At 43.8% G+C, this 144,179-nt stretch overlaps 3 protein-coding genes and 1 long non-coding RNA gene across 16 annotated transcripts in view; 1 reads left to right on the plus strand and 3 right to left on the minus strand.

Annotated features, from left to right (window-relative positions):
• Positions 1 to 3,151, plus strand: part of LOC144091025 (zinc finger FYVE domain-containing protein 16-like) — a 63,603-nt gene extending 60,452 nt beyond the window's left edge. For 3 of the 7 annotated variants that reach the window (XM_077622999.1, XM_077623003.1, XM_077623004.1), the window contains one exon: positions 2,472 to 3,151. In XM_077622999.1, coding sequence (XP_077479125.1) covers positions 2,472 to 2,633 — 162 coding nt within the window. In that variant the 3' untranslated portion in view covers positions 2,634 to 3,151. The remainder of the gene's footprint in view (positions 1 to 2,471) is intronic. The other 4 variants (XR_013305583.1, XM_077623002.1, XM_077623005.1 and 1 more) reach the window with 4 other exon arrangements.
• Positions 3,152 to 52,474: 49,323 nt separating this feature from the next.
• Positions 52,475 to 54,322, minus strand: LOC144091029 (uncharacterized). Of its 2 annotated transcripts, none has more exons than XR_013305589.1 (3): positions 53,744 to 54,322; positions 53,535 to 53,682; positions 52,475 to 53,461 (listed from the first exon to the last, which is right to left on the minus strand). It is a non-coding gene; the product is annotated as an uncharacterized LOC144091029 (long non-coding RNA). The 2 variants fall into 2 exon arrangements; XR_013305588.1 differs by having other exon boundaries at positions 52,475 to 53,429; positions 53,744 to 54,311.
• Positions 54,323 to 55,975: 1,653 nt separating this feature from the next.
• Positions 55,976 to 119,172, minus strand: cnnm3 (cyclin and CBS domain divalent metal cation transport mediator 3). 6 transcript variants are annotated; one of them, XM_077623016.1, is made up of 12 exons: positions 118,458 to 119,167; positions 96,170 to 96,504; positions 95,934 to 96,110; positions 84,701 to 84,858; positions 84,487 to 84,630; positions 81,943 to 82,101; positions 80,197 to 80,366; positions 80,021 to 80,117; positions 59,750 to 59,880; positions 59,541 to 59,688; positions 59,384 to 59,435; positions 55,976 to 58,173 (listed from the first exon to the last, which is right to left on the minus strand). In XM_077623016.1, the coding sequence occupies exons 1-11, from the start codon at positions 119,148 to 119,150 to the stop codon at positions 59,392 to 59,394; spliced, it is 2,256 nt and encodes a 751-aa protein (XP_077479142.1). In that variant the 5' UTR covers positions 119,151 to 119,167; the 3' UTR covers positions 55,976 to 58,173; positions 59,384 to 59,391. The 6 variants fall into 6 exon arrangements, with proteins under 6 accessions (XP_077479142.1, XP_077479143.1, XP_077479144.1 ...); XM_077623017.1 differs by having other exon boundaries at positions 59,348 to 59,435; XM_077623018.1 differs by having other exon boundaries at positions 59,384 to 59,467.
• A 13,926-nt stretch (positions 119,173 to 133,098) lies between these two features.
• LOC144091345 (glycolipid transfer protein-like) overlaps positions 133,099 to 144,179 on the minus strand; it is a 31,731-nt gene continuing 20,650 nt past the window's right edge. The window contains exon 5 of the mRNA XM_077623602.1: positions 133,099 to 135,725. Within this exon, the coding sequence (XP_077479728.1) occupies positions 135,543 to 135,725 (183 nt within the window). The 3' untranslated portion in view covers positions 133,099 to 135,542. The remainder of the gene's footprint in view (positions 135,726 to 144,179) is intronic.

Raw genomic sequence — 144,179 nt, forward strand, 5'->3', positions numbered from 1 at the left:
ATAAGCGGTTCAGAAAATGAATGAATGCAACAAATTACAGAATAGGGCCTTTGTAAACACAATAAAAAACAATTACTACAATGCGAATTGCATCGTGTTTTCAAAATGTTTATTCAAATATTATGCCCCATTAATGAATAAGTGAAGTAATAATGTATGATTAACTGAAATCCTACATAATTTTCTTTAAGCTGTCGGATCTCTACCCAAGAGCACAAAAGCCTTGTAGTGTTCATTAATGTACGAATGCTGAAATAGTTCTCTCCATGGCCGTTATAATGGGAGAAGTTATAGCCGCGTTTGCCTGCCAGATGGCGGCAAGAGCCCGTTCTACCATGGCCGAAAGCCGTCCACTTTGTAGTACTACATTTTAGACTTTTATGTGTACCCTATGTTTGTGTGTGTGTGTATGTGTGTGTGTGTGTGTGTGTGTGTGTGAAATAATGTGTCACATTGCAATTCTACGGATTTTAATCGCTTAATAAGGGGAATTGAAATCATTAATACGGAGAGCATTTAGATGAGGTGGACAGGTATGTAAGAGAGAATTAAAACATGGATAGTGGTTGTTGTGAGACAATTGAATTGAATGCTTTTATTGTCATTATATGAGAGTGATGAAATGAGAGCCCAGTAGTGGGTAGGGATGTTCTAAAGCAGTGGTCTCAAACCGGTCCTCAAAGGGCTGCAGGGGTGCAGGTTTTCATTCAAACCGAACAAGCGGACACCTTTTTCAAGCGTAATAGGTTGATTGCAGTCAGGTGCTACTTATTTTAGACGACCCCTCATTGGTTAAACTTGACGACATTGGATCGTTTGAAACAAAGAGCAGGCCCCACTGCGGCCCTTTGTGGAATGGGTTTGAGACCTCTATGCTAAAGCAAGAACAATATTTTCAAAATAAAATAACAGATAAGGAAATGCATTTACTTTTTGGGGGATTTCGTAACTTGGATCTTTTTCGGACCTCGAGTCACTCATTTGCATATAAAAAAATCATAACCTGAAAGTTTCGTACCATTCGTAAGTAGAGGTATGACTGTATTGTTCTTATTGTTGACTTTAGTTTTATTCATTTATTTAGTTTTTGCACTAGTATTGGTCAACAGAAATTTGTTGTTCTGAAGGATTTTGCACAGATGATAGTAATGGTAATAGAGGATATTTTTCCATTTTTCTGGTTGAAAATTCAAATGACATTTTGGTTTACTTTTTTATGTAGTAAAGAAAATTGTATTGAGTATTTTTTTGAGTATAATATTGAGTTAATTCTTTTTAATTCTGTAAATACTAGTACTGTGCCTCTTCAAATCCGAATATAGTGATATAGCTTTAATATTGCCCAACTCTATAACACAATTTTATTTAACTTTTCACTTTCAACTTTAGGATGCACCGCCTGAAAGGGCGCCGTCTCAGTTGCAGGTGTATTTTCTGTTTTTTGCCCATAGATAAGACGCTTCGGTCCAATGGACGCTAGCATGACACTATGCAAGCCTATGTTTTGCTAGCATATGTTTTGCTAGCGTATGTTTTGCTAGCGTATGTTATGCTAGCATATGTTATGCTAGCATATGTTATGCTAGCGTATGTTATGCTAGCATATGTTATGCTCTTGTGTTTTTTTAAAGGCAGCATGAGCAAAACTAAGTTTGGAGTCTATTGAGGTAAAAACTACTCACTTTAATGGAACTTAAAAGAGTTAAACTACAAAACCGTCAAACTCCTCACCTTCTATATCTGATATAAAGAGTTTGGTCAAGCAGGCGAGTTTGTCGTCCAACATGCTATGCTCCATCTCACTGTCAAAGTCAGAGTTGGCGCCGGGGTATTCCGGGAACTTGATGCCAGCTTTGGTGAAAAATCGAACAACAGTGCTGGCCAACACTTGAGTCCAGGCATCCACAATCCATTGACATATTGTCACGTAACTCACCCGATGCTGCCTGCTGGTCTTTGTATAATTATGTATACCATCGGACATCCATTGCTCCCAAGCCGTTCGCAACGCTGTTTTGAATGCTCAGTTTATGGCAATGCCCAGGGGTTGTAGTTCCTTCGCCAAGCCTCCATTAATGACGGCAAGCTCGGACTTCATATGCCGGACTTGCCGGATGTCCACATCTTCACTATATAAATATAGCTCTTCAGCAAGAAAAACACCCAGACAATCAAGCGGTCAGCTTCATAGAGCGACATCTACAGAATCTTGAATTTAGTGCATGGAAAAGGCGCACCGACTGATTGCGCGCCCCGACCACTTTTGTGAAAACTTTTAAGTGCGCCCTTTAGGAGTTAAAATACGGGAATTTTGTATGGAGCAATACATTTGATGTGGTGAGGCTGATCTGGGCCTTGGGCCACCAGTTTGACACCTGGGCCCTGTTCCAAAGCAACAGTATTATTGTCCAAAAACAATGTCAAAATTTCGATTGACGAGCAAATTTTGCTTTGGTTATCTTTGAACCTAGGACCTTAGGAACTACCAGTACAGCCTGCCGTCTGTAAAGGGTTTGACCATCCACATGGAAATGGGACACAACTACATCGATATCCCAAAAAGTAGTTTCAATGAGGTGAGTAAGAACCTGCTTTGCCTGCTTCCTCCAGAGGGCGCTACCTGCTTAGAGTAGGGTTGGCTAAGTCATCCATTGTGGTGGCGAGCCAAAATTTTATTACTTGGGATATTTTGACATCCTGATGGTCGAGTGGTTAGTGTGTCGGGCTCACAATCCTGAGATCGAGGGTCTTGCACATGTTTTTCCGGGAACTGTTTTTTTTGTTTTGTTTTTAAACCAGAAACATGCATGGTAGGCTGGTTGAACACTCTAAATTGCCCAGCTATTGGCTGGCCTCCAATTCAGGGTGTCCCCCACCTGGTCCCCATAGTAGTTGGCTGGGATAGGCTCCAACCCTAACCCCCAAGACCCTCGTCGAGTAGAAATATTATACATTTTAATATCTTTTTCCAACAAATAATCTTTGGCCCGTTTAAAAAAAAGAAACATTACAGGAGAAAATCTTACTTTTTGAACTATCCATGATATTCAGATAGAGTGGGGCAAATAAGTATTTAGTCAAACACCCTTTGTTGGCAATAACAGAGGCCAAATGTTTTCTGTAACTCTTTACAAGCTTTTCACACACTGTTGTTGGTATTTTTGCCCATTCCTCCATGCAAATCTCCTCTCGAGCAGTGATGTTTAGGGGCTGTCGTTGGGCAACACTTTCAACTCCCTCCACAGATTTTCTATAGGGTTGAGATCTGGAGAATGGCTCGTCCACTCCAGGAACTTGAAATGCTTCTTACGAAGCCACTCCTTTGTTGCCCTGGCTGTGTGTTTGGGATCATTGTCATGCTGAAGGACCAAGCCACGTCTCATCTTCAATGTCCATGCTGATAGAAGGAGATTTTCACTCAAAATCTCTCGATACATGGCCCCATTCATTATTTCCTTTACACAGATCAGTCATCCTGGTCCCTTTTCGGAAAACAGCCCCAAAGCATGATGTTTCAACCCCCATGCTTCACAATGGGTATGGTGTTCTTCAGATGCAATTCAGTATTCTTTCTCCCCCAAACACGCGAACCTGTGTTTCTACCAAAAAGTTCTATTTTGGTTTCATCTGACCATAACACATAATCCCAGTCCACTTCTGGATTATCCAAAAACTCTCTAGCGAACCGCAGACAGGCCTGGATGTGTACTGTCTTCAGCAGGGGGACACGTCTGGTAGTGCAGGATTTGACTCCCTGGTGGCGCATTGTGCTACTGATAGTAGTCTTTGTTACTGTGGTCCCAGCTCTCTGTAGGTCATTCACTAGGTCCCCCCCGTGTGGTTCTGGGATTTTTGGTCACCGTTCTTGTTATCATTTTGACGCCACAGGGTGAGATCTTGCATGGAGCCCCAGATCGAGGGAGATTATCAGTGGTCTTGTATGTCTTCCATGTTCTAATAATTGCTCCCACAGTTGATTTCTTTACACCAAGCATTTTACCTATTGCAGATTCAGTTTTACCATCCTGGTCCAGGTCTTCAATTTAGTCTCTGGTGTCCTTCGACAGCTCTTTGGTCTTGGCCATAGTGGAGTTTGGAGTGTGAGAGACTGAAGTTGTGGACGGGTGTCGTTTATACCGATAAGGCGTTAAAATGGATGCTATTAATACAGGTAACGAGTGGAGACCTCGTTGGAAGTTAGACCTCGTAGACAGCCAGGAATCTTGCTTGTTTGTAGGTGACCAAATACTTATTCTCCACTCTAATTTGGAAATAAATTCTTTAAAATCAAACGATGTGATTTTCTTTTTTTTCCACATTCTGTCTCAATGTTGAGGTTTACCCATGTTGACAATTACACAGGCCTCTTTAATCAATTATAAGTAGGAGAATTTGCACAATTGGTGGTTGACTAAATACTTATTTTCCCCACACCCATTCATTAGAGAGTGTCTCTGAACCTGTGGTGGTTAGAATACCTGGAGTGAGAGGAATTTAGCCCGAACCCGACCCGAAACTCGGCTCGGCTCCGAAAATGTCAATTATTATTTCCGAGTCTGGTCGGGCCGGGCCGGGCTTCTCTCTCTCGCTGAAAAAAAAGTATACATAAACGCTGTCTTAAAAAAATATGTTTATTAAAAAGTATACTAAAATGATGAGTGGATTCTAAAATCAAGAATACTTAATTTAATTGCATTTGTAGCCGCAGGATGCTCTGCCATGTCATTTGAACGCCGCCCTCTTAGTATTCGTTCCCTCTGCAAGTCGCATTTATGTTGACTTGGAGCAAGAAATTAAGGAAGAGAGAGAGCGAGAGACATAGAGAGAGACGTAGAGAGAGAGAGACGTAGAGAGAGAGTGAGAGAGACGTAGAGAGAGAGCGAGAGAGACGTAGAGAGAGTGAGAGACGTAGAGAGAGCGAGAGAGACGTAGAGAGAGCGAGAGAGACGTAGAGAAAGAGAGACGTAGATAGAGAGAGACGTAGAGAGAGAGACGTAGAGAGAGAGAGACGTAGAGAGAGAGACGTAGAGAGAGAGAGAGAGAGACTTAGAAAGAGACGTAGAGAGCGAGAGAGACGTAGAGAGCGAGAGAGACGTAGAGAGCGAGAGAGACGTAGAGAGCGTGAGAGACGTAGAGAGCAAGAGAGACGTAGAGAGAGAGCGAGAGAGACATAGATAGAGAGAGAGACGTAGAGAGAGAGACGTAGAGAGAGAGACGTAGAGAGAGAGACGTAGAGAGAGAGAGACGTAGAGAGAGAGACGTAGAAAGAGAGACGTGGAGAGAGCGAGAGAGACGTAGATAGAGAGAAAGACGTAGAGAGAGAGAGACATAGAGAGAGAGAGACGTAGAGAGAGAGACATAGAGAGAGAGACGTAGAAAGAGAGAGACGTAGAGAGAGCGAGAGAGACATAGAGAGAGCGAGAGAGACGTAAAGAGAGCGAGAGAGACGTAGAGAGAGAGACGTAGAAAGAGAGACGTAGAGAGAGAGCGAGAGAGACATAGAGAGAGCGAGAGAGACGTAAAGAGAGCGAGAGAGACGTAGAGAGAGCGAGAGAGACGTAGAGAGAGAGCGAGAGACGTAGAGAGCGAGAGAGACATAGAGAGAGAGATGTAGAGAGAGAGCGAAAGAGACGTAGAGAGAGACGTAGAGAGAGAGCGAGAGAGACGTAGAGAGCGAGAGAGACATAGAGAGAGAGCGAGAGAGACATAGAGAGAGAGCGAGAGAGAGAGAGATGTAGAGAGAGAGCAAAAAAGACGTAGAGAGAGACGTAGAGAGAGAGCGAGAGAGACGTAGAAAGAGAGCGAGAGAGACGTAGAGAGAGAGCGAGAGAGACGTAGAGAGAGAGCAAGAGAGATGTAGAAAGAGAGCGAGAGAGACGTAGAAAGAGAGCGAGAGAGACGTAGAGAGAGAGCGAGAGAGACGTAGAGAGAGCAAGAAAGACGTAGAAAGAAAGCGAGAGAGATGTAGAAAGAGAGCGAGAGACTTAGAGAGAGAGCGAGAGACGTAGAGAGAGAGACAGAGAGACGTAGAGAGACAGCGAGAGAAACAGAGAGACGTAGAGAGAGAGCGAGAGAGACGTAGAGAGAGCAAGAGATACGTAGAGAGAGAGAGACACGTAGAGAGAGAGCGAGAGACACGTAGAGAGAGATGTAGAGAGCGAGAGAGACAGAGAGAGAGACGTAGAGAGAGAGACGTAGAGAGAGAGACGTAGAGAGAGAGACGTAGAGAGAGAGAGATGTAGAGAGAGAGAGAGACGTAGTGAGAGACGTAGAGAGAGAGACGTAGAGAGTCATAGAGAGAGAGCAAGAGAGACGTAGAGAGAGAGAGACATAGAGAGAGAGACGTAGAGAGAGATGTAGAGAGAGAGAGAGACGTAGTGAGGGAGACGTAGAGAGAGAGACGTAGAGAGAGTCATAGAGAGAGACGTAGAGAGAGAGAGACATAGAGAGAGAGACGTATAGAGAGAGCGAGAGAGACGTAGAGAGAGAGAGACATAGAGAGAGCGAGAGAGACGTAGAGAGAGAGAGAGAAACAGAGAGAGAGAGACGTAGAAAGAGTGAGAGAGAAGTGTAGAGAGAGACGTAGAGAGAGAGACGTAGAGAGAGAGAGACGTAGAGAGAGAGAGAGACGTAGAAAGAGTGAGAGAGAAGTAGAGGGAGAGAGACGTAGAGAGAGACGTATAGAGAGAGCGAGAGAGAGACGTAGAGAGAGCGCGAGAGACGTAGAGAGAGATTGAGAGACGTAGCGAGAGCGAGAGAGACGTAGAAAGAGAGCGAGAGAGACGTAGAGAGAGAGAGACCTAGAGAGAGAGTGAGAGACATAGAGAGAGAGACATAGAAAAAGAGACGTAGAGAGTGAGAGAGACATAGAGAGAGAGAGACGTATAGAGAGAGTGAGAGAGACAGAGAGAGAGAGAGACGTATAGAGAGAGCAAGAGAGACGTAGAGAGAGAGCGACAGAGACGTAGAGAGAGTGAGAGAGACAGACAGAGAGAGACGTATAGAGACAGAGACGTAGAGAGAGTGAGAGAGACATAGAGAGAGAGACGTATAGAGAGAGCGAGAGAAACGTAGAGAGAGAGCGACGTAGAGAGAGAGCGAGAGAGACGTAGAGGGAGAGCGAGAGAGACGTAGAGAGAGAGCGAGAGAGACGTAGAGGGAGAGCGAGAGAGACGTAGAGGGAGAGCGAGAGAGACGTAGAGGGTTAGCGAGAGAGACGTAGAGAGAGAGACGTAGAGAGAGAGACGTAGAGAGAGAGACGTAGAGAGAGAGAGACGTAGAGCGAGAGAGACGTAGAGCGAGAGAGACGTAGAGAGAGAGCGAAAGAGACGTAGAGAGAGACGTAGAGAGAGAGCGAGAGATGTAGAGAGAGAGAGAGACGTAGAGAGAGAGACGTAGTGAGAGAGACGTAGAGAGAGAGAGACGTAGTGAGAGAGACGTAGAGAGAGAGACGTAGTGAGAGAGACGTAGAGAGAGAGAGACGTAGAGAGAGAGCGAGAGACGTAGAGAGAGAGAGACGTAGAGAGAGCGAGAGACGTAGAGAGAGAGACGTAGAGAGAGAGAGACGTAGAGAGAGAGTGAGAGAGACGTAGAGAGAGAGAGAGACGTAGAGAGAGAGAGAGACGTAGAGAGAGAGAGAGACGTAGAGAGAGAGACGTAGAGAGAGAGATGTAGAGAGAGAGAGACGTAGTGAGAGACGTAGAGAGAGAGATGTAGAGAGTCATAGAGAGAGAGCAAGAGAGACGTGGAGAGAGAGAGACATAGAGAGAGAGCCGTAGAGAGAGAGATGTAGAGAGAGAGAGAGACTTTGTGAGGGAGACGTAGAGAGAGAGACGTAGAGCGAGTCATAGAGAGAGACGTAGAGAGAGAGAGACATAGAGAGAGAGACGTAAAGAGAGAGCGAGAGAGACGTAGAGAGAGAGAGACATAGAGAGAGCGAGAGAGACGTAGAGAGAGAGCGAGAAACAGAGAGAGAGAGACGTAGAGAAAGAGCGAGAGACGTAGAGAGAGAGAGACATAGAGAGAGCGAGAGAGACGTAGAGAGAGAGCGAGAAACAGAGAGAGAGAGACGTAGAGAAAGAGCGAGAGACGTAGAGAGAGAGCGAGAGACGTAGAGAGAGAGAGACGTAGAAAGAGTGAGAGTGGTGTAGAGAGAGACGTAGAGAGAGAGACGTAGAGAGAGAGAGACGTAGAGAGAGAGAGAGACGTAGAAAGAGTGAGAGAGAAGTAGAGGGAGAGAGGCGTAGAGAGAGACGTATAGAGAGAGCGAGAGAGAGACGTAGAGAGAGCGCGAGAGACGTAGAGAGAGATTGAGAGACGTAGAGAGAGCGAGAGAGACGTAGAAAGAGAGCGAGAGAGACGTAGAGAGAGAGAGACCTAGAGAGAGAGTGAGAGACATAGAGAGAGAGAGACATAGAGAGAGAGACATAGAGAAAGAGACGTAGAGAGTGAGAGAGACATAGAGAGAGAGACGTATAGAGAGAGCGAGAGAGACGTAGAGAGAGAGCGAGACACGTAGAGAGAGAGCGAGAGAGATGTAGAGACAGAGAGAGAGCGACAGAGACGTAGAGAGTGAGAGAGACATAGAGAGAGAGAGACGTATAGAGAGAGCAAGAGAGACGTATAGAGAGAGCAAGAGAGACGTAGAGAGAGAGAGCGACAGAGACGTAGAGTGAGAGAGACAGACAGAGAGAGACGTAGAGAGACGTATAGAGACAGAGACGTAGAGAGAGTGAGAGAGACATAGAGAGAGAGAGCGACAGAGACGTAGAGTGAGAGAGACAGACAGAGAGAGACGTATAGAGACAGAGACGTAGAGAGAGTGAGAGAGACATAGAGAGAGAGACGTATAGAGAGAGCGAGAGAAACGTAGAGAGAGAGAGCGAGAGAGACGTAGAGGGAGAGCGTGAGAGACGGAGAGAGAGAGCGAGAGAGACGTAGAGGGAGAGCGAGAGAGACGTAGAGGGTTAGCGAGAGAGACGTAGAGAGAGAGACGTAGAGAGAGAGACGTAGAGAGAGAGACGTAGAGAGAGAGACGTAGAGAGAGAGAGACGTAGAGAGAGAGAGACGTAGAGCGAGAGAGACGTAGAGCGAGAGAGACGTAGAGCGAGAGAGACGTAGAGAGAGAGCGAGAGAGACGTAGAAAGAGAGACGTAGAGAGAGGCATAAAGAGAGAGCGAGAGACATAGAGAGAGAGCGAGAGAGACGTAGAGAGAGTGAGAGAGACATAGAGAGAGAGACGTATAGAGAGAGCGAGAGAGACGTAGAGAGAGAGAGACACGTAGAGAGAGAGCGAGAGAGACGTAGAGAGAGAGCGACAGAGACAGAGAGTGAGACGTAGAGAGAGTGAGAGAGATGTAGAGAGAGAGAAAGAGACTTAGAGAGAGTGAGAGAGACGTAGAGAGAGAGAGCGACAGAGACGTAGAGAGAGTGAGAGAGACATATAGAGAGAGCAAGAGAAACGTAGCGAGAGTGAGAGAGACAGAGAGAGACATATAGAGAGAGCAAGAGAAACGTAGCGAGAGTGAGAGAGACAGAGAGAGACATATAGAGAGAGCAAGAGAAACGTAGCGAGAGTGAGAGAGACATAGAGAGAGAGAGACGTATAGAGAGAGCGAGAGAGAGTAGAGAGAGAGACGTAGAGGGAGAGCGAGAGAGACGTAGAGGGAGAGCGAGAGAGACGTAGAAGGAGAGCGAGAGAGACGTAGAGGGAGAGAGAGACGTAGAGAGAGTAGAGCGAGAGAGACGTAGAGGGAGAGCGAGAGAGACGTAGAGGGAGAGCGAGAGAGACGTAGAGGGAGAGCGAGAGAGACGTAGAGAGAGAGCAAGAGAGATGTAGAGAGAGAGACGTAGAGAGAGAGAGACGTAGAGAGAGAGAGACGTAGAGAGAGAGCGAGAGAGACGTAGAGGGAGAGAGAGACGTAGAGAGAGTAGAGAGAGAGAGACGTAGAGGGAGAGCGAGAGAGACGTAGAGGGAGAGCGAGAGAGACGTAGAGAGAGAGCAAGAGATGTAGAGAGAGAGACGTAGAGAGAGAGAGACGTAGAGAGAGAGCGAGAGAGACGTAGAGAGAGAGCAAGAGAGACGTAGAGAGAGAGCGAGAGAGACGTAGAGAGAGAGCGAGAAAGACGTAGAGAGAGAGCGAGAGATGTAGAGAGAGAGAGAGACGTAGTGAGAGAGACGTAGAGAGAGAGAGACGTAGAGAGAGAGCGAGAGACGTAGAGAGAGAGAGAGACGTAGATAGAGTGAGAGAGACGTAGAGAGAGAGAGACGTAGAGAGAGAGTGAGAGAGACGTAGAGAGAGAGTGAGAGAGACGTAGAGAGAGAGAGAGACGTAGAGAGAGAGAGAGACGTAGAGAGAGAGAGAGACGTAGAGAGAGAGAGAGAGACGTAGAGAGAGAGAGAGAGACGTAGAGAGAGAGAGAGACGTAGAGAGAGAGAGAGAGACGTAGAGAGAGAGCGAGACACGTAGAGAGAGAGCGAGAGAGAGAGAGAGACATAGAGAGAGAGAGAGACGTAGAGAGAGAGAGAGAGACATAGAGAGAGAGCGAGACACGTAGAGAGAGAGCGAGACACGTAGAGAGAGAGCGAGAGAGAGAGAGACAGAGAGAGAGAGACGTATAAAGAGAGCGAGAGACGTAGAGAGAGTGAGAGACGTAGAGAGTGAGAGAGACGTAGAGAGAGAGACGTAGAGAGAGAGAGACGTATAAAGAGAGAGAGAGACGTAGAGAGAGAGACGTATAAAGAGAGAGAGAGACGTAGAGAGAGAGCGAGAGAGACGAGAGATGTATAGAGAGAGCGAGAGAGACGTAGAGAGAGAGCGAGAGACGTAGAGAGAGAGAGAGAGACAGAGAGACGTAGAGAGAGAGCAAGAGAGACAGAGAGAGAGACGTAGAGAGAGAGACAGAGAGAGAGACAGAGAGAGAGACGTAGAGAGAGACGTAGAGAGAGACAGAGAGAGAGACAGAGAGAGAGACGTAGAGAGAGAGACGTAGAGAGAGAGCAAGAGAAACAAAGAGAGAGACGTAGAGAGAGAGCAAGAGATACATAGAGAGAGAGAGCGAGAGAGACGTAGAGAGCGAGAGACATAGAGAGAGAGCGAGAGAGACGTAGAGAGCGAGAGAGACATAGAGAGAGAGAGATGTAGAGAGAGAGCAAAAAAGACGTAGAGAGAGAGCGAGAGAGACGTAGAAAGAGAGCGAGAGAGACGTAGAGAGAGAGCGAGAGAGACGTAGAGAGAGAGCAAGAGAGACGTAGAAAGAGAGCGAGAGAGACGTAGAAAGAGAGCGAGAGAGACGTAGAGAGAGAGCGAGAGAGACGTAGAGAGAGAGCAAGAAAGACGTAGAAAGAGAGCGAGAGAGACGTAGAAAGAGAGCGAGAGACCTAGAGAGAGAGCGAGAGACGTAGAGAGAGAGACAGAGAGACGTAGAGAGAGAGCGAGAGAGACACGTAGAGAGAGAGCGAGAGACACGTAAAGAGAGATGTAGAGAGCGAGAGAGACGTAGAGAGAGAGAGAGACGTAGAGAGAGACGTAGAGAGAGAGATGTAGAGAGAGAGAGAGACGTAGTGAGAGAGACGTAGAGAGAGACGTAGAGAGAGCCGTAGAGAGAGAGAGACATAGAGAGAGAGACGTAGAGAGAGAGATGTAGAGAGAGAGACGTAGTGAGAGACGTAGAGAGAGTCATAGAGAGAGAGCAAGAGAGACGTAGAGAGAGACGTAGAGAGAGAGACATAGAGAGAGACGTATAGAGAGAGCGAGAGAGACGTAGAGAGAGAGACATAGAGCGAGCGAGAGAGACGTAGAGAGAGAGCGAGAAACAGAGAGAGAGAGACGTAGAGAAAGAGCGAGACGTAGAGAGAGAGCGAGAGACGTAGAGAGAGAGCGAGAGACGTAGAGAGAGAGAGACGTAGAAAGAGTGAGAGAGAAGTAGAGAGAGAGAGACGTAGAGAGAGAGAGACGTAGAGAGTGAGAGACGTAGAGAGAGGGAGACGTAGAGAGAGAGAGAGACGTAGAAAGAGTGAGAGAGAAGTAGAGAGAGAGACGTAGAGAGAGAGAGACGTAGAGAGAGAGACGTAGAGAGAGAGACGTAGAGAGAGAGACGTATAGAGAGAGCGAGAGAGAGACGTAGAGAGAGAGACGTAGAGAGAGACGTATAGAGAGAGCGAGAGAGAGACGTAGAGAGAGCGAGAGAGACGTAGAGAGAGAGTGAGAGAGACGTAGAGAGAGCGAGAGAGACGTAGAAAGAGAGCGAGAGAGACGTAGAGAGAGAGCGAGAGAGACCTAGAGAGAGAGTGAGAGATATAGAGAGAGAAAGAGACATAGAGAAAGAGACGTAGAGAGTGAGAGAGACATAGAGAGAGAGACGTATAGAGAGCGAGAGCGAGACGTAGAGAGAGAGCGAGACACGTAGAGAGAGAGCGAGAGAGACGTAGAGAGAGAGAGAGCGACAGAGACGTAGAGAGAGTGAGAGAGACATAGAGAGAGAGAGACGTATAGAGAGAGCAAGAGAGACGTAGAGAGAGAGAGCGACAGAGACGTAGAGAGAGTGAGAGAGACAGACAGAGAGCGACGTATAGAGACAGAGACCTAGAGAGAGTGAGAGAGACATAGAGAGAGAGACGTATAGAGAGAGCGAGAGAAACGTAGAGAGAGAGCGACGTAGAGGGAGAGCGAGAGAGACGTAGAGGGAGAGCGAGAGAGACGTAGAGGGAGAGCGAGAGAGACGTAGAGGGAGAGCGAGAGAGACGTAGAGAGAGAGACGTAGAGAGAGAGAGACGTAGAGCGAGAGAGACGTAGAGCGAGAGAGACGTAGAGCGAGAGAGACGTAGAGCGAGAGAGACGTAGAGCGAGAGAGACGTAGAGAGAGAGCGAGAGAGACGTAGAAAGAGAGCGAGAGAGACGTAGAGAGAGGCATAGAGAGAGAGCGAGAGACATAGAGAGAGAGCGAGAGAGACGTATAGAGAGTGAGAGAGACATAGAGAGAGACGTATAGAGAGAGCGAGAGAGACGTAGAGAGAAAGAGAGAGAGACGTAGAGAGAGAGCGAGAGAGACGTAGAGAGAGAGCGACAGAGACGTAGAGAGTGAGACGTGGAGAGAGTGAGAGAGATGTAGAGAGAGAGAGAAAGAGACTTAGAGAGAGTGAGAGAGACGTAGAGAGAGAGAGCGACAGAGACGTAGAGAGAGTAAGAGAGACATAGAGAGAGAGACGTATAGAGAGAGCAAGAGAAACGTAGAGAGAGTGAGAGAGACATAGAGCGAGAGAGACGTAGAGGGAGGCGAGAGAGACGTAGAGAGAGAGAGAGACGTAGAGCAAGTAGAGAGAGAGAGACGTAGAGGGAGAGCGAGAGAGACGTAGAGGGAGAGCGAGAGAGAGGTAGAGAGAGAGCAAGAGAGATGTAGAGAGAGAGAGACGTAGAGAGAGAGAGATGTAGAGAGAGAGAGACATAGTGAGAGAGACGTAGAGAGAGAGAGACGTAGAGAGAGAGCGAGAGACGTAGAGAGAGAGCGACGTATAAAGAGAGCGAGAGACGTAGAGAGAGTGAGAGAGACGTAGAGAGAGAGTGAGAGAGACGTAGAGAGAGAGTGAGAGAGACATAGAGAGAGAGAGAGAGACGTAGAGAGAGAGAGACACGTAGAGAGAGAGCGAGACACGTAGAGAGAGAGCGAGAGACGTAGAGAGATGTATAGAGAGAGCGAGAGAGACGTAGAGAGAGAGCGAGAGACGTAGAGAGAGAGACAGAGAGACGTAGAGAGAGAGCAAGAGAGACAGAGAGAGAGACGTAGAGAGAGAGCAAGAGATACGTAGAGAGAGCGCGAGAGAGACGTAGAGAGAGAGAGACGTAGTGAGAGAGACGTAGAGAGAGTCATAGAGAGAGAGCAAGAGAGACGTAGAGAGAGAGAGTGACATAGAGAGAGACGTAGAGAGAGAGACGTAGAGAGAGAGATGTAGAGAGTCATAGAGAGAGAGCAAGAGAGACGTAGAGAGAGACATAGAGAGAGAGACGTAGAGAGAGAGAGACGTAGAGAGAGAGAGACGTAGAGAGAGAGACGTAGAGAGAGAGACGTAGAGAGAGAGACGTAGAGAGAGAGACGTAGAGAGAGAGACGTAGAGAGAGACGTAGAGAGAGAGACGTAGAGAGAGAGACGTAGAGAGAGAGCGAGAGAGACGTAGAGAGAGAGAGACGTATAGAGAGAGAGAGAGAGACGAAGAGAGAGACGTAGAGAGAGAGACGTAGAGAGAGAGAGACGTAGAGAGAGAGCGAGAGAGACGTAGAGAGAGAGACGTATAGAGAGAGCGAGAGAGACGTAGAGAGAGAGCGAGAGAGACGTAGAGAGAGAGCGAGAGACGTAGAGAGAGAGCGAGGGACGTAGAGAGAGAGCGAGAGAGACGTAGAGAGAGAGACGTAGAGAGACGTATAGAGAGAGCGAGAGAGATGTAGAGAGAGAGAGAGAGATACGTAGAGAGAGAGAGAGACGTAGAGAGAGAGCGAGAGACACGTAGAGAGAGATGTAGAGAGCAAGAGAGACGTAGAGAGAGAGCGAGAGACACGTAGAGATAGAGCGAGAGACACGTAGAGAGAGATGTAGAGAGCAAGAGAGACGTAGAGAGAGAGCGAGAGACACGTAGAGAGAGAGACGTAGAGAGAGAGTGAGCAAGACGTAGAGATAGAGCGAGAGACACGGAGAGAGAGAGACGTAGAGAGAGTGAGCAAGACGTAGAGAGAGAGCGTGAGAGACGTAGAGAGAGCGAGAGAGACGTAGAGAGAGCGAGAGAGACGTAGAGAGCGAGAGAGACGTAGAGAGAGACAGAGAGCGAGAGAGACGTAGAGAGAGACAGAGAGAGAGCGAGAGAGACGTAGAGAGAGAGCGAGAGAGACGTAGAGAGAGCGCGAGAGAGACGTAGAGAGAGAGAGACGTAGTGAGAGAGACGTAGAGAGAGAGCGAGAAACATAGAGAGATAGACGTAGAGAGAGAGAGAGAGAGACGTAGTGAGAGAGACGTAGAGAGAGAGCGAGAAACATAGAGAGATAGACGTAGAGAGAGCGAGAAACATAGAGAGAGAGACGTAGAGAGAGCGAGAGACGTAGAAAGAGCGAGAGACGTAGAGAGAGAGAGACGTAGAAAGACTGAGAGAGAAGTAGAGAGAGAGACGTAGAGAGAGACGTAGAAAGAGTGAGAGAGAAGTAGAGAGAGAGAGACGTAGAGAGAGAGAGACGTAGAGAGACGTAGAAAGAGTGAGAGAGAAGTAGAGAGAGAGAGACGTAGAGAGAGAGAGAGAGACGTAGAGAGAGAGAGACGTATAGAGAGAGCGAGAGAGAGACGTATAAAGAGAGAGATGTAGAGAGAGAGAGACGTAGAGAGAGAGTGAGAGAGACGTAGAGAGAGAGCGAGAGAGACGTAGAAAGAGAGCGAAAGAGACGTAGAAAGAGCGAAAGAGACGTAGAGAGAGAGCGAGAGACCTAGAGAGTGAGAGACGTAGAGAGAGAGACATAGAGAAAGAGACGTAGAGAGAGTGAGAGAGACATAGAGAGAGAGAGACGTATAGAGAGAGCAAGAGAGACGTAGAGAGAGAGCGAGACAAGTAGAGAGAGAGCGAGAAAACGTAGAGAGAGAGAGACAGAGACGTAGAGAGTGAGAGAGACATAGAGAGAGAGAGCGACAGAGACGTAGAGAGACCGAGAGAAATGTAGAGAGAGAGAGAGAGAAACGTAGAGGAAGAGCGAGAGAGACGTAGAGAGAGAGCGAGAGAGACGTAGAGGGAGAGCGAGAGAGACGTAGAGGGAGAGCGAGAGAGACGTAGAGGGAGAGCGAGAGACGTAGAGGGAGAGCGAGAGAGACGTAGAGAGAGGCGTAGAGAGAGAAGGAGAGAGAGATGTAGAGATAGAGAGAGGGACGTAGAGAGAGAAGGAGAGAGAGAGAGGGACGTAGAGAGAGAGAAGGAGAGAGAGACTTAGAGAGAGAGATGTAGAGAGAGAGAGACGGAAAGAGAGAGAGACGTAGAGAGATAAAGAGAGGAGAGAGAGACAGACGTAGAGAGAGAGAGACGGACGTAGAGAGAGAGAGACGGACGTAGAGAGAGAGAGACGGACGTAGAGAGAAAGAGACGGACGTAGAGAGAAAGAGAAAAAGACGGACATAGAGAGAGAGAAAGAGACGGACATAGAGAGAGAGAGAGAGAGAGAGAGAGAGAGACGTGTAGAGAGAGGGACGGAGAGAGAGAGGGACGTAGAGATAGAGAGAAGGGGAGAGAGAGAGGGACGGAGAGAGAGATGGACGGAGAGAGAGATGGACAGAGAGAGAGAGGGACGTAGAGAGAGAGACGTAGAGAGAGAGATGTAGAGAGAGAGAGATGTACAGAGAGAGAGACGTCAAGACAGAGAGATGTAGAGAGAGAGAGATGTAGAGAGAGAGACGGACGTAGAGAGAGAGAGAAGGAGAGAGAGAGACGGACGTAGAGAGAGAGATGGACGTAGAGAGAGAGACACGTAGAGAGAGAGCGAGACACGTAGAGAGAGAGCGAGAGACGTAGAGAGATGTATAGAGAGAGCGAGAGAGACGTAGAGAGAGAGCGAGAGACGTAGAGAGAGAGACAGAGAGACGTAGAGAGAGAGCAAGAGAGACAGAGAGAGAGCAAGAGATACGTAGAGAGAGCGCGAGAGAGACGTAGAGAGAGAGATGTAGAGAGAGAGAGACGTAGTGAGAGAGACGTAGAGAGAGTCATAGAGAGAGCAAGAGAGACGTAGAGAGAGTCATAGAGAGAGAGCAAGAGAGACGTAGAGAGAGACATAGAGAGAGAGACGTATAGAGAGAGCGAGAGAGACGTAGAGAGAGAGACATAGAGAGAGCAAGAGATACGTAGAGAGAGCGCGAGAGAGACGTAGAGAGATAGATATATAGAGAGAGAGACGTAGTGAGAGAGACGTAGAGAGAGAGACGTAGAGAGAGTCATAGAGAGAGAGCAAGAGAGACGTAGAGAGAGAGAGAGAGACGTAGAAAGAGAGACGTAGAGAGAGCGAGAGAGACGCAGAGAGAGAGCGAGAAACAGAGAGAGAGATGTAGAGATAGAGAGGGACGTAGAGAGAGAAGGAGAGAGAGAGAGGGACGTAGAGAGAGAGAAGGAGAGAGAGACTTAGAGAGAGAGATGTAGAGAGAGAGACGGAAAGAGAGAGAGACGTAAAGAGATCTAGAGAGAGAGAGAGAGACGTAGAGAGAAAGAGAGGAGAGAGAGACAGACGTATAGAGAGAGAGACGGACGTAGAGAGAGAGAGAGAGATGGATGTAGAGAGAGAGAGACGGACTTAGAGAGAGAGAGACGGACGTAGAGAGAGAGAAAGAGACGGACGTAGAGAGAAAGAGAAAAAGACGGACATAGAGAGAGAGAAAGAGACGGACATAGAGAGAGAGAGAGAGAGAGAGAGAGAGAGACGTAGAGAGAGAGGGACGGAGAGAGAGAGGGACGTAGAGATAGAGAGAAGGAGAGAGAGGGACGGAGAGCGAGATGGACGGAGAGAGAGATGGACAGAGAGAGAGAGGGACGTAGAGAGAGAGACGTAGAGAGAGAGATGTAGAGAGAGAGAGATGTAGAGAGAGAGAGATGTAGAGAGAGAGAGATGTAGAGAGAGAGAGATGTAGAGAGAGAGAGACGTCAAGACAGAGAGATGTAGAGAGAGAGAGAGATGTAGAGAGAGACGGACGTAGAGAGAGAGAGAGATGTAGAGAGAGAGACGTAGTGAGAGAGACGTAGAGAGAGAGACGTAGAGAGAGTCATAGAGAGAGAGCAAGAGAGACATAGAGAGAGAGACGTAGAAAGAGAGACGTAGAGAGAGCGAGAGAGACGCAGAGAGAGAGCGAGAAACAGAGAGAGAGACGTAGAGAGAGAGCGAGAGACGTAGAGGAGAGCGAGAGACGTAGAGAGAGAGCGAGAGACGTAGAGAGAGAGAGAGAGACGTAGAGAGAGACGTAGAAAGAGTGAGAGAGTAGAGAGAGAGACGTAGAGAGAGAGAGAGACGTAGAGAGAGAGACGTAGAGAGAGAGAGAGACGTAGAAAGAGTGAGAGAGAAGTAGAGAGAGAGAGACGTATAGAGAGAGCGAGAGAGAGACGTATAGAGAGAGCAAGAGAGACGTAGAGAGAGAGCGAGACACGTAGAGAGAGAGCGAGAGAAACGTAGAGAGAGAGAGACAGAGACGTAGAGAGTGAGAGAGACATAGAGAGAGAGAGCGACAGAGACGTAGAGAGACCGAGAGAAATGTAGAGAGAGAGAGAGAGAGAAACGTAGAGGAAGAGCGAGAGAGACGTAGAGAGAGAGCGAGAGAGACGTAGAGGGAGAGCGAGAGAGACGTAGAGGGAGAGCGAGAGAGACGTAGAGGGAGAGCGAGAGAGACGTAGAGAGAGGCGTAGAGAGAGAAGGAGAGAGAGATGTAGAGATAGAGAGAGGGACGTAGAGAGAGAAGGAGAGAGAGAGAGGGACGTAGAGAGAGAGAAGGAGAGAGAGACTTAGAGAGAGAGATGTAGAGAGAGAGAGACGGAAAGAGAGAGAGACGTAGAGAGATCTAGAGAGAGAGAGACGTAGAGAGAAAGAGAGGAGAGAGAGACAGACGTAGAGAGAGAGAGACGGACGTAGAGAGAGAGAGACGGACGTAGAGAGAGAGAGACGGACGTAGAGAGAGAGAAAGAGACGGACGTAGAGAGAAAGAGAAAAAGACGGACATAGAGAGAGAGAAAGAGACGGACATAGAGAGAGAGAAAGAGAGAGAGAGAGAGAGACGTGTAGAGAGAGGGACGGAGAGAGAGAGGGACGTAGAGATAGAGAGAAGGAGAGAGAGAGAGGGACGGAGAGAGAGATGGACGGAGAGAGAGATGGACAGAGAGAGAGAGGGACGTAGAGAGAGAGACGTAGAGAGAGAGATGTAGAGAGAGAGAGATGTAGAGAGAGAGAGACGTCAAGACAGAGAGATGTAGAGAGAGAGAGATGTAGAGAGAGAGACGGACGTAGAGAGAGAGAGAAGGAGAGAGAGAGACGGACGTAGAGAGAGAGATGGACGTAGAGAGAGAGACACGTAGAGAGAGAGCGAGACACGTAGAGAGAGAGAGAGAGACGTAGAGAGATGTATAGAGAGAGCGAGAGAGACGTAGAGAGAGAGCGAGAGACGTAGAGAGAGAGACAGAGAGACGTAGAGAGAGAGCAAGAGAGACAGAGAGAGAGCAAGAGATACGTAGAGAGAGCGCGAGAGAGACGTAGAGAGAGAGATGTAGAGAGAGAGAGACGTAGTGAGAGAGACGTAGAGAGAGTCATAGAGAGAGCAAGAGAGACGTAGAGAGAGAGACGTAGAGAGAGTCATAGAGAGAGAGCAAGAGAGACGTAGAGAGAGACATAGAGAGAGAGACGTATAGAGAGAGCGAGAGAGACGTAGAGAGAGAGACATAGAGAGAGCAAGAGATACGTAGAGAGAGCGCGAGAGAGACGTAGAGAGAGAGAGATATAGAGAGAGAGACGTAGTGAGAGAGACGTAGAGAGAGAGACGTAGAGAGAGTCATAGAGAGAGAGCAAGAGAGACGTAGAGAGAGAGAGAGAGACGTAGAAAGAGAGACGTAGAGAGAGCGAGAGAGACGCAGAGAGAGAGCGAGAAACAGAGAGAGAGATGTAGAGATAGAGAGGGACGTAGAGAGAGAAGGAGAGAGAGAGAGGGACGTAGAGAGAGAGAAGGAGAGAGAGACTTAGAGAGAGAGATGTAGAGAGAGAGACGGAAAGAGAGAGAGACGTAGAGAGATCTAGACAGAGAGAGAGAGACGTAGAGAGAAAGAGAGGAGAGAGAGACAGACGTATAGAGAGAGAGACGGACGTAGAGAGAGAGAGAGAGATGGATGTAGAGAGAGAGAGACGGACTTAGAGAGAGAGAGACGGACGTAGAGAGAGAGAAAGAGACGGACGTAGAGAGAAAGAGAAAAAGACGGACATAGAGAGAGAGAAAGAGACGGACATAGAGAGAGAGAGAGAGAGAGAGAGAGACGTAGAGAGAGAGGGACGGAGAGAGAGAGGGACGTAGAGATAGAGAGAAGGAGAGAGAGGGACGGAGAGCGAGATGGACGGAGAGCGAGATGGACAGAGAGAGAGGGACGTAGAGAGAGAGACGTAGAGAGAGAGAAGTAGAGAGAGAGAGATGTAGAGAGAGAGAGATGTAGAGAGAGAGAGATGTAGAGAGAGAGAGAGATGTAGAGAGAGACGGACGTAGAGAGAGAGAGATGTAGAGAGAGAGACGTAGTGAGAGAGACGTAGAGAGAGAGACGTAGAGAGAGTCATAGAGAGAGAGCAAGAGAGACGTAGAGAGAGAGAGAGACATAGAGAGAGAGACGTAGAAAGAGAGACGTAGAGAGAGCGAGAGAGACGCAGAGAGAGAGCGAGAAACAGAGAGAGAGACGTAGAGAGAGAGCGAGAGACGTAGAGAGAGAGCGAGAGACGTAGAGAGAGAGCGAGAGACGTAGAGAGAGAGAGACGTAGAGAGAGACGTAGAAAGAGTGAGAGAGTAGAGAGAGAGACGTAGAGAGAGAGAGAGACGTAGAGAGAGAGACGTAGAGAGAGAGAGAGACGTAGAAAGAGTGAGAGAGAAGTAGAGAGAGAGAGATGTATAGAGAGAGCGAGAGAGAGACGTATAGTTAGAGAGACGTAGAGAGAGAGAGACGTAGAGAAAGACGTATAGAGAGAGCGAGAGAGAGACGTATAGAGAGAGACGTAGAGAGACGTAGAGAGAGAGTGAGAGAGACATAGAGAGAGCGAGAGAAACGTAGAGAGAATAGAGAGAGAGACGTAGAGAGTAGAGAGAGAGAGACGTAGAGGGAGAGCGAGAGAGACGTAGAGGGAGAGCGAGAGAGACGTAGAGAGAGAGCAAGAGAGATGTAGAGAGAGAGACGTAGAGAGAGAGCGAGAGAGACGTAGAGAGAGTGCAAGAGAGACGTAGAGAGAGAGCGAGAGAGACGTAGAGAGAGACGTAGAGGGAGAGCGAGAGAGACGTAGAGGGAGAGCGAGAGAGACGTAGAGAGAGAGCAAGAGAGACGTAGAGAGAGAGAGAGAGAGAGAGACGTAGAGGGAGAGCGAGAGAGAGTAGAGAGAGAGACGTAGAGGAAGAGCGAGAGAGACGTAGAGGGAGAGCGAGAGAGACGTAGAGAGAGAGAGAGAGACGTAGAGGGAGAGCGAGAGAGAGTAGAGAGAGAGACGTAGAGGAAGAGCGAGAGAGACGTAGAGGGAGAGCGAGAGAGACGTAGAGAGAGAGAGAGACGTAGAGAGAGTAGAGAGAGAGACGTAGAGGGAGAGCGAGAGAGACGTAGAGGGAGAGCGAGAGAGACGTAGAGGGAGAGCGAGAGAGACGTAGAGGGAGAGCAAGAGAGACGTAGAGAGAGAGCAAGAGAGATGTAGAGAGAGAGAGACGTAGAGAGAGAGAGACGTAGAGAGAGAGAGACGTAGAGAGAGAGAGACGTAGAGAGAGAGCGAGAGAGACGTAGAGAGAGAGCAAGAGAGACGTAGAGAGAGAGAGACGTAGAGAGAGAGCAAGAGAGACGTAGAGAGAGAGAGACGTAGAGAGAGAGAGACGTAGAGAGAGAGTGAGAGAGACGTAGAGAGAGAGCGAGAGAGACGTAGAGAGAGAGACGTAGAGGGAGAGCGAGAGAGACGTAGAGAGAGAGACGTAGAGGGAGAGCGAGAGAGACGTAGAGAGAGAGCAAGAGAGACGTAGAGGGAGAGCGAGAGAGACGTAGAGAGAGAGCAAGAGAGACGTAGAGAGAGAGAGACGTAGAGAGAGAGAGAGAGACGTAGAGGGAGAGCGAGAGAGAGCAAGAGAGACATAGAGAGAGACGTAGAGAGAGAGCGAGAGAGACGTAGAGAGAGAGAGAGACGTAGAGAGAAGTAGAGAGAGAGAGACGTAGAGAGAGAGAGACGTAGAGAGAAGTAGAGAGAGAGAGACGTAGAGAGAGAGACGTAGAGAGAGAGACGTAGAGAGAGAGCGAGAGAGACGTAGAGAGAGTGCAAGAGAGACGTAGAGAGAGAGCGAGAGAGACATAGAGAGAGAGACGTAGAGGGAGAGGGAGAGAGACGTAGAGAGAGAGACGTAGAGGGAGAGCGAGAGAGACGTAGAGAGAGAGCAAGAGAGACGTAGAGAGAGAGAGACGTAGAGAGAGAGAGAGACGTAGAGGGAGAGCGAGAGAGAGTAGAGAGAGACGTAGAGGAAGAGCGAGAGAGACGTAGAGAGAGAGCAAGAGAGACGTAGAGAGAGAGAGACGTAGAGAGAGAGAGAGACGTAGAGGGAGAGCGAGAGAGAGTAGAGAGAGACGTAGAGGAAGAGCGAGAGAGACGTAGAGGGAGAGCGAGAGAGACGTAGAGACAGAGAGAGACGTAGAGAGAGTAGAGAGAGAGACGTAGAGGGAGAGCGAGAGAGACGTAGAGGGAGAGCGAGAGAGACGTAGAGAGAGAGCAAAAGAGATGTAGAGAGAGAGAGAGAGACGTAGAGAGAGAGAGACCTAGAGAGAGAGAGACGTAGAGAGAGAGCAAGAGAGACGTAGAGAGAGAGAGACGTAGAGAGAGAGCGAGAGAGACGTAGAGAGAGAGCAAGAGAGACGTAGAGAGAGAGCAAGAGAGACGTAGAGAGAGAGAGACGTAGAGAGAGAGTGAGAGAGACGTAGAGAGAGAGCGAGAGAGACGTAGAGAGAGAGACGTAGAGGGAGAGCGAGAGAGACGTAGAGAGAGAGACGTAGAGGGAGAGCGAGAGAGACGTAGAGAGAGAGCAAGAGAGACGTAGAGAGAGAGAGAGACGTAGAGAGAGAGAGAGAGACGTAGAGGGAGAGCGAGAGAGAGCAAGAGAGACATAGAGAGAGAGACGTAGAGAGAGAGACGTAGAGAGAGAGCGAGAGAGACGTAGAGAGAGAGAGACGTAGAGAGAAGTAGAGAGAGAGAGACGTAGAGAGAGAGAGACGTAGAGCGAGACGTAGAGAGAGAGACGTAGAGAGAGAGACGTAGAGAGAGAGCGAGAGAGACGTAGAGAGAGAGACGTAGCGAGAGAGACGTAGAGAGAGAGAGACGTAGAGAGAGAGAGACGTAGAGAGAGAGAGACGTAGAGAGAGAGACGTAGAGAGAGAGACGTAGAGAGAGAGACGTAGAGAGAGAGACGTAGAGAGAGAGACGTAGAGAGAGAGACGTAGAGAGAGAGCGAGAGAGACGTAGAGAGAGAGCGAGAGAGACGTAGAGAGAGAGAGAGAGACGTAGAGAGAGAGCGAGGGACGTAGAGAGAGAGCGAGGGACGTAGAGAGAGAGCGAGAGAGACGTAGAGAGAGAGCGAGAGACGTAGAGAGAGAGTGAGAGACTTAGAGAGAGAGCGAGAGAGACGTATAGAGAGAGTGAGCGACTTAGAGAGAGAGCGAGAGAGACGTAGAGAGAGAGACGTAGAGAGAGAGACGTAGAGAGACGTATAGAGAGAGCGAGAGAGATGTAGAGAGAGCGCGAGAGATACGTAGAGAGAGAGAGACACGTAGAGAGAGAGCGAGAGACACGTAGAGAGAGATGTAGAGAGCAAGAGAGACGTAGAGAGAGAGCGAGAGACACGTACAGAGAGATGTAGAGAGCAAGAGAGACGTAGAGAGAGAGCGAGAGACACGTAGAGAGAGATGTAGAGAGCAAGAGAGACGTAGAGAGAGAGCGAGAGACACGTAGAGATAGAGCGAGAGACACGTAGAGAGAGAGCGAGAGACACGTAGAGATAGAGCGAGAGACACGTAGAGAGAGATGTAGAGAGCAAGAGAGACGTAGAGAGAGAGCGAGAGACACGTAGAGAGATGTAGAGAGCGAGAGAGACGGAGAGAGAGAGACGTAGAGAGAGAGTGAGCAAGACGTAGAGATAGAGCGAGAGAGACGGAGAGAGGGAGACGTAGAGAGAGTGAGCAAGACGTAGAGAGAGAGCGTGAGAGACGTAGAGAGAGCGAGAGAGACGTAGAGAGAGCGAGAGAGACGTAGAGAGCGAGAGAGACGTAGAGAGAGACAGAGAGCGAGAGAGACGTAGAGAGAGACAGAGAGAGAGCGAGAGAGACGTAGAGAGAGAGCGAGAGAGACGTAGAGAGAGCGCGAGAGAGACGTAGAGAGAGAGAGAGACGTAGTGAGAGAGACGTAGAGAGAGAGCGAGAAACATAGAGAGAGAGACGTAGAGAGAGCGAGAGACGTAGAAAGAGCGAGAGACGTAGAGAGAGAGATGTAGAAAGAGTGAGATAGAAGTAGAGAGAGAGAGACGTAGAGAGAGAGAGACGTAGAAAGACTGAGATAGAAGTAGAGAGAGAGACGTAGAGAAAGACGTATAGAGAGAGCGAGAGAGAGACGTATAGAGAGAGACGTAGAGAGACGTAGAGAGAGAGTGAGAGAGACGTAGAGAGAGCGAGAGAAACGTAGAGAGAATAGAGAGAGAGACGTAGAGAGTAGAGAGAGAGAGACGTAGAGGGAGAGCGAGAGAGACGTAGAGGGAGAGCGAGAGAGACGTAGAGAGAGAGCAAGAGAGATGTAGAGAGAGAGACGTAGAGAGAGAGCGAGAGAGACGTAGAGAGAGTGCAAGAGAGACGTAGAGAGAGAGCGAGAGAGACGTAGAGAGAGACGTAGAGGGAGAGCGAGAGAGACGTAGAGGGAGAGCGAGAGAGACGTAGAGAGAGAGCAAGAGAGACGTAGAGAGAGAGAGAGAGAGAGAGAGACGTAGAGGGAGAGCGAGAGAGAGTAGAGAGAGAGACGTAGAGGAAGAGCGAGAGAGACGTAGAGGGAGAGCGAGAGAGACGTAGAGAGAGAGAGAGAGAGAGACGTAGAGGGAGAGCGAGAGAGAGTAGAGAGAGAGACGTAGAGGAAGAGTGAGAGAGACGTAGAGGGAGAGCGAGAGAGACGTAGAGGGAGAGCGAGAGAGACGTAGAGGGAGAGCTAGAGAGACGTAGAGGGAGAGCAAGAGAGACGTAGAGAGAGAGCAAGAGAGATGTAGAGAGAGAGAGACGTAGAGAGAGAGAGACGTAGAGAGAGAGAGACGTAGAGAGAGAGAGACGTAGAGAGAGAGCGAGAGAGACGTAGAGAGAGAGCAAGAGAGACGGAGAGAGAGAGAGACGTAGAGAGAGAGCAAGAGAGACGTAGAGAGAGAGAGACGTAGAGAGAGAGAGACGTAGAGAGAGAGAGACGTAGAGAGAGAGTGAGAGAGACGTAGAGAGAGAGCGAGAGAGACGTAGAGAGAGAGACGTAGAGGGAGAGCGAGAGAGACGTAGAGAGAGAGACGTAGAGGGAGAGCGAGAGAGACGTAGAGAGAGCAAGAGAGACGTAGAGGGAGAGCGAGAGAGACGTAGAGAGAGAGCAAGAGAGACGTAGAGAGAGAGAGACGTAGAGAGAGAGAGAGAGACGTAGAGGGAGAGCGAGAGAGAGCAAGAGAGACGTAGAGAGAGAGCGAGAGAGACGTAGAGAGAGAGAGAGACGTAGAGAGAAGTAGAGAGAGAGAGACGTAGAGAGAGAGAGACGTAGAGAGAAGTAGAGAGAGAGAGACGTAGAGAGAGAGAGACGTAGAGAGAGACGTAGAGAGAGAGACGTAGAGAGAGAGCGAGAGAGACGTAGAGAGAGAGCAAGAGAGATGTAGAGAGAGAGACGTAGAGAGAGCGAGAGAGACGTAGAGAGAGTGCAAGAGAGACGTAGAGAGAGAGAGAGACGTAGAGAGAGAGCGAGAGAGACATAGAGAGAGAGACGTAGAGGGAGAGGGAGAGAGACGTAGAGAGAGAGACGTAGAGGGAAAGCGAGAGAGACGTAGAGAGAGAGCAAGAGAGACGTAGAGAGAGAGAGACGTAGAGAGAGAGAGACGTAGAGGGAGAGCGAGAGAGAGTAGAGAGAGACGTAGAGGAAGAGCGAGAGAGACGTAGAGGGAGAGCGAGAGAGACGTAGAGACAGAGAGAGACGTAGAGAGAGTAGAGAGAGAGACGTAGAGGGAGAGCGAGAGAGACGTAGAGGGAGAGCAAGAGAGACGTAGAGAGAGAGCAAAAGAGATGTAGAGAGAGAGAGAGAGACGTAGAGAGAGAGAGACGTAGAGAGAGAGAGACGTAGAGAGAGAGAGACGTAGAGAGAGAGCGAGAGAGACGTAGAGAGAGAGAGACGTAGAGAGAGAGCGAGAGAGACGTAGAGAGAGAGCAAGAGAGACGTAGAGAGAGAGAGACGTAGAGAGAGAGCGAGAGAGACGTAGAGAGAGAGCAAGAGAGACGTAGAGAGAGAGCAAGAGAGACGTAGAGAGAGAGAGACGTAGAGAGAGAGTGAGAGAGACGTAGAGAGAGAGCGAGAGAGACGTAGAGAGAGAGACGTAGAGGGAGAGCGAGAGAGACGTAGAGAGAGAGACGTAGAGGGAGAGCGAGAGAGACGTAGAGAGAGAGCAAGAGAGACGTAGAGAGAGAGAGACGTAGAGAGAGAGAGAGAGACGTAGAGGGAGAGCGAGAGAGAGCAAGAGAGACATAGAGAGAGAGACGTAGAGAGAGAGACGTAGAGAGAGAGCGAGAGAGACGTAGAGAGAGAGAGACGTAGAGAGAGAGAGACGTAGAGAGAAGTAGAGAGAGAGAGACGTAGAGAGAGAGAGACGTAGAGCGAGACGTAGAGAGAGAGACGTAGAGAGAGAGACGTAGAGAGAGAGACGTAGAGAGAGAGCGAGAGAGACGTAGAGAGAGAGACGTAGCGAGAGAGATGTAGAGAGAGAGAGACGTAGAGAGAGAGAGACGTAGAGAGAGAGACGTAGAGAGAGAGACGTAGAGAGAGAGACGTAGAGAGAGAGACGTAGAGAGAGAGACGTAGAGAGAGAGACGTAGAGAGAGAGACGTAGAGAGAGAGACGTAGAGAGAGAGACGTAGAGAGAGAGACGTAGAGAGAGAGACGTAGAGAGAGAGCGAGAGAGACGTAGAGAGAGAGACGTATAGAGAGAGCGAGAGAGACGTAGAGAGAGAGCGAGAGAGACGTAGAGAGAGCGAGAGAGACGTAGAGAGAGAGAGAGAGACGTAGAGAGAGAGAGAGAGACGTAGAGAGAGAGCGAGGGACGTAGAGAGAGAGCGAGGGACGTAGAGAGAGAGCGAGAGAGACGTAGAGAGAGAGCGAGAGACGTAGAGAGAGAGTGAGAGACTTGGAGAGAGAGCGAGAGAGACGTATAGAGAGAGCGAGAGAGATGTAGAGAGAGCGCGAGAGATACGTAGAGAGAGAGAGACACGTAGAGAGAGAGCGAGAGACACGTAGAGAGAGATGTAGAGAGCAAGAGAGACGTAGAGAGAGAGCGAGAGACACGTACAGAGAGATGTAGAGAGCAAGAGAGACGTAGAGAGAGAGCGAGAGACACGTAGAGAGAGATGTAGAGAGCAAGAGAGACGTAGAGAGAGAGCGAGAGACACGTAGAGATAGAGCGAGAGACACGTAGAGAGAGAGCGAGAGACACGTAGAGATAGAGCGAGAGACACGTAGAGAGAGATGTAGAGAGCAAGAGAGACGTAGAGAGAGAGCGAGAGACGTAGAGAGAGAGACGTATAGAGAGAGCGAGAGAGACGTAGAGAGCGAGAGAGACGTAGAGAGAGACAGAGAGCGAGAGAGACGGAGAGAGAGAGACGTAGAGAGAGAGTGAGCAAGACGTAGAGAGAGAGCGTGAGAGACGTAGAGAGAGCGAGAGAGACGTAGAGAGAGCGAGAGAGACGTAGAGAGCGAGAGAGACGTAGAGAGAGACAGAGAGCGAGAGAGACGTAGAGAGAGACAGAGAGAGAGCGAGAGAGACGTAGAGAGAGAGCGAGAGAGACGTAGAGAGAGCGCGAGAGAGACGTAGAGAGAGAGAGAGAGACGTAGTGAGAGAGACGTAGAGAGAGAGCGAGAAACATAGAGAGAGAGACGTAGAGAGAGCGAGAGACGTAGAAAGAGCGAGAGACGTAGAGAGAGAGATGTAGAAAGAGTGAGATAGAAGTAGAGAGAGAGAGACGTAGAGAGAGAGAGAGACGTAGAAAGACTGAGATAGAAGTAGAGAGAGAGACGTAGAGAGAGAGAGACGTAGAGAGAGACGTAGAAAGAGTGAGAGAGAAGTAGAGAGAGAGAGACGTAGAGAGAGAGAGAGAGACGTAGAGAGAGAGAGACGTATAGAGAGAGCGAGAGAGAGACGTATAAAGAAAGAGACGTAGAGAGAGAGAGACGTAGAGAGAGAGTGAGAGAGACGTAGAGAGAGAGAGCGAGAGAGACGTAGAAAGAGAGTGAAAGAGACGTAGAAAGAGCGAAAGAGACGTAGAGAGAGAGCGAGAGACCTAGAGAGTGAGAGACGTAGAGAGAGAGACATAGAGAAAGAGACGTAGAGAGAGTGAGAGAGACATAGAGAGAGAGAGACGTATAGATAGAGCAAGAGAGACGTAGAGAGAGAGCGAGACACGTAGAGAGAGAGCGAGAGAAACGTAGAGAGAGAGACAGAGACGTAGAGAGTGAGAGAGACATAGAGAGAGAGCGACAGAGACGTAGAGAGACCGAGAGAAATGTAGAGAGAGAGAGAGAGAAACGTAGAGGAAGAGCGAGAGAGACGTAGAGAGAGAGCGAGAGAGACGTAGAGGGAGAGCGAGAGAGACGTAGAGGGAGAGCGAGAGAGACGTAGAGGGAGAGCGAGAGAGACGTAGAGGGAGAGCGAGAGAGACGTAGAGAGAGGCGTAGAGAGAGAAGGAGAGAGAGATGTAGAGATAGAGAGAGAAACGTAGAGGAAGAGCGAGAGAGACGTAGAGAGAGAGCGAGAGAGACGTAGAGGGAGAGCGAGAGAGACGTAGAGGGAGAGCGAGAGAGACGTAGAGGGAGAGCGAGAGAGACGTAGAGAGAGGCGTAGAGAGAGAAGGAGAGAGAGATGTAGAGATAGAGAGAGGGACGTAGAGAGAGAAGGAGAGAGAGAGAGGGACGTAGAGAGAGAGAAGGAGAGAGAGACTTAGAGAGAGAGATGTAGAGAGAGAGAGACGGAAAGAGAGAGAGACGTAGAGAGATCTAGAGAGAGAGAGAGAGACGTAGAGAGAAAGAGAGGAGAGAGAGACAGACGTAGAGAGAGAGAGACGGACGTAGAGAGAGAGAGAGATGGATGTAGAGAGAGAGAGACGGACGTAGAGAGAGAGACGGACGTAGAGAGAGAGAGACGGACGTAGAGAGAGAGAAAGAGACGGACGTAGAGAGAAAGAGAAAAAGACGGACATAGAGAGAGAGAAAGAGACGGACAGAGAGAGAGAGAGAGAGAGAGAGACGTAGAGAGAGAGGGACGGAGAGAGAGAGGGACGTAGAGATAGAGAGGAGAGAGAGAGAGGGACGGAGAGAGAGATGGACGGAGAGAGAGATGGACAGAGAGCGAGAGGGACGTAGAGAGAGAGACGTAGAGAGAGAGATGTAGAGAGAGAGAGATGTAGAGAGAGAGAGACGTCAAGACAGAGAGATGTAGAGAGAGAGAGATGTAGAGAGAGAGACGGACGTAGAGAGAGAGAGAAGGAGAGAGAGAGACGGACGTAGAGAGAGAGATGGACGTAGAGAGAGAGAGACGGACGTAGAGAGAGAGGGAGACGGACGTAGAGAGAGAGAGAAAGAGAGGGACGGAGAGAGAGAGAAAGAGAGAGAGAGAGAGACAGAGAGAGAGAGAGAAAGAGACGGACGTAGAGAGAGAGAGACAGAGTGACGTAGAGAGAGAGAGAGACGTAGAGAGAGACTGACAGAGAGGATCTGGATCAATCCATATTGAGTCAAATGTTCACCTGTGAATTGTGATACGGATTGTATCACCAAATATGAGGCAATACGCACCCCTATTTGCTTGTGTATATTGTTTGTGTCTATGCACTGTGAGTATCTTTTCCTTGTCTTTTTTCACAAACCAAAAAACTGCTCCAGCCAACAAGAAATATCATGTACTCTAAGCTGCTTGACATCATTAAAAGATTGGAGAGAGGAGAGACACAAAATATCCGTAAAGATATGCAGCATTTAGACCAAAGTTAAACCGTCGCGTGAAAACGCTTTGCTCGTCACCATAAGTTCTGTGTTCTCACCGACCTCACGTCACCACAGTCAAATTGAAACCAAACAACTTCTGCGGATTTGACGTAATGTAAAAATATGAACAGTATTATAACAAATGAAGGTTGCATTGTTGATCTCTTAAATGCTATGTTTTTTCTGGACTGTGTTTCGTTTTGTTGGCACCTACCATGGCCTACACTGGTCGTGTTCCTTGCTCTCAGTTGCACATAAATCAACGTCTGAGGTCATGCTGATGATTTGGCATATTATGTTCAAATCGAATTTCTGCCGCCAAAGACTACATCCCTGATCCAGCCCATGGCCCAAGGTTTTAGCCGTGCTTTCAAGGTTCTCTATATGCGCAATACCCTGCAACATCTTGTTGACGCGATGGACTTGGATCAAGATTTCTCACTTAAGGACTACTGGTGTGGATACACCCGTGACCGGATGATTCGCCTAAAGACGTTTTGCCGACGGACGTTTTACAGACGGACAGGTCGCCGAATGGACGTTCGGCCGAACGGAGGTTTAGCCGAAATGGGATTCGCACGCTCGCCCCGCCCCCTGATCGTGTGTACAAGTTTTTCAACCTCGGCCCACGGGCCATATACGGCCCCCGCCGCCGGCATTGTCCAAATTATAGTAAAAATCAATTATTCATTTCCCTTTGCCGCTCATCACTCTCAATTTATTAGTCTACCGTCAAATGCAGCCTGGGAATAAGCATTCTTGGGCGGGCATGTCAGCCCGGGATTAAGCACTCTTGAGCGGGCATGTCAGCCCGGGATTAAGCAGTTTTGGGCGGGCAGATGTAGCAGAACCGAGCCGTGAAATGACAGCAATCGGGTCAAATCCATCCTAAAACAGCATTTAATGATTAAATACAAATACTGGAGCTCTTTGGACATTAGAACCGAGCCCAGGGAAGTGAATTCCTCTGTAAAATGTCGCAATGATGTCGCGATAAGGCAAAAAAAACGTCTATACGTGCATTCGCCAAACGGCTCAAAATGTGTTTAATGATTAAATACAAATACTAGTATTGTATATACAAATACTAGTATTTGTATTTAATCATTAAACGCTGTTTTCGGCTGGATTTGACCGAATTTGAGAGCATTTTGAGCCGTTTGGCGAATGGCCCTGTTCTTAAAATGGCCGACAAGCGACGACGTCTAGCTCCATTGCCTCACAACGCGCATCGGAAATCTAGTCTGTATACACGATACCTATGGGAATACATAGCAAAAAAAAAGAAGGAAGACGACGAAGAATATGTGAATTTCCTTTGTCTTCTTTTAAATAAAATACTAGTATAAAGTACAATACTAGTATTGTATATACAAATACTAGTATTTGTATTTAATCATTAAATGCTTTTTTCGGCTGGATTTGACCGAATTTGAGAGCATTTTGACCCGTTTGGCGAATGGACGTATATAGACGGTTTTTTTGCCTTATCGCGACATTTTACCAAGGAATTCACTTCCCTGGGCTTGGTTCTAATGTCCAAAGAGCTCCAGTATTTGTATTTGATCATTAAATGCTGTTTTAGGATGGATTTGACCTTATTGCTGTCATTTCACGGCTCGGTTCTGCTACATCTGCCCGCCCAAGAGTGCTTATTCCCGGGCTGCCATTGACGGTAGACTAATAAATTGAGAGGTATGAGCAATGTTCCCTCTAATTTTTCGTTGGTCTGAGCAGAAAGTCAACCTCCCTGAGCGCACTGAGTACCAGTGTGAGCGACATCATCGGTACTCGGATGATTCGCCTAAAGACGTTTCGCCGACGGAGGTTTGACAGACGGGCAGGTCGCCGAATGGACGTTCCGCCGAACGTTCATTCGGCCGAACGGAGGTTTCGCCGAAACAGGATTCGCGCGCTCGCCCCGCCCCCGGATCGTGTGTGTACAAGTTTTTCAACATCGGCCCGCGGGCCATATATGGCCCGTTAGGATTTTTAATCCGGCCCGCCGCCGGTGTTGTCCAAATTATAGTAAAAATCAATGTTAGTCTACCATCAATGGCAGCCCGGGAATAAGCACTCTTGGGCGGGCAGATGTAGCAGAACCGAGCCGTAAAATGACAGCAATCGGGTCAAATCCATCCTAAAACAGCATTTAATGATTAAATACAAATACTGGAGCTCTTTGGACATTAGAACCGAGCCCAGGGAAGTGAATTCCTCGGTAAAATGTCGTGATGATATCGCGATGGAGGCAAAAAAACGTCTATATACGTCCATTCGCCAAACGGCTCAAAATGCTCTCAAATTCGGTCAAATCTAGCCGAAAACAGCGTTTAATGATTAAATACAAATACTGGAGCTCTTTGGACATTAGAACCGAGCCCAGGGAAGTGAATTCCTCGGTAAAATGTCGTGATGATATCGCGATGGAGGCAAAAAAACGTCTATATACGTCCATTCGCCAAACAGCTCAAAATGCTCTCAAATTCGGTCAAATCCAGCCGAAAACAGCGTTTAATGATTAAATACAAATACTGGAGCTCTTTGGACATTAGAACCGAGCCCAGGGAAGTGAATTCCTCGGTAAAATGTCGCGATGATGTCGCGATGGAGGCAAAAAAATGTCCATATATGTCCATTCGCCAAACGGCTCAAAATGCTCTCAAATTCGGTCAAATCCAACTGAAAACAGCGTTTAATGATTAAATACAAATACTAGTATTTGTATTTAATCATTAAACTAACAAATACTAGTATTTGTATTTAATCATTAAACTAACAAATACTAGTATTTGTATTTAATCATTAAACTAACAAATACTAGTATTTGTATTTAATCATTAAACTAAACCTGCGAAATGAACTCATGTCGCGGAAGTAAACACACGCGACGTGCCCGAACCGCATCATATCATTGCCTTGACACGGTGTTTGTCAGTTTTTGATTTTGTGCGCTGCATATGTTTGCCGTGCGCAGAGAACGCGAGAGTAGTGCGCAATTGCGCACGCGCAGCTTAGAGGGAACATTGGTTGTGAGACAGCCGATGAGATCCCAGTAGAGTGTAGCGAGATTGTGAAGTGAGAACCAATGCATATACCACGACAATTTCAAAATAAAATAACGGACACAGGAAATGTATTGAATTCTGGGGATTTTGTATCTTGGGTCTTGTTTTCTTATCTTATAAAAAGCTTTCGTAACCTGAAAATTTCATACCCAAAGGCATTCGTAAGTAGAGGTATGACTACATATATTATAGAGTCATACCTCTACTTAGGAATGCCTCTAGGTATGAAATAGTCAGGTTACGAAATTTGTTATATATCAATGAGTGACTTGAGATACGAAAAAGATCCAAGTCACGAAATCCCCCCAAAATTAAATGCATTTCCTTATCCGTTATTTTATTTAGAAAATATTGTTTACTAGAGCATTGCTACCCTCTACTGGGCTCTCATTTCATCGCTGTCATTCAATCGCATATAATGACAATAAAAACATTCAATTCATTTCATTTGGCTGTCTCACAACAACCACTATCCAACGTTTCAAGATTCTCACTTACATACCTATCCATCTCGAGTAAATACTCTCCTTGTTAATGATTGCAATCCCCTTTATTGAGTGATTAAAAAACGTACAAATGCAACTCGACACATTTTCACACACACACACATTGGGCACAGGTAAAAGTCTAAAATGTAGTACAAAGTGGACAGCTTTCAGCCCTGGTAGAACGGGCTCTTGCCGCCATCTGGTGGACAAATACGGGTATTACGTCTCTCATAATAACGGCCGTGGAGGGAACTATTTCAGCGGTGCATGGCACATTTTCATATGCTTTCTTCACTTTAAGTTATTAATAAATCATTTCCTTATAATTTTCTCTCATTTTTGTTTTTCCTCACATCTTTCATACAAAATTGGAACACAGACCAATTTTCTGTGGGAGCAATTATTTGAAAATGGAAGACATACAAGACCACTGATAATCTCCCTTGATCTGGGGCTTCATGCAAGATTTTACCCCGTGGCATCAAAATGATAACAATACTGAGCAAAAATCCCAGAACCACACCGGGGGACCTAGTGAATGACCTACAGAGAATTGGGGCCACAGTAACAAAGGCTACTATCAGTAACACAATGCGCCATCAGGGACTCAAATCTTGCACTGCCAGAAGTGTCCCCCTGCTGAAGCCAGTACACATCCAGGCCCAGCTGCGGTTCGCAAAAGAGCATTTGGATGATCCAGAAGAGGACTGGGAGAATGTGGTATGGGCAGATGAAGCCAAAATAGAACTTTTTGGCAGAAACACAGGTCCTTGTGTTTGGAGGAGAAAATACTGAATTGCATCCGAAGAACACCATACCCACTGTGAAGCATGGGGGTGGAAACATCATGCTTTGGGGCTGTCTTTCTGCAAAAGGACCATGGCGACTGATCTGTGTAAAGGAAATAACGAATGGGGCCATGTATCGAGAGATTTTGACTGAAAATGCCCTTTCATCAGCAAGGACATTGAAGATGAGACATGGCCGGGTCTTTCAGTATTACAATGATCCCAAACACACAGCCAGGGCAACAAAGGAGTGGCTTCGTAAGAAGCATTTCAAGATCCTGGAGTGGCCTAGCCAGTCTCCAGATCTCAACCCCATAGAAAATCTGTGGAGGGAGTTGAAAGTCCGTGTTGCCCAACAACAGCCCCAAAGCATCACTGCTCTAGAGGAGATCTGCAAGGAGGAATGGGCCAAAATACAAGCAAGAGTGTGTGAAAACCTTGTGACGAGTTACAGAAAACGTTTGGCATGCATTATTGCCAACAAAGGGTACAGAACAAAGTATTGAGATGAACTTTTGGTATTGCCCAAATACTTATTTTCCACCATGAATTGTAAATAAATTATTTAAACAATCAAGCAAAAAAACCAGAAAATCACATTGTTAGATTTTTAAAGAATTTATTTGCAAATCATAGTTGTTAGTAATATAGTTGGTTATGTTAGTGAAATAGTTCGTTCATAAAATTTAGGTGACAATTTCTTTAGATTTGCGGAGTTTAGGGAGGTAAACTCCGGAAATTCTGGAGAAGTTGGCAGCTCTGCATCTTGATACTACCAACAGACCTACGATATCCCCGAGGACATCTCGAGCCCTCCGGGATCTCTGTGGATAGCCAGCCCACTCAAAGCACGTCGAAGGCAGCGAAGAGACAGGAAGCAGAAGCGCGGATGCCGGGCGGGCCTTGCTGCTAAGCTGAAACAACAACCACACCGAGCACCGCTTCCTAGTATATTTTTGACCAACGCCCGATCCATCACCCACAAAATGGATGAGTTGGAACTTCGAATTGCTGCCAACAGCTTTGTTAGGAACTGTAACATTATTCTCATCACAGAAACGTGGCTACACCCGCATATCCCCGACGCTGCGGTATCACTAGCTAGCCGAACGCTTTTTCGGAACGATCGTTCAAAATAATTAACAGGCAAAAGCAAAGGAGGAGGACTGTGCATGTTTATACATAATGAATGGTGTTGTGACAGTAGGATCATTGACACTCACTGTTCCCCGGATTTAGAGATATTGGCAATACGGTGTAGGCCCTATTATTTACCGAGAGAGCTAACGGTCGTCATAGTAACGGCGATCTATATACCTCCAAATGCTAACGTTAACACGGCACTTAACCTCCTGCTAACGGCTGTAAACAAACAACAGCTTGACCACCCCGATGGAGTTTTTATTGTCGCTGGTGATTTCAACAAAGCATGTTTAAAGACTGTTCTACCTAAGTTTATTCAATACGTAAATTGTAATACTAGAGGAGACAAAACTCTTGACCATGTCTATTCTAACATCAAACATGCTCATAAAGCCACTTCCCTCCCTCACCTAGCTGGATCAGATCACCTCTGCCTATCTCTCACCCCCGCTTACACTCCACTCCGGACGCAAACAACGCCACAAATAAAGATAATAAAAACTTGGCCCGAGGACGCACTTTCTCAGCCGCAGGACTGTTTTTCCCGCACCAACTGGGAACTTTTCATACGCGACAACATCCGGGACTACACGGACTGTACTTTCTTACATAAAAAACTGCATTGACAACGTCACTATAAATAAACGAATACAGGTTTTTTCTAACCAAAAACCCTGGAAGACCAATAAGACACAGGCACTCATCAAATGCTGTAACACCGCCTTTAGATCAGGGGACAAGATAAAATATAGAGCTGCCAGAGCTGAGCTGAAAAGAGGCATTAAAAAAGCCAAGGCAGCATATACTAAGAAAATTGAGGAGCACTTCACAGAAAATAACCCAAAGAAGATGTGGCAAGGAATACGACATACTACCAACTACAATAATATGTCTGTTAACGCAGATGCCTCACTAGCGGAGGAATTGAACCGTTTCTTTGCCCGCTTTGAGACTGACAAATCAGACCCAGTCTCAACACCCCCACCACCACCCTGCAGCAATACACTGAAGTTCCGGGAACAGGAAGTGAGACTGGTAATGCGGTCAGGAAGGCTGCTGGCCCAGGCAGAGTACCTGGGAAGGTGCTCAAAGCCTGTGCTGACCAGCTGGCTGGAGTCTTCACAAAAAATTTCATTTGTTCCCTGCAACAATCCATCATTCCATCCTGTCTGAAATCTGCCACCATTTTCCCTGTCCACAAAAAGCCAACCATTGACAGCATGAATTATTATAGGCCTGTTGCACGCACGCCTGTGATCATGAAGTGCTTTGAAAGGTTGGTAGCCCGGCATATCAGGAAAACAATCCCTCCCTCAGTTGACCCTCACCAGTTTGCTTATAGAGCAAACAGGTCCACTGAGGATGCTATTGCCATTGCTCTACATACAGCACTGAGCCACCTGGAACACCATGGGGACTACGTGAGCATGCTCTTTATTGACTATAGCTCAGCCTTCAACACCATAAAACCGGACATTCTGACTGACAAACACTCCCATCTTGGACTATCCTCTTTAATCTGCTGCTGGATAAAGAACTTCTTGAACAACCGACCACAAGCTGTTAGACTTGGTCCCCACCTCTCTTCCTCCATTACACTGAGCACTGGCTCCCCTCAAAGCTTTGTACTGAGTCCTCTTCTGTACTCCCTGTACACATACGACTGTACACCCACCCACCAGTCTAACGCCATCATCAAATTCGCTGACGACACCACTGTGGTGACTGACTCCTGAGTCATCTCAGGAGGGGATGAGGCGGCCTATAGAGACGAGGTCAACAAACTGTCTTCGTGGTGCTCGGTGAACAATCTCACACTGAACACCACGAAAACTAAAGAAATAATCCTGGACTTTCGCAAACACGGCACAGATCTGGCCCCACTCCTCATAAATGGAGTGTGTAGACAGGGTCCAGTCCTTTAAATTCCTGGGGGTCCACGTCACGGATAAGCTCTCATGGTCTACAAACATCACGGCAGTAGTGAAGAAGGCTCAGAAACGACTCCATTTCCTCAGGGTACTTAGGAGGAACAACTTGGACACCAAGCTTCTGATAACCTTCTATAGAACCACTGTAGAGAGCATCCTGGCGTACTGCATCACAGTGTGGTACGCTGGAAGCACGGCGGCAGACAAAAAGGCCATGCAGAAAGTGATTAACACTGCCCAGAGGATTGTCGGCTGCTCTCTGCCCTCACTGGAAGACATTGCCAGCCCTCGTTACCTCAGCAGAGCCAGGAACATCATAGGGGACCCATACCACCCTGGTCACAATCTGTTCCAGCTGCTGCCCTCTGGCAGACGCTATAGGTCCCACAAAGTACGGACAAATAGGCTTAAGGACAGTTTTTCCCCACATCCATCAGAACTCTAAATTTGCGGTAACACAACACACATTCCCTTCTGAGGTAATATGAAAAGATGTTTGGGTGGTGGTCTGCCTCCTACTAGCTGACTGAAGGTAAGTGAAAGACAGTGAGAGGGAAGTGACCTGTATCCATAACAGCAGAATGCCAAATTACAAGTCCGTAACTATCACTTATTTAGGTCTTTTGCCAAGTAAACGCACCTTATGGAGAAGCACAGTTTCTGGGTGTGATGACAAGTAGGCTTTTTGTTGTTGATGATGACGACAGGGCCTATGTCCGATTATTATTATTATTGATGATCCTCCTTACTTTTGGAAGAACATTATCTGGACTGATGAGTTAAAAGTTTAACTTATTGGAAGGTGGCCAGCTTGTTGCATTTGGCGAAAAAAAACGCATGGCATTCCATCAAAAGAACACGCGATGACTTGTTTTATTTCTTTGTACATCTTTTAATTTTTCTGTCCGATTGTAGATGCAGATGTGTGGTAGACTACATACCATTGTTTTGTATGAATGAAATAAAATGTTTTACTTTTGTTTTCTCTCCCCTCAACAAATATTAAACTGTGATCTTTCTTTTTGAGGTGTGTGCTTAAATAACTTGAATGGAAGAAAAATTGGGTGTCAAGCTGTGATTGTACTATACCAACAGTGAAGCATGGTGGGGGCAATGTGATTGTCTGGGCCTGCTTCGCTACCTCAGGACGACTTGCTGTAATTAATGGAGGAATGAATTCTGATGTCTATCAGCAAATATTGAAAGAGACTATCTGCCCCTTTGTGTGCTCAAACTCCAGCACTCTTGGAGCATGCAGCATGACAAAGATCCAAAGAACACCAGCAGGTCCAAAAAAACAAAGTTAAGATTTTGTAGTGGCGACGTCAAAGCCCAGTTTTAAATTATATTGAAATTCTGTGGTGTGATCTTAAATGGGCTCTTCATGCTTAGAAAACCCTCTAAATATTGCAGAATTGAAACAATTTTCCACCGATGAGTGGGCCAAAATTTCTCCAAAGCGTTGTGGAAGACTCAGCACAAATTATCGTAAACGCTTTATTTCAGTAATTGCTGCCCAAAGGTGGCACAACCCATTATTTGGTTTAGGGGGCAATTACTTTTTCACCGAGGGTCAGACAAGTTTGTAATTTTTTTTGCATTGGTAAAGAAAATCTTTAAGGAAACTCCATTTTCTATTTTCTTGGGTTGTCTCTGTGTCATACTAAAATTGGTTTGATCATCTGAAACCTTTTTGTGTGTAAATGTGCAAAAAAACAGAAATCAGGAAGGGGACAACCTCTTTTTCACGGCACTGTATATGTATATAATAAAATTTAACAGCAGTAGTCTCAACTGCGTACTGTTTTCATTTCGTAGGTGGCGTATCAGGCTGGGTCGGGCGGCTTTCCCCTCCCTCAGCGTTACATGAACGAGCTGGATGGCACGCTGATACCCGTCATCCATGGGGGAGGTGCCAGCATTCCACTGCCGGCCTCGGACATAGAGCTGCTTTTCTTTATCACACACGCTATCTAACACACATATCTCAAACTGGACCCGGGAAAGGAGCCAGCAGAATCCTAGCACTGACAAGAACGTTTTTAAAGCCTTATTACAACATATACAATAATGCAGTAATCCCTCGAATATCGCGGCTAATGTAAACTAGACATGTTCGCGATAACTGAAAAACTGCGAAGTATGATTGCCCCTATTATTACTACATACCATACTACATGTATTCGCGCATATACAAAAATGCAATTATCAAGAAATGTATTTATGAAATATTACAGTTATCGGAATGTGAAATATGGAATGTATTATTATCTAAATAAACTCGATAAATAAAAATATGGTAAATACTTTAAGTACTCTACTCAGTGAAAATATTTCCGCTTGATTTAAAAAAAAACTGGTTATTGTGAGCTTTACTCCAAGTCCCCTTCGTCAGATTCGAAAGGCATTGGATCATCAATGCAATCTTCCGGAGGCAGTGTGGGGGCAGCAGGAGGAGCTTCTTTCTGCGAGAGGTTTTCAGCGCACAAGATACGTTGTGACCGCCGTTTCTTTTCTTGTACAAAAAGGGTTTATATAAAGACGTGACACTGCACAAGACGATTGCCAAATTCAATGGCTGACCATGTTGTCATCAAGCAAATTGCGTTCTGTCAAGTTTGCCAATATTACATTTTGTGATAGCATAAGAAAGGATGACGCAAACTCTTGCTCTGGTGAGCGAAGAAATTCAGCGCTGCTCTGTCTTTCTTTTTTCTTCAAATGTTTCTGCGCTGAGTTCTTCTTTTATTGAGAAAGAATAGGTGTGTACATTACAGAAAAATAATGTGTATGCGCAAGTCTCATCGCAAAGTCTTATCAGAGAATCTGGTTTCCCATAAACAGGCTCAGTCTTTTTGGCGTAAACAATCCTCAAATCACATCATTTGCCGGAATCGCTTCTCCTCGTCCAAGTTGCTTTCTCATCAAAGCATAATCTGTCAAAATATCCTCCTCATGATTTGTCTCAAGAAAAGGCTTCTTCGCAGCTTCCTTTGCTGTTTTGTCCGCAAAGGCATTTCCTAAAGAAATAGGGTCTGTGCGTGATGCACATCTACAAATTGCAATTTGTTTCAGCAGTTGTACAGCATCTTGTCTCAACAATTCCCCATGCGTTATATCATGTATATACAAAGTATATTCTCACCAACCTATAGCCCAATTGACATTATTCACAGTAATCATACGTGCTTTTCTTTTATCATTCAAGTCTTCCATTTGTTACACACCTCACGCTTAACTTGAAACACATAGTCTACTCACTACTACACCCTAGTGATTCAAATAGGTAAACGAAACACACCCACTTAAATTCAAAACTAACGCCCAGTTTGGTCTGCGAGAAGGGGACCTTAAATGGAGTCAGAACACGAAAGCCTTTTTTCTTTTCTCACTTGTAAATAAACGATGTACAGTGGTACCTCGACATACGAGCGTAATCCGTTCCGAGACTGAGATCGTATGACGAGGTTCTCGTAACTCGAGCGGACGTTTCCCATTGAAATGAATGGAAAAAAATTTAATTCGTTCCAGCCCTCTGAAAAAACACCAAAAACAGGATATTGGATTGGAAAAATGTTTTATTTCTTCTAATTCCCCATCTATTAACAAAGTAACACATAACTAGTGGTTTAATAGAAATAAAGTGTTTAATCTAACTAAAATTGGGCGGATTTCGCCGAGGGGAGAGGGGCACAAAAGGGGCGGGGGGCTTCGTTTTTTTTTCCACACAACACACTCGTAAACAGAACAAACACTCCACCCTCACGTTCGCTATCGATGGGCTGTTTGCTGTCGTACTATTCCCTTCAAAATATTCCGAAAATGATGCACACAAATGTCCTCACAATCGGAGAACGCACGACCACTTGCCAACAAGCAGCAGTCTTATCAGCGATCGCACCGCTGCTCATGGGAGCTCCTTTTAGCTTGTAGCATCTGTGGTCACATCCCCTCGAACGGCGCCTATGATAGAGTAGCTACCGGGGATGCTGTTACGAGCCAGTGCCCCTGATGTTCTTATGAGCAGCCAACGAGCAGCAGTCTTTTATCAGCGATCGCCCCGCTGCTCATGGGAGCTTCGGGGGCGCTGGCTAGCGGCTCCTTTTAGCTTGTAGCATCTGTGTTCGCATCCCCTCGAACGGCGCCTATGATAGAGTTGCTACCGGGGATGCTGTTGCGAGCCAGTGCCCCTGATGTTCTTATGAGCAGCCAACGAGAAGTAATATAATACTCCTCGAATTACATAAAAATAACAGGAAATGCAGCAGCTGAGCTTACCCACGTATTGATTGTAGGTAAAGTTTTATTCTGAGTGCCATTGCCTGTCGGCGTTGTGTGCACGAGTATACCGTAATTACTCGAATATAACACGCATATTTTTGCTATATAATTAATTCCAATAGTTGGGGGTGCGTGTTATAATCAATAACTAAAATAAATTACAAATTTTCGATCGAAAAAAGCATTGTCAAACTCACTTTGACGCACGGACATTGTGCAATTTCCAACTTTGAATTCAAAATACACGCATATTAAAGATCGTCAAGCCTCACAAACATCACAATCCTGCATTAATAAGCTGGAAAGTAGAATACTACATTGTAGTGTAGTACGTACTTGTATTTAAAAATATGTCCAGCGGGGGGCAGTACATTCCCTTGTTACATGTGATAGTCTTTTCCATTGTGCATATCTTCAAATCATTTATTTATTCAATTTGTATGTTCCTTTTCTTGTTTGAGAATGACAATAGATATTTGAATTAAAACATGGTATTGTCAATTGAAATGTAGTCAATGTTCAAGGAAGTCTAAAAGGTATTGCAACATAACATGTCTACATGATATGTTTGTCCACTCTGTGTATCATCTATTGCCCTAAAATTCAAACGCATAACTCCCAACTGCACGACACTCGACACGCTCGTACCTGAAGATTTCTCTATCCGGTTTTGAACAAAACAATCGTGAAACGAAGAAAAAAAGGTAAGATTTCTGATTTTCGTCAGCGGGAAATTTTAGGTGCGCACTATATTCGAGTACTGCGTTTTTCCAGATTTTTTTGGCCCAAAATTACCTGCGTGTTATTTTCGAGTGCGCGTTATATTCGAGTAATTACGGTACTTCATTACCCAGAAAGCCCTCTTTTCCCCGCCCATGCGCGTTGTGCGTTTCCTGGTCTGAATAACTCCAATGAACCTTCATTCTCTCTGGGAGAACTTGCAATGTTGAAATACGGGATGAATAAAGTTATCCAATTTTCATGGTACATGGCTGCTTCTCTTTGTTTGGTCTAACTAAGGTTCTCAGGAGCAAAGCATTTACCTTGTTGCAAGCAAACATAATAATATGAAACTAAGTTTAATAGCAAAGCATTTTTCTTCGCAAGCAAATATATAATAATGTAAAAATAATAATCCGGACATTCCCCCCTGTTATTATCATATATGTCAATACTCTCACCAGTAGGCTGTCTAATAAGTGGATACAATTCTTGCAATTTAGAATTTGTTAGGGCAATTGTGTAACTATAAGTCGCTTTAGCAAAGAGCGTAAGCAGGGGATAAGACAACACCCATGCAATGTCAAAGTAGTAGCAAAACAGCCACTTAGATCACCACAGAGAAGGCCAATTCTTAATACTTGCTGAAGGTCTTATCCCACCAGTCTGCTCTGGTTAGGGACCCATTGGGTGACGTGTCGTTGGGAATAAAGGTGCAACACTGATCTCCAAACATTGCACACACGCCCCTGCTCCACCAGAAGCATATCAACTGCTTCGCGTTCCTGGAAAGCCATGAGACTGGTGGCTGCCAGCTGTTCCTTTATTGCTACAAATCCCTGCTCAGTATAATTTCCAAGTTTTTTAGACATTGTAATGGATGATGTTTATCTATCCATTTGGAGCAACCCAAAGAAAAATAGACTCCTGCTGCAATTTGGCCAACCAAACTCAACTCATCTGGTACGCCTCGGGATGGAAATTGCATCAATGTCAGTCGGATCGCCATCCCTCGATGAGGCTCAATGCCGTCGAAAGGGGACAGCCACCGCACCAAAATTCTCAGCCGCCAATTGTATCTCCTGGACTGTAGATGGAAAAACAGATACTGCTAAGAACAGTGAAACCAAAGCACATAGTCTTGTTTCTTTTTGACCGGAGTTATATAATTTATTTGCACCACATCACCACCATAAGTCAAAATGTGCAATCAGTGGCGCAGTTTGTCTTGGAACATGGGCACACCATGTCTCATTTACCGCTCCTAGATTCAGACCATGCCCCATACGGTATAAACAGGTAAAGTTAGCAAAGGCATTATCAGTAGAAAAAAATGGATTGTCTTTCACTGCCTTCATAACAACATAGAGAGCATTTCATTTTTTTTCTCTCAAGCAGGACACAAGTCTTTTTTCTTTTGTAAAAAGAAAAAAACTTTTTTCCAATGAATGGTGATTGAAGTAGTAGTGTTATATGTGGGAGGCAAATCATTGTTTGGATGTTCATTCTCCTAATGATGTCGCGTTATGTGTTATATATTTTTCCCCCCAAATTTTACTCATCTAGCCTTAACCATTTGTTAGAAGGTTGAGTCTCAATTGAAACGCTTTCACCTTTTTTTCAGGAGACTAAATTCAATGTAAAAGAGATCCCTATGGTTAATGGCTTTGCTCCCTGAGCAATAAGTCTTCTAATCAATATTGGAGAGGTTATCTAGTTCATTTCCTTTTATTTCGTTGGAAAGCTTTTCTCACCTATCTCAAACGTTTCAACTGAGATAACCTTCTTACAGTGCAAAATGTGGATCCACATCCCCCTCTTGGCTATTTTCATGTCTGCTTGTTGGTCAGCAACACTTGGTATGGACAAGAACAAAGACCCACTTGACTGAACATCTCAGCATCTTTTAAAGCCATACAGTGAAGGACATCCGCCGCCTGCCGCCCTTCGCCATCGTCTCGGCACCGTTCAGTATCTCTCACCCCCCTGCTTACATGCTGCTATCTGCGACTCTCCAGCGCCTGCACAACCTGGGTCAAATTCCACAATATTCCCTCCTTTTGTAGTTTCTAACTACAAAAAAAATAGGGAAGACCGCAGTTCAGATCAGTTCAGTTCCTTGGACTTCCGGTGCACGTCCCGATGTTTCCACCTTTATTACCGCCCAGAGGATTATTGTGCCTCTGTTAGAACGGTATCTGGGGTCCCCCGGTCCCTTCTCTTTCATCACCCGCCGATGATCAGCACAGTGCCTGCTGGGGGGACCTCAGGTCAGGAAAGTCGTCCCGAGATGGTGGCTACCGGCTGGACCAGCTGGATTGCTCCGTCCCTTTGCCGATCCCAGTGTGTTACACTCATTCTTCCTGGTGTCCCAGTGGTTTTGGTGGCCAGGGTGGTCCGCCAGGGGGCGTCACCTAATCCACTGATTGCATTTGTAGGACACCAGATTGATGAAAAGATGCCCTCTCAATGGGTAGGAATGAAAACCCACACTCACTGCAGCCCTTTGCGGAATAGTTTGCCCACCCCTGCCTTAGGAGCTACCGCTGGCCGTTCTTCCGACTATCACCCGCATTCCAACAGTCAGACGAAGAGGGACAACCAGGAGCTGGAAGCAGCCCTCCGCTGCGTCTGCTCACAACTCCCGCGATCCTGGTCTTCCCATGTCCCTTGGATCGAATACGCGCACAACACCCTTGTCTGCTCGGCCACAGTTAGGTCCCTCTTCATGTGCGCATATGGACATCAGGTAGTGGTTCCGTCGGGTCCACAGAGTCTGGAGGGACACCAGGGCGGCACTGGTCCGCACAGCGGCCCATAATCGTGTGATCGCTGACCGTCATAGAAGAGCTCTCATACCCTGTTTTCTACAATGACGGGTGTCATTTCAGTAGCCGATTAACTTAACGAGAGGTGTCGGATTACAACAGCTGCAGCTGATGAACATATCCTGCATTTAAGAACACCGACTACAACCAGCTGATTGTGGGATTATTACATGCATTGCCGTCACTTAGCGCCCTGCTTGCTCCATGCTTTACTGCGACTGCCCGAGAGTTTCCCGTTGGTATTTTTTTATTTCTTGTACTTTGAAAAACCTTAATTCATTGCCTGTACTCACATTTTTTGCGTGCTCTTTCTGTTTAACAAATCCATTTTTTTTCTGAATTGACTCCTCCATTTCTTGAGTTGTGGATCCACCCTGAATCGGTAACAACGCCAAGTTCCCTCACATAATTCAAGAGAATGTTTAGTTATCTTCTGGAGTTTTTCCATATGCTTTTAACTGTAATATTTAATAAATACACTTCTCGATAATTGTACTTGTGTACTGTATTGTTGTATTGATAAGAAAACATGTGGTAGTATGGTAGTAACAATAGGAGTGATGCTACTTTGCTGATTTCGATTATGTCTGGTCCACAACAAAAGAAAATCAATATGTTTGAAATACTGATGGAATAAACTGGCTTCATCATCTACTACATGATGTAAAACATGTCTTTCTGGTTGGGAAAACATACAAGGGTTCAAGGACCTGAAGAAGTTCCTTGAACCCTTCACTCTCCACAAAGCTTAGTGGCTGGCAGTCTTTGAGAATTAAGTTCAGGAGTGAATAAGCTGGTCAGGAGGGCTAGCTCTGTTCTGGGCTGTCCTTTGGACTCTGTGGAGGAAGTGGGAGAGCAGAGGATGCTGACCAGGATGAAGTCCATCATGGACAGCACCTCCCACCCCCTGCATGGATCTGTGGAGTCCCTCCGAAGCTCTTTCAGCAATAGACTGCTGCACCCTCATTGCAGGAAGGAGCGCTTCCGCAGATCCTTCCTCCCATCAGCTGTCAGGCTCTTTAACAAAACAAATAGCTGAGTGTTAAGACCTACCGTATGCATGCATGTACATCTATGTGTATATGTATGTATGTAGACATGTATATGTATGTATATATATATATATATATATATATATATATATATATATATATATATATATATATATATATATGCCTTTCCTATTTCTGCATCCTGACCCTCTTGCTACTGTGACGACAAAATTTCCCGAATACGGGACGAATAAAGTTATCCAATCCAATATATTTATTCATGTATTTATTTATATATTTATTAAATTACTTATTACCTATCTATTTATGTCTAAAATGCCTTTCCTATATCTGCATTCTCATCCTCTTGCTACTGTGACAACGAAATTTCCCGAATACGGGACGAATAAAGTTATCCAATCCAATCAGCCATAGAAAAAATGATTTATAAATCACCAAAGAGGGAAAACAAATTGTGAACTTAAACAATTGTTTTTATTATTCTAAATTGGACATAGAAAGTGGTAACATTTGGACATTTGGAGTAAAAGCCTGCAGGATTTAAGTGTGGTCCCCCGAGCCAAGACTATTATTTAAAACCTGTCACAACTCCTTGTTAAGGCTTCCCTTTGATGTTGAAAACCTTTATTTGGTGCAGGTTGTTACTATTTGAAATGATTTCTATTTAGGTTTAATGAATACGACTGTTACAATTAGATACAGTTATATGTGTTATAGCAAATGTATTATTAAATATTTTCAAGGAACAATTTGACCGTAACTATCAAGGGATTGTTTTCTTTTTATAGCATGTTTGACACGAGTTCCAAGTTAATAGTTTATTAGGAAAGGTTTCTAAGTATAAAAATTAAATGTTTTATTTGATTCTTTCAGAATTCTGATTAGTGAAGTAGGCTATCTTCATTTAATTTTTACCTATTTTCTTTTTTAACTTTACCAGAACTGATTTGGGGTTCATTTTTACTTTTGTTAACACTTTTACATTGATCCATATTTATTTAATGTGCATGTAACTAAATTGGCCTGGCAATTAATGTCTGAAATTACTAACTGTAAATTGTTTTTATCTTGTTGATGTTGAAGTGGATAATTGGTAGAAATTTAACTAGATTTGATTTTATGTCTAGTGAAAAAAATGATTAAGAAAGTGTTATAGGAGATGATAGACAACCTATAAATAATGTCATGTTAATTTTTTTTACAAAAAAAGCTACTACATTGGGGTATTTTTAATTTCAAATAACGTCTGTACTGATGCGCCTGTCGATCTCCTGCTCCATTCTTACCTGACCCGTGAACACGTAGACTGGTTGGCCAAACTCCCGAAAACATGTAGTATGGTACGTAGTAATAATCGATTATCGCGGCCATGTCTGGTCTACCCTATCTGCGACATTCAAGAAATTACTGTTTAGAGTGGTACTTCGAACAAAATTAATTGGTTCCATTAGTTTTTTCACAACATGATTTTTTTGTGAGCAGAAGCATATTTTACATTGAATTATCGTACTCCATTACACAACCTTTAATATTATCCCGTAAACCAGGGATGCTCATAACTACTGGTAGATCGCCTGGGCATAAGATTTGCTCGTGTGTTAATTTCCTTCAGGCCTGGACAACGTCTTGTTTGTACAGCAACATTGCAATGTGCCCACCGCATTACTCAAACTGTGTGAACAGGATTTAAGTGTGGTACCCAGAGCCTCAACTATTATTTACAACCTGTCACAACTCCTTGTTAAGGCTTCCCTTTGATGTTGAAAATCTTTATTTGGTGCAGGTTGTTAAGCACGCATTTGGGCTGGCCTTCCAGCAAGTAGACTAACATAAAACCCTTTAAAAATGATCAAAATAAACCAATTTTATACTTATGCACAAAAAGAGCAAAAACATAAGAAAATGATTTATTAAGCCATTAAACAAATGAAACAAATACAAAACTGAAAAGTATACGTGGAAAACTTCAGCACCCCTTCGTCACTCAAGAACAGCATAAATACAACCTCAAGATTAGAACGTGATTTGTTGGATTATTAAAAAAGGCGCCTCCCATGGCACGAGTGTGTTGATACGGAATCGAAGGTCTCCCGTGGGAGTCCTTTGCGGGACACCACTAGATGGTTCCGATATCTTGTCCCGCAGGCTATGTTGCCTACAGTACTACAGGCAGCAAGCGGCCTACCATGGCACAGGCAACCCTCAGCCCATGGGAGCGGCGCCGCAAGCCCCCCAGGGCCAGTAATGTGAAGTGGACATAACGTAAATGCTTCATTGTCGAACGCAAAATCCTTTGTTAAATGTTTGGATGCAGACGCCTTGAAGATCTTAAATTTCCTTGGTTTGAAAGTGTTTCACATAGATGGCAGATTACCTGGCAAGCACGTCCTCTCTTCTCCAGTTATATAGATATGGTTCTTTTTCTTAGTATCAAGTGAAGGGTACTAGATCCTCAAGATCAGTGGTCACCAAACTACGGCCCGGGGGCCGGATACGGCCTGTCAGCACATTTGGCCCGGCCCTCTGAACAATACCAGAGATGCTATCGGATTTATTTCCTATTTGGCCTCCAGAAAAAAATCCTAGGCCCCGCCCTGTCAAAGAAAGAACGGAATAATGGCGAAAAAGTTAGGCAAGAGAAAAATTGATTCAGAATGCAGGGTATTTAACCTGGAGTGGACAAACGATTATTTTTTTGTTCAATGCAAGGAAAAGGCTGTTTGTCTCATCTGTCAAGAGACGGTGGCGCACCGTGGCGGTATTCAAAGAATACAATCTTCGCCGACACTATGAATCCCGTCACAAAGACAAGCGAGCAGACAAACTCAAAGCGGAAAAAGTGGACTACTATCTCAGCATAATACATTTGTATGCCAAGCTCAGCTGAACCAGGCATCCGTTCGGGCCAGCTTTCGGGTTGCTAAACTGATAGCAAGCAGCGGTAAGCCTTTCACTGATGGAGAGTTTGTTAAGAAATGTATGGATGCTGTCGCGGAGATGTGTCCCGAGAAGAAAGATGACTTTAATGCCGTAAGTCTGTCGGCGAGTACAATGACCAGACGCGTTGAAGAAATCGGGAGTAATGTATATGCCCAGCTGCAGCAAAAGACAAAATAATTTGACTTATTTTCATTAGCACTGGATGAAAGCACGGGCGTGCAAGACACAGCGCAACTGCTTATTTTTATTCGTGGAGTTAGCGCAAACTTTGAGATATGCGAGGATCTGGCAGCCCTCCAAAGTCTCAAAGGGACTACAACGGGAGAGGATATTTTTGACAAAGTGTGCCAAACCATGGAGAAGTTGGACCTGGACTGGTCAAAGCTAGCTAGCATCACGACTGACGGGGCTCCTAGCATGGTGGGCGAAACTCGCGGTCTAATGGGACGCATGAACCGGGAGTTGGAAAAAAGGGGTCTCACCGCCCAGCTACGAATCCACTGCCTAATTCACCAGCAAGCACTGTGCTGAAAAGTGTTGACGTGAGAGAAATTCTGCTCTGACAACTGAGCTGAACTTTTATCTTTTAAGATTGTGCATGGCACAACAGAAAGTTAATGTTCCATGGCTTTTTTTTCTATGAAGAATCCAGACAGTTATTTAGTTATTATTCATTTCATAAATAGTGTTATTTATTTCCTGTTTTTTCTGTGAAGAACTCAGAGAGGGTTATTTAGTTATTATCTATTTCATTAAGTGTTATTATTTGTTTCCTGACTTTTTTTTCTGTAAAGAACCTGGAAAGGGTTATTTGGTTATGTGTGGCTTTCTGGAAAACAATAAAAAATTTAAGCTCCCCTACAATCGTCACACTTTCTGTTACAAACTGCCCCCATCAGAGAAGGGAAAAGTTATGTGGCCCTCACAGGAAAAAGTTTGGGGACCCCTGCTCAAGATCTACTCTCATAAGCAGTGGAATAAGTATGGCACTTGTGCTTCGTTTGAGCTTTCATACACTGAACACTTTAGTATTTTGGAATAATAATATGAAAGCTTTTCGGAACTTAAAAATGTCCTATGTTCAAGCTTTTGTAAGATGAGGTAGTACCATTGTACTTCATTGCCTTTGTAACTTCCTATCAAAGTGACTAATAAAAACGCCAAGCTTACTTCTAAGAAGGTAAAATTAACGTCTTCCCATGGAGACCCTAATTTTCAGCAATGCATTGTTGTCATTCACGGCATATACGTACAATCTATTTTTGGATGGCTGGCAACCCTCCCACTTCAAATCAATTGAAGGTCAGAATACGATTTGAGACATATTTAAAACAAGTGTCTTTATTCAATTAAAGTATTAAAATCCAAGCCTCTGCGGATGAAACTATACAAATGTAAATCAAATAGGAAGTCATTCAACATCTTAAAACTCATATTCAAACTAGTTGTTTGCTAACTTACACCCATGAATAGTACACTGTCAATTCTTTTCCCACATTCACTTTTTATTTAAAAAAAAGCTATTACATTAGGGAAAAAGGCATCATGTCCAGTGATTGATCCCACAGAAAAGACAGAGAATCATTTGCTAACTTGTCAATGCTAATCATGTTTACTCCTTAGTTTCTTCCTGACACTACCAACACAAACATTAGCCTTGTCAAATAAACGTACATTGCTCTTAACCCATTCAAGTCTCAACAAATCAAACACTGAAATGTTTATGACAGTTTTTGAACACAAAAGGTTTACCAGAAGAAACAGTAAGCAAGCTTGCTAAAGGTCAATAAACAAATTACCCTTGTAGAGTGTAGCTAAAACTTTGGCATCCCCTTATCTTGATAAATATTATCAGCTGGCCCAAGAATACCTAGGGTTACTAGGCATGAGTCAACCCTTTAAAAATGATCCAGAATATTTGTGAATAAGCGCAGAATTGCACGTTGAAGATGAGTAAACATATGTATACACACGATAAAGTGCTAAAAAACAAAATGGAAAGAATTGATGGGCTAATTTGAGCTTCCAGTTAAGGAGGAATCAAAAGATTTTTGAAAAAAAAAAGAAAAATAAACGAGCAATTCAATATCGTAAAAACCAAAAATCTTTGCTCTCTAGTTGACTACTGCCATCAACTTCAGCATAAAACAGACAAAATCACATTTCCTTTCATTTAAGTTTGAATCAATTTAGGGATTCGAAAGGATGTGTCACTTGTTTTCATTGACTCACCAGCTACAAAAGTCCAATATGAAGTGGGTAGTGTCTGATTTTTTTTTTTAAAGAAAATATATACTTCTTTTTCTTTTTTTTGGTGAATTAATTTTGTCAATAATTCATTTTGTGCAGTAGGCGTGGGACACCCCAAGTTGGTTGCTAGCCAATCGCATGAGACAAACAACCATTTAATTTATTTTCCATTGAAAAAAAAAAAAAAAGATTTATTTTCTATTTGATTTGAATGGAAATAATGAAAAAAATTATTATACGAGACCCCTACCAAAAAAACTGTCACCGTCAATACCGTCTTAATGGATGGATGCTTGTTAACAACTGTATACTTTGTCACAAAATCAAAGTAAATATAATAAAAATCTACACACAGTGTTTATAAAACATAGTACAGTGGTACCTCTACAAACAAAATTAATTCGTTCAAGAAGTGGTTTCGGGATTTTTGGTAAGTAAAAGGCTATTTTACATAGAATTTGCATAACTAGTTTGATGATCATGAATACTACCCCCTGAATCCTTTAAAAGAATGTACAAGTATACCAATTTTGTATTAAATATGTGTGCAAAAAAGAGAAAAATAACATTTCTAATTAAGCCAATAAAATGATTAAGGAATGCATAAACATTTTCCAATGGGATGGAATTGCATGTTGAAGATGAGTAAACATGTATACACACGCATGTGAAAACACAATTTAAGATTATGTTACGCACACTCAGAAAAACTCAAGAAACAATGCGTGACAAACAAGAGTGGCCGGAGATGGTCCCAGATAGCTACACTATCTCTGAAGCGCGGTTTTTGGGTTGGGCTGGCGCCATGCTCCCCTGCCAGACCAGGTCGACGTTAACCTGCACGGGCTGGTTCCAGCGTCCGCCTACAGTGCACTAACCTCAGTTCTTGCACAGGTTCATTCTAGTGAATGGAAGGGCAGCAAGGTTTTGGAAGACAGCCAATGGGAATGCTATTGTATCATAACGTTCAAAAGAAAAAAACTCTGGTATAGGAAGTGGATTTACGTTTCAGGGAATGATTAAATTTGTTTCACCGTTTCACAGAACACCTGAACAGGAAGGCTACAGAGAGGCATTCTAATCCGATGTTCGAGCCAACTCATCTGGACCCTCTCAATGTAGAGTAGTCTCTACTTATGATATTCTGACCACAAAAGTTAGCAACAGTTTCCTTGACATAGGGCAGCCTTGACATAGTGCCAAACCTCACTTGATGAAGTCTAACCCTAACTGGAAAGGAATACAGGTGCGACTTACTGCCAGCCTCGCAGACAAAACTCTGACACGAGGAATAACGGGACTGCATCCCTGTATCTAGGGTTCTGGGACCCCCTACGCGCAGAGCAGCCGTGAGGGAAAGGGACAGAACACTTTTTCCACTTCCTTTGTCCACAAAATGTAGATCAACTAATAGAGAGCTTCAGCTTTTGGCTCAGTCCCTTCTTCACCATGACAGAGGTATATATGTATATATGTGTGTTGTGTGTGTGTATGTGTGTGTGTATGTGTGTGTATGTGTGTGTATGTGTGTGTATGTGTGTGTATGTGTGTGTGTGTGCGCATGTGTGTGCATGTGTGTGTGTGTGTGTATGTGTGCATGTGTGTGTATATGTGTGTGCGTGTATGTGTGTATGTGTGTGTATATATGTGTGTGTATGTGTGTGTATGTGTGTGTGTATGTGTGTGTATATGTGTGTGTATATGTGTGTGTATATGTATGTGTGTGTGTGTATGTGTGTATATATGTATGTATATATATATGTGAATGTGTGTATGTGTGAATGTGTGAATGTGTGAATGTGTGTATGTGTGAATGTATATGTATGTATATATATACACATACATACATATATATATATGTATATAAATATACACACATACACACAGTACTACATAAGAGCCACACACACCCACAAGAGAAGCGTTGCACGTGTGGAGAGTTTCACCTGCTGTACTAGCAGTAGTTGTCAATGGTGTCAAAGAAAGAGAAGTTCAAGTCTGGAGAAGAAAGTCAGGAAGGACAAGAAAAACTGCTTTTCTTTAGTTGCGCTGACAGTAAACATGCGACGGTCGGTGTTCGTACGTTCACTAGCGGCAACTGACCTGGTGTGCCCGACGGCGCGCTCCGGTCGTTAAGCAGTTCGGTATGACTGTTGGGGAAGATCTTGATCTCGTGCAGCTCAGAAACCAATTCACGGCTTTCGCTGCCCCGCGACTCCATCAGGGCGTTTAGGTACTGGAGACGCGTTACCTGCACGCACACGGCGAGTGAGCGGGAATGGCGGCGTGCACATGTGACTAGCTCGACTTACGCGGATGAGCTGCAGGTCTGTTAGTGCCCTGACTGTATAGTCAGGACAGTAACTGGATGGACCGGTGGCCTCCGACGCCTCGAAAGGATCTCTGGGGGATTGACGATGACTCACCACCGGAGACTGATGCACTGCGCACGCAAAGACAGGCTTATTGTACTAAAGCCATTGTCAGCCAACTTGTGTAAATACTTAAAATCTATCCAAACTTGAATTGATTGGATGTCTAATGCGTCAATAGCAGGTAAACTAGGGCCGCTGAGATTAATCAACTAATTGATTGGCAAAGGAAATGTCATCTATTTTTATAATCAAGAAAGTTTACAGACATTGTTCACCTCAAAATTGCTCCCTTGAGCTTAATAACACATTTTTTTAAAAGTCATTATGCCTATTGCCCTTATTTTGGTGAGAGTAAATTCCAAGTTAAATTCATTGTTTTTAATACATTTGAAACTAAATACAGTGGTACCTCGAGATACGAGCTTAATCCGTTCCGGAACTGAGCTCGTATGACGAGATTCTCGTAACTCGAGCGGACGTTTTCCATTGAAATGAATGGAAAACAAATTAATTCGTTCCAGCCCTCTGAAAAAACACCAAAAACAGGATTGGAATTTTTTTTTTATTTCTTCTAATTCGCCATCTATTAACAAAGTACCACATAACTAGTGGTTTAATAGTAATAAAATGTGTTTAATCTAACTAAAATTGGGCAGATTTCGCCGACGGGAGACAGAGACGTTTGGGGGCGCGAGGGGGTGGGGTTCGTTTTTTTCCACGACAACGCACTCAAAGCGGAAAAAGTGGACTACTATCTCAGCATAATACATTTGTATGCCAAGCTCAGCTGAACCAGGCATCCGTTCGGGCCAGCTTTCGGGTTGCTAAACTGATAGCAAGCAGCGGTAAGCCTTTCACTGATGGAGAGTTTGTTAAGAAATGTATGGATGCTGTCGCGGAGATGTGTCCCGAGAAGAAAGATGACTTTAATGCCGTAAGTCTGTCGGCGAGTACAATGACCAGACGCGTTGAAGAAATCGGGAGTAATGTATATGCCCAGCTGCAGCAAAAGACAAAATAATTTGACTTATTTTCATTAGCACTGGATGAAAGCACGGGCGTGCAAGACACAGCGCAACTGCTTATTTTTATTCGTGGAGTTAGCGCAAACTTTGAGATATGCGAGGATCTGGCAGCCCTCCAAAGTCTCAAAGGGACTACAACGGGAGAGGATATTTTTGACAAAGTGTGCCAAACCATGGAGAAGTTGGACCTGGACTGGTCAAAGCTAGCTAGCATCACGACTGACGGGGCTCCTAGCATGGTGGGCGAAACTCGCGGTCTAATGGGACGCATGAACCGGGAGTTGGAAAAAAGGGGTCTCACCGCCCAGCTACGAATCCACTGCCTAATTCACCAGCAAGCACTGTGCTGAAAAGTGTTGACGTGAGAGAAATTCTGCTCTGACAACTGAGCTGAACTTTTATCTTTTAAGATTGTGCATGGCACAACAGAAAGTTAATGTTCCATGGCTTTTTTTTCTATGAAGAATCCAGACAGTTATTTAGTTATTATTCATTTCATAAATAGTGTTATTTATTTCCTGTTTTTTCTGTGAAGAACTCAGAGAGGGTTATTTAGTTATTATCTATTTCATTAAGTGTTATTATTTGTTTCCTGACTTTTTTTTCTGTAAAGAACCTGGAAAGGGTTATTTGGTTATGTGTGGCTTTCTGGAAAACAATAAAAAATTTAAGCTCCCCTACAATCGTCACACTTTCTGTTACAAACTGCCCCCATCAGAGAAGGGAAAAGTTATGTGGCCCTCACAGGAAAAAGTTTGGGGACCCCTGCTCAAGATCTACTCTCATAAGCAGTGGAATAAGTATGGCACTTGTGCTTCGTTTGAGCTTTCATACACTGAACACTTTAGTATTTTGGAATAATAATATGAAAGCTTTTCGGAACTTAAAAATGTCCTATGTTCAAGCTTTTGTAAGATGAGGTAGTACCATTGTACTTCATTGCCTTTGTAACTTCCTATCAAAGTGACTAATAAAAACGCCAAGCTTACTTCTAAGAAGGTAAAATTAACGTCTTCCCATGGAGACCCTAATTTTCAGCAATGCATTGTTGTCATTCACGGCATATACGTACAATCTATTTTTGGATGGCTGGCAACCCTCCCACTTCAAATCAATTGAAGGTCAGAATACGATTTGAGACATATTTAAAACAAGTGTCTTTATTCAATTAAAGTATTAAAATCCAAGCCTCTGCGGATGAAACTATACAAATGTAAATCAAATAGGAAGTCATTCAACATCTTAAAACTCATATTCAAACTAGTTGTTTGCTAACTTACACCCATGAATAGTACACTGTCAATTCTTTTCCCACATTCACTTTTTATTTAAAAAAAAGCTATTACATTAGGGAAAAAGGCATCATGTCCAGTGATTGATCCCACAGAAAAGACAGAGAATCATTTGCTAACTTGTCAATGCTAATCATGTTTACTCCTTAGTTTCTTCCTGACACTACCAACACAAACATTAGCCTTGTCAAATAAACGTACATTGCTCTTAACCCATTCAAGTCTCAACAAATCAAACACTGAAATGTTTATGACAGTTTTTGAACACAAAAGGTTTACCAGAAGAAACAGTAAGCAAGCTTGCTAAAGGTCAATAAACAAATTACCCTTGTAGAGTGTAGCTAAAACTTTGGCATCCCCTTATCTTGATAAATATTATCAGCTGGCCCAAGAATACCTAGGGTTACTAGGCATGAGTCAACCCTTTAAAAATGATCCAGAATATTTGTGAATAAGCGCAGAATTGCACGTTGAAGATGAGTAAACATATGTATACACACGATAAAGTGCTAAAAAACAAAATGGAAAGAATTGATGGGCTAATTTGAGCTTCCAGTTAAGGAGGAATCAAAAGATTTTTGAAAAAAAAAAGAAAAATAAACGAGCAATTCAATATCGTAAAAACCAAAAATCTTTGCTCTCTAGTTGACTACTGCCATCAACTTCAGCATAAAACAGACAAAATCACATTTCCTTTCATTTAAGTTTGAATCAATTTAGGGATTCGAAAGGATGTGTCACTTGTTTTCATTGACTCACCAGCTACAAAAGTCCAATATGAAGTGGGTAGTGTCTGATTTTTTTTTTTAAAGAAAATATATACTTCTTTTTCTTTTTTTTGGTGAATTAATTTTGTCAATAATTCATTTTGTGCAGTAGGCGTGGGACACCCCAAGTTGGTTGCTAGCCAATCGCATGAGACAAACAACCATTTAATTTATTTTCCATTGAAAAAAAAAAAAAAAGATTTATTTTCTATTTGATTTGAATGGAAATAATGAAAAAAATTATTATACGAGACCCCTACCAAAAAAACTGTCACCGTCAATACCGTCTTAATGGATGGATGCTTGTTAACAACTGTATACTTTGTCACAAAATCAAAGTAAATATAATAAAAATCTACACACAGTGTTTATAAAACATAGTACAGTGGTACCTCTACAAACAAAATTAATTCGTTCAAGAAGTGGTTTCGGGATTTTTGGTAAGTAAAAGGCTATTTTACATAGAATTTGCATAACTAGTTTGATGATCATGAATACTACCCCCTGAATCCTTTAAAAGAATGTACAAGTATACCAATTTTGTATTAAATATGTGTGCAAAAAAGAGAAAAATAACATTTCTAATTAAGCCAATAAAATGATTAAGGAATGCATAAACATTTTCCAATGGGATGGAATTGCATGTTGAAGATGAGTAAACATGTATACACACGCATGTGAAAACACAATTTAAGATTATGTTACGCACACTCAGAAAAACTCAAGAAACAATGCGTGACAAACAAGAGTGGCCGGAGATGGTCCCAGATAGCTACACTATCTCTGAAGCGCGGTTTTTGGGTTGGGCTGGCGCCATGCTCCCCTGCCAGACCAGGTCGACGTTAACCTGCACGGGCTGGTTCCAGCGTCCGCCTACAGTGCACTAACCTCAGTTCTTGCACAGGTTCATTCTAGTGAATGGAAGGGCAGCAAGGTTTTGGAAGACAGCCAATGGGAATGCTATTGTATCATAACGTTCAAAAGAAAAAAACTCTGGTATAGGAAGTGGATTTACGTTTCAGGGAATGATTAAATTTGTTTCACCGTTTCATAAATTGGATTGTTTTCCCATCAAGGTTTTTTTTAACCTGGATATTTTATATGTAGAAGCAATCGTAAGTATAGGTACCACTGTATTATTAATAGTAGAAATAACTATAATTACAATGATAAAAGGAATGGAGATGAATCTAGTCCAGTCGGATGAAAACTCGAAGTGGCCCTCACTAGTCAACCCTCTTGAACTTGTTGTTGATCATCATGGCCACCACCTTCTGTTTCGTCTGCAGGAAACCAACCAATGAAAGTAGAGCATAGGTGAGTGAGGGACATGGGGACATAGTGCCAAGCGATCAGTAAGGAAAAAAAATTGAGAAATGCAAAATTAAAAAATTAAATAATCAAATGATCAATGAGGGGAAAAAATGTAAAGATTGCAAAAAAAAAAAAAATCCTTCTTGTGCATGGAAGACCAGACGTCCCTCTGCCCAGCCACTTTATGCAGATGTTCCAAGAGGATACCAGCCGATAGACTCCCCAGTGTCTTCTCTGTCGGCTCTGTGGCTCCCCTTCCAGTGGAACGTTCACAGAACACCTGAACAGGAAGGCTACAGAGAGGCATTCTAATCCGATGTTCGAGCCAACTCATCTGGACCCTCTCAATGTAGAGTAGTCTCTACTTATGATATTCTGACCACAAAAGTTAGCAACAGTTTCCTTGACATAGGGCAGCCTTGACATAGTGCCAAACCTCACTTGATGAAGTCTAACCCTAACTGGAAAGGAATACAGGTGCGACTTACTGCCAGCCTCGCAGACAAAACTCTGACACGAGGAATAACGGGACTGCATCCCTGTATCTAGGGTTCTGGGACCCCCTACGCGCAGAGCAGCCGTGAGGGAAAGGGACAGAACACTTTTTCCACTTCCTTTGTCCACAAAATGTAGATCAACTAATAGAGAGCTTCAGCTTTTGGCTCAGTCCCTTCTTCACCATGACAGAGGTATATATGTATATATGTGTGTTGTGTGTGTGTATGTGTGTGTGTATGTGTGTGTATGTGTGTGTATGTGTGTGTATGTGTGTGTATGTGTGTGTGTGTGCGCATGTGTGTGCATGTGTGTGTGTGTGTGTATGTGTGCATGTGTGTGTATATGTGTGTGCGTGTATGTGTGTATGTGTGTGTATATATGTGTGTGTATGTGTGTGTATGTGTGTGTGTATGTGTGTGTATATGTGTGTGTATATGTGTGTGTATATGTATGTGTGTGTGTGTATGTGTGTATATATGTATGTATATATATATGTGAATGTGTGTATGTGTGAATGTGTGAATGTGTGAATGTGTGTATGTGTGAATGTATATGTATGTATATATATACACATACATACATATATATATATATGTATATAAATATACACACATACACACAGTACTACATAAGAGCCACACACACCCACAAGAGAAGCGTTGCACGTGTGGAGAGTTTCACCTGCTGTACTAGCAGTAGTTGTCAATGGTGTCAAAGAAAGAGAAGTTCAAGTCTGGAGAAGAAAGTCAGGAAGGACAAGAAAAACTGCTTTTCTTTAGTTGCGCTGACAGTAAACATGCGACGGTCGGTGTTCGTACGTTCACTAGCGGCAACTGACCTGGTGTGCCCGACGGCGCGCTCCGGTCGTTAAGCAGTTCGGTATGACTGTTGGGGAAGATCTTGATCTCGTGCAGCTCAGAAACCAATTCACGGCTTTCGCTGCCCCGCGACTCCATCAGGGCGTTTAGGTACTGGAGACGCGTTACCTGCACGCACACGGCGAGTGAGCGGGAATGGCGGCGTGCACATGTGACTAGCTCGACTTACGCGGATGAGCTGCAGGTCTGTTAGTGCCCTGACTGTATAGTCAGGACAGTAACTGGATGGACCGGTGGCCTCCGACGCCTCGAAAGGATCTCTGGGGGATTGACGATGACTCACCACCGGAGACTGATGCACTGCGCACGCAAAGACAGGCTTATTGTACTAAAGCCATTGTCAGCCAACTTGTGTAAATACTTAAAATCTATCCAAACTTGAATTGATTGGATGTCTAATGCGTCAATAGCAGGTAAACTAGGGCCGCTGAGATTAATCAACTAATTGATTGGCAAAGGAAATGTCATCTATTTTTATAATCAAGAAAGTTTACAGACATTGTTCACCTCAAAATTGCTCCCTTGAGCTTAATAACACATTTTTTTAAAAGTCATTATGCCTATTGCCCTTATTTTGGTGAGAGTAAATTCCAAGTTAAATTCATTGTTTTTAATACATTTGAAACTAAATACAGTGGTACCTCGAGATACGAGCTTAATCCGTTCCGGAACTGAGCTCGTATGACGAGATTCTCGTAACTCGAGCGGACGTTTTCCATTGAAATGAATGGAAAACAAATTAATTCGTTCCAGCCCTCTGAAAAAACACCAAAAACAGGATATTGGATTGGAATTTTTTTTTTATTTCTTCTAATTCGCCATCTATTAACAAAGTACCACATAACTAGTGGTTTAATAGTAATAAAATGTGTTTAATCTAACTAAAATTGGGCAGATTTCGCCGACGGGAGACAGAGACGTTTGGGGGCGCGAGGGGGTGGGGTTCGTTTTTTTCCACGACAACGCACTCGTAAACGGAACAAACAAATTTAAATTAACTTGGATTAATATATACAGACACTCAAACATACGTTTAATGTAACTTTACACAACTGAATTCTAATTTTGTTGTAATCTTTTGTTACCTTCGTTTTTCGGGTTGGCGGTTTGCCATGCCTACGCGCTCACGTTTGCTATCGATGGACTGTTTGCTGTTGTATTGCCTTCAAAATATTCCCAAAATGATGCACACAAATGTCCTCACAATAGGATAACGCACGACCACTTGCCAACGAGAAATAGTCTTTAAGGGACGATCGCGGGACCATTCCTAAGAAAGAACAACAGTAAATGACATAGCTGAGCTTCCCACGTATTGATTGTGGGTAATGAAGTTTTATTCTGAGAAAGGTTGCCATTGCCTATGGGTGTTGTCTGCAGGAGTATACTTCATTACCCAGAAAGCCTTCTTTTTGCATGCGCGTTGTGCGTTTCCTGGTCCGAGGAGGAACTCGTTTGAATTAATCGTTCCGTGCTCTTAAATATTGTTATACATGAAAGATATGCAAAAAAGACCTGGCTTGGTCGCATCACGAAATTTTGACCGCATAACGGGCGAATTATTCGATCGAAATTTCCCCCGTAAGACGAGCATTTTGTATGACGAGCGGTCGTATGACGTGGTACCACTGTATATTGAAAACTAAGAATAAAAGTGAATGAAAAGGAATACCCAATGTGTGTTATTGTATAAATTAGAAGAAACAGAAATGTTCTTTTTTCCTTTACTTTGATCCTTCCCCACTTTACTGCTTCACTTCATTGCATATTTTTTCTGAAGCATAAAAAAATCATAAAAATGTCAAAATCCACGCTGATACTCGCAAGCGGAAGACAGATAAAAATGGTGGAAGTCAAGGCACTGCTGCTTCTCTCAGAGCGATATATCATAATATGTCAACACACTGCACTCAGAAAGAGACTGATGACAAGGTACACGGTCGATTGGTCGCCGGTCTTTTGGTCGCGGTCTTTAGGTCGTCGGTCTTTTTGGTCGCCGGTCTTTTTTGTCGCCGGTCTTTTGGTCGCGGTTTGGTCGCCCAAATGATCGGCTGCTGCCATCTACTGTCAATTTATTAAAAAGAAACAAAGCAAATTCACAGATGGTGTTTTTATTGAAGCAGTCCAATGAACCTTTATTCTCTCTGGGAGAACTTGCAATGTGGAAATACTTTAGATTAGATGGTCATTTTTATCAAACAAATAAAAGTATTAGTATACTTTTAGCCAGGAACTTTGACATTAAAATAAAAGGCAATAAGTAAAATTAATTTATTCAAAATAAGACAAAGCAAATTCACAGCTGGTGTTTTTATTGAAGCAGTAAAACTTAAAAATTCTAGCAACCTTCATTCTCTCTGGGAGAAATAAGAGCACTCATTTAACACATCAGCTGCTGCCATCGACTGTCATAGGCGTCCAATGAACCTTCATTCTCTCTGGGAGAACTTGCAATGTTGAAATACTTTAGATTAGATGGTCATTTTTATCAAACAAATAAAAGTATTAGTATACTTTTAGCCTGGAACTTTTACATTAAAATGAAAGGCAATTAACGATACAACAGGCTTCATGCGGTATTATGCCCAGACACACCCAAAAGAAATACGCAGCTGTTAATGACTATGGAAACCCGGCTCGATTCGAGAACAATGTAGAGTACAAGCCATTGCATACAATTTGTAATAAAAACTCCCATCTGTGAATTCCCTTTGTACATAATTTGTAAGTTTGTATTTGTAATTTTTGTACAGAATTTGTAAGTTCTACTGCTAGAATTTTTAAGTCTTACTGCTTCAATAAAAACACCATCTGTCAATTTGCTTTCTTTTTAATAAATTAATTTTACTTATTGCCTTGCTAAAAGTATACTAATACTTGTATTTGTTTGATAAAAATGACCATCTAATCTAAAGTATTTCAATATTGCAAGTTCTCCCAGAGAGAATGAAGGTTCATTGGACGCCTATGACAGTCAATGGCAGCAGCTGATGTGTCAAATGAGTGCTCTTATTTCTCCCACTTATTGCCTTTTATTTTAATGTCAAAGTTCCGGGCTAAAAGTATACTAATACTTTTATTTGTTTGATGAAAATGACCATCTAATCTAAAGTATTTCCACATTGCAAGTTCTCCCAGAGAAAATGAAGGTTCATTGGACTGCTTCAATAAAAACACCATCTGTGAATTTGCTTTGTTTCTTTTTAATAAATTGACAGTAGATGGCAGCAGCCGATCATTTGGGCGACCAAACCGCGACCAAAAGACCGGCGACCAAAAAGACCGGCGACCAAAAAGACCGGCAACCAAACTTCCGGGCGACCTAAAGACCGCGACCAATCGACCGCACACGGATGACAACATGGTCGGAGCCATTCAATTTGGCAATCGTCTTGACAGTGTCAAGACAACAATAGCAATATTTGTACATGAAAATTTCTCTCGAATCTGAGGGTATGGACTACAGCTCCAATAACCAGTTTTTTATTATTTAAATCAAGCGGAGTGGACCGATTTTACTTCAAGTACTCAAAGTACATATGCTTGTAACTGTGATATTTAACAAATACACTTCTTGGTAATTGCACTTGCATTTTTATATAGGCACGAAAATGTAGTATGGTACATAGTAATAATAGGGGTGATCCTATTTTGCGGTTTTTCGATTATCGCAGCCATGTCTGGTCTATATTATCCGCGAAAAACAAGGGATTAGTGCCCTTAGTATTTGTATTTATTTTTTTAACACATCTACAAACATACTGGGAGTCAGATGCTGAAATTGGCTCTTGGGACATTGTCAGGATTTTATTTCATATTATTATACATTTGCTTGCAACAGAGAATACGCTAGGCCTTACTATTAAAATTGACTTGCTCATCATTATTGGCATCACACTTGCTAGCAAAGAGGTAAAAGCTTTGCTCCTGAAAACCTTGGCTAGACTAAACAAAGAGAAGTCAAAACATATTTGACTGCTGGGACTGAACAAAACAAAGAGGAGCCAGAATGCCTTGCAGGGCTGGAAATCGGGTCTTCAGCACTTCCAGAGAAGTTAAATAATCTTGGGGTTTTGTTCAGGAGAGGGGGATGAAAAGGGAGGGAAATCGATAAATGTACATTCCTGGATACAAGCGGCTGAAATTATTTCTATTAGAAATAAGGTGAGAAACTCGGTCAAAGACCCTCCTCCACTGCAAGATTTTGTACAAAAAAAATTAAACGCATCAACAAGGGCTAGCTCTAAAGGGAGTTCCCTTCAAAAAGAGTGCTTTCAGCCAAAGCACCTTCCCTGTCCGCGCCGCACATACCTGGAACTTCATACCAATTAACATACGTGAACTCCCATCTCTGAACCTCTTCGCCAATCATCTAAAAGCCTAGCTGTTAGGCGAACAATATTGCGATCACAACGTTGTCTAAAATTGTGCTACGTGTATGTGTCTAGTGTTTGGTATTGTTTATCTTGTACCTACAATCTTCCATCTCATCTCTAATCTCATATTCTTAACCGCGTTATCCTCATTAGGGTTGTGATGGTGCTGGAGCCAATCCCAGCAGTCTCCGGGCCAGAGGAGGGGGACACCCTGAATCCGTGGCCAGCCAATCGCAGGGCACAATGAGACAAACAACCATTCACACTCACACCTAGGGGCAATTTAGAGTGTCCAATCAGCCTACCATTCATGTTTTTGGAATGTGGGAGGAAACGGGAGTACCTGGAGGAAACCCACTTAGGCCCAGGGAGAACATGCAAACTCCACACAGGTGGCTGTGACTTGGATTTGAGCCCAGTACCCCAGAGCTGAGAGGCACTCGCCCCACCGAGCCGCCTACAAGCTTACATATTTACATATATATGTTCATTAACATGGATATAAACATGTTCATTAATATGGGCTGTTCCTTATCAAATCAATCAACAAATCAATCAATCATTCAATCAATCGGGGAGGCTTGTCAGAGTAGAGTCGCTCCTCTTCCACATAGAGAGGAGTGAGATAAGGTGGCTCAGGCATCTGATTAGGATGCCTACTGGTAGCGAGCATTCTGAGGTGCTCTGGGCACGTAAAACTGGCAGAAGGCCACAGGACACTATGTCTCCCGGCTGGCCTGGGAAACACTTTGGGATCCTTTCGGAAAGAGCTGGATGAATTGGCTGGAGAGAGGCTTCCCTGCTCCCCTCACAACCCCTACTTCAAATAAACGGAAAATTAGTGAATTCATGTTAAAATTTTGATGTGCTAAAATCCATGAGTTTCTCGCTAAAGCCAGGATTGTTGATTTTGATTCTTCTCCTATAGAAAGAAGCGACATGCAGGTAAGGACATACTGATACCTGGCTGGGTGCCTGTACATTGGGGATTACCCAAGGATAACAAGAGGGTACTCTCACTCCACCTTCGGGTGGAATGAGGAGGACTGTATCAAATGGCAGCTCGGAGCAGCCACTTTTTGGAAACCTTGGCGCGGGTTGCTAGTGAGTACTCCGTCTGAGCACTCCCTCGTTTTGTTGGGGGACTTCAATGCTCACATGGGCAATGAGTGATGCCTGGAGGAGCATGATTGGGAAGAACGGCCCTCCAATCAGAATCATGAGCATGCTTTTCATTGACTATAGCTCAGCCTTCAACACTATAATACCGGACGGAGGTAACAGTGGGGCTCTCCGAGTCAAATTCTCCCAATTGTAAAACGGTGACATTGTCAGACGTTTTTATCCCGAGTTCTTTCGAAGTTAGCCGTTTTTTTATGCTAAGCTAGCTAGGAAACGAGTGGACGCTGCGCGCCAAGGAGCGCCACGGAGAAGATGTTTCGCCTACTTGGACTATTCTCTTCCATCTGATGCTGGATTAAGAATTTCTTAATCAACCGTCCACAAACTGTTAGACTTGGTCCCCACCTCTCTTCCTCCATTACACAGAGCACTGGCTCCCCTCAAGGTTGTGTACTGAGTCCTCTTCTATACTCCCTGTACACATACCCACAACTCTAACTCCATCATCAAATTTACCAATGACAAGTGGTCAGACTCATTTTAGGGGGGGAATGAGTCTGCCTACAGAGATGATGTCAACAAACTGTCTTCGTGGTGTTCGGTGAACAATCTCACACTAAACAGCACGGAAATTCCTGGGGGTCCACGTCACGGACAAGCTCTCCTGGTGCGTGTGCGGTCGATTGGTCGCCGGTCTTTTGGTCGCCCGGACCGCGACAACGGGTGACCAAAAGACCGGCCACAAAACAAGGTAAAACAACACGGTCTACGCATCAATAAAAGCCAACAATGGCCATGAGCAGTTTCACTGAGCCGACGTGTGAGTGTATGAGTTTGTATGTACATGCGTTGTCCCTTTAAGAAGCTACGTCAGTCAGGGTCTTAACAAGTTCTCCAACAAAAAACAATAAAAGTCCGGGAAATTTGGAGCTTTTCTTTAGCCTAATAATTACTAGGGCATTAAGTATGACTAAATAGTAATTCACAGTTTGTATTTAGGGAATTTGAGCAACGATTTAAGTGGTAATTACCACTTACCTTCCTGGCGACCAAAAGACCGGCGACCATTAGATCGGCGACCAATCGACCGTGTACCCTCCTGGTCTACCAACACCACGGCAGTGGTAAAGAAGGCCCAGAAGCAGCTCCATTTCCTAAGAGCACTCAGGAGGAAACACTTGGACACTAAGCTTCTGGTAACCTTCTATAGAGCCACTGTGGAGAGCATCCTGGCTACTGATTACAGTGTGGTACGCTGGAAGCACGGCAGCAGACATAAAAGCCATGCAGAGAGGGATCAACACCACCCAGAAGATCATCGGCTGCTCATTGCCCTCACTGGATGACACTGCCAGCCCTCGCTACCTCAGCAGAGCCCGGGAACATTGTTAGGGACCCCTACCACCCTGGTCACAACCTGTTCCAGCTGCTGCCCTCTGGCAGACGCTACAGGTCTCACAAAACACGGAAAAATAGACTTAGGGACAGTTTTTTTCCCAGAGCCACCAGGGCTCTGAACTTGCATTAGCACGACACACCATCCCTTCTGTGCCTGGCTGAGTCCCCTGTCAGAAGGAGTTTCAATTCCCACCTTCGACAAAGCTTCTCTCATGTCCGGGACGAGGTGGGTGACATTGAGTCCGAGTGGACCATGTTCCACGCTTCTATTGCTGAGGCGGCAGACCGGAGCTGCGGCCGCAAGGTGGTCGGTGCCTGTCGTGGTGGCAACCCTAGAAGCTGCTGGTGGACACCGGCGGTAAGGGATGCCATCAGGCTGAAAAAGGAGTGGTACCGGGCCCTTTTGGCCCTGGGCAGCTGACGGGTACCAGGTGGCCAAGCGGCACGCGGCTCTGGTCGTCTCTGAGGCAAAAACCCGGGCATGGGAGGAGTTTGATGAGAACGACTTCCGGGTGGCTTCAAGGAAATTTTGGTCGACCATCCGACGTCTCAGAAGGGGGAAGCAGTGCACCATCAACCTAGTGTATAGTGGGGATGGGGTGCTGCTGACCTCGACTCGGGATGCTGTGAATCGGTAGGCCGAATACTTTGAAGGCCTCCTCAATTCCATCGACACGCCTTCCCATTATCTCTAGGGTTGAAGTCACTGAGGTGGTTAAAAAGCTCCTCGGTGGCAAGGCACCAGGGGTGGATGAGATCCGCCCGGAGATTCTAAAGGCTCTGGATGTTGTAGGTCTGTCTTGGTTGACACGCCTCTGCAACATCGCGTCTACATCAGGGACAGTGCCTCTGGATTGGCAGACCGGGGTGATGGTTCCTGTTTTTAAAAAGGAAGGTGTGTTGCAATTACCGGGGAATTACACTCCTCAGCCTCCCCGGTCTATAGAAGGTCTATTCTTCCCAGAATAGAGGAGAGGAGGGTCTACCGGGAGGTCGAATCTCGGATTCAGGAGTAGCAGTGTGGTTTTCGTCCTGGCCGTGGAACAGTGGATCAGCTCTACACACTCAGCAGGGTCCTCGGGCAGTCAGGGGAGTTCACCCAACCAGTCTTCATGTGCTTTGTGGATTTGGAGAAGGCGTTCGACCGTGTCCCCCGGGCAGCCTTGTGGGGGGTACTCCGGGAGAGTGGGTTTCCGGAACCCCTGTTACGCAAGGTCTGGTCCCTTTATGACCGGTGTCAGAGTCTGGTCCGCGTAGCCGGCAGTAGTGTCGGATCCGTTTCAAGTGGGGGTTGGACTTCGCCAGGGCTGCCCTATATCACCGATTCTGTTCATCACTTTTATGGACTTTTATGCGCAACTGTGGCGTTGAGGGCTTCCGGTTTGGTGGCCTCAGTATTGCATCACTGCTTTTTGCAGATGCTGTTCTGTTGGCTTCATCAGGCCGTGATCTCCAACTCTCACTGGAACGTTTTGAAACCGACTTTGAAGCGGTCGAGATGAGAATCAGCACCTCCAAATTTGAGACCATGTGCCTCAGTCGGAAAAAGGTGGCATGCCCTCTCTGGGTAAGGGACCAGGTCCTTCCCCAGGTGGAGGAGCTCAAGTATCTTGTGGTCTTGTTCATGAATGAGGCAATGGAGCCGGAGATCGACAGGGGGGTCGGTGCGGCGTCTGCAGTGATGCACTCTTCACCGATCCGTCGTAGTGAAGATGGAGCTGAGCTAAAAGGCGAAGCTCTCTATTTACCGGTTGGTCTACGTTCCCACCCTCATCTATGGTCACGAGCTGTTGGCCGTGACCGAAAGAACAAGCTCCCGGATACAAGCGGCTGAAATGAGTTTCCTTCGCAGGATGTTCGGACTCTCCCTTAGAGACAAGGTGAGAAGCTCGGAGTAGAGCCGCTGCTTCTCCGAATCGAGAGGAGCCAGATGAGTTGGCTCGGGCATCTGATCAGGGTACCACTGTATGCCTCCTTCGGGAGGTGTTCCGGGCACGTCTCACCGGGAGGAGGCCACGGGGCTGACGTCGGACACGCGGCATGGAGAGAGGGATATCCAACATACATTGATGCGATTGGCATCCCCCGGGGCGTACCAGATGAGTATAAGCTGCCTAATCAGGTTGCAGCAGGTTGGGAGTCTATTTTTCTTTTAATTACCCCAAACAAAAATGTGGATAGGATAAATTACCTAACCTTTCCTAACTTGGAAATTATACTGAACAGGGATTTGTGGCAATAAAGGTACAACTGGCAGCCACTGGTCTGATGGCGTTCCAGGATCGCAGAGCAGTCGATATGCTTCTTGCGGAGCAAGGGGGCGTGTGTGCAATGTTTGGAGATCAATGTTGCACCTTCATACCGAACAACACGTCACTCGGTGGGTCCCTCACCAGGGCCATTGATGGCCTGCAGACCCTTAACCGAAATATGAAAAAGCATTCTGGAGTAGAATTATCCGCTTGGACAGATGGGTGGGATAAGACCTTCAGCAAGTATTAAGAATTGGCCTTCTCTGTGGTGATCTAAGTGGCTGTTTTGCTACTACTTTGACATTGCATGGGTGTCGTCTTATCCCCTGCTTACGCTCTTTGCTAAACCGACTTATCCTCTGCTGATGAAACGAGAGCAGTGAATTCCAGGAGCATGGCAATTCCGAGAACGAATTGGGCGAAAATGATTTTGTTCTTTCTTTTTCAGACCAGCCGTGCGAGTGGGGACTAAGCCGGTAAAGTTAAAGCAGCCAACGGACATTTTCCCTCATTTGTATTTGCCATAAAATGATTAATATAATAACAATCATTATAAGTAGACGAAAGCTCAGTATAACAAGGACACTTGCCCCCTTCAGCTGGCTCCGAGGAAATTTAATTGTTTTTAGGACTATTGACCTGACAGATCACCAAGTTCCGGGCCGAGGACTGTTGATCTGAGTTCGCCATGAAGATCTGTGAAGGACTCTTAAATTGCTTTGACTTGGATTCCGGCAGATGGCGATAATCGAATCAACTTCCAAAAATACTCGCATATCGTTTCAAAATACTGTCGCTCGGTTCACCTTTTATGGAAATTCTTATGCTTACTTGTGCAAATTCTTACGCAGTTGTTTTTGGTTTCCGATCCGCTCGTTTCACCTTTTATGGAAATTATTATGCTTACTTGTGCAAATTCTTACGCAGTTGTTTTTGGTTTACGACCTGATATGCAATTGATGTTGCAGTTTTTTTTTTACCTTAATTGTGTTATTCGGTTAGCTTATGCAATTGTTGTGTTTTGATTATGTGCGACTAAATGGACAGAGGAGGATGCCTTTCTTCAGAATGCTCCGGTGGCGAGGACGAGCCAGGACCGATTCTCACTTGCAAGTTATCGCTGGATTATGTCAACGATGTCTCTCCTTTTATTAAAGTATATCTATTAATAAACCTATCACTGTCTCCTGGCTGGCCCGGGTACGCCTTGGGATACTCTGGGAAGAGCTGGATGAAGTGGCTGGGGAGAGGGAAGTCTGGGCTTCCCTGCTGAAGCTGCTGCCCCTGCGACCTGACTTTGGATAAAGCGGAAGAAAGAGAGATGAGATAAAAGCTATAGTACTTGGTTTTCAGTGTCTGTGTGCGCGAGTGTGTGTATATACAGTGGGACAAATAAGTATTTAGTCAACCACTAATTGTGCAAGTTCTCCTACTTGAAAAGATTAGAGAGGCCTGTAACTGTGAACATGGGTAGATCTCAACCATGAGAGACAGGATGTGGAAAAAAACCAACAGGATATCACATTGTTTGATTTTTAAAGAATTTATTTCTAAATTAGTATGGACAATAAGTATTTGGTCACCTACAAACAAGCAAGATTATGGCTATCAAAGAGGTCTCCACTTGTTACCTGTATTAATAGCATCTGTTTTAACTCATTATCGGTATAAAAGACACCGGTCCACAACCTCAGTCTCTCATACTCCAAAATCCACTATGGCCAAGACCAAAGAACTGTCGAAGGACACCAGAGACAAAATTGTAGACCTGCACCAGGCTGAAAAGACTGAATCTGCAATAGGTAAAACGCTTGGTGTAAAGAAATCAATTGTGGGAGCTTTTATTAGAAAATGGAAGACATACAAGACCACTGATAATCTCCATCCATCTGGGGCTCCATGTAAGATCTTCACCCCGTGGCGTCAAAATAACAAGAACGGTGAGCAATAATCCCAGAACCACACGGGGGGACCAAGTGAATGAGCTACAGAGAGCTGGGACCACGGTAACAAAGGCTACTATCAGTAGCACAATGCGCCGCCAGGGACTTAAATCCTGCACTGCCAGACATGTCCCCCTGCTGAAGCCAGTACACATCAAGGCCCGTCTGCGGTTCGCTGGAGAGCATTTGGATGATCCAGAAGAGGACTGGGAGAATGTGTTATGGTTAGATGAAACCAAAATATTGAGATGAACTTTTGGTAACAAATAGTTATTTTCCACCATGATTTGCAAATAAATACTTTAAAAATTAAATAATGTGATTTTCAGTTTTTTTCCCACATTCTGTCTCTCATGGTTGAGGTTTACCCATGTTGACAATTACAGGCCTCTCTGATCTTTTCAAGTAGGATAACTTGCACAATTGTTGGTTTACTAAATACTTATTTCCTCCACTGTATGTATAAATATTGATACATACATACAGTTTGCAGGATTTACTTAACCTGCAAAAACCCAGACTCTAACAAGGTATGCTTTTATTTTCTCTTTTATTTTTAGGCTACTTGGGACCTGAGTTTAAAAACTAAGCATTATCTTTTTATATGATGTAGTTTCTGAGAAAAAATGATGTCCACATCATAAGTGGACACCAGACCAATTTTGGACTACAAAATTTAACATTGTAGTCTTTGACAAGCAAAAATGTAATGTCCACACGTGGACGCTAGGTCATAGGAGGTTAACCACTATTGGAAAGTGCTGACATGGTCAACTCTATGAACATGTCTTGAGTTTATTATCATCATATGTATAAATTTCTAGTGTTATCATACATTTGCTACCATACATGGATGTTTTAACAGAGCATACAATATATTTTCACTTGCTATGAACTCTTTGTGAGGACAACAAACTCTGGGTGACTTCAAACAACTCCTGAGAGGCTGGAGAAGGGAGATCAACATTATGGGATGCCATCTTGGATTGAGGAGAAGCGATTCTGGCAAATGATGTTATTCGAAGATTATTTATACCAAAAAGACTGAGACTGTTTAATGAAAGCCAGATGTTCTAATATGGAGATTTTGCACATACACACACATTATATTTCTGTAATGGACACACCTATTCTTTCACAATAAAAGGGGGACATAGCGCTCAAAGATTTGGAAGGATTTGGAAGGAAGAAGACAAAAGGCAGCGCTGCTCCCTCCTCTCACCAGAGCAAGAGAGTTTTTCATCTTCTGTTCTTACGCTACCATGAAATGTTAAATTGGATAACTTGACATGTATCAAGGCTACTCGCGCCTGGCCAGTCAGAGCACGTTTAACTACCGGTAAAAGGTAAGATGGTGGCGTCCTGAGCGAGCAATGAAAGGCACAAGTACGTTTTTTCATGTTTTATGCAAGATTTTTTTTTTACTTTTCTTGAATTTCATTCTCATCTCACATCATCTCCCGCTTTATCCGAAGTCGGGTGGCGGGGACAGCCGCTTCAGCAGGGAGGCCCAGACTTCCCTCTCCCCAGCCACACCCTAAATTAATTCGCCAGGCTTGGGCATTAATACCTGCGGAACCCAATCTGTGCGTAGAGGTGAGCCCGACTATGTCAAGCTGGAATTTCTCAACCTCATGCACTAGTTCAGGCTCTTTCCCAACCAGGGACATTCCACGTCCCAAGAGCCAGTTTTTGCAGCCGGAGATCGGACCACCATGGATCTGGCACCCGACCTCTTTCATTCATAGACGTCAAAATTAATTTAGTTTAGCATTCTATCTTTTCTCTATTTTGAAATATATGACTGTATCGACTGCATTGTCTTGCATTATGGTGTTTTGTCTTTGTCACCTTGCAGTTGAGTGTATGTCAAGTCCAATTTGTGCCCTGCATCATAGAGACTTTACCCTGAAGATGTCTAAACGTGTCAATCCAAAGTCTATGACAACTTTGGTTCGTGCTTAGGGTTGTTGCAAGGAACAGACTGTGAGGAGACAGCTGTTCGAGCTCTCCCCATCCTGCGGTCTGGTAATAAACCTATTTCCTTCAAATTGGTCTCACTCTCTGTGCCTGCTCCTGAAGATATGGGTCAGCCAGAACAGACCCAACATACTTTGGTGCCGGAAACCAACAAGCCAACAATTGCCGGAGCGACGACGGACCGCGACTAAGGGCAAAATAAAGACTATCGACAGCACCCTCCATTGAAAGGGTCAGCCCGACGGCCGTTCCCTCGCCGCTCCGGTAATCCGATGACGGTCCCTCCGAACAAAGGCAGCTTCGGAACGAGAAAGATCGTGAGTTCACCCTTTGATTTCTGTCTGCGTGAAGTGTGGTCTGGACCGACGTAGGTAGAACATGAATGTTCGTGGCCTGGACCAACGTAGGTAGAACATGAATGTTCGCGGCCTGGACCGACGTAGGTAGAACATGAATGTTCGTGGCCTGGACCGACGTAGGTAGAACATGAATAGAGTCAGGGACTCCGGTAGTGTAATCAGAGATGTTGGGTGAATCACGAAGTATTGAGATCAATTTCGGGTAGAGTTGTTGTTTAAACTATTATTAGAATAGAATTGTTGTTTAAACTATTATTGGAATAGAATTGTTGTTTAAACTATTATTAGAATAGAATTGTTGTTTAAACTATTATTAGAATAGAATTGTTGTTTAAACTATTATTAGAATAGAATTGTTGTTTAAACTATTATTAGAATAGAATTGTTGTTTAAACTATTATTAGAATAGAATTGTTATTTAAACTATTATTAGAATAGAATTGTTGTTTAAACTATTATTAGAATAGAATTGTTGTTTAAACTATTATTAGAATAGAATTGTTGTTTAAACTATGATTAGAATAGAATTGTTGTTTATACTATTATTAGAATAGAATTGTTGTTTAAACTATCAAGTAAGTGATTAATATGGGTCAGAAAGCGACAAAGGAGGTAGGTTTATTGCCGGACTGCAGAATGGAAATCGGAGAGTTACCGAGTGTGAAATATATGCGGATGCATAGTATGGAAAGTTGCCTGTATCTGCCACGATGGGTGGAGAAACATGGTTTCTGTCCACAAATTGAAGGACATGGAAGGTTTGATGAACTTAGACAGAGAGAGATTGAGACAGAGAGACAGAGCGGGTTAGAGAAAAAGGGATGAGAAAATTGACAATATTATGACATATTGGTGACAATTTTTATTAAACACTGAAATTTGCCATTAGGAAATGCCTAGTAGGTTATTTTCTCTAATTTACTTATTGTAGGTTTTAATTGTGGTAACAGTGAGCTACAGAAAATGGCTCTTATCTTAAGTATACATCGTCTTCTTGGTGAGGGTGACACGAGTTGGTTGCAATAGGAATTCAGCCAGTGAATTTAGCTATCCTTGGGTGGTTTAGCAATATGGGGGTGATTAGCGAATTATTTGGTTGTTAATGATATCAAACATGAAAATAACAATGCAGAAATGGCATTCATCCAAATAATTAGGTATATTGTACCTGACTGATTTAGATAAAATAATTGATTTAGGATAGGCATGATTTCCCTAGGACTGAAGAGGCATGGAGTGTTTTCAGTGCACGGAAGACATTCCCTGTTTTGTCCTGAGCGGGTAAAATATGCCTTGGGGTGGGTCATATTAATGACTATTAGAATATTACGGATTGCATGAGCATCAAACAATTGATGTCAACCAAATGATGTTGACCTATTTCCTTTGGGAATGATTATTGCTGATAGGACAGCAAAAGGTGGTGAGCTGTCAAGAAGCTCCACTGGGGATGGCTGTCTCCACTGGTGATGAAAATTTCTGATTATGTGTGAGCGTGAATGGTTGTCTGACTTTTTGTGTTTTTGATTGGCTGGCCACCAATATATAATCAATTGATCAGATATCAAGGCGGAAAAGGATTTAGAAATTTGGAATCGATTTCTGAAATCGCAAATAAGCTCTTTTCAGGGATGGCGGCGACAAATTATGGAATTGATTTCGTCAAATGAAATTTTTGATGAAAATGCAGCAGCAGTACACCAAATGTGAAACTTGACGTGGAGGAACAAATAATCTGCTCTGCAAAATGGGGAATTTGGGAACACTGAGAAAAAAATAAACAAAGACAGTGCACGATTTGGAATTCCAAAGAACCATTGATTTATGGTGATAATGGCAACCAAATTGTGTTGACAAAATAATTGACGGGATTGGCAAAAGGTTCCATATTTCGTTATGAAATCACTGCGCGTACATAAGTTCAACCGGACAACAACATATGAAAATCCTATTTGGTAGACCATACAAATCGCCATTATTCACTGCACGATTGGAACTGAATGATGAGGCTAATGTGGCTGACTACATAAAAAGAAAAAATCTTTAAGGAAACGCATTGAATTTGGGTTAGCAGAAAGAACTGTGCTTCTCAACAGGAAACAGACCAACGGTGGTGCCAGGAGCCTGGGTGCTCAACCTACAGTATAAAGAAGAACTAGCACGACCCAAACTGGGAACGTCCATACCAAGTGTTGCTGATCAATCAGCAGACATGAAAATAGCCGAGAGGAGGATGTGGATTCACCTTTTGCACTGTAAGAAGGTTCTCTCAGTTGAAACGTTTGAGGAGACAGGTGAGATAAACTTTTTGACGTAATAAAACGAAACGGCAACCACTCCAATATTGATTGGAAAGATTATTGCTCAGCGAGCAATGCCATAAACCATAGGGAACTCTTTTATCTCCATATGCAAAAAAAGGTGAAAGCGTTTCAATTGAAACTAAACCTTAACTCCTCAAAGCGGTACAGCTACCAATGAAGCTGGCTATATGCAAATGTAAAGCATACACGACGGGACAAGACCTTGTCTCATTGGGGAACAAGCGACCAGACAAAGCAGCCAAAGAAGCCGCACACTGCAAACATCCAGACGGCAATCTCCACGGTGGAAAGACACAGCCCAAACCCGGACGAAATCCTAAGAGACATGCAAAATCACGCCCCAGAAAAAAAGAAACTACAATGGGAAACAGAAGGAGCAACTCAACACAAAAACGACCTCTATGCAGTAGAAAACAGGTCATGCGTCCCACGATCATTGTTTGAAGTGATTGCCAAATTGAGCCATGGCAGGAGCCATGTCTCAACAGGAGGGATAGTATAGTACAACAAATTGCATGTTCCCAGAGGTCTCCAAATCTACTTTAAAACCTACTTTAAATGTTTTTGCAGAAACTGTCTCACCTGCTGTAGATACAACTCTCAAGGCAATGAACGACCCAAGCGCGGAACAAGGCAAACAGGGACATATCGCTTCGAGGTTCTGAACATGGATTTCATCGAACTGAACCAAAGTAGCACATACAGGAGGTCCTGTCCCCAGGCGACCTGGTACTTGTCAAGGTGAGAAAAAGAAAGTGCTGGTCATCTCCATGTTGGGACAGACCTCACCGTGTGATTTTGGCCACCCCCATCACTGTCAAAGCTGGTGAACGAGTGTTGGAGCTCACGACCAATATCCAACAAATAGGCTGCATCGACCGATACCTCCGACTGGACCGACCAGGAAAAGACACCCTCTTCGCTATCACCATCTGCACTACAGTCCCCAAAATGATTGGTGTGAACCCCTTCGTAAGACCATCAGCCACACGCCTACTCAAAATCCGTCCGGCAGGAACACCTAAGACTGAGGAGATACACACAATCCTCGCCCATGTCCAAAACCCAAGAAGAAAACGACTACCACCCGATGATGAGGAACAGTTGGTACAGATATGCTGCACTCAGCCCGCGCCACAACCAATAAGAGTTGTTATGTCTGTTCCCTCATGCCCACTGCTGTAGCACAACCACAGCTATGGACCAACCTCCAGAACAAAGAACTTGCCAACCACAACTACAACTGTATCCTGGGTAATCCGAAAAAATCCTGTCCGGCAAAGTTCGACCGCCTACATACCATGGTCGCGATCCCATTAGCAGCTAGAGTCAATCCCGCGACATATGTCCGGTGCAACAATCGAACAGACCATTATCCATCCTGTTTCAAGTTCAGTGGACCAGATCCCAAGACCTCTTTAGACCAAGTTCACGTCACCGGGTGCGCCGAGATCAGTCCCTTCCCAATCATCGACAGTACTGGACCAAGTATGGTGGCTCTGCGGATGGCAAGTGTATATGATCAACCCCGCCAATTCAACTGGCCTCTGTGTCCCTACATCTGTCTCCGACCACACATACATCCTTACAACAGATTCGATCCCCAGAGTCGACTCCAACCCACGTCTACCCACCAGGCGTCAATACCGGAGCCTTGATTTGCGCCCCCATGATCCAGTGTGGGGCTCGGATGTCCCCCTTGAACACAAACACTGGTCAGTCTCCTCCAAAATCCTGATGGCTCTGTTCCCCTGGATAGGAACAGCAAAGAACACCCTATGTATGGAAACCATTGACTACAGATTCCAGGCCTATGTCAACGCATCAGTACGACTACAACAAGGCCGAGAAGCCCAAATAACCGCCATGACCCAAATTATTATCCAGAACCTCCTTGCCCTTGACAAAATAACCGCCCAGCAGGGAGGTGTGTGCCATGGTAGGACTCATGCTGCACCTTGATCCCTGCCAACGCATCCTACTCAGTCCATGATGCTCTAAAAACTGTGAAGAACATACAGAACGCTATGACAAGAGATCCGGTTCCACAACGAAGATAGCTTGACTGGTTCCTCTCGGGCTCATGGATAGACTCTTTTGAAATCACTAGTACCGGTCGTAACTGTTATTGCTCTCGTGCTTGTTATCCTAAATTGTTTTTTCCCCAGCTTCTCAGCTTTCATCAAACGTACCATTAATGCCACAATCGAATGTACCATGATTGTTGAAACCCAGCTAATGCTAACTCGTATACACATGCAACAATATAGTGAGTGACCTGTTGATTTAACCCAGATCTGATTTTACTTTAAAAAAATAATAAAAACAAACACTCCTCGTTTTGTTAGATGATTTCAAAACAAGTGAGGAGCCCTAAATTGGGATAAAAGCACCGCTAAGGCCAGCGAGTAATAAATAACAGGAAGTACAATCACGTGTGCGGCTTAAAGAAAGCAAAATAAAAGCAGGGGGCGGGGCCAGATGACCGTGAGAGATTGCAGCTCGGCTAGGCGGAGCAAAGCGATCGGTGGGCGGGGCAAAGTGCTTCCGGTCGGGGCCGTAACGGTAGAAATAGACGTAGAAAAAAGCTTAAATATGTATGTACAAAATGGGGGGGGGGGAACAATTTCTCCGCAGTTTTTGTCGTTCAAGTAGAGTGGCTACCGCTAAACGCTAACTTTGTACGATTGTCTGACACTGATTAATGTGTCTTTTCTATTCTGAGACACAAGCCCATAAGGCAATCATCCCAAGCGGGAGGTCAAGGGAGGAATTTTCCCTCAACTGCGTGAGGGTTTTCGCCCCCTTCTGGTCGGTTTAAACTCCAGTTCGAAGTAATTTGTGAAGAATTTCGTTCAAAAGTAGCGTCGCTAACAAATGAGGTTCCGATGTGTTTATACTCACAACAGGAGGGAATTGTTAGATAAGATTGAAGATGATGAAGTTGCTTAGTAATTGTTTGTTCATATTGTATCAGTTTTTGTAAGTATGAACACATTGTTGTCGAGACAGCCCTGAATCATAGACTTAGCCCTGCATCATTGTCATAGCCCTGCATTAATGAGACTTTGCCCTGAAGATGTCTAAACGTGCCAGTCCAAAGTCTCTATGACAACTTCGGTTCGTGCTGGGGGTTGTTGCAAGGAACAGACTGTGAGGAGACAGCTGTTCAAGCTCTCCCCATCCTGCGATCTGGTAATAAACCTATTTCCTTCAAATTGGTGTCACTCTTTCTGTGCCTGCTCCTGAAGATATAGGTCAGCCAGAACAGACCCAACACTATTATTTCTCTATTTTGAAATACAGTCGTGGCCAAAGGTTTACATACACTTGTGAATAACAATGTCATGGCTCTCTCGAGTTTCCAATTATTTCTACAACTCTGATTTTTCTCTGATAGAGTGATAGGAAAAGATACTTCTTTGTCACAAAAAAACATTCATGAAGTTTGGTTATTTTAGGACTTTATTATGGGTTAACGGGAAAAGTGATCTAATCCGCTGGGTCAAAAATATACATAGAGCAACACGAATTAGCAATTTTGGTGACTTCGAAAATTGTGTCAGTGAAATGAGCTTCATAGCATGGCCTCTTAACTTCTTGTGAGTGATTATGAGTGACTACAGCTGGTGACTTCTGAGGCCACTTAAATAGGGCTCATTGGATGCAAACGCCCACAAACGCTACAATGGGAAAGTCAAAGGAGCTCAGCATGAATCTGAAAAAGCGAACCCTTGACTTGAACAAGTCAGGAAAGTCACTTGGAGCCATTTCAAAGCAGCTGCAGGTCCCAAGAGCAACAGTGCAAACAGTTGTTTGTAAGTATAAAGTGCATGGCACTGTTTTGTCACTGCCACAATCAGGAAAAAAACGCAAGCTATCACCTGCTGCTGAGAGAAAATTGGTCAGGAGGGTGACGATTCAACCGAGAATCACCAAAAAGCAGATCTGCCAAGAATTAGAAGCTGCTGGAACACAGGTGTCAGTGTCCACAGTCAAGTCCTGACTTAAACCCCATTGAGAACTTGTGGACAATGCTGCAGAAACAAGTCCATGTCAGAAAGCCATCAATTTTAACTGAACTGCACCAATTCTGTCAAGAGGAGTGGTTAAAGATTCAACCAGAAGCTTGCCAGAAGCTTGTGGATGGCTACCAAAAGTGCCTAATTGAAGTGAAAATGGCCAAGGATATGTTACCAAATATTAGCGCGGCTGTATGTATATTTTTGACCCAGCAGATTTGATTACTTTTTCTGTTAACCCATAATAAAGTCATAAAAGAACCAAACCCCATGAATGTTTTTTGTGACAAAGAAGTATCTGTTCCAATCACTCTATCAGAGAAAAATAAGAGTTGTAGAAATAACTGGAAACTCACGAGAGCCATGACATTGTTTTCACAAGTGTATGTAAACTTTTGACCACAACTGTATTTATATCTGTATCGACTGCATTGTCTTGCGTTATGGTGTTTTGTCTTTGTCACCTTGCAGTTGCGTGTATGTCAAGTCTGATTTGTGCAAATATAAGCTGTACCTTTGATTCTGTCCTTTTTTGTTGCAAATACCATTTATATGTGAGAAAATATGGTAAGTTAAAAAAAGAAGAGTTGCTGGGCAAATAAGTTGAAACCAACATGCTCACAACTCCACATTCGCAGACAGTAGTCACACTTCCTATTCTAACCTGAAGATGGCAGCGTGAGCGCGGACACGCCGTAGTAGGTGAAAGCGCCATTGTCGAACTTGAGTCCTTCCTTGCCGATCTCCACCTCTACTCGACCCTGCAGTGGAAAAAAAAAAGTTTACAACAGCTCAGCGTCAACTCAATATAAAAACATTTGGCATCTCTGGCACGCTCACCTGCAGCAGCAATATGAAGTAGTCCACCGGGTGGTTGCGTGTGTACAAATAGTGGGCAGGGCTTAGGCGGTTGGCAGGGTCAAAGTGCACTTCCTGGTTAACACTGGGGTGACGAAGAAGGTGGAAAAGGATCTTCTCTGACATGCGCAATGGACTGAAGTGTTCCACTTCTGCGCAAACACATGCAGAGCTATGTTATAAAAATACACATTCGTTCTGTGAAATACATGAATATACATGACTGTGATCCTTCATTTTGTGGCTTAAACTTTTGCGACTTCACTATATGGCAGATTTTTCTCTGATATATAAAAAAAGTTCATAAAAATGTCTAAATCTACGCTGAAACTCACAACTGGAAGACAGATGAAAAATGACAGTGAAAAACGGCAGTAGCCAGGGAACCGCATCTTCTTCAGCACTGAAATGGTTGGCCCTAGGCCGCGAAGAAGCTCATCTCAGAGGAAGAATAGGTGCGGCGAAAACTATAAATAGCTGTGAAACATGCCACCAAGCCTTTCTTGTTTCCGTCGGGTTCCGTTTCCCATCGCGTATGCTATACCTCGTAGAGAAAGAATAACTTGAGTCAATTCCAGGCTTGTTAGTATTTTACATTGCCACTGAAAATGCCTGTAAACGTCCACGACATCGAAGCCACAGCGAGCCCACGACGGCCTCCCCATTGCAGACTGACATGGCATCAAAGCGGAGTTATGACGATTCTGCGGCGCATGGCGGCAGCGTTGGCTGGGAAGAACAGGCCGCTACAAGTTTTATGGAAGAGGATGCACTGAATGTTCTTGGGTTAACACGGATTGCCAAACGCTCTTCATGATTGAAGAGCCAAAAACCAAAAACTTTGACAGAGTTCCATACCTGTCAACCTCTGCCGATAACTGCCCTTATAAATGATTATTGATTCCCCTTACAAACCCCCCAAAAACTCGTACGGTGTTTGTAAGGTTTTTTGGGGGTTTGTAAGGGGAATCAATAATCATTTATAAGGGCAGTTATCGGCAGAGGTTGACAGGTATGGAGTTCATGCTTTACAAAACAAGAACAAAGCCTATGCTTTCATTAATTCATTTATAACAGACAAAGGTGTTTTTAGGTCGTTTTGTTACTGGACATGTTTCGATCCAACGCTTAGTCAGGTGAGTACAGTAATCCCTTGTGTGTGTTCGTATGTCCGTGTGTGTGTGCGTACGTGTACGTGTGCGTGTTCGGGTGTGTGCGTGTTCATGCACGTGTTCGTGCGTGCGTGTGTTTGTGTGTGTGTGTTCCGAGTTCTACCCCCCTGTCTTGTGTAGGCATTCTTTGGGTGCTGCATTTTCCTCCCAAAACCCAAAAACATGCATGGTAGGCTGGTTGAACACTCTAAATTGCCCCGAGTTATGGGTGTGAGCGTGAATGGTTGTCTCCTTGTGCCCTACGATTGACTCGCAACCAATTCAGGGTGTCTGTCCCCCGCCTACTGCCCATAGTTGGGTGGGATAGGTTCCAGCACCTATGCAATAATTGTGAGGATAATCGGTCTGGAAAAGGAAAAAGGGCATTCCATGAGTAAATACAGATTACTATTTCACTGATATGGTAGTACATTTTAAAAAGTTGATATACTACTTGTGAATGTGATTATTCTCAATTAATTCGACAGTCAATTATATAAACTCACTGACGGTGATAGTTTTCTAAGTCGTTTGAATCTGGCAGGGTTGGCTGTTGCCAGGCTCTCTTGGTACGCACCTCTGGAGAGGAAGCGGTGAGTGGCGAGCAGAAGCTGCGGTGAAGTTTGGATCTTGGGCTCCCCTTCAGCTGTCTTGAAGAGCGAGAACTCCTCGGGAGTCACACGGGGTTCTAGGGGTATTTCCAGTGGGGGCAGTGGACGCTTCACCTTCCTATCCACTGAGAAGCACAAATGCTGTGTCGGTGATAAAACACAACACTAAAAATGAAAACCTATTTTTCGACAAAAAAAGAAAGAAATATCCACCAAAATATATACAATAGGGGAAAAGGGTGTTTTTTTTCTTAATAGTGCAATTTTTTAATGAAAACATTCATTCAGGGCGGCCCGGTGGGACGAGTGGTTAGCGGGTCGGCCTCACAGGACAGGGTGGGGTCCTGGCTTCAAATCGAGGTCAGTCCACCTGTGTGGAGTTTGCATGTTCTCCCCGGGTCTGCGTGGATTTCCTCCGGGTACTCCAGTTTCCTCCCACATTCCAAAAACATGCATGTAGGATGATTGGACACTCTATGTTAGGTTAGAACTTGATTTCATCCAGTATTCGGGAAGTTTCTTGGTTGCAGTACAGATACAAGACACACAAGACATTGTAGACCTAGGTAAAAAACTGGAGCCACACAGGAAGTCCACAAAGTGGGGACCTTCTGCAGACTGAGACTGAGGTTACCGCACAGTCCCTCGTTAGTCTGGAGGTTTTAAATATCATCTTCCTTGCCAAGATCCTCCTAAGCTGTCCTATCACCTAATCAGCAGCAGCGGAAAGCAAGCACCGGCAGCTCCTCCGTCTGACCGGGGAGAGATCTCACGCTCCGATAACAATGATGGAATGCTCGGTCTGCAGCGTTGCCTTTTCTCCTGGCACTATCGTCCACTGCTTACAGCTGATCCTGAGTGCATGACAGCGGAGGTAACGGCTGAACGACTCCAAAGGCGTCGAGGACTAACACAAAGAAAAGCCACGGGACGTGTGGGGCCGAGTCGCAAAGGCCGCAGAACAACAAAGCAAAAAGTACAAAGCAAAGTAAATGGGAAATCATTATGAAATACCAAACTGCAATAAAAAAAGACAGAGAAGCAGCAAAAACACAAAATGAGCAAGAGCGGACGGAGCTACCGCTACCAGCTGCCAATTGAGCAGCGCCATCTTGGTTGCAGTAGTAAAATCGGTTACAGACAAGAAAAAGACGTTGTAGAGTTGGATAAAACTGGAACCACACACAGGAAGTCTTCCACAAGATGGGGAACTTCTGCAGACTGTGACTGAGGTTGAAAATATGCAGTCACTCCTCCAAGCTTATCCGCACAGTTCTTCAGTAGTCTGGAGCTGAAGAATCAACAGTAGCAGAGTACAACCCCTTGACTCCGTTTCCGGCCTGGTAGGCACCGACAGCTCTTCCATCTTATCGGGGAGGAATCTCACTTTCCTCATAAAAATTGATGGAATGGTTGGTCTGAAGCGTTGCTTCTTCTCCCGGCACTTTTGTCCAGTTCTGGATTTCTAGCGGCACTGAGGTGTTGCTCCTTCTGCTGCATATTGTTCACAGCTAATCCCATGTGTATGACAGCGTAGGCATGGCTGAATGGTTCCAAAAAAGAAGTAGCAGAAAGAAGCCAGGCTAACAGAACAAAGAAAGTTGTAAAAACATTAAGGTAAAAAGTATAAAGTACAAAGTAAAGTAAAAAAGAATGTATTAAGAAATATTAAAATGTAATTAAAAAAAGATAGAAAGGCTGTAAAAACATGAAAAACAAATAAGACGGCGCCATCTTGGGAAAAAAGAAATTATGCATTATTATACAATACATTGCTCCTAGGTATGGTGTGAGTGTGCATGGTTGTCCGTCTCCTTGTGCCCCCCGTGACCCTAATGAGGATAAAGCTGCAGAAAATGAGATATGACAATTTAATTCATTAATTTTCCCGCTTATCATCATTAAGATTGAGGGGGTGCTGGAGCCTATCCCAGCTAATTATGGGCACCAGCTGGGGGACACCCTGAATTGGTGGCCAACCAATCACAGGGAAATAGGAGACAGACAACCGTTTTTGTGTCTCCAACCAGCCTACCATGTTTTGGGGATGCGGGAGGAAACTGGAGTACGTGGAGAAAACTCACGCAAGCCCAGGGAGAACACACAGGAAAGTGCGGACCTGGGATCAAACCCTAGATCTCAAAACAGTCAACCCGACGCACTAACCAATTTCCACCAGACCGCAGCTCCCAAAATCATGTATGCTATTGGTTGAACACTCTAAATTGTCCCTATGTACAAGTGTGAGCATGAATGATTTTCTGCCCTGCAATTATCTTGCAACCAATACTGGCTCCGTATAGTTGGCTGGGATAGGCTCCAGCATCCCTGCAACCATTGTGAGAATAATGAAAATGAATAAATGAATGAATGAATATTATTATTCCAATGCCTCATGTATATTTTTAAATAATTCAGCCATCAAGGTGTTTGAATGATGTTATACATTGAAATTAAATAGTCTTAAAATAAATAGATGAAGACTTCCAGTCAAAATGGAGAAAACTTACAGTAGCCGTCCGACTCATCTAGGATCTCTGATTTGATGATCTCTTCAATGACATCCTCCAGTGTGACCAATCCCAGCACCTCGTAGAAGGGGTCGCCCTCGCCCTCATTATTGACCTTCTGCACAATGGCCATGTGAGAGTTGCCTGAAGTCAACGAGCTAACGTTAGCCTGGATATGGGTCAATGTGTGTGTGATGAAACAATCGCACCTCACCTTTCTTGAACTCCTCCAGCATGGCATCCAGCTTGGTGTCATTGAAAACAAAGTGCAGCGGGTGGTTGTAGAACTTGGTGATAGTAGTCATTGGTGTACAGTCATCAGGATCCACCAGCGCCAGGTCCTTTACGTACAGGATCTCCACGATGTTGGACCTGCGTCGTTCCGTTTGGTGATGATCCAATCAAATCGGAGGAATTGTTGATCAAGGTGGTGTTTTAAGACTGCTGTATGTTATATTATTATATCATTAACAGTAAATTAATTAAAATTGGTTTTGGAATGACTTTCTTTGGCTGTGTGAATAATGTGTTGGTATTTTCAATTGCCTTACATACATTAGGGATGTACAGTTAGCAAGCGCCAATTAAAGGGGCATCTTGAGGCCAATTGGTGGTACTGTCATCCGTCACTACTTCGCGGCTTTAAAATTAGCAGCTTCAGCTCATCGTGTTTTTTTATATTAAGTATGAAAAAATGTTCATAAAAATGTCAAAATTCAGACTGAAACTCACAAGTGAAGGACACTTTCATGTCTTCCGCTTGCCATTAAGAAAATGGCGGAAGACAGGGGACTGTCACTAAACTCTGCAGCGAAAAAGTAAACTGGTGGGCAGCGGGCGGTGGCTGTCACTTTCACCTGAAAATAGAGCTTTTTGATCAGATTCACGGCAGGGAGCCTTGGTGAAGGTGGATTTTTTTTCAGAAATGAGAGTCCCGGCCCTAAGCCGGAAATAGAACTCGCGCAACAAACTGAACGGCCAGGAGCCTCGGGGTTGCAGAGCTGATCGTGGAATTTCACAGAAATGTTTCAAAGTGAAAGCTTTGGGCAACATTTCACCCTTGTCTGAAAATAGAGCCCTTTGGGCAGCGCTGAGGAGCAAAGTGGAAGTGGAGTTTCCATTTAAGTCCGGGCAGTGCGCTGACACCATTCCTCTTATCCCAAAATACAAGCTCTCTTGTGTTTCTCACATCTTTCGTGCAAAATTGGGAGACTTTGAAAAAAAAATTGGGTACCGTATTTTCACGACTATTCGGCGCATCATATTTTTAGCTCAGTGTCAATAACGAGTGCTATTTCTGTATTTTATACACACAAAGGACGGACCATTTTTTTAGACGCATATATATTATATATTATATATGGATGAACATCGAAACAGAAATAGCGCTGGCTACTGGAAGCAGCCTATTTCTGGGTTCCGGTGCGCAGTGACTGCTGGGATATATAGTTCTTGCACGCTTCACCCACACGCTAAAAACACGTTTTTAAAAAGGCAACGGAAGCAAAACTGAGTTTGGTTGTACTTTATTTAGACATTTTACAACTCACACGTCATCATCACCCACAAATCCCTGAAAGTCCTCATTTTCTGTGTCCGAATTAAACAATTGCCCAAACGAGCCTTCCAAAAAGCCGGGTCCCCTCTCTTCGTTCTCAGAGTCACCGTCATTTCCATGTGGCTCCTTAGAAATGATGCCGGCTTTGGCAAAAGCTCGAACAACCGTGCAAGCAGACACGTTCGCCCAGGCGGCCACAATCCATTCACAAATCGTAGCGTAAGAAGCCCGGCGCTGCCTGCCACTTTTCGTGAAGCCAGGCATGGCATATATATATTATTTATGGATGATTATCGAACCATAATAGCGCCGTCTACGAAAGCAGCCCCAGACGCTATTGCCGGTGCGCAGTGACTGCTGGGATACAATGTCCTTTTGTCAATACACCCAGGTTGACAGCTGTGATAACGTTGCACTAATAGTATCAATATACTACAACGGCGAACACAGTAATTTGGTGCTACATGCACCAAATGCACGCTACACCCACACGCTAAAAACACGTTTTTAAAAAGGCAACGGAAGCAAGACTGAGTTCGGTTGTACTTTATTTAGCCATTTTACAATGTACTCACGTCATCATCACCCACAAAACCATCAAAGTCCTCATTTTCTGTGTCCGAATTGAACATTTGTCCATCGAAAACGCTGAGTTTAATACGTTCGTCCAGGCGACCACAAAACATTCGCAAATGGTAGCTAGCTAGTAGCTAGCGTAACTATTCCAAGGCTGTCTTCCATGGTTTGCAACTGTCTTGATGCCGATCGCCAGGCCACAATCCATTCACAAATAGTAGCTAGCTAGTAGCTAGCGTAACTAGTATTCCAAGGCTGTCTTCTATGCTTCGCAACTGTGTTGATGCCAATCGCCAGGCCACAATCCATTCGCAAATAATAGCTAGCTAGTGTTGATGCCTATCGGCAGGCCACAATCCATTGGGTGTATTGACAAAAAAAACTATATATCCCAGCAGTCACTGCGCAGTACTTTATCTACGGGAAAATAGAAGTCGGGGGCTGCTTGCCATAGTTGTCCTATCGACTGATTTATTTTATTTTATCATGATAACAATTTTAGTATTGGTCCATATATAAAGCGCACTGGATTATAAGGCGTCATGTCTATTTTGGAGAAAATTTCAGACTTTTATGTGCGCCTTATAGTCGTGAAAATACGACATCTTTCGTGCAAAATTGGGAGACTTTGAACATTTTTTTGGGTAGTTGCGTGAGGACCATGTAACGAATAGGAGAATTTACATATAAAGTACTGCTCTACTTATGAAATCTTCAACTTTCGAAAAAAGTTCTGGAACCAATTAGTTTGGTGAGTAGCGGTACGACTGCATTTGTATCAAAAAATAAATACCCGTCAAAACTTCCCATTAACATCTTCCTTGAGCGCCAAAAACCTCTCAGAAAAGCTCCTACTTAACCGTATTTACTCGAATATAGGCCACTTGCGCGTAAAGCCGCACCTTTAAAATTGGTTGGAAACGGACCACTTGAATTCCACTTGATGATTATTGTTTGTTTCATTCACCCACAAGTTGTATTCTTTGTGTTTTCCTTTAACTTTGGATTGCTCACCAATCTTAACAAAGTGAAAATTTGTGTTTGGTTAATTCAATCAGCAAATGTACCTATTCACTTCTACTTTATCACTTTGAACACTTTACTGCAGGTCTTTAGTAAATTTAAGATGTGACTAGTAAACTCAGGAGTAATACTTTGATCTGCTTAGTAACTTGAGTTAATGATAATGACATGTTTCTTTCTTTCCCCATTTTAAGGTTTTCAAACTAATCACCTTCTTATCACCCTAAACTACAGTAAACAGTGAAAAATGGAGCAAGACTGAGTTGTTCATGCATTCGGAAGACCGGGGCCTTTTTCAAGTTTGGGCAAAAAACTGAGAGATTTGCAAAGCAACTTGACAATAGTAAAGCCAGCTTTAATCAACAAATTCGACCCTCCTCATGGTTTAAAAAACAAGAACAAAGCCTATGTTTTGACAGATTTGTTTATAACAGACAATGGTGTTTTTTAAAAGTCGTTTTGTTACCTGACATGTTTAGTAGGGCGAGTACATTAATCCCACGAATATCGCGGACAATGTGCCCATGGCCACAAGAATACAAAGGACTAAAACTCACATTTATCTGTTTTGTTTATTTATATCAAGCGGAGAGGAACTATTTTCACTGCGAGTACAGTATTTAAAGTAGTTACATTTTTAAATATATACATTACAGTCATACCTTGAGGTAGGAGCTTATTCCATTCCTGGACGAAGCTCGATTTACTTGCATCTCAAATCAACGTTTCCCCTTAGAAATGAACTAAATATAAATTAATTCGTTCCCACTCTCTGGAAAAAAACACCAAAAACAGGATACCTGGGTTTAGGATAATGTCACGTGTTTCTTTCTTTCCCCTTTTTAAGGTTTTCAACCCAATCACCTTCCTGTCATCGTAAACTACAATAAACTGTAAAACATGGAGGAAGACTTTGTTCATGCGTTCGGAAGATGGGGCCTTTCTCAAGTTGGGGCAAAAAAATTAGGGAATTACAAAGCAACTTGACATCAACCAAGCATAAAAAAAGAAATTATTTTCTCGCATGTAAGCCGTATTTGTCGCAAAAAAAGAAAGAATCCAGGGTATGGCTTATATGTGCATAAAAAAGACGACATGCACGAAACTGCAAGGTGACAAAAACGAAACGCCGTAACGCAAGACAATGCGGCCGATACAGTAATTTATTTCAAAATACAGCAAAGATAAACAGATAAAATGCTAAACTAATTTTATTTTGATGTCTATGAATGAAATTCAAGAAGAAAAGATGTATCTTGCACAAAACGTGAAAAACCTCACGTGTGCCTGTTACTGCTCGCGTCGCCATCTTACCATAGTTAAACGTACTCTGACTGGCCAGACGCGAGTAGCCTTGATAGATGCGTTCATAGCGTTTACCATGTCAGCACATCCAAATAGTTGTTAACCTCCTAAGACCCAGACTCTTGCTAGGAATGCATTTTTTCTCCCTGAAATTTAGGCTAATTGGAAACTGATGAGGCGGCCCGGTGGCGCAAGTGGTTAGCATGTCGTCCTCACAGCTCTGGGGTCCTGGGTTCAAATCCAGGTCATGTCCATCTGTGTGGCGTTTGCATGTTCTCCCCGGGCCTGCGTTGATTTCTCTAATTTAATTATTGTAGATTTTTACTGTGGTAACAGAGAGCTATAGGAAATAGCTCTTATCTTAAGTAAACATCGTATGAGGTGAATTGCGAATTATATCTTAGGTATTGAGTTATTTTGGTTGTTAATGATATCAGACATGAAATTAACAATGCAGAAAGGGCATGAGAAAATTCATGGCATTCATCCAAATAATTAGGTAAATTGTACCTGGCTGGGGTAGATAAAATAATTGATTTAGGATAGGCATAGTTTCCCTAGGACTGAAGAATCATGGAGTGTTTTTAAAGTGCACAGAAGACATTGCATGTTTGTCCTGAGCGGGGGAAATATGCTTTGGCATAGGTCATATTGATGACTATTAGGATATTACGGATTGTATAAGCATTGATCAATTGATACAACCAAATGACGTTGCTGTCTATTGCTTTAGGGGCATACAAATTAAGAGAACTTTAGCCAAAACTTACAGCATTGCAATTATGGGGTCAATAAACCTAAATGTTACAGTGATAACGATTGGCAATAACAAGCTTAGATAAGGGGGAAAGGAACAATTCTCCAAGTTCCAAAATCTGGCTAAAGAAACAGATTAGGTTTGTCGCTTTGGGTTTTGACATAATGCGTTGGCGCATGAATTTTGAGATATTTGGGGAATGGGGATCCCATATCTACAACAAACTCAAGGGAAATTTGGAAATGGGCTCCATTTGGCACTGGATGCCCAAATTCTGGTGGGGCCTTTCATGATATGAAACAAGTGATGAAAGTATGTCTATGTTCAAAAATAGCATCTCCAAATTATAAAACATCAACCTTTGACTAAAGCTTTAAGTAGATGGGTTTTCTAGAAATAAAATGGAATGGGCAAAATTTGAACGGAATGCGAGATACATTGACGACTAATAAAACAAATTTTAGAGGTGAAACTATTGCCACCTCAATTCTGCGTACAAACGGCTAAACTGATAGCATTAACAGGGGGTGTAACTTAATGCAAAACATGGAGGTAAAGTTTTTACAAACGGTTAAAATACTTGAGGGCGGTGTGTGTGTTTCAATGTGTCACAACTTCTCTGTTATTGCATTGTTGGCGAACAGATAGTTGATCACAGCCACTCACACAAAACAAATTTCTATTTGTAGATGTGTGGCACGCGAATCTAATACATTAATTACCTAGTTCCTTCTGGAATGATTATTGCTGACAGGGCAGCAAAATTGGGTGAACTACCAAGAAGCCCCACTGGGGATGGTGGTTTACACCTGTGATAAAAATTTACGGGTCACTGATGTATGGGTGAACGACCCAAATTGGAAGACTAGTGATTAACGCATCAACCTTGCGGTTCGAGGATCTACTGATGAAAAGCGGGGTGGATCCAGACCTTCCAGAGTGTGGAGTATTCCTGGTGTCCTCGAGAATTTGTGGGTTTTCTCCGGGTACTCCAGTTTTACTTCAACAAACCAAAATTATGGATGCTAAGACTGGTTGAACACTCTAAATTCCCCTGATTATCAGTGTGAGCGTGGATGATTGTCTGTCTTTTGTTTTTAATTGGCTGGCCACCAGGATATGATCTATCAATCAAATATCAAGGTGGAAAAGGATTTGGAAACTTGAAATTGATTTCTGAAATCGCCAATAAGCCTTTTGGGGATGGCGGTGGCAGATTAGGACAAAAACAAAAAGGAAAAATAATTTCGCCAAATTAAATTTTTGACGAGAATGCTGCAGCAGTACTCCACATTTGAAACAACGTGGAAAAACAAGTAATCTGCTCTGCAATGGGAAATTTGGGAACGCTGGGGGTTAAACAAAAATAAAAGACTTGTTTAGGAGGGCTGCCATTTTGAGTCATGGGAAATTCCATGCCTCAAAAGGGGGATTGATAGCCTTGGTACAATGGCACTACAAAACTTGTGGATTTAATCTATATGCAAAGGATTTTTGCAGAGCATGTTTGACTTGTGCTCGGCATAACCCCCATATATGGCCAAAATGCGGGCAATTCCCAAAAGCTACATATCCAGTTCAAAGGATGCATATGGATTTTATAGAGAATATGTGTGGTACATAACAGGCCTAAGCAGAAATTGGGGAAGCCTTGTTGCAGAAACTGGTCAAGATTGGTAGGCTTGGATGACACACACGTGCGTAAAAGCCATCAGGCCTCTGATAAAATCAACCCATACGGTGGGGGGATTACAAATCGTTATTCAGACTGACAAATTAACTTGTGGAAGAGATCCTTGTCTGACGTGTTTCCTAAGTCCATGGTCGGGTGGAGAAGACCATTTTTACAAATTTTATATTTGTGTCTCAACAGCAATGACCATGCCTACAGACGCTGTGAGAAAACCGTCAGAGACGGAAACACCCGGATCCGCCATAGTAAAATTGGAATCTGAGATGACCAGGGATGATGAATTCATTTCTGAAACAGGGATTTCCCAAACGGGTAATAATTGGATGTTGTTGATGGAAAATGCAGCTATTACTATAAATCAAACCTGCATAACATGTATGGGGCCCCCGACCTCTCTTACAAGTAGTACCCGTGCAAATTACCCCTGATTGTGTAAAGGAGATAATGATAAAAGATGTAAGCCAAATTGTGAGAAATGGAATAATGTATACTCTGTTACAAGAGCAGCAAAGGACAAACCTAACTTTTCAACACATGTTGCCTTTGATCATTTTACCTGCTTAAACCTTACAGGGGGTACATGGGGATAAATGAGACGTGGTGTGCCCACGTCCTAAAACAGACTGCATCCCTGATACCACTTTCTGACCTATGGTGGTGGTGTGGTGGAAATAAATTATACGACTCCTGCCGAAACGCGGCAGGACTTTGTGCCTTGGTCTCACTGCTCTTACCAGTGTCTTTTTTCCATCTACAGTGGAGGAGATACAATTGGCTGCTCAGAAATCCTGTATGATGGTGGGTCCCTCCCGACGGCGTCGATCGGTATGGAGAGAGGGAGATCCAACATACATTGAAGCGATTGGCATCCCCGGGGGCGTACCAGATGAGTATAAGATGGCTAATCAGGTCGCAGCAGGTTGGGAGTTTATTTTTCTTCTAATAACCCCAAACAAAAATATGGATGGGATAAATCACCTGCATTACAATTTCAAAAAACTTGGAAATTATACTGAACAGGGATTTGTGGCAATAAAGGAACAACTGGCAGCCACTAGTCTGATGGCGTTCCAGGATCGCATAGCGGTTGAGATGCTTCTTGATGGAGCAGGGGGCGTATGCAATGTTTGAAAATGTTGCACTCAACAACACGTCACCCAATGGGTCCCTAACCTGGGCCGTTGAAGGCCTGCAGACTCTAAACCGCAATATAAAAAAGCATCCTGGAGTAGAATTATCCGCTTGGACAGATTGGTGGGCCTTCGGTAAATACAGAGATTTGGCCCTATCTGTTGTGTTTTCAGTAGCCATTTTTGCAACGACTTTGACATTGTGTGGGTGTTGTCTTATCCCCTGCTTACATTCCTTGCTAAGCTGACTTATAACCACTGCGATTGCCCCTACAAATTCTAAATTACACGAATTATATCTGCTTATGAAACGTACTGAAGAGAGCAGTGAATTCCAGGAGCATGGTAATTCCGAAAACGAATGGGGCGAAAATGATTTCGTTCTTTCTTTTTCAGACCAGCCTGCGAGTAGGGGCTATGCGGGTAAAATTAAAGCAGCCAACGGACATTTCCCTCATTTGTATTTGCCATAAAATGAATTAATAGCAAACATATAATAAAAACGGGGGAATGTTGGGGTTATTCTGGGATATTATTATATATCATTTTATTAATCATTATATGAATATGAGCTTTATTTGAATTTGGGACCGAGCAAGCTCAAGGTCACTCTCCATGGCAGCTGGCTCCGAGGACATTTATTTGTTTTTAGGACTATTGACCTGACAGATCACCAAGTTCCGGGCCAAGGACTGTTGATCTGAGTTCGCAATGAAGATCTGTGAAGGACTCTCAAATTGCTTTGACTTGGATTCCGGCAGATGGCGATAATCGAAACAACTTCCGAAAATACTCGCATAATGTTTCAAAATACTGCCCCTCGGTTCACCTTGTATGAAAATTATTATGCTTACTTGTGCAAATTCTTACGCAGTTGTTTTTGGTTTCCGACCTGATATCCAATTGTTGTGGCAGTTGTTTTTTGACCTTAATTTTTTTATTCGGTTGGCTTATGTAATTGTTTGAATCAAATAACCTTAAGTGTTTTGATTATGCGCGACCTTAATTGTGTTATCCGCTTATGCAATTGGATTGAATAGATAACCTTGTAATTGATTTGATTCGATGTCTTAAATTGGCAGGAGATGAATTCGGTCCTTTAGAATGTCACGGTGGCGAGGACGAGCCAGGACGATTCTCACTTGCAAGTTAACGTCGGAGATGTACCTGATTGATGCCTCCCTTGTATTGTTTATATTATATTAAAGATACCTATTAATAAACCTATTAGTGGGTTTCCTCCCACATTCCAAAAACATGCATGGTAGGCTGATTGGACACCCTAAATTGCCCCTAGGTATGGGTGTGAGTGTGCAAGATTGTCCGTCTCCTTGTGCACTGCGATCGGCTGGCCACCGATTTACGGTGTCCCCCGCCTCTAGCCCGGTGTCAGCTGGGATAGGCCCCAGCACCCCCTAATGAGGATAAAGAGGTTCAGAAAATGAGATGAGAGATGAGATCATTTTGTTACTTTGTATGCCTACTTATGAATTTCCATAGCAAATGTTCATGTCCCCGCCATAGACGGCAAGAGACGTCCAATTCATTTTGACTGGGAGGGCTATTAGCAATCGTTTGATCAATGACAGCTAATGAGTTAATACCTAAAAATGTAAACCAATATATTTAAAAAAAACCTGATCTTTTTTACCTATGAAGAGACCCGATTGTGCCCGATTACCAATACATTCTGATCAGATTTCTGATCAAGGACACCCCTCATTTGAATGACTTTAGAGCAGGGGTCACCAAACTACGGCCCGCCGGCACATTTGGACCGGCCCTCTGAACAATACCAGAGACGCTATCGGATTTTTTTTCCTATTTGGCCTTGAAGACTGGGACGTTTTAATCTTGTGTTTGGTTCATTGCACCCCTGCTGAGCCCACAAATCATACCATTGAAGCGGGGCTTCGCATTGCTTCTTTGGTGACACGCGCGGGGAGTGTTTCCCTTTGATGCATGCGGGCACGTCCACCGTTGCATGCACGAGCAGTGTTACCGAGACATCTGGACGATCGCAGGTGAGGGCGGAGCCCTGGGACCATCGCGGACTATTCAAGCATTTAAAAACTGTGCAACCTGTTTGAGAACGGAATAATAGCGAAAAAGTTAGGTAAGAGAAAAATTGATTCAGAATGCAGGGTATTTAACCTGGAGTGGACAAACGATTATTTTTGTGTTCAATGCAAAGAAAAGGCTGTTTGTCTCATTTGTCAAGAGACGGTGGCGGTATTCATAGAATACAATCTTTGCCGACACTATGAATCCCGTCACAAAGACAAGTACGATAGCTTGCAAGGCCAAATACGAGTAGACAAACTCTCAAAGCGAAAAAGTGGACTATTATCTCAGCAGAACCAGGCATCCGTTCGGGCCAGCTTTCGGGTTGCTAAATTGATAGCAAGCAGCGGTAAGCCTTTCACTGACGGAGAGTTTGTTAAGAAATGTATGGATACTGTCGCGGAGGTGTGTCCCGAGAAGAAAGATGCATTTAATGCCGTAAGTCTGTCGGCGAGTACAATGACCAGACGCGTTGAAGAAATCGGGAGTAATGTATATGCCCAGCTGCAGCAGAAGACGAAAGAATTTGACTTTTTTTCATTGGCACTGGATGAAAGCACGGACGTGCAAGACAGCGCAACTGCTCATTTTTATTCGTGGAGTTAGCGCAAACTTTGAGATTTGCGAGGATCTGGCAGCACTCCAAAGTCTCAAAAGGACTACAACGGGAGAGGATATTTTTGACAAAGTGCGCCAAACCATGTAGAAGTTGGACCTGGACTGTTCAAAGCTAGCTAGCATCACGACTGACGGGGCTCCTAGCATGGTGGCCGAAACTCGCGGTCTAATAATGGGACGCATGAACCGGGAGTTGGAAAAAAGGGGTCTCACCGCCCCGCTACGGGTCCACTGCCGAATTCACCAGCAAGCACTGTGCTGCAAAATGTTGACGTGGGTTTCTGTAATGACGGTTGTGGTGTCGTGCATAAACTTCAGAGCAAAGGGAGAAGATTGTGCATGGCACAACAGAAAGTTAATGTTCCATGGCTTTTTTTTCTATGAAGAACCCAGAGAGTTATTTAGTTATTATTTATTTCATAAAGTGTTTTTTATTTCCTGTTTTTTCTGTGAAGAACTCAGAGAGGGTTATTTTGTTATTATTTGTTTCCTGACTTTTTTTCTGTAAAGAACCTGGAAAGGGTTATTTGGTTGTGTGGCTTTCTGGAAAACAATAAAAAAAATTAAGCTCCCCTACGATCGTCACACTTTTTCTGTTACAAACTGACACCGGCCCCCCATCAGAGAAGGGAAAAGTTATGTGGCCCTCACAGGAAAAAGTTTGGGCCCCCCTGCTTTAGAGTATTGCAACACAATCTGGTAACATGGCATTTGGGTGCTCACCTCTCTTCTTCATAGATGGGCACTCGCGTGTAGCCACTCTGCATGATATCGGACATGGTGGAGAAGTCGAGCAGTGTGGAGCTTGGCAGCATGAAACAGTCCTTTAGGGGTGTCAAGATGTCCTCCACCGTCTTGCTGCGCAGCGTCCCGCGACTAAATTCCTCCTTCACAAACTCACTGGTAAAAGAGAAAGCAGACTTGAGAGCAAACTGGGCTAGTGGCGTGACACGCGTTACCTGTAGGGGTCATTGACGCTGCTGCGGATCATCTCCATGGTACGCTCTCTGATGCAACAGGTACTGATGTCCCGCCTCAGCGCCAGGTCCAGGATCAGCCCCAGTGGGCAAGAGAGTGGGCACGTCAGGACCATGCTCACCTGAGCTAGCCAGGCCAGGCCTGGGGCCAACCGAAAGCCATAGCCAGAGCTCAAAATGTGCGGCACCAGCTCGCCCACTACGAAAAGCGTCGAGGCGGCAGCGAAGGCGGCAGACGAGACGGAGCCAAGAGCTCGGAACAGCAGCACTGCCAAAGCCGAGTGGCCCAGCACACACAGGAAGAGTAGCGAGCATGCCTGTCGCAAAAAAGACGCAGTGCTAGCTTCAGTCTTGGGTTGTTGCAATATACTGATATGATTATACAGTCGTACCTCTACTTACGAAATTAATTGGTTCCAGAACTTTTTTTGTAACTTGGAAATTCCTTAAAGAATTAGAAAATAGACATATAAAATGTCTATTTTCTAATTCGTTACACAGTCCTCACTCAACTACCAACTAAACCCTTTAAATTGGTCAAAGTGTCCCAATTTTGTATGAAAGATGTGAGGAAACAAAAAAATGATAGAAAATTATAAGGAAATGATTTATTAATCTGTTAAAATAAATAAAGGATGTGAAAATGTGCCCTGCACCACTGAAATAGTTCCCTCCACGGCCGTTATATTGGGAGACATAATACCCGTATTTGTCCGCCAGATGGCGGCAAGAGCCCGTTCTAGCCGAAAGCCGTCCATTTTGTAGTACATTTTAGACTTTTACGTGTGCCCTGTGTGTGTGAGAAAATATGTGTCGCATTGCATTTGTACGGTTTTAAATCGCTTAATAAGGGAATTCAAAATAAAATAATGGATAAGGAAATGCATTTACTTTTTGGGGGATTTCGTAATCTTTTTCGTATCAGCTCACTCATTTGTATATAAAAATGTTGTCACCTAAGATTTTGTACCTAGAGGCATATGTAAGTAGAGGTATGACAGTCAGTCATACCTCTACTTACAGATCCCTCTAGATACAAAATCTTCAGGTTACGAATTATTTTATATGCAAAAGAGTGACTCGAGATACGAAAAAGATCCACGTTACGAAATCCCCCAAAAAGTAAATGCATTTCATTATTCGTTATTTTATTTGGAAAATATTGTTGCGGATAAATTGATTCTCACTTTAGAAACTCGCTACCCTCTACTGGGCTCTAATTTTATCCCTCTCATTCTATCTTATGTAATAACAATAGTACAACAGTATTCAATTACCGTATTTTCACGACTATAAGGCGCACCGCATTATAAGCCGCACCCTCAATGAATGACACATTTTATTTTTTTTCCACATATAGGGTGCACTGCATTGTAAGGCGCACTGCTCCGCATTACACTGGTCTACCGCACCACATTATGCGGGTCTACAGTAGAGGCTGGGGTTACGTTATGCATCCACTTGATGGTGCTGTGCGAAAGGGAATGTCAACAAAACAGTCAGATAGGTCAGCCACTTTATTAATAGATTACAAATCAGCTTTCTGACATATCCATTCGCTCCCAACATGAATAAACAACTGGGTTTTTTTCTCCGAGGTTATATATATATACATATATATATATATATATATATATGTATATATATATATGTATATGTATATATATGTATATATATATATATATATATATATATATATATATATATATATATATATATATATGTATATATATATGTATATGTATATATATATGTATATATATATATATATATATATATATATATATATATATATATATAAATAAATATATAATGATTATTGCTGATAGGGCAGCAAAGGGGCTGAACTACCAAGAAGCCCCACTGGGGATGGTGGTTTACACCTGTGATGAAAATTTACGGGCCACTGATGTATGGGTAAACGACCCAAATTGAAAGACTAGTGATTATTGGATTGGATAACTTTATTCATCCCGTATTCGGGAAATTTTGTTGTCACAGTAGCAAGAGGGTGAGGATGCAGGAATAGGAAAGGCATTTTAGACATAAATAGATAGGCATTCAGATAGGCATTAGATAACGCATCAACCTTGCGGTTCGAGGATCTACTAATGAAAGCGGGGTGGATCCAGACCTTCCAGAGTGTGGAGTATTCCTGGTGTCCTCGGGAATTCGTAGGTTATCTCCGGGTACTTCAGTTTTACTCCAACAAACCAAAATTATGGATGAACACTACATTCCCTGATTATGAGTGTGAGCATGGATGATGCTCTGTCTTTTTGTGTTTTTGATTGGCTAGCCACCAATATATAATATATCAATCAAATATCAAGGTGGAAAAGGATTTGGAAATTTGATATTGATTTCTGAAATCGCCAATAAGCCTTTCGGGGATGGCGGCGGCAGGTTAGTACAAAAACAAAAAGAAAGAAAACAATTTCATCAAATGAAATTTTTGACAGGAATGCAGCAGCAATACTCCACATTTGAAACTTAACGTGGAGAAACAAATAATCTGCTCTGCAAAATGTGAGATTTGGGATCACTGAGGTAAAAACAAAAACAAAACAAAACAAATTGGTACCTCAGCTTACTTGGGTGAGCTGCTTTTAACAAAGCTATCTTGAGTCACGGAAGTCCTGTGTCTCGACAGGGGGGTGGTGGCCTCGGTACGGTGCCACTACACAATTTATGGGGTTAAATTGGTGGCAGAGCATGCTTAACCTGTACTCAGCATATCAGTGCACAATTTGAAATTCCAAAGATTTATAGCAGGGTCTCAAACTCGCGACCCGCGGGCCAACTGCGGCCCCCAGGACGATAATTTGCGGCCCCCGTCTTAATATGAAAGATTAATGTTCGTGCGGCCCGCAAGATTGATATGAATGACACTTGTTGTGTTCGGAGCTGAATGAACCAATCACGGTGAGGTATACGGCTCTGGAGGGCGGGACATCGGCCGGGCTGTCCAGTGCCTCGCTCACTCACTCATTCATTCCTCCAATCAGCTGGGCGGAGAAGCCGTGAAGCCGATCACTCCGCTCGGCGCGCACACTCCTCTGCTGCTCACAGCATAGAACATAGAGCGAAAGTGCGCATGCGCCACAACCCCGCGCGACTGAACGTGAAAGATCAACCCAAGACTCATTCCAAGTGGAAAAACATATTACAGAGCCCCAGAGATGTCTCTTTCAAAGCCTGGCGTGAAGAGAAAGGTCGGTGATGAGCACAGACAGTTTCAAGAAAAGTGGTGAGTGCAATATTTCTTTGTTGAACACAGGGGCACCCGACGTGTCTCATTTGCACTGAAAAAGTTGCGGTGCACAAGGAATACAATTTGAAACGTAATTGTACTATGAGACATGCTGAGGAGTACGAAAAATACCAGGGAGATGAGAGAGCCAACCAGGTTGCCAGTCTTAAAACACGTCTTCTGAGGCAACAGGATCTCTTCAAGAAGGCTACCAAAGACAGTAATGCAGCAGTCAAAGCTAGCTACGCCGTTTGTGAGTTGATTGATCCTGTGCTAAGTGATCCCAAATGGCTCATGGACTTGGCTTTTCTTGTTGATATCACACATGAGCTTAATGTACTGAACAAGAAGCTACAAGGCCAGGGGCAACTTGTCAGTGCTGCCTATGACAACGTGAGAGCATTCTGCACTAAACTTGTGTTATGGAAAGCCCAGCTCTCTCAGACAAACCTTTGCCATTTCCCAGCATGCAAGGCTCTCGTGGATGCAGGCACACCATTCAGTGGTGAGAAGTATATTGAGGCCATTTCGAAGCTACAGGAGGAATTTGATCACAGATTTGCAGACTTCAAGACACACAAAGCCACATTTCAAATTTTTGCGGACCCCTTCTCCTTTGATGTGCAAGATGCCCCTCCTGAGCTTCAAATGGAGCTCATTGACCTGCAGTGCGACTCTGCACTCAAAGCCGACTTCAGGGAGGTGAGTGGAGAAGCAGACAAGCTTGGGCAATATTTGAGGGAGTTGACCCCCAGCTTCCCTGAACTTTCCCGAATGTTCAAGCGGACCATGTGCCTTTTTGGGAGCACATACTTATGTGAGAAGCTCTTCTCCACCGTGAACTTCAATAAGTCCAAGTACAGGTCCAGACTTACTGATGAGCATCTTCAAGCTCTACCGAGGGTCTCCACTGCTTCCTCCCTCAAGCTAAATGTGACTCAGCTATGTGAGAAGAAGCGCTGCCAGGTCTCTAGCAGCAAGGAGTAGGCAAGAGAAGCCGTGTTCAGAATATTTCATGTTCAATGTTCCATTCAAGTTCGGAAAGTTAAAGGTTAAAGAGCTGTTAATACAGACATTTGAAACGGAATTAAAATAATTCATTTTCTCTACTTAGCCAGCTAATGTATATCTACTGTATGCTCATTATTATTATTATTTTATATTTGTATTACTGATTGATTGATTTTTTATTCATCTTTAAGTTAATTTATTTAATTCATTATTTCTTGTTAAAAAATAAAGATATTTGATAACGTTGGAATGTTTTATCAGCGCTTTTCTTGTGGAAATCCTGATGCGGCCCAGTCTCACCCAGACTCGGCCTTTAGCGGCCCCCAGGTAAATTGAGTTTGAGACCCCTGATTTATAGTGAAGTGATAATGGCACCCAAATTTTGTTAACAAAATTGTTGGCTGGAAGGACAGAAGGTTCTATATCTCGTTATGAAATTACTGCCTACATAACGAGTTCAACAGGACAACAACATAGGGAAATCCTATTTAGAAGACCATACAAATCGCCATTATTCACTGTACGATTGGAACTGAAAAAATCTTTAAGAAATCGCATTCAAATTGGGTTTGCAGAAGGAAACTGTGCTTCTCAACAGGAAACGGACTGGACCAACGTTGGTGCTCAACCTGCAATATAAAGAAGAAGCACCAGTACGCCGAGAAGGGGATGTGGAGCCACCTTTGCATTGTAAGAATGTACCCTCAGTTGAAACGGTTGAGGAGACGGACGGGTAAGATAAACTTTCTGACCCAATAAAATGCAAACACCAATATTAATTGGAAAGAACTTTGTATATTGGTTTTATTGTCTCCATATGGTTTCAATGGTTCAAACGTTTCAATTGAGACTAAACCTTCTTACAAAGGGTTAAAACAAACGACCAGACGAGGGAAAATGTGATCGGATATAACATCTCCCTCAATCACCATTCTTTGGGGAAAGTGTTTTTACAAAAGAAAAAAGTGTCCTGCTTGTAAAGAAAAGGAAAAATATTGAAACGGTGTCTATCCTATTACAGAAGCAGTGAATGAAGTCAAATTTTCCACTGTGCTAACTTTACCTGTTTGAACCTTACAGGCATGGTCTGAATCTGGGTGCGGTAGATGAGACATGGTGTGCCCATTGTCAGAGACAAACAGTCTCACTGATTCCACATTTTGGCTTATGGTGGTGAAGTGGGGCAAATAAATTATATAACTCCTGTAAAAATAGAAACAGGACTATGTGCTTTGGTTTCACTGTTTTTACCAGTATCTGTTTTAGTGGAGGAGATAGAATTGGCGGCTCGGAATTTCGGTGCGGCGACTGGCCTCTCTCGACGACATTGAGCCTCATCGAGGGATGGCGATCCGACTTATGGGTTGGTTTGCCAAATTGCAGCGGGGGTCTATTTTTCTTTGGGTTACGCCAAATAAAAATATGAATAGGATGAACAACATCCATTACAATGTCCAAAAAAAAGAAATTGGATCTTCAATGAAGGAACAGCTGGCAGCCACCAGTCTCATGACTTTCCAGGACCGCAAAGCGGTTGATATGCTTCTGATGGTTGATGTGCTCTTGAGGGAGCAGGGGGCGTATGCAATGTTTGAAAATGTTGCACTCAACAACATGTCCCCCAATGGGTCCCTAACCTGGGCCGTTGAAGGCCTGCAGACCCTGAACCGGAAACGAAGAGGCACTCTGGAGTGGAACGATCCACCTTCTGGCAGACTGGTGGGATAAGGCCTTCGCCAAATGTAAAAAATTGGCCTTCACTGAGGTGATATCAATAGCTGTTTTGGCTAATACTTTGACAATGTGTGGGTATTGTCTTATCCCCTGCTTACGCTTTTTGCTAGACCGACTTAGGGTTGATACAGTAGCTCTAACAAATTCCGAATTACAAGGACTGTATCTGCTTATTAGACAGCCTCCTGGTGATAACATTGATGTCCAGGATTATGCAAATTATGAAAATGAGTTGAACGAGAATGATTTTGTTCTTCCTTTTTCAGGCCAGATATGAAAGTAAGGTGAATTCTGGTAAAGATTGAGACAACGGACTTCCCCAAATGTATTTGTATTTGTCATAAATAAAAAAATGATTATGGGATTGCGTACACATAATAACAGGGGGGAATGTTAGGTTTATCATTATTATAGATGTGAATCAATATTATTATATTATATGTGCTTGCAACAAAGAGTGATTGACATTAATACAAAGGGCATTTTAATACATCTCTTGCAAAAGTAATGACTGTGGTTCGCATCAAGAGGACTGTGAATGGCCTTGGGCATGAAGAGGGTTCACAACAAGCGCTCTTGGGAACTGTGGACTGTATTGGCTTCTCGGGATGGCTCACAACAAGAACTGTGGATTATTTTGGGAACCATCATCTTCTCAGGATGGTTCACATCAGAACTCTCTTGGGAAGATTCGACAGACCTACAATTGTTTTGAGAACTGTGATAAATTGTTATGAGACTCTAAAAATGTTTAGACTTCTGTGGGGCATGGCGTTAAAATCTTATGAATAAATTAGCAAGAGACCTCGAGTTGTTAGAATGATCTAGACCGGAGGCGCGGATGGATGTATTCTCTTCTTGCAAGAATTAAACAAAGATGTGACTTCAGATGCCTCTTTTATTGTGAATTTGGAAATACCTAAGGATAAGGTGTGTGGGTGTGTGTGTGGGTGTGGGTATGTGCATGTGTATGTGTGTGTATTTGTATGTATATGTATATATATATATTTAACCTCGGAGAATTTTTTTTAAAAAGGAAGAGAAGAGGATGCAGAGCTGGACGAAAATGTCAGGAAAGAAAGCAACACTTCAAACCCAGCATTCCATCTATTATAATGGGGAACGCAAGATTTCTCCCCAATAAGATGGAATAGCTAATGGCGCTTATGTGACATACTAGAGTGTTTGATCTATTAGTGTGACATACTAGTGTTTGATTTATTAGTGTGACATGCTAGAGTGTTTGATTATAAACGATTGCATGTAAAGAAGGTATAACGAGTTTGGATTGAATGGGTATATCGGTGGTCGATTGTTGATCCTTGGATCCACATGGCAAGTGTGGGGCATGTTAAAGAAGATCGGTATTCGATTATTGATGTCTTAGCAAATAGCTTGAGGCACGGGAGGTGTGTTGAATCATTACAGTAAAAGTTGGATTGAAGTAACAACAACATCTCACTGTTCTGATTATTTCCCCCTGTGTGTCAAGGTATGCTGTTTGTTTAAAAGGCTGGTTGAGTTTGGGGTTTGTAATATACAGTGTTTAGCGTGTGAGAAAAGAGATAATGGCTATTAATGTTTATTTACTTTTGAATTACGGGCGTGAATGTGAGAGTCTCGGGTCACACACATGGAATAGCATTTAGCACGCTACCTTCGGCCACCATTATCGTTGACAGTGTCTATAACGGTCATAGAAAGGATTTTATATTATTGATATTGCATTGTTTGCCCTGTTGAATAATAGTAGGACTACTAGAAGTTGTAAAAGGAAAAGATATAACAAGTTATGACCGTGTGTTGAACGAGTGTGTGTGTGTGCATTGTGTTTTGGGTTCTAAAGTGTTGCTAATATATATATTTATATATATATAGGTGTAATTGTACATTATGTTTTGGGTTCTAACGTGTTGATAATGTATATATATGGGTTTAATTGTATGTTATGGGTTTTTGTGTTAATTGATTACAGTAAAAGTTGGATTGAAGTAACAACAACATCTCACTGTTCTGATTATTTCCCCGTGTGTCAAGATCGAATGCAGGGTGTAACATTTTGGAGGCACCGCTGGGATTGCTGTTCAAATGTCCAGTGTCCAAGATCTGCTCACTGAATTCTGAGCCAGCTAAATCCCCCCAAACACTACAAACCAGGCAGATGGCAGTGAGAGGAGGTGTTGCTGTTTAAGAAGAACTGGAAATTGGCGGTTGAGTACTTGTCATCTGAGGCCAATACGAGATCATCAGAGGGACAGTAAAGACGTGCCAGTTCAGAGTTCACTCCTGTACAGTCAACAGAGCTCCTAGATCGTCAACAAAATGGAACAGTTACTCGAAGAGGTGGTAGGAACATTGAACAACCTGACGGAAAATAACCTACTGGAAATATGTGATTTTCTTAACATATTAAGAAGTGTTAAACGGAAATCGCGTCTATCATTAGTGGCTCACATTGTGAAGTACCTAGAAAGAGAAGAACTAGAGGAACTGCAGGATGAAGGCATGTCTGAATTGTTGAAACTGAAAGATAAAATATCAGATATGAAGCATGAAGTCAAAATAGATGAAAACGAAAAGCAAGGATCAAGATTGGAAGAGACTCCAATAACTTTGCCCCAGCTACCAGATGCTGCGGACCCTCAAGGGGGTGTGTCTCCCCAGCCCCAGCCAAGCTCATACTGGCGCAAGGACTTCAAAATTGCCGCCCAAATAGGTGAACCAGGCCAGAGGGACAAGCTGACATTCTCCAGCCGTGTTCATCAAATTGAAAATGGACTGAATAGGGGTTACCGCGATGTGGAAATTATTGATGCAGTTATCAGAGCTATCTCCCCCAGTTTGCAGCTACGTAATTATTTGGAAGAGAAACCTAACCTCACTCTTCCCACACTCAAACGCATCCTACGCGCTCATTTTCAGGAAAGGAGTGCTACCGACCTCTATGTGCAGTTAGCTTCAGAAGTGCAGCATATCAAAGAGACTCCTCAAAGTTTCTTAATGCGAGTCTTAGTTCTTAGACAGAAGGTACTGTTTGCATCTCGAGAATCAGAATCAGGACTCCAGTATGACCCAAGTTTAGTCCAGCGTATGTGCTTGCACACGATACTCACTGGTCTCCAGAGTGACAGTGTTAGAGTAGATATGCAGCCTCTCTTGCTGAACTGTAAGACTTCAGATGAGCTTTTGCTAGAGCGGTTAAATGTAGCCTGTGCTAATGAAACAGAAAGGAGAAATAAAAAGAAGTTTAGTACCCCACAGGCAGCGACACATATTAGCAAGGTGCACTAAGAAGAACTACGACCTACCAATTGCCCTGGAGAAGAAAAACCAAAAGTGTCCCGTGAGGTACGAGCGGAGTTGACTGAACTTAAGGCAAGTGTTGCTTCTCTTAAAGATCTCAGTGCAGAGATAGCTCAGATCAGAGAGACACTACAGCAGGCTATGTTTCAGCCTCAGTCCTACCTCCCACCTTCAGTTAGAAGACCAGTTAGGGAGCCCGAGCCACCTTTTGCAAAACAAAATTACTACAGCAAGCCCCCAGCACCCCCCTGGAACACTAGCCGCCCTGCTTATGTCCCAAGAAGGTGTTTTGCTTGTCAGCAGGGAGGGCGAGATGTGAAGTGCACACATTGTTATCGGTGTGGGAGTGGAGAACATTTCCAAGCTGGATGTAAAATCCGAGGAGGCAGACCACTAAAAGAAGAGACTATAGCAGAGCTAACTCAGGAAAGGGAAGGTGTGGTTCGTGTGCTTTGTGGCACACCCAGTCCACTGGCCATCGTCAATCCTCCCAGCATGCAACAGCAGCAGGTGGGAACCTGCCGATTCAAAGGCAAAGATCAGACGACTTAGACAAGAGCTAGAAGAGAGGAATGAACAACTGCTGGACAACAGACACCAGCAGGAAAACATGGAGGAAGAAATAAAGAGGCTACAGCAGGAGAATTTGAAGCTGCTCGTAGACGCCCGTGCAGCCCGCGCCTATCGCGATGAACTGGATGCGCTGAGAGAACGCGCAATCAAAGCTGACAAGCTGGAGTTATACAAGGCCAAAGTGGAGAAAGGGAGACAAGGGATGGAGGAGGCGTACACCATTGCCACCGTGAGTGTACGAAAAGCTGCAGAACGAGGTAAAAAGCACTATGACACCAAAGTGAGGAGCTCCGTGCTACAACCAGGAGAGCGCATCCCGATAAAAAACCTGACACCAGAAGGAGGAAGAATTGGCAAAAGTATGCAGAGAAAGAAACAGCAGCCCGTATCTCATCTTCAAGAGTCAGACGAAGACATTGGTGACGAATATGACTTTCACTACGAGCCCCTCCAGGTGCTAAATGAGAGAGATGCCCAAGGGATGGAGTCTGAGCACAGGCCACTGCTAGCGAATCAGAGACTCGAAGTGAAGGGCCCTGCTTCCGGACCAGTACAAGCAGAAGATGACTATCAGCTGGAGGACCTGCCTGGTGAGGGAACAAATCTGGCTGTTGAAGATCCTCGTGATGATCATTTATCAGAGACCTCTCCGCCAACCACTGTGAATGAACCTGAGGCGTTGACTTATGAACGGCCAAGAAGGGAGAGACATCCACCACGACGAACGACCTATGATCAGCTTGGTGTCCCCTCCTGTTATAGTACTCAGTCACCACATCAGCTGCTACCTGCTTACCCTGCACCAGGAGTGGTTCCTTGGTTAGTACACCTGCAGCCATATTACATTCAACCACCCTTTATGTATGGACTCCAACAGGCTTGAGCCTACAAGGGTGACATGTATTATGCGAACATGGACTGTTACGGACTGTGATTACAGTTTCCATCCAGTGAACGTGGACCGTACAGGTTGTGGATTATATTTGAACTGTGGCCCTTGCCGCCTGGAGTTTTCATGAGTATCAGCTTACAGAAGAGGATGTGAAATGACAAGTTCGCTAGACTGTTCAGCATTACAACCAACAAGGGGAAGATATTTGGAATATACTGATGTCGGGACGACATTTGTTTTTGTGGGGGGGGAGTGTGACAAACTAGAGTGTTTGATCTATTAGTGTGACATACTAGTGTTTGATTTATTAGCGTGACATGCTAGAGTGTTTGATTATAAACGATTGCATGTAAAGAAGGTATAACGAGTTTGGATTGAATGGGTGTATCGGTGGTCGATTGTTGATCCTTGGATCCACATGGCAAGTGTGGGGCATGTTAAAGAAGATCGGTATTCGATTATTGATGTCTTAGCAAATAGCTTGAGGCACGGGAGGTGTGTTGAATCATTACAGTAAAAGTTGGATTGAAGTAACAACAACATCTCACTGTTCTGATTATTTCTCCCTATGTGTCAAGGTATGCTGTTTGTTTAAAAGGCTGGTTGAGTTTGGGGTTTGTAATATACAGTGTTTAGCGTGTGAGAAAAGAGATAATGGCTATTAATGTTTATTTACTTTTGAATTACGGGCGTGAATGTGAGAGTCTCGGGTCACGCACATGGAATAGCATTTAGCACGCTACCTTCGGCCACCATTATCGTTGACAGTGTCTATAACGGTCATAGAAAGGATTTTATATTATTGATATTGCATTGTTTGCCCTGTTGAATAATAGTAGGACTACTAGAAGTTGTAAAAGGAAAAGATATAACAAGTTATGACCGTGTGTTGAACGAGTGTGTGTGTGCATTGTGTTTTGGGTTCTAAAGTGTTGCTAATATATATATTTATATATATATATAGGTGTAATTGTACATTATGTTTTGGGTTCTAACGTGTTGATAATGTATATATATGGGTTTAATTGTATGTTATGGGTTTTTGTGTTAATTGATTACAGTAAAAGTTGGATTGAAGTAACAACAACATCTCACTGTTCTGATTATTTCCCCCTGTGTGTCAAGATCAAATGCAGGGTGTAACACTTACAAAACTACAACGACATTATCGGGAATGCTGCATTAGGTGCTTCACGGAGACATGGCTGAATGAACTAACATCGAACTCTCTCGTCTCCTTGGCTGGTTTTCAGCTGGTGAGGGCGGACAAAAAAGCTGAGGAGAGCGGTAGGAAGAAAGGTCAGGGACTAGCTGTTTTATTAATAGCAGATGGTGTAGCCCCAGGCATAATTACGGTGAAGGACCAACTTTGCACTCGAGACATCAAGCTAGTAGCTGTTAGCATCAGGCCGTTTTACATCCATCCGGAGTTCTCGCACGTTATCGTGATAACTGCGTATATACCTCCTTCCGTCGATGCGGCAGTCGCTCGCGAGCTGCTTCACGCTACTGTGTCGCGGCTGCAGACGTCACACCCCGAGTCTCTCCTTCTTATCTCCGGTGATTTTAACCATGCTTCCTTGGCTTCTACTCTCCCCACCTTCACTCAGTATGTGAAGTGCCACACCAGGGAACAAAAAACTCTGGATCTGCTGTATGCCAAAACAAAGGAGGCATACAGCTCAGTCCCCATCTCTCCACTGGGCTTCTCAGACCACAACCTACATCTATTGTAAGGAAAAAAACAACAACCACAAAGATCATACAAAGATGGACCAGCATGATACTGAGGGACTGTTTTGAGACCACTGACTGGGAGCTGCTCTGCAATTCACATGGGAAAGACATTGACAGCCTGACCCACTGCATCACAGATTATATAAACTTCTGTGTTGAGAACACTGTATCCTCCAAGAAGGTCCATTTTTTCTCCAACAATAAGCCGTGGGTCACCCGGGATCTAAGGGCCCTCCTGTACAAAAAGAGGGCTTTTGGGTCTGGGGAGAAAGTATGAAAATGGTCCAGAAGGATCTTAACAGAGAGATAAGGAAGGGAAAGGCCATCTACAAGAGTAAGCTAGAAAACCAACTCTAGAGAGGCAACGCCAAAGAGGTCTGGAGGGGGTTGAGGACAATTTCGGGCCATGGAGGCAACAGTGAGAGAGACCCGGTGTCTGGAGACAGGGAGTGGGCCAATGAACTAAGTCAGTTCTTTAACAGATTGAGTTCTGCCCCCAATCCCCCAACCCCCCAGACCAGAAGCACGTCTCCCCCTCTTTCTGCTCGTCCTCTTCCTCCCTCTCTTCCACCGCTCACACATCACCACCCTCCCCCACCGGATCCAGGCAAATTACGGTGAAGGAGCAACTTTGCATTACTGTCGATCAGGTGATAAGACAGCTTAAGAAGATTGAGGCAAGGAAGGCTACCGGTCCAGATGGCCTTAGCTCCAGACTAGTGAGGGACTGTGCAGATCAGCTTGGCAGTGATTCTGCATATTTTCACCCTCAGCCTCAGTCTGCAGAAGGTCCCCACCTTGTGGAAAAATTTCCAGTGTGGTCCAAGTTCCAAAGACTGCGAACCCCAGGGAGCCCAACCACTTCAGGACGGTAGCGTTAACCTCTCACCTGATCAAGACAATGGAGAGAATCATCCTGAATCCCCTGAGCCCCCTGGTGAATGGAGAGCTGGACCCTCTGCAGTTTGCCTACCGTCCAGGTATTGGTGTGGAAGATGCTATCACCTACCTGATGCACAGGTCTCTCTCACACCAGGAGAAGCACGGTGCGAATGATGTTTTTTAACCTCTCTGGTGCGTTCAACACCATTCAGCCAGTCCTACTGAGAGGGAAACTGGAAGATGCTGGAGTAAGGAACCACCTGGCTGCATGGATCATCAACTTCCTCACTGACAAACCATAATATGTGAGACTTCAGGACTGTAGGTCTGATGTGGTACCTTGCAGCACGGGGGCCCCACAAGGCATGGTGCTCTCCCCACTCCTCTTCTCCCTCTACATATAAGAATTCAAACAGAATACAGACACCTGCCACCTCTAGAAGTTCTCTGACGACACCGCTATTGTTAAACGAGTGATGGACGGGAACGAACTAGAGTACAGGGTAGTTATCACAGCCTTTGTTGACTGGTGTAGGCGAAACCACCTATACATCAATGCCATCGCTTTTCGGAGGAATCCTCAACAGACCACTCAGGTGAACATCCAGGGTAGAGACATTGAAATCGTGGAGAATTTTAAGTACCTGGGTGTTCACCTCAACAACAAACTAGACTGGTCCACAAACATAGATGCCCAGTACAAGAGGGGCCAGAGCTGCCTCTATCTACTGAGGAGACCACAGTCCTTGGAGTGTGCAGGAGACTGCTGAGGACCATTTACTGTGGTGGCATCTACAGTGTTTTATGCAGTGGGCTGTTGGGGATGCGGGAGCAGGGAGAGGGACAGGAACAGGCTGAATAAGCTGGTCAGGAGGGCCAGCTCTGTTCTAGACTGTCCTTTGGACTCTGTGGAGGAAGTGGGAGAGAGGAGGATGCTGACCAGGATTATGTCCATCATGGACAGCACTTTCCACCCCCAGTTTGTGGAGTCCCTTCAAAGCTCTTTCAGCAATAGACTGCTGTACCCTCATTGCAGGAAGGAGCGATTCTGCAGATCCTTCCTCCCATCAGCTGTCAGGCTCTTTAACAAAAGAAATGGCTGAATGTTAAGACCAACTGTATGTACAGTTGTGGTCAAAATTTTACATACACTTGTTAAGAACATAATGTCATGGCTCTCTTGAGTTTCCAGTTATTTCTACAACTCTTTTTTCTCTGATAGAGTGATTGGAACAGATACTTTGTCACAAAAAACATTCATGAAGTTTGGCTCTTTTATGACTTTATTATGAGTTAACAGAAAGTGATCAAATATGCTGGGTCAAAAATATACATACAGCAACACAAATTAGCAATTTTGGTGACTTAGAAAGTTGTGTCAGTCAAATGAGCTTCATAGCATGGCCTCTTAACTTCTTGTGAGTGATTATGAGTGACCACAGCTGGTGACTTCTCCGAGGCCATTTAAATAGGGCTCATTGGATGCAAACGCCCACAAACGCTACGATGGGAAAGTCAAAGGAGCTCAGCATGGATCTAAAAAAAGGGAATCCTTGACTTGAACAAGTCAGGAAAGTCACTTGGAGCCATTTCAAAGCAGCTGCAGGTCCCAAGAGCAACAGTGCAAACAATTGTTTGTAAGTATAAAGTGCATGTATCAAAAATATACATACAGTAGCGCTAATATTTGGTAACATGTCCACGGGCCATTTTCACCTGAATTAGGTGCTTTTGGTAGCCATCCACAAGCTTCTAGCAAGCTTCTGGTTGAATCTTTGACCACTCCTCTTGACAGAATTGGTGCAGTTAAGTTAAATTTTAAGGCTTTCTAACATGGACTTGTTTCTTCAGCACTGTCCACAAGTTCTCAATGGGGTTTAAGTCAGGACTTTGGGAAGGCTATTCGAAAACCTTAATTCTAGCCTGATTTAGCCATTCCATTGCCACTTTTGATGTGTGTTTGGGGTCATTGTCCTGTTGGAACACCCAACTGCGCCCAAGACCCAATCTTCGAGCTGATGACTTTAGGTTATCTTGAAGAATCTGAAGGTAATTGTTAGGGTTATTAGTCTTACATTATTATATATTTGCTTGCAATGAAGAACGCTTTGCTTTACTTAGCTTATTAGTCTTACATTATTATATATTTGCTCGCAATGAAGAACACTTTGCTTTACTTAGCTTATTAGTCTTACATTATTATATATTTGCTCGCAATTAAGAACGCTTTGCTTTATTTAGCAAGAAGAAAAAGAACCATAACTATATAACTGGAGAAGAGAGGACGTGCTAAGAAAAAGAGCCATAACTATATAACTGGAGAAGAGAGGACGTGCTTGCCAGGTAATCTGCCATCTATGTGAAACACTTTCAAACCAAGGAAATTTAAGATCTCTAAGGCGTCTGCATACAAACATTTAACAAAGGATTTCGCGTTCGACAATGAAGCATTTACGTTATGTCCACTTCACATTACTGGCCACAATAATATAATCACGCAATGCAATTTTTTGTCTCTCTGTGTTCTAATTTGATGTGTATTTTAAAAAAATAATTTCATTCCATACTCCTACAATGCATAGTTTGTCTCTGTGTTTCATTTTTTATTTTTTTTAAGACATTAGAACATTAGAAAAGTCATATTAGTACATCTGCTCGCAACCGTGTAAATGCTCGCTCCTGAGTTAGCCTAAACAACGGGAAGGTCACTCCTCTCTCCAGCTGGATTTTGCACACGATTCTTCACACCACTCCCTAGGGAAGATCCGGAGGACTTTCAATTGTTTTGAGAACTGAGATGCCTGTTGTAAAATTGTGTGTAATAAACAGCAAGCGAGTCGTCGAACGGCAGAATGAACCTTGGACGAAGACGCATCAGGTTGGATTCTCTCTTGCAAGAACACCTCAGATGGGTCTGATGTCTGTTTTATTTGTACGTGCATTTGGAATGCCTATTGGTGAACTTATCATTTATCCTCCATTATCCCATTAACTCTCTGTAAAGCACCAGTTCCATTGGAAGCAAAACAGCCCCACAGCATAATACTACCATCACCGTGCTTGACGGTAGGCATCGAGGGTTGGGGTTAAAGGCCTTACCTTTTCTCCTCTAAACATATTGCTGGGCATTGTGGCCAAACAGCTTGATTTTTGTTTCGTCTGACCACAGAACTTTCCTCCAGAAGGTCTTATCTTTGTCCATGTGATCAGCAGCAAACTTCAGTCGAGCCTTAAGGTGCCGCTTTTGGAGCAAGGGCTTCCTTCTTGCACGGCAGCCTCTCAGTCCATGGAGATGCAAAACACGCTTGACTGTGGACACTGACACCTGTGTTCCAGCAGCTTCTAATTCTTGGCAGATTTGCTTTTTGGTGATTATCGGTTGAATCTTCACCCTCCTGACCAATTTTCTCTCAGCAGCAGGTGATAGCTTGCGTTTTCTTCCCAAAGAAAATCTAATTCTGATTGGTTAAAGCAGGGGTCACCAAACTACGGCCGGCGGGCCGTATACGGCCCGCTGGCACATTTGGACCGGCCCTCTGAACAATACCAGAGACGCTATCGGATTTTTTTTCCTATTTGGCCTTGAAGACTGGGACGTTTTAATCTTGTGTTTGGTTCATTGCACCCCTGCTGAGCCCACAAATCATACAATTGAAGCGGGGCTTCGCATTGCTTCTTTGGTGACACGCGCGGGGAGTGTTTCCCTTTGATGCATGTGGGCACGTCCACCGTTGCATGCACGAGCAGTGTTACCGAGACATCTGGACGATCGCAGGTGAGGGCGGAGCCCTGGGACCATCGCGGACTATTCAAGCATATAAAAACTGTGCAACCTGTTTGAGAACGGAATAATGGCGAAAAAGTTAGGTAAGAGAAAAATTGATTCAGAATGCAGGGTATTTAACCTGGAGTGGCCAAACGATTATTTTTTTGTTCAATGCAAAGAAAAGGCTGTTTGTCTCATTTGTCAAGAGACGGTGGCGGTATTCATAGAATACAATCTTTGCCGACACTATGAATCCCGTCACAAAGACAAGTACGATAGCTTGCAAGGCCAAATACGAGTAGACAAACTCTCAAAGCGAAAAAGTGGACTATTATCTCAGCAGAACCAGGCATCCGTTCGGGCCAGCTTTCGGGTTGCTAAATTGATAGCAAGCAGCGGTAAGCCTTTCACTGACGGAGTTTGTTAAGAAATGTATGGATACTGTCGCGGAGGTGTGTCCCGAGAAGAAAGATGCATTTAATGCCGCAAGTCTGTCGGCGAGTACAATGACCAGACGCGTTGAAGAAATCGGGAGTAATGTATAAGCCCAGCTGCAGCAGAAGACGAAAGAATTTGACTTTTTTTCATTGGCACTGGATGAAAGCACGGACGTGCAAGACACAGCGCAACTGCTCATTTTTATTTGTGGAGTTAGCGCAAACTTTGAGATTTGCGAGGATCTGGCAGCCCTCCAAAGTCTCAAAAGGACTACAACGGGAGAGGATATTTTTGACAAAGTGTGCCAAACCATGGAGAAGTTGGACTGACTGACGGGGCTCCTAGCATGGTGGCCGAAACTCGCGGTCTAATAATGGGACGCATGAACCGGGAGTTGGAAAAAAGAGGTCTCACCGCCCCGCTACGAGTCCACTGCCGAATTCACCAGCAAGCACTGTGCTGCAAAATGTTGACGTGGGATTCTGTAATGACGGTTGTGGTGTCATGCATAAACTTCAGAGCAAAGGGAGAAGATTGTGCATGGCACAACAGAAAGTTAATGTTCCATGGCTTCTTTTTTCTATGAAGAACCCAGAGAGAGTTATTTAGTTATTATTTATTTCATAAAGTGTTATTTATTTCCTGTTTTTTTCTGTGAAGAACTCAGAGAGGGTTATTTAGTTATTATTTATTTCAATAATAGTGTTATTATTTGTTTCCTGACTTTTTTTCTGTAAAGAACCTGGAAAGGGTTATTTGGTTATGTGTGGCTTTCTGGAAAACAATAAAAAAATTAAGCTCCCCTACGATCATCACACTTTTTCTGTTACAAACTGACACTGGCCCCCCATCAGAGAAGGGAAAAGTTATGTGGCCCTCACAGGAAAAAGTTTGGGGACCCCCGGGTTAAAGCAACAGTTTTATCGTTGCTTGTTTTGTGCAGCAGAGCCTGCTTAACTGACTGTGAAGGCCTCAAGGCAAATTTCTGACCCTGGCAACAAATAGCTGAAATGTGATTGGTTAGATGCTTAAATATGAAAACACACATCTGGAAGCAGCGCAACCAGGGGAAAAGCAAGTTAATTAACCCCAAATGTAACAAAAAACTAACCAAACATTCTTCCCACATTTCAAAGACATCCAAAGTCTTCAGAAAGCACCATAGGGGCAGCAGGAGTGTCTTTCTGTGAGGTTTTCGGCGCACAAGGGACATTGCGACCATTTCTTTTCTTGATACAAATATGCTTTTGTACAAGGACATGACACTGCCACGACGATTGCCTAATTTAATGGCTCCAAACATGTCATCATTCTCCATATTGAAGATAACTTGCAGATGTCTCCTCATGCCACTTACACGGCCATACAGCATGAATCCCTCATAATGCTGGTTCATATTTTTTTTATTCATAGCGGTTACCACTCGCTGAGTGTCCTCGGAAAAGGATATTGTAGCCGTCTTCCGAATGCCCGCTTCGTCTTTCTTGATAAAATGCACAGTACATTAATTTATTGTGCAAAGGCGTGCTACGTTCTTTAGCATAGCAACTTCACTTTTTCTCGGTCACTGTCATCATGTCTCATTTTGTCCTGGGCTCAATGGATGCCAGGATGCTTAGGAGACATTTTCAACGGTGACTCCAAACAAAGCTGGAAGATGCTTGGCGTAGTCTTTCTCCACAGGTCATGTGGCCACAGGAAATTCAGTCGCAACAAAACAAGAGAAGGCAAGATGTCGGCCTTCTCTGCCATTTTAGATAATTCTTCTTCTGCGGTGAAATATGGCTTCTTCTTCTGCAGTGAAATATGGCCTCTTCTTCAGCGCTGAGTGCCACCCAATTCACCGCCGGATAAAAGGAGCCCTGACTTCCATCATTTTTTTATCCCCTGGCTTCCGCTTGCGAGTTTCAGCGTGAATTTTTCCATTTTTATGAATTTTGTTGTACTCAATATTATAAAAATGCGATGCATACTGAAGCTGCAAATGTTGAAGCTGCGAAGTGGTGAAGGTACAGTGGTACCTAGAGATACGAGCTTAATGCGTTCCGGGACTGAGCTCATATGTCGATTTACTCGTATCTCAAATCAACGTTTCCCATAGAAATTAACTAAAAACAAATTAATTTGTTCCAACCCACTGAAAAAAAAACGCCCAAAAATGGGATATTGGAATGGAAAAACATTTTAATTTGTTGTAATTCACCATCTATTAACGGAGTATCAAATAACTAGTGGTTATGATGTTTAATAGTACTAAAATTAGACGGATTGCGCGGAAGGGAGAGAGAGAGAGGGAGAGAGAGACTTTTTGCGTGGCAACGCGCTAGTGAAATAACAAACAAATTTAAATGAACTTGGGTTATGATACAGACACACATAAAATAAGTTTAATCTAAGCTTACACTAAACTTAATTCTAATTTTGTTTTAAATTTTTATACCTTTCTTCTCCCGTGTTGGCTCTATTTGCCCCGCCTCCACCCTGACTTTTAGCTGCAGTTTTTAAAAGGAACCTATCGAGGGTTGTTTGCTTTTGTCTTCCCTTCAAAATATTCCAAAAATGATGCGCAAAAATGTTCTCACAATAGCATAACGCACGACCATTTGCCAACAGGAAGTAGTATACTCCTCTCGTATTGGCGATCAAGTCCTGCCACGCGTACACTATTCTGCAGTGACAAACGGGGGAAAAACGGGGCCTACAGAGATGAGGTCCTTAGACTGAGCGAGTGGTACGCTCTCAACAACCTGGCGCTGAACGTCTCCAAAACCAGAGAACTTATCCTGGACTTCCGACGGAACAAGGCTGCTCCATCGCCCCTGTATATTAACAGCGAATGTGTGGAGTAAGTAGAGACTTTCAAATTCCTAGTAGTCCACATCTCTGCTGATCTCACTTGGGCGGCAAACACCACAGCATTCATCAAGAAGGCGCAGCAGAGACTACATTTCCTGAGAGTGCTCAAGAAGGAGCAATAGAACACCAACCTGCAGAGGGTGATCAACTCAGCCCTAAAGATCATCCATAAACTGCCCCCAACCCACCCTTTCCAGCATCTACGAATCCCGGTGCCTTATAAGGGCATAGAGCATTATAAAAGACAGTAAGCATCCTGGCTTCCACCACTTCAACCTGCTGCCCTCTGGAAGGTGCGACAGAGATATAACTGCAAAGACAAGCAGACTCAAGGACAGTTTCTTCCGAAGAGCTGTCACCATACTCAACTCGAGTTCTGCACCTAAGACCTAATCAAGACTTATTACTACTACTTAAACTACTAAGTATTTATTATTTGACCACAAATCTATCTATTACTATTTAGTGATTATTTATTTATCATTACTATTTAGGGTTTATTTATTTATAATTACTATTTAGTGATTATTTATTTATCATTACTATTTAGTGATTATTTATTTATCATTACTATTTAGTGATTATTTATTTATCATTACTATTTAGTGATTATTTATCATTACTATTTAGTGATTATTTATTTATCATTACTATTTAGTGATTATTTATCATTACTATATATTGATTTCTATGTGTTTGCCTGTTTATAGCATCCATAGACTCAGCAAGCGGTCCAACTAGGCACTGAAGATCTCCAAAAACCGTGGCACCATCCTGGACACCCATCTTGGAGTCTAACAGAACAAGCCCGCTCCGCTCTGCTGACCTCACTTGGACTACTTAAATGTTTCTTATTTATTGATTATTTAATAATTATTTATCCATACTGTATATTGATCGTGTCTGCTTGTTTGTTGTTGCGTCCATTGACTTAGCGAGTGGTGAGACTTGGCGCTAAACGTCTCCAAAACCAACCATGGAACTCATCCTGGACATCAGACAGAACAAGCACGCTTCACTCTGCTGACCTCACGTGGACAAATTTATTGATTTATTTGTCCGTCTGCTGTTATTTGTGCACTATGTGGTGAAAGCTTTGAAATCTCATTATACTTGTATAATAACAATAAACGCATTCAATTCAATTCAATTTAAAAAACACAGAAAAAATATGCCCAGTGCTCGTAGAGACATTTACACGAGGGAGTTGCGGCAAGAAGTTCTCATAAGCAGCAGCTGTATGCTCGTATATGAAAATTTGTCTCGTATCGTAAGATAAATATTTGCTCAAAATGTTACTCGTATCTCAAATTGCTCCTCTGTCGGGGCACTTGTATGTCAAGGTATTACTGTAATATTCATTAATCTTAATCTTCTGAATCATTTATCCGCATGAGGGTTGCGGGGTGCTGAAGCCTAAATCCAGCTATCCGGGAAGGGGGCGGGCCATTCCCACCACGGAGCTAAGGGGAGAAAAATCACACAGTGAGGAAGTTTACCCTTGCTCTCCTAACTGTGAGGTAGACGTGCCAACCAATCTCACACCGTGCTGCATCAAAATAATATAGGTATGTTGGAAAATTTAAATGCAATCACTTAATAGGGATAATTTTGAACTAATTATTTATTATTTACTAATTACTACTTATTTTAAAATATGAACTCAACATTTCTTCAATACATCCACGATGTTTTGGTAGTTTTGTTTTTACCATAAAGTTTTCTCTCCTCTTGACGGGTTCCAATATTGAACTAATTTTATTTTAAAATATGAACTCAACATTTCTTCAATACATCCACGTTTTTTTGGTAGTTTTGTTTTTACCATAAAGTTTCCTCTCCTCCTGACGGGTTCCAGACGCTTGGCAGCGTGCTTCTCCTCTTCCGAACCACAGCTGTGCAGCACGTAAAGCTCCACCGGGTCGAGCCAAAGCAGGCTTAGGTGTACTGTCCTCAGCAGCCCGCAGGCGAGCACCAGCATCGGTCCCAGTACTGCCAGGCCCCAGGCCGGGATGAGCTGTGGGAGCGGTGGCTCCACACGAAGTCTGTCCGATCCCGCGGATGTCCACGCGGCACCGCTTTTTACGCATAAGTGAAAGAGGTTTTCGTCGTCGTTCCCCGTCCGGACCTCCACTGTCAACAGCCCGCTGCAGTCTTCATCCGGCACGAAGGGTTCCGTGACCTGGAAGGCGGCTTGCTGACGTTTAGCTTCGTCACGACACTGGTCGGAAATTCCGGAAGCCCTGGCGAAGGCCAGCCAGGGCCAGGTCCGGTTCCGGATGTCGCAGGCGTACAGCCGCAGCTTGAATGCGACTCCCTGGGGCGCCGCGACTATGCCCGCCTTTATCCACACGCGACCCGTAGGGTCCTCCGGGAGTAAGCGCACGACGGGCGACGTTACTTGCTCGCACGAGCTCAACCGGATCCCGCAATACAATAATATAATCCACAACAAGCGAAGGCCTGACAAACTGGCCACCATATTGGAATTGCTCGGCTTGCTTTGTGGGCAGGTCATGTGACTGGAACTCCGCAGAGAACCCCGCCCATTCGGAACCCGGTGCCTTGAGCATGCTAAAATAAAAATAAAATAGCCGCAGTACATCGAAAATAATACTTAATACTCGTCATTCGAAAGATATATGCAAAATCTTACTAATTTGTAGACGCAACACACTGATTTGAACAAACTTACGTAAAGCGACGCGTCACCTCGCGTGTATTCTACGTTTATGTTCGACATGTTTGCCACTTTTGCTCCAATTATCATAATTGAACAAATTATTGTGGTGATTGAGTAGTACACACAAAAAGGTCAAGGTTTCCCCACGTTCCCATCACGATATGCAACACAAGACAAGGTAACACGGAGATCTTGAAACTTAAATCAAGAGAGGGATAGGGATATAGGGATGGGGATATAGGGATAGGGATATAGGGATATGGATATAGGGATAGAGATATAGATATAGGGATATGGATATAGATATGGATATAGGTATGGATATAGATATATGGATTTATATACACGAAACAGCAAAAATTGCACTAAAATGGGGTAAAATCCACTTCCTAACAGTGTATGTATGTATATATATATATATATATATATATATATATATATATATATATATATATATATATATATATATATATATACGGCAAGTAGAGATACGCAGAGCAAATTATAATGCCAAATATATATTTATTTATATTCAGTGGTGGTCTTGTGAATTTCCTAGTGACGCCTTCAGCTAACGGAATCAATCCAACCCTCAAAAACTATAGCTGCGGCACATAAAAATCATCAATAATAACCTCATACAATTGAAATATTATTTAGGAATATAGCCATATTTTACTCACCAAAAATCCTTTTTACCTGTACACAATATCCATCCTCCTTTCTTTCCTCCTTCTTTTCTATCGCCATCGAAGCTAATGCTCAAAGTCGAGCCTGTCCTGTTGTATTTCTGGCATACGTCTTTATTCGATTTGGTGCTGAAAATGTTCATTCCTGGTCGTGACAGGCTCGCTTTCTTTGGAGTTGTCCAACCTTTCTTAATGATATCCAACTTTTTTTCTTGAAAAGTCCGTCTTGAAAATGGCTTTGACAGTAAATCTGCAAACAAATCCATTTCTTCTCCTCCTTCAGCCTTTGCGAGTTGACAAAACCGCTATTGAATCAACACAACAATATATTTGCTTGTGCAGCTCGCTCCAGATACAGTTTGGTAACTCTGGCTAGTCCACTCTATCACTAGCCAATCATAGTTGGTGAAAGCGATGACGTATCCCTACGCCTGCGAGAAGGCAATGACGTATCCCTACGCCTGCGAGAAGGCAATGACTTATCCCTACGCCTGCGAAAAGGCAATGACGCATCCCTACGCCTGCAAGAAGGCCTTGGGGTCGCCAAATCGAATTCTAATTGGTTAAAGCAACAGTTTTATCGTTGCTTGTTTTATGCAGCAGAGCTGCAGAACTGACTGTGAAGGCCTCAAAAAAGCAAAGCAATGAAAGGAGTTAATTAACCCCAAATGTAACAAAAAACTAACCAAACATTCTTCCCACATTTCAAAGACATGCAAAGTAGAATGATTAACTCAAAATTGCCCACAGGTATGAGTGTAAATGGTTGCGCTATTTTAAAGATTCTCTTTTGAAAATAAAATTTTAGTTGACACACTTGGAGAAGTTGAAGAAATTTAATCACTCGTCTATTAGGATCTGACGGCCATTTATGGCCACCATAAAAAAAATTCAACTCCCTACGTTGCACGGTTTGGACAAATGTAGTTAGATAATCTTAACATACACACTCACACACCCATAAATCCTGTTTTATAAGTGTGAAGTTGTTGTGTAATTCCCTCATTTTTTCCCCAACTTGAAAAATGCCCCGGTCTTTTCAACGCATGAACAACTCAATCTTCCATTTTTACAGTTTATTGTAGTTGAGGGTGATAGGAAGTGATTAGGTTGAAAACCTTAAAGAAGGGGAAAGAAGGAAGCACGTGACATCATTCTAAATTCAAGTTACTAAGTAGATCAAAGTATTACTCTTGAGTTTACTAGTCACATCTTAAATTTACTACAGAAATGCAGTAGTGTTTAAAGTGAAAGACTAGAAGTGAATGAGTACATTAGCTGATTGAGTAAACCAAACACGAATATTCACTTTACTGAGATTGGTGAGTAATCCAAAGTTAAAGTAAACACAAAGAATACAATTTATGGTTGAGTGAAACAAACAGCATTAATCAAGTGAAATCCAAGGAGTACTCAAGTCTGATCCTACCAGTTGCGTATGACCAGGAACTGAAGGGTGTCTTTGGTTCTTTAGTTGCCTGTCTTGTCTTGTGCTTTTTTGGTGAGTGCTAGACTCCTGATCTCATATACTGTCTGTGACCTCAGGCAAGAATTGTGGATAGTTTAGCCTGATTGGGGTTTTTCTTCCCCCTGTTGGTCTGGAGGGGGGCAGACGTATCTTCCACTTAGTTGACTTTACAATAAGGATTATAGATTAATATATTATTGTTATTAGCACCTATTTTGTTCAATAGCTCCCAAGCCATTTGACAGATTGACACCAAATTTACAGAAAAGATAGGTCATTACGTTATCTATAAGGAACACCTTTTGGGTTTTTTAATAACACATTCCATGTATTAATTATTAATTTATTACTATGATTAGCACCTTATATGTCAAATAGCTCAAGAGAGCAGCAAGCTTACATATTTCAGGTCAGGCATACTCTTCTATAATACTTGCAAATGCTCAAAGCTTGAGTTTACACACTTAGAGAAGGTAAATAAATTCAATTCACTCGTCTATTAGGATCTGACAGCCTTTTCTGGCCACCATAATGTAAACTCTCTACGATGCACAGTTTGGACAAACGTAGCGTGAGAACGTTAACATAAAACACCCACCCATAAATCACGCTTTATCTATTCCTGCTCCCCGAAACACTTTTTCCCCTGTCGTGACGGAAAGACTCGGCGAGACACGGTGGTGCTGGACGCACTGAGGGAGATTTAACACCAGCAAGTTTCCAGATGCACATCAACTCTGCTTGCAGCTGTAACAAATAAAAGTTGACTTTATACACTGAAATTCAAGCAAATTTTAACTCTCTACGTTGCATGGTTTGGACAAACGTAGCGAGAGCATCTTAACATACACACACACTCACACACCCAAATATCACACTTTATAAGGATTATAGATGACGGGATAAAGTATAACTGTGTGAATTTTCATGAAAATCGGTTCAGCCATTTCAGAATCCATAGAGATCGAACTGAACATTGGTTTAACCGTTTTAGAGTGCATAGAGAAAGAACAGATACACACACAAAGATCCATATATACAGTGGGGCAAAAGTATTTAGTCAACCACAAATTGTGCAAGTTATCCTACTGGAAAAGATTAGAGAGTCCTGTAATTGTCATGTATGCGTGCGTGTATACGTGCATGCATGTGGGCATGTATGGATGCATGCATGTGTGCGTGCATGCATGCGAGCATGCGTGCAAGCATGCGTGCAAGTGTGCAAGCATGCGTGAGAGCATGCGTGCAAGTATGTGTGCAAGAGTGCAAGCATGTGTGCAAGCATGCGTGCGTGTGCGAGGAATCGTGCGTGCATGCGTGCAAGCATGCATGTGTGTATGCTTGTTTGCATGCATGTGTCCATGTGCATTTTTGCATGCATGTGTGCATGTGCATGTTTGCGTTATGTGTGCATGTGCATGTTTGCGTGCATGTGTGCGTGCATGTGCATGCGTGTGTGCATTTACATAGGTGTGTGCATGTGCATGCATGCGTACATGTGCATCCATGCATGTGCATGTGCATGCGTGGATGTATGTCCGCATGTATGTCTGCATGTGTGCATGTATAAGTGCATGTGTGCATGTATGTGTGCATGTATGCGTGCATGTATGCGTGCATGTGTGCATGTATGTGTCCGTGTGCATGTGTCCATGTGCATATGTCCATGTGCATGTAGGCGTGCATGTGTGCATGTAGGTGTGAATGTGTGCATGTATGCGTGTATGTGTGCATCTGCATGTATGCGTGCATGTGCATGTATGTGTGCATGTATGTGTGCATGTATGCGTGCATGTATGCCTGCATGTGTGCATGTGTGCTGGCATTTTTGCATGTGCATAAATGTGTGCATGTATGCGTGCATGTGTGCATGTATGCATGCATGTGTGCACATATGCTTGTGTGTGTATATGCGTGTATGCATGTGTGCACGTATGCTTGGGTGTATATGTGTGTATACATGCGGATGCATGTGCATGCATGTGCACACGTGCATGTATGTGTGCATGTGTGTGTATGTGTGCATGTGTATGCATGTGCATGCATGTGTGCATGCATATGTGCATGCATGTGTGCATGCATGTGTGCATGCATGTGTGCGTGTGCGTGCATGTGTGCATGTGCATGCTTGTGTCCATGTGCGTATATGAGTGTATGAGTGTATGCGTGTATGCGTGCATGCATACATGCATGTGTATGTGTGTACCGTATTTAATAATAATAATCGGACATAGGCCCTGTCGTCATCATCAACAACAAAAAAGCCTACTTGTCATCACACCCAGAAACTGCGTATGACGAAATTGGTGGTGCTTCTCCATAAGCTGCGTTTACTCGGCAAAAGACCTAAATAAGTGATAGTTACGGAATTTGGCATTCTGCTGTTATGGATACAGGTCACTTACCTCTCACTGTCTTTCACTTACCTTCAGTCAGCTAGTAGGAGGCAGATCACCACCCAAACATCTTTTCATATTACCTCAGAAGGGAATGTGTGTTGTGTTACCGCAAATTTAGAGTTCTGATGGATGTGGGGAAAAAACTGTCCTTAAGCCTATTTGTCCGTACTTTGTGGGACCTATAGCATCTGCCAGATGGCAGCAGCTCGAACAGATTGTAACCAGGGTGGTAAGGGTCCCCTATGATGTTCCTGGCTCTGCTGAGGTAACGAGGGCTGGCAATGTCTTCCAGTGAGGGCAGAGAGCAGCCGACAATCCTGTGGGCAGTGTTAATCACTTTCTGCATGGCCTTTTTGTCTGCCGCCGTGCTTCCAGCGTACCACACTGTGATGCAGTACGCCAGGATGCTCTCTACAGTGGTTCTATAGGAGGTTATCAGAAGCTTGGTGCCCAAGTTGTTCTTCCTAAGTACCCTGAGGAAATGGAGTCGTTTCTGAGCCTTCTTCACTACTGCCGTGATGTTTGTAGACCATGAGAGCTTATCCGTGACGTGGACCCCCAGAAATTTAAAGGACTGGACCCTGTCTACACATACTCCATTTATGAGGAGTGGGGCCAGATCTGTGCCGTGTTTGCGAAAGTCCAGGATTATTTCTTTAGTTTTCGTGGTGTTCAGTGTGAGATTGTTCACCGAGCACCACGAAGACAGTTTGTTGACCTCATCTCTGTAGGCTGACTCATCCCCTCCTGAGATGAGTCCGACCACAGTGGTGTCGTCAGCAAATTTGATGATGGCGTTAGACTGGTGGGTGGGTGTACAGTCGTATGTGTACAGGGAGTACAGAAGAGGACTCAGTACACAGCCTTGAGGGGAGCCAGTGCTCAGTGTAATGGAGGAAGAGAGGTGGGGACAGAGTCTAACAGTCTACTCGCATATAAGCCGCTTTTGACGGGAAAAAAATGATGACTGAATAGAGTTTACGGCTTACAGTGGGGCAAATAAGTATTTAGTCAACCACCAATTGTGCAAGTTCTCCTATATGCGCATAAAAACATGAGATGCAAAAAAACTGCAAATTGACGCCGCCGTGCCACGATGATGTCACAACAAAATTGCGCTGTTGCGTGCGCTGTGACGTCATTGGATTGGATAAGTTTATTCTTCCCGTATTCGGGAAATTTCGTTGTCACAGTAGCAAGAGGGTGAGAATGCAGATATAGGAAAGGCATTTTAGACAAATATATTCATTTATGTGGGAAACGTTCGTTTGAGTTACGAGAAAATCGACATACGAGCTCAGTCCCGGAACGCATTAAGCTCGTATCTCAAGGTACCACTGTACGAGTAAATTTTTGGGCAAATATTTATCTTTTTTTTCCCTGTTAGTCAGCGCAAATGGTGGAGCGATCGCTAATAAGAGAAATGTAAATACTACTTCTCGTTGGCAAGTAGTCGTGCGTTATCCTATTGTGAGGACATGTGTGCATCATTTTCAGAATATTTTGAAGGGAATACAAAAGCAAACAACCAAATAGAGTCAACCGGGAGAAGAAAGCTGTAAAAAATTAAAACAAAATTAGAATTAAGTTTAGTGTAAGGTTAGATTAAATTTATTTTTGAGTGTCTGCATCGTAATCCAAGTTCATTTAAATTTGTTTATGTTATGTTATGAGCGCCTTGCCGAGCAAAAAGAGGGTTGGAACTAATTAATTTGTTTTTAGTTCATTTCTATGGGAAACGTTCATTTTAGTTACAAGTAAATCAACATATGAGCTCAGTCCCGGAACGAATTAAGCTTGTATCTCGAGGTACCACTGTACTCATTAATAAAAATTTACAATGCCCCATATGGTTGCATCTAATTGTAACAGTGCACTCATTAAACCTGAAAAGAAAGCGATTCAAATAGTCTTTTACTTATCTCATCTCATTTTCTGAACCGCTTTATCCTCATTAGGGTCGCGGGGGTGCTGGAGCCCATCACAGCTGACTCCGGGCCAGAGGCTGGAGACATTCAGGTGGCCAGCCAATCGCAGGGCACAAGGAGACGGACAACCATGCACACTCACACGCATACCCATGGGCAATTTAGAGTGTCCAATCAGCCTAGCATGCGTGTTTTTGGAATGTGTGAGGAAACCGGAATACTCATAAGAAACCCACACAGGCCCGGGGAGAACATGCAAACTCCACACAGGTGGACGTGACCTGGATTTGAACCCATGCACCGTGCAAAGTGCGTTTTGGATGTGTGAGTTGCCAAATCCACTTCTTCGACAAGGTCTAGGTGCGTTACGCCAACAGTCCAGTGGGTCGTTCCATAATACGAGGTCACCAATCACCTTCACCCTCTGTGGTGCAAGCCGTCCTTTTTGCACGTAACACAACATAATCAAATTAAAATGAACTTGGGTTACGATGCAGATACTCAAAAATAAGTTTAATCTAACCTTACACTAAACTTAATTCTAATTTTGTTTTAAATTTCGATACCTTTCTTCTCCCGGCTGGGTTGCCTCTATTTGCTCTACCCTGACTTTCAAATGCAACCTATCGAGGGCTGTTTGCTTTTGATTTCCCTTCAAAATATTTGCACACAAATGTCCTCACAATAGGATAACGCACGGCCACATGCCAACGAGAAGTAGTATATATAACTATCGTATTAGCGATCGCCTCGCCATTCACAATGACTAATGGGGAAAAAAACACTGAAAAAATGCAACGCTCCGCCCAGTGCTCGCAGAGACATTACACGAGGGAGTTGCGACCACAGAGACATTACACGAGGGAGTTGCGACCACAAAGACATTACACGAGGGAGTTGCGACCACAGAGACATTACACGAGGGAGTTGCGACCACAGAGACATTACACGAGGGAGTTGCGGGGAGAGACAGTGCCCATGATGTTATTATGAGCAGCCTCTCGCGTCCCAGTGCTCGCAGAGACATTACAAAGAGGGAGTTGCGACCACAGAGACATTACACGAGGGAGTTGCGACCACAAAGACATTACACGAGGGAGTTGCGACCACATAGACATTACACGAGGGAGTTGCGACCACAGCGACATTACACAAGGGAGTTGCGGGGACAGAGACAGTGCCCATGATGTTCTTATGAGCAGTCTCTCGCGTCCGCTGTCTGCACGTATATAAAAATTTGTCTCGTATCTCAAGATAAATATTTGCCTGAAATTTTACTTGTATGTCGGGGCACTCGTATGTCGAGGTACCACTGTAATATAACAATATAAGAAGTCACATCCTGACAGGGTAAATTCTAAAATATTGCACAATTAGGATATTGCACATTATTATTGCACCCCCCAAAGTTATTGCACAGAAGGGATTGTGTGTCGTGCTAACCCATTTTCAGAGTCCTGATGGCTGTGGGAAAAAACTGTCCATAAGTCTATTTGTCCGTGCTTTGTGAGACCTGTGGCGTCTGCCAGAGGGCAGCAGCTGGAACAGGTTGTGACCAGGGTGGTATGGGTCCCTAACAATGTTCTCGGCTCTGCTGAGGTAGCGAGGGCTGGCAATGCCATCCAGTGAGGGCAGAGAGCAACCGATGATCTTCTGGGCGGTGTTGATCACTCTCTGCATGGCTTTTCTGTCTGCTGCTGTGCTTCTAGCGTACTACACTGTGATGCAGTATGCCAGGATGCTCTTCACAGTGGCTTTATAGAAGGTTACCAAAGCTTAGTGTCCATGTTGTTCCTCCTGCATGATTTTGGAGTGTGGGAGGAAACCGGAGTACCCGGAGGAAACCCACGCAGGCCCGGGCAGAACATGCAAACTCCACACAGGTGGACCGACCCTAGATTTGAACCCAGGAGCTGTGAGGCTGATGTGCTAACCACTCGCGCCAACGGGCCGCCCTTTTTCATAAGTAGTATCCAAAATAAATAAAAAATCATAAAAATGTCAAAACTTGCGCTGAAACTCATAAGCAGCAAGCGTGATGATGTAACCTCTTCTAAGAAAATAACGAAGCGTAGTAAACGGCACAGAAGAACGACGAGGAAGAACAGCAGCCTGCGCAAGGGAGAAGAATGCTATTAATGATATGAAGGGCAAACGCCGGGCAGACACCGTCGGTCTTAACTGAAAATAGAGTTCTCTGGACCGATAAGATGGCCAGACACCACAGGGTTGCGGACATTGGCTTTTTCTCACGAGCACCGGGCAGATGCCATCGGCCTTAATTACTTAATGACAATAAAAGCATTCAATCCAATTTAACTCAATTAAAAAATAGAGCTCTCTGGACGGACAAGATGGCCAGACAGTCCGGAGTGGATGTTGGATTCCCCCCTAAATGCGGGCACCAGGCGGATGCCTTCGCTCTTATCCGAAAATAAAACTCTCTGGGCACCGTTCTCCTTGAAAAAAAAATCATATTTGCACAAAGAAGAAACAGCAGTAATAACTCCCCATCACCATTGTAATAACTTTGCAGGTTATATAACTGTTAATATATCCATAACAGCAATAGACGGCGGAGCCAGGGTTAACACACGTGTAGCTCTTTATTGCAACCCTCCAACCCACACACACACACACAGACCGGACACACAACACTACTACGTCCGGGTCACGCTGTGCTACCCCACGGTTCCAGGTGGCGTGGTTAAACACACTTTTATAACCCGAGGCAAATATCATTATCAATATATTACACTCCTCCCCTTTTAACTATGAAGTTCCTATTTAGACTTAGCACTCAACTCCAACAATTATCTTTGCCTCATTAACTTTTTATAATTTTACTTCTCAACTTGTAACTAAATTATTACTGCTAACACAACCATTAGACTCAATATTCCAGTCTTTGACATTTCAATCTCAGGAACTCTTTTCACATTTTTGTATGAACAGGAACTCTTTTATTTTAGGAACGACGTTCCTCACAACTGACCGATCACAAATTCAGTCGCTTCGGAGGTGCTCTATCTCTCACTGGGTACCTGCGCCCACACACCTCTGGGGAACTGACTGCTCGGTTGTCAGGTGTAACTGTCTTGTCACTGGCCACTGAGCCTGGTGAAGATGTTACACGTGTCTCTTCTGGTGAGTACGGGCTACCACCTACTGCTCCAGGTGTGCCTTTCCCCCCCACATCTGCGTGAACCACCACAGGGTACTTGTTTGTGATGTCCAGCTGCTCATCTGGAAGCTCCAATGTCTCTGGTCTGGACGGTTGGTTGTACAGCAGATGATCAATGTGGATCGAGCGTCGGCTCACACCATTCCACACCAGGTAGGTGACTGGTCCGAGTCTCTTTTCCACGGTTCCTTTTGTCCACCTCTCCTTTCCTCCACGGAAATTCCGGATCAGGACTGAGTCACCCTCAGACAGATGTCTCAGCTTGGAGGCGGTCCTATCATGATAGTGTTTCTGCTTCCCTTGTTTTGCTTCCACCACTCGAGCGAGATCTGGTTTCAGTAAGCTGAACCTGGTCCTGATTTGACGTTTTAAAAACAGTTCCGCTGGTGTACATCCTGTAACAGTGTGCGGTGTACTCCTGTATGCCATCAGGAAGTTAGCTAGCCTGTGCTGCATAGTTATTGTGACCTTTTGTTTCTTCTCCGCGAGTACTTATTTCAGCAGTGATGCTTTCACTGTCTGAACTGCTCGCTCTGCCGCTCCATTGGAAGCGGGATGGTAAGCTGGTACCAAAGTTTGTGTTATTCCGTTGCTCAGCAGGAATGTCTTGTACTCCTGCGAAGTGAATTGAGGTCCGTTGTCAGAAACAATCTCCTCAGGAAGCCCGTAGGAAGAAAAAATGTTTCGCAACACCTCAATCATTTTGGCTGCTGTGGTTGTTGCCATGGCGATGACCTCCAGCCATTTTGAATGACTGTCCACTAGTACTAAAAAGTGGTGTTGGTCTTTCTCTGCAAAGTCAATATGTATTCTCTGCCAAACTCTAGTCAGCCATTTCCAGACGTGTAGAGGTGCGGTTGCAGGTAGTTTCCTCACACACTGACTGGCGTCACATTGTTGTACTGTATGTTCTATGTCACTGTCCAACTGCGGCCACCACAAATAGCTCCTGGCCAAGGCCTTCATCCTGCACCCTCCCGGGTGTCCTAGGTGAAGATCATGCAGTAGTCGCTCTCGGTGTGCTGGTGGAATGATAACTCGAATTCCCCACAATATGCAACCTTGTTCCACCGACAGTTCATTTTTCCTGAAAAAGTATGGTTTCAGTCTCTCGTCCTTGTTTTGACTTGGCCATCCAGACCGAGTCAGCTCCAGTACTTTGCATAGGACTGGGTCCTTGAGAGTGCTCTGTGCAATCTCTGTAGCTTGCACGGGAAGCTCATCTACTACTGAGAAATAGAAGATGCTGTTTTCCTCCGCGGTGTTATCCTTTTCCTTCCCCGGCAGTCTAGATAACGCATCTGCGTTGGCATTTTCTGCTGACGTTCTGTACTCTATACTGTAGTCATAAGCCATCAGTCTCAGCGCCCAGCGCTGCATTCGCAGAGCAGCTAAAGTGGGAATTTCAGACTTGGGTCCCAAAATAGCAAGAAGGGGCTTGTGGTCAGTTATTAAACTGAACTTGCGGCCATATAAATATTTATGAAATTTAGTCACGCCAAAAATTATGGCCAAAGTTTCTTTCTCTATGTGACTATATTTGCTTTCTGCCTCTGTCAATGTACGCGATGCAAATGCGATCGGTTTCTCATCTCCATTTTCCATTATGTGAGACATGACAGCCCCGATTCCATAAGGGGATGCATCGGAAGCTAATCTCAGGGGTTTCTTGGTGTCATAGTGCACTACTACTGAGCTTTTTACTAACTGTTCTTTTGCATCTTTGAATGCTGCTGCACATTTAGTAGTCCATGTCCAATCAACTTCCTTCTTCAGTAGTTGATGTAGCGGCTGCAGCACCGTCGACAGGTCTTTCATGAACCGACCATAATAGTTTAATAGTCCTAGAAAAGACCGTAGCTCTGTGACGTTTGTAGGCTGGGGTGCATTAACGATGGCTGCAACTTTTGTCGCAGTGGGGTGCAGTCCCTCCTTATCTATCAGATGCCCCAGGTATTCTACTTTCTCCTGCATGAAATCACATTTTGCTCTTTTCACTCTTACCCCGTAGCTCTCCAGGCGGCTCAGTACCTCCTCTAGATTCCTCAGGTGTTCAGCTCTTGTCTTTCCTGTGACCAAAATGTCGTCTAAAAAACAGGTGACATGCTCCAAGCCTTGGAGTATCTGGTCCATCACATTCTGAAACATAGAAGGAGCACTGGACACTCCGTATGAAAGTCTATGATACACATACAGTCCTTTGTGAGTATTTATTGTCAAATACTTTTCTGAGTCTTTTCCTAACTCCAGCTGTTGGTAAGCATGTGACAAGTCTAACTTGCTGAAAAGAGTGCCTCCAGCTAGGGTGGCAAAAAGGTCTTCAACGTTTGGTAGTGGATAGGTCTCCTCTTCCACACTTTGATTTACTGTGACCTTATAGTCTCCACAGATACGAATTGACTTGTCTGCTTTGGGTACCACTACTATGGGCGCGGCCCACTGACTATGTTCTTTCTTTGAGATAATGCCAGCTTTTTCTAGGCGATTTAACTCAGTCTCAACTGCATTCTTTAATGCATACGGCACTGGTCTGGCCTTCCTGAAGATCGGTTTGGTATTTGGCTTTACTGTAATGTTGGCCTTAAAATTCCGAATAGTGCCCAACTCCTCAGCAAACACTGCTTTGTGTCTCTGCAACACTGTATCCACATCTGCGTCGTTACCGCCCCTTGCTGGTATAACTGAGAAGTTGCGTGCCCAGTCCAGTTTGAAGTTTTTGAGCCAGTTACGGCCAAGTAGGGCTGGTCTGTCACCTTTTACGATCACTAATGGTAGCTCCCCACCCTGGGTTCCATATTTTACCTTGGCCGTCACTTGTCCCATCAAAGGAATGTTCTCCCCGGAAAAAGTTGACAGCTGCACTTTACTTACTTCCAAAGGCAGATGAGAGAGATGCTTCTTATACACTATTTCCGAAACAAGTGTTACAGCCGCCCCTGTGTCCAGTTGCATCTCTAGAGGAGTTCCTTCTAATATGACCTGTACTGTCATTTCCTTCTTCCAATTCCCGACAGCATTTGTGGGATACACGGCATTCAAGTGATATGACTCCCACCGTTCATCATCCGCATTTCCTGTTGTCTCATTTTTATTTCCTTTTACATACTGTGTGTGTCCTTGCCAATTTTTAGTTTTACACATCCTTGCTATGTGTCCTACTTTTGAACACTTGTAACATGTCTCTCCTTTATACCTGCATTCATGAGCGGCGTGGTTGCTTAGTCCACATCTGTAACAGGGTTGGTGATTTTCTCTTCTCTGTGGTCTGAATTTTCCACTTGTGGTTTTACTTTTCCAATCGCTGGTGGCTGGTTGGTATTGCCACGCACTTTTGCTTGTCTTTTCCTGGTCAATCTTATTTAATGTGGCAGGTTCTTCCATTTTGCTAGCGAACTCCAACGTATTCTTTGATGCCATTTCCATGGATAACGACAGTTCGCATGTTTTTTTAAATGTTAGATCTTGCTCCGTGAGTAATCTTCTCTGAATAGCTTCCACTCTCAATCCACAAACAAATCTGTCTCTCATTGCTTCGTCTAAATGGAGACCAAATTCGCAGTGGCTGGATAGCTGCTTTAACGCCACAATATAATCTGACAGACTCGTTTTCTTTCTGATTCCTCTTTTGAAACTTGAATCGCTCCGCGATCACCAGCGGTTTCGGGTTGTAATGAGATGCTAATCTTCCACTTAGCACCTCATATGAGAGGCTACTAGGCTTCTCTGGTATGCAAAGGTTTTTTAACAGTCCGTAGGCCTCTGCACCTATTATAGACAGGAACACGTTGGTTTATTTTCCTTCCTCCACTTCGTTGATGATCATCCATTGCTCAAAACGTTCCAAGTAAGATTCAAAATCTTCTTTAACTTCTTTGTATTCGCCAAGATTTCCAAAGAATCTGGCCATGATGCAGCGCCGCCGTTAGCTTAGCAACTCTTGCTAATGCTAGTTTGCAAAGTCACGTTACCTCCTTGTAACGCCTTAATTTCCTCGTTTCGAAACTTTTAATCCCTACCGTCTGGAAAGGGATCCCATCCTCATCGCCACTGTAATAACTTTGCAGGTTATATAACTGTTAATATATCCATAACAGCAATAGACGGCAGAGCCAGGGTTAACACACGTGTAGCTCTTTATTGCAACCCTCCAACCCACACACACACAGACCGGACACACAACACTACTACGTCCGGGTCACGCTGTGCTACCCCACGGTTCCAGGTGGCGTGGTTAAACACACTTTTATAACCCGAGGCAAATATCATTATCAATATATTACAACCATATTCCATGTGGGCTGAAAAGCTCTTGCAAAGGGTCCAGCTTCACCTTGGACACCTTTCGAATCTGACAAAGAGGCATTACCTGATTTGGAATAAAGCTCTCACTAGCCTGAGCAGTTTTTCTTCATTTTGATCATCTTCACTTAACCTTCCTTGGTCTCATCTTTTTTTTTTTTAGATTATACTCAGGCAGTGAAGACCTACTGTTATTTTGAGTGCTGTACTTCAAGTATTTATAAATTTATTATAGATTATACTTAAATATTAACCCTACAGTATTTGCATATGCATAAAACTGTAATGTTTCATATTTACACTTCTAGTTATTGTATAGACCAGGGGTGGTCAAACTTTGATTCGCGGGCCACAATGGACTCTAACATTTGACAAAGGGGCCAGACCATGAGCAGATGGATGGATTGCTTTGGTAACCCCATCTAATTGGAGAAAAAAAATACAGATGCTCCCCTACTTAGTGACTAAACTAAATAAACCTATTGACTAATAAAAAGCATAAGAATACATTCCATACTCCACAATTATACTCTTAAAAACTGCCAGTTTCTTGGCATGTTAGGCAAACAGCAGATGATCGGTGTTCAGCGAAAAAATATTTAGTTGTCCACTACGTATTTTATCACTCGACATTTTATGTCCACTTTCGTATTCTTAGGTCAGCTCATCTTTACAGAGAGGCTGATGGGTCAACAAAGCCAATGCATCTAATAATCGGACATAGGCTTTGTCATCGTCATTGACTCGACAAAAAGCCTAATTGTCATCATACCCAGAAACTGCGTATGACGAAATTGGTAAATTAGTAAAGTAAATTGGTAAAGTAATCTGCAGTGCCACCTAGTGGAAAATATTAGAATTGCATGGAAAATAATAAAAATTACAAGGTAAATTAATTTTATCTTATCATGTTCGGCGGGCCGGATTAAAACGTTTAATGTGCCGTAGTTTGCCAATGCCTGGTATAGACATCATGTAAGTATAGTAAAAATATAATAGGGGTGATCCTACTTCACGGTTTTTCAATTATCAAGGCTGGTCTACATTATTCGCAAAATTGGAGGGAAGACTGTACTGCCAAGAGTGGCACAATCCATTATTAGTTTCAAGGGGGCAAGTTCATTACTCTCATTGAGCCAAATAGATTTACCGTATTTTCACGACTATAAGGCGCACATAAGTCTTAAATTTTCTCCAAAATAGACAGGGCGTTTTATAATCCAGTGCACTTTGTATATGGACCAATACTAAAATTGTTATCACGATAAAATAAAATAAATCAGTCGATAGGGTACACCGACTACTATTTTCCCGTAGACAAAGTACTACGCAGTGACTGCTGGGATATGTAGTAGTTCTTTTGTCAATACACCCAATGGATTGTGGCCTGTATACATCGACATCAATACAGCTTAACAAAGCATGGAAAGCACCGTTGGAAAAGTTACGCTAGCTACCAGCTAGCTACTATTTACGAATGGATTGTGGCCACCTGGACGAACGTATTAAACTGAGCGTTTTCGATGGACAATTGTTCAATTCGGACACAGAAAATAAGGACTTTGATGGATTTGTGGGTGATGATGACGTGAGTACATTGTAAAATGGCTAAATAAAGTACAACCGAACTCAGTTTTGCTTCCGTTGCCTTTTTAAAAACGTGTTTTTAGCGTGCATTTGGTGCAGAGCACCAAATTAGTGTGTTCGCCGTTGTAGTATATTGGTACTATTAGTGCAAAGTTATCACAGCCGTCAACCTGGGTGTATTGACAAAAGGACTATATATCCCAGCAGTCACTGCGCACCGGAAATAGCGTCTGGGGCTGCTTCCGTAGACCGCGCTATTACGGTTCCATATTTAATATATATATATATATATATATATATATATATATATATATATGCCATGCCTGGCTGCGTCTAAAAGAACGGTGCGTCCTTTGTGTGTGTAAAATACAGAAATAGTTATTGACACTGCGGCTAAAAATACGATGCGCCGAATAGTCGTGAAAATACGGTGTATATTTTTTTGTGCCTCGATATCATATACCTTCATTTACAACCTGCATTCTGGATTTCCTTGGATCCTTGTTTGATAAACAAAAACCTTTGTGTGTGATAAATGTGAAAAAAACAAGAAAGAACCAAGTACTTGTACTTCATCATAAGCCACAAACTATGAAGTAAAAATGTTAAAAAAATAAAAAGAAATGGGATGCACACATGGAAAGGCACATGAATTATGCCACCCTATTCAAAATTAAACTGTGTAGTCCAGCTCCGCGTTAAGGCGCGAGTACATCTCATAGATGGCATCGATGGTGGCGGTGTAGTTGACCAGGAATTGACGCACGTTTTCAAGGCACTCTTCTTCTTTCACATCCTCCCCTTTTGAAAGTGCTTTGAGGAATTTGGACCTGTAGGGAGCTGCAAACAGTGCTGTCTGCAAAGCAGAAAAACACAGTGGATCAGAGAGTGTAGATGAGGGGTGGGTATACTTTGGTGTTGAAGGGCACAATAAGAGCTTGAAAAGTGTTAGCCAGAGGACAGAATGGGTGGATTGTGTCAGGAAGGGCAGTTGCCTTAAAAAACCCTGGTTGGAACTGTTGGAATAATGATTAATACCCTTAAATCATTATTAGTAATATTTAATTAAAATTGGAAAACATCTTTCAACATAACTGGTTACAAACTTGCAAGGAGGTACCTTGTGACGTCGTCTTAGTCCACAAGGCATTCTGAATTGTGGTAACTGAATCATTGTATTTAATCGCGACACTCGAAAAACATGTTATGGAATCAGTACAATAACACCCTAGATGGTTAAAAAAACAACTGTGTGAGAATTGCCGAAGTAAGCATAAAAGTTGAACAAGGCATAGTATTTTCATTATAAGGTAAACAAAGCAGCCGTATTTTCAAACAATAATGCGATTATTGCCATCTGCTGCTGGAGTCCCGTCAAAACAGTCCCATTGTGTTTTGCCGAAAAGCGTCCGAAAACAATGTGTCCTCGAGCTGTGGTCCCATGAATTGATTTATAGCCTTATTACTTATTAAAAATGCTTACAACACATATAGAACATTCCATAATAAACCCAACATTTCCCTCCTTTTATTATATGTTTGTTATTCATTTTATGGCAAATCCAAGATGAGAGGGATATCTCCATTGGCTGTTTTAATTTTACCCGCTTAGGCCCTACTCGTTCGGCAGGTCTGAAAAGCAGAAAACAAAATCATTTTCGCCCAATTCATCCTCGGAATTACCATGCTCCTGAAATTCACTGCTCCCCTCAGTACGTTTCATCAGCAGAGGATATAATTCATGCAATTTAGAATTTGTAGGGGCAATCGCAGTGGTTATAAGTCGGCTTATCAAGGATCTTAAGCAGGGAATAACACAACACCCACATAATGTCAAAATCGTAGCAAAAATGGCTACGGAAAATGCCACAAATTAGGCCAAATCATTATTAGGCCTTATCCCACAAATCTGTCAAGCGGATAATAATTCTACTCCAGGATGCTTTTTCATCTTGCGGTTTAGGGTCTGCAGGCCATCGTTGGCCCTGGTGTGGGACCCAGTGGGGGACGTGTTGTTGAGTGCAACATTTTCAAACATTGCATACGCCCCCTGCTCCTTCAATTAGCATTTCAACCGCTGCACGATCCTGGAACGCCATCAGACTAGTGGCTGCCAGTTGTTCCTTTATCGCCACATATCCCTGTTCAGTATAATTTCCAAGGTTTTGGACATTGTAATGCAGGTAATTTATCACATTTTTGTTTTGGGGTACTTAAAAGAAAAATAGACTCCCAACCTGCTGCGACCTGATTAGCCAACTTATACTCATCTGGTACGCCCCGGGGGATGCCAATCGCATCAATGTATGTCGGATCACCCTCTCTCCATGCCGATCGACGCCGTCGCGAGGGGCCCGCCATCATACCGGATTTCTGTGCAGCCAATTGTACCTCCTCTACTGTAGATGGAAAAACAGACACTGGTAAGAGCAGTGAGACCAAGGCACAAAGTCCTGCTGCATTTCGGCAGGAGTCGTATAATTTGTTTTGACCACACCACCACCATAGGTTAAACGTGGTATCAGTGTGTTTTAAGGACGTAGGCCCACCACGTCACATTTATCGCTCCCAGTTTCGGACCGTGCCCTGTAAGGTCCAAGCTTTATCTAAGCTTGTTATTGCCAATCGTTATCACCATAACATTTAGGTGTATTAACCCCATAATTGCAATGCAGTAAGTTTTGGCTAAATTCTTAGTTTGTATGCCCCTAAAGCAATAGACAGCAACGTCCCAATAGTCATCAATATGACCTATACCAAAGCATATTTCCCCCCTCAGGCCAAACAGGGAATGTCTTTTGTGCACTTAAAGACGCTCCATGTTTCTTCTAGGGAAACTATGCCTATCCTAAATCAATTATCTTATCTACCCCAGCCAGGTTCAATTTACCTGATAATTTGGACGAATGCCATGAAACTTCTCATGCCATTTCTGCATTGTTAATTTCATGTCTGATCTCTTTAACAACCAAATAACTCTTAATACCTAAGACATAATTTGCAAATCACCCCATACTATGTTTATTTAAGATAAGAGCTATTTCCTATAGCTCTCTGTTACCACAATAAAAATCTACAATAATTAAATTAGAGAAATCAACCTTTTACTAGGCATTTCCTAATTACAATTTTCAATGCTTAATAAAGGACCCACAAATTGTCACCAATATGCCATAATGTAAAAAAAAATCCGTTCATTTTTCTTTAACCAGCCAATCTCCTATATTAAAGTATTTTGAACAATCCAACCATTCAAAAACAGTAATAATATCGTTTTATCCTCCAAAACTAGCTCTCTTCAATTAAGAGCCCTTTGAACTTCCTAAAACAAAAAATAAAATAATAATAATAGCATTATTCCCAATTCCAAAGCTTTTACCAAATCAATTTTTGCCTAACAGATTTTCTATCACCTCGAAAGACATTTCTGATTAAATCCAAAGAATAAGTGCGAAGGTCATTGCGGAAACCCTGCTGCTTTTATTATGAAGTGTTTAACGGAAGCGCGCTCTTAGTTGCTAACTGTGACCTTCACGAATGCTGCGAAGCAGCTTATCAATGTTGACATTCCTAAGCGACCTCTTTTTCTTTCTGCGCACAATGTTTCGCCTCCTGTGCACAATTACAACGCTTTTTAGAGAAGACTAAATTAACTCCTCTCCCGATATCCAACTATTTCACAATATTTTGCCAAGACCCCATAATCACAATATGCTGCAAGCATAACTATATCATAGCAAAACCCATTTCTGCCCTCAAGTTTGCTTCAGCACCCCCAAGGCCAATTATTGTAATATTTTGCCAAGACCCCATAATCACAATATGCTGCAAGCATAACTATATCATAGCAAAAGCCATTTCTGCCCTCAAGTTTGCTTCAGCACCCCCAAGGCCAATTATTGTAATGTCTTCACGGAAGGGGTCCCCCAAAAATTTTAGTCGCTTGTGCGGTCCGCGCGCATACTATACTGAATGTCTAACACCGTCAAATCAGCCGCACCAAAACAGAGCGCTTCCCCCGCAGTCGACGCATTATTTGGCAAGTTTAGAGTATGACAAAACGCAGTTTTGGCAACCCCGCTAAACATTTAATTGGCCGTTTTGTATTTCTGTTAACCAAAATATTCCCGCTAGCAGACGGGAACGAAACCAGGATAAGCCACAATAAGCCATTTCATTCCAGTACATTGACAGTACATTTAGTTACTATTGACAAAGTATGCCTAGCACTTGGAAATAACCATTTTAATTGCTGTTTTACAACTTTCAGCATCACACAAAAATTCCAATTGTATTCCATTCACAAAGAATGTGATTTCTGGTTTAAATTTAGCTCAACATCCTCATGTTCAAAATCCTCATTCAAATAATTTTGAGCAGGCCTGTCTTGTTTTTAGAACAAAACAGCCCATCGCCTCGCTCCTATCAACCAGCCGAGGACCGGTATCATTTACAAAACAGCACGTTTTGCCTTTCCCCGCCTCGTCATCAAAAACAATAATTAGTATCTGTGGAACAAGCCGTGTCGCTTCTATCTCCATTCATATATTATACATATATATATTACCTCTATGCATTAGTACGTACATTATCCCGTAGTATCAATATCTTATGCATATTAAGCTAGCAAAACCATATTTATTTTATCAATAAGTTAAGATGTCTAATTCCAAAAGCGCTCTGATTTTCAACAAATTTCCAATCTTTACACGGCAGACGCATCTTTGGAGCGTCGTCAATAGCCGCTTTAATGTTTGAGCCACCCATTTTGGAGTGGATTCGTGTGCAACCTCGTAGTACCTTTTTTATTTTTTCCTCCTGTTTCTCCTTAGGCTTTAACAACTACGCACACAACCAAAACAACGTCGACCAACACATTTTATAGACCACACACGTGTCTACCCGCCAGTGACTAGTATTCACAGGGTTTTAAAAATCGCCATCCCCAGGACGCGAGCCTTATTTCTCAAAATAAGGCCATCGCGTGTGATGCCCTTCGCACATTTGGAACCCGTCAACAATATGCAGACATCACACACACGGACTCACCAGAAATGTCGATAGATGCTTCCAAAAAATTGATAGTCTTCAACCGACCAGAATCCAGGCGCTGCTGAGAAATAATCCAGCCTGGAAAAGGGATTCTCGCCGTGCACGGTCACTCCAGATATTGAACCGCAGCGTCTGGATTCCTTATCGGTGTGTTGACCCCGGCTACTCGAAGGACCAAATGTTGGAATAATGATTAATACCCTTAAATCATTATTAGTAATATTTAATTAAAATTGGAAAACATCTTTCAACATAACTGGTTACAAACTTGCAAGGAGGTACCTTGTGACGTTGTCTTAGTCCACAAGGCATTCTGAATTGTAGTAACTGAATCATTGTATTTAATCGCGACACTCGAAAAACATGTTATGTAATCAGTACAATAACACCCTAGATGGTTAGAAAAACAACTGTGTGAGAATTGCCGAAGTAAGCATAAAAGTTGAACAAGGCATAATATTTTCATTATAAGGTAAACAAAGCAGCCGTATTTTCAAACAATAATGCGATTATTGCCATCTGCTGCTGGAGTCCCGTCAAAACAGTCCCGTTGTGTTTTGCCGAAAAGCGTCCGAAAACAATGTGTCCTCGAGCTGTGGTCCCATGAATTGATTTATAGCCTCATTACTTATTAAAAATGCTTACAACACATATAGAACATTCCATAATAAACCCAACAGGAACCAACCATTATAATTATACAGTGGTACCTCTACATACGAGCAGCTCGATACGAGGAAAATTTTGAGCAAATAATTATCTCTAGATACAAGAAAATTTTCGAGATGCGAGAAAGCTAGGTGGCCAAGACATGATGTTGTCATGGATATCATGTCACTTGGAAATTCCTTGGGGCTGGAGGTTAACGAGGCAGATGTGAATGATCTAATCGCCGAGCACCACGAAGAACTGATGACACAGGATTTAATCAAGCTCCAGGAGAGTGAACATTTGGAGGTGTTGCGGGAAATCGTAGCGAGGAGTAGGTGAAAGAGGGGGGCCGCCTGGCTACAAAGGATATCAAAGACATGCTAGCGAAGTGGCAAGAGTTTTCTGATTTTGTAGAAAAGAGGCAACCTGACAAGCTGGCAAGTGGTCACGCGTTATCGTATTGTGAGGACATTTGTGCGCGTCATTTTCGAAATATTTTGAAGGGAAGGCAAAAACAAACAACTCTTGGCGTTCCTTTTACAAACTCCCGCTGAACGTCCGGGTGGAGTCAACCCGGAGAACAAAGGTAACAAAAATTAAAACAAAATTAGAATTCAGTTTTGTGTAAAGTTACATTAAACGTATGTTTGAGTGTGTCTGTGTATATTAATCCAAGTTAATTTAACTTTGTTTGTTCTGTTAAGAGTGCGTTACCTCGGATAAGTACCCCCCGCCTGCCTCTATGTCCCACTCTCTGTACCCTCCGTGAAATCCGTCTAATTTTAGTTCTATTAAACACATTATATTACTATTAAACCACTAGTTATGTGTTACTTTGTTAATAGATGGCGAATTAAACGTATGTTTGAGTGTGTCTGCATATATTAATCCAAGTTAATTTAAATTTGTTTGTTCTGTTAAGAGTGCGTTACAACAAAAAGCCCCCCCCCGCCTGCCTCTATGTCCCACTCTCTGTACCCTCTGCAAAATCTGTCTAATTTTAGTTCTATTACACACATTTTAAAACTATTAAATCACTAGTTATGTGTTACTTTGTTAATAGATGGCGAATTAGAAGAAATACAACATTTTTTCCAATCCAATATCCTGTTTTTGATGTTTTTTCAGAGGTTTGGAACGAATTAATTTGTTTTTAGTTCATTTGAACGGGAAACGTTCGTTCGAGTTACGAGAAGATCGACATACGAGCTCAGTCCCGGAGAGAATTAAGCTCGTATGTAGAGGTACCACTGTAGTTCAAAAATGTAAGAAAGATAACACTTAGCATGCATTTCCATCACAGCTACAGTGGGGCAAATAAGTATTTAGCCAACCACCAATTGTGCAAGTTATGCAACTTGAAAAGATTAGAGAGGCCTGTAATTGTCAAGATGGGTAAACCTAGACCACGAGAGACAGAATGTGGAAAAAAAAACAGAAAATCACATTGATTTTTAAATAATTTATTTGCAGTTCATGGTGGAAAATAAGTATTTGGTCAATACCAAAAGTTCATCTCAATACTTTATGTACCCTTTGTTGGCAATAACTGAGGCCAAATGTTTTCTGTAACTCTTCACAAACGTTTCACACAGTTATAATAATAACAATAATAATCGGACATAGGCCCTGTCGTCATCATCAACAACAAAAGCCTACTTGTCATCACACCCAGAAACTGCGTATGACGAAATTGGTGGTGCTTCTCTATAAGCTGCGTTTACTCGGCAAAATACCTAAATAAGTGATAGTTACGGACTAATTTGGCATTCTGCTGTTATGGATACAGGTCACTTACCTCTCACTGTCTTTCACTTACCTTCAGTCAGCTAGTAGGAGGCAGATCACCACCCAAACATCTTTTCATATTACCTCAGAAGAGAATGTGTGTTGTGTTACCGCAAATTTAGAGTTCTGATGGATGTGGGGAAAAACTGTCCTTAAGCCTATTTGTCCGTACTTTGTAGGACCTATAGCGTCTGCCAGAGGGCAGCAGCTGGAACAGATTGTGACCAGGGTGATAAGGGTCCACCCTTTCAGCTGTCAGGCTCTTTAACAAAAAAATGGCTGTGTGTTAAGACCTACCGTATGCATGCATGTACATTTATGTGTATGTATGTATGTATATATGTGCTAAGCAACACGCTTATTTAATTATATATTTATTCATGTATTTATTTCTTGACCTACTTATTACCTATCTATTTATGTCTAAAATGCCTTTCCTATTCCTGCATCCTCACCCTCTTGCCACTGGAACAACGAAATTTCCCGAATACGGGATGAATAAAGTTATCCAATCCAATCCAATCCAAGTCCCCTATGATGTTCCTAGCTCTGCTGAGGTAACCAGGGCTGGCAATGTCTTCCAGTGAGGGCAGAGAGCAGCTGACAATCCTCTGGGCAGTGTTAATCACTTTCTGCATGGCCTTTTTGTCTGCCGCCGTGCTTCCAGCGTACCACACTGTGATGCAGTACGCCAGGATGCTCTCTACAGTGGTTCTATAGAAGGTTATCAGAAGCTTGGTGCCCAAGTTGTTCTTCCTAAGTACCCTGAGGAAATGGAGTCTTTTCTGAGCCTTCTTCACTACTGCTGTGATGTTTGTAGACCATGAGAGCTTATCCGTGACATGGACCCCCAGGAATTTAAAGGACTGGACCCTGTCTACACATACTCTATTTATGAGGAGTGGGGCCAGATCTGTGCCGTGTTTGCGAAAGTCCAGGATTATTTCTTTAGTTTTCGTGGTGTTCAGTGTGAGATTGTTCACCGAGCACCACGAAGACAGTTTGTTGACCTCATCTATGTAGGCCAACTCATCCCCTCCTGAGATGAGTCCGACCAGTGCTGTCCTCAGCGAATTTGATGATGGCGTTAGACTGGTGGGTGGGTGTACAGTCGTATGTGTACAGGGAGTACAGAAGAGGACTCAGTACACAGCCTTGAGGGGAGCCAGTGCTCAGTGTAATGGAGGAAGAGAGGTGGGGACCAAGTCTAACAGTTTGTGGTCGGTTGGTCAAGAAGTTCTTTATCCAGCAGCAGAATGAAGAGGATAGTCCAAGGTGGGAGAGGTTGTCAGTCAGAATGTCCGGTTTTATGGTGTTGAAGGCTGAGCTATAGTCAATGAAGAGCATCCTCACGTAGTTGCCATGGTGTTCCAGGTGGCTCAGTGCTGTATGTAGAGCAATGGCAATAGCATCCTCAGTGGACCTGTTTGCTCTATAAGCAAACTGGTGAGGGTCAATTGAGGGAGGGATTGTATTCCTGATATGGCGGGCTACCAACTTTTCAAAGCACTTCATGATCACAGGCGTGAGTGCAACAGGCCTATAATCATTCATGCTGTCAATGGTTGGCTTTTTGGGGACAGGGATAATGGTGGCAGATTTCAGACAGGATGGAATGATGGATTGTTGCAGGGAACAATTGAAAATTTTTGTGAAGACTCCAGCCAGCTGGTCAGCACAGGCTTTGAGCACCTTCCCAGGTACTCCATCTGGGCCAGCAGCCTTCCTGGTGTTCACAGACCGCATTACCAGTCTCACTTCCTGTTCCTGGAACTTCAGTGTATTGCTGCAGGGTGGTGGTGGGGGTGTTGAGACTGGG

Source organism: Stigmatopora argus, chromosome 16, assembly GCF_051989625.1.
Source record: "Stigmatopora argus isolate UIUO_Sarg chromosome 16, RoL_Sarg_1.0, whole genome shotgun sequence".
NCBI lineage: Eukaryota > Metazoa > Chordata > Actinopteri > Syngnathiformes > Syngnathidae > Stigmatopora > Stigmatopora argus.

Excerpts from the sequence above, each read along its gene's own strand:
- cnnm3 (XM_077623015.1), bottom strand. The coding sequence starts at position 119,150 with ATGACCTGCCCACAAAGCAAGCCGAGCAATTCCAATATGGTGGCCAGT. Across the intron at positions 80,367-81,942 it reads TCACCGCTTCCTCTCCAGAG|AAGTGGAACACTTCAGTCCA; the intron begins GTGCGTACCAAG and ends GTGTTTGCGCAG. Across the intron at positions 59,881-80,020 it reads GCTCACGCTGCCATCTTCAG|TGCATCAGTCTCCGGTGGTG; the intron begins GTTAGAATAGGA and ends TTGCGTGCGCAG.